Source organism: Hypanus sabinus, chromosome 6 (assembly GCF_030144855.1).
Source record: "Hypanus sabinus isolate sHypSab1 chromosome 6, sHypSab1.hap1, whole genome shotgun sequence".
In the NCBI taxonomy this organism is placed as follows: domain Eukaryota; kingdom Metazoa; phylum Chordata; class Chondrichthyes; order Myliobatiformes; family Dasyatidae; genus Hypanus; species Hypanus sabinus.
In genome coordinates, this window is record NC_082711.1 from 117,939,890 (window position 1) to 118,084,068 (window position 144,179).

Sequence of the window (144,179 nt, forward strand, 5' to 3'; positions counted from 1 at the left end):
AGGTAATTTTGTCTGGATAAGCTCTCAAATCTTTACCCCTTTCTTTGAAAAGACTTCAGTCCATCTTTTTAATTCACTTCTATTATGATACCTTATGCCTTAATCCTGATTTTTTTCTTTGTTGGCCAGGTAAACAGGATGCTCCACCTGCACTGTGTGAGGCGGCACTCTGACCATATGTAGGCGAGTGAAATCAGGGTGCCCTTGAGTGCCCTCTCACTTCCAACAGTGAGTGACTGAGGCTGAATGACTTATGCCACTCAGATAAATCCAGCTGAACAGGACAGAGATCAGAAGTGATTAGCCAGTCAACTTACGCTGAGGTGGTCTGCCCAGTTAGCACATAAAGCTTACAGCTGCATTTAAAATCCTGATTCGCTCTTTATAATAGTAGGAAGATGTTAGCAAATTCAGCCCTCACTTATCCTGGGATAATAATTCTGTTCTTCTAAAAAATTTTAATGTAACTGATGTTTTCAGTCTAATCAAAGGTTTTAAAAATGACATTGTGGCCTTACTTTCATGAGGATAATCACCTCTTGAGTTAAATGGGGTAAAAATATATCTTCTAATACTAAAGTCAACCAAACAGTCCTAATTCTTGTGTCATATCGTGTAAATAAAGTATGACACATTGATTGTTCGTGATTTATTACTATCTGGTCTCTGTTACCATGGTAACAGCAAGATGATTGGCTGACCACTTCACAGAAAGCTCAAAGTAAATTTATTATCAAAGTACCCTATGTATATCATATTACTACATTGAGTTAAGTTTCTTGCATGTATTTACAAATAAATACAGTAGAATTTATGAAAAACTCTACATAAACAAGGATTGACAAACATTTTGTTGTAGTCAGCAACAGTGAATTTCCAAAACATGTCAATGCTAAGTAATTTAATGACAGGGTGCAAGAGCAAGAGCAAATCCCTGGCCATTGGTTTTATTGATTTAGCAAAGGATTGATCTACTCTGTAGGTAGCAGATTTATTTTTACATGGTTGAAAAGGATGGCGGTGGGGATGATGAGGAGTGGTGGTAATGTCCATTTTGCTAATCTTTTATAGGATTGCTTTCCCAACCTGATTACTTTTATTGAAAGCAGCAAACTGACTGAGACTGAATCTGACCCCATCCTAAGTAGGTTGGTCTTAAGCAGGGTGACCTATATCCTGTAATTTACTTAATGTCACTATTGACATTTTATTGTATTCACTTGATAGGGATAGGTGTGGGATTTAACTGTTCAGAAAATACTTTCGGTACTGTCCTTCCTGTTGTTGATGGTAACCCATGTGAGTGATTGCTTACAAGGGCACATCAAAGAACTTTTGGCCCCAGAGTGTTTTTGGAAGGTTAACATCAATAAAAATGTGGTTACTTTTAGAAAGACATTTTAATCTGCTAAATGCTGCACAGAACTGTCTCTGTAACAGAAGTAAGATCAATTTTATTGAATCTGCTGAGTGAGAGATACTGAGGCAACAGGTTTGACCTGTGGACTGGGAACTCCGTCGGTGTGCTGGTTCGTAAACTCGAGCGTGTGAAAAGGAATCACTCTCGGGTGAGGTTTAAGCCAGCCCAGAAAGCTGTTCTTCAAAAACAACCCCGTTCACCTATCATTATAACTGCTGGCTGAATATAAATGAGGCCTCAAAAGTATTGTAATCGGCCAGATGAAATTATTAGTAACTTTATTAAGGAGTGGATGTGTTAGGGGTAAGCTGTTACGTTCTAGAATTAGAGATGAACCGGTGAATCTCAAACTGGAAAATACCTTCTGCACTGGCCTTCTTTGTGTTAATGGTATTCCTTTGCAATTCCTTATCACTAAGTACACTGCCTTTCAGAAAGCCACTGGTAACTTAACGGGTTTGAAATTCCATTTGGAGGCACACAGCACTGCAGATGCCAATATCTGGAGGAACACCAAAGCTGCTGGAGGAACTCAGTGTGTCAGGCAGTAACTGTCTGGGCCAGACCCGGTGACCCAAAATTGTGACTTGTTACATACCCCTAGGGTTCATTTTTACTGTGGACTGTCACATTAAAACACCGAGATAATTGAGACTGACTTTTGTTTTTTTGGATTTCTGCTGACAGCAGAATTGCTGGGTTGCTATGCTGAGCAGCGATTGTTTATACAAGTGGTGGCTTGTTTTGAATAAGCAAGCTCAGATGATCCTCTTACAGACACACAGTTAGAGTCAATGGAAGACACCAGTGAGTCGGTTGCTAGTTTAAGCTTTCAGTAGCCCAAAAAGGGTGAGTTGAGATCGATCCAGAGTATTGATAAATGACTCTCACAAGTTTCTGCAACTAGAAGAAGTTTGCAGGAAGAGAAGAGAGGAGAGGAAGGTTTGGAACAGAAGGAACCTAGTGACAAAGAGATCACTGTTTGGACTCTCTCTCTATGTAGCCTGTAAGGGGGAGTTAGTTTCCATTTGGCTACAAAAGTGTGATTGTCACTTAGTTAATCCACAGGAGTGGGTTCTCTGATGAGGGGGAAACCTTTGTGAATACCACGTGTGTGTTTACCCTTTGTCTGGGTGTGGTAGTGCACTGAAGAATGGCACCCCTGTGGCAAATCACTGTTGCAGTTATTTTGTATGTCATGGAACTGGACAAGTGGCGATCACATTGTGTGTGATTGGGGTAATCTTGTGGAATCCACCGATACGTCAACCCTTGCCTGGGAGATAGTTCCCTTGAAGATGGTCCCCTTTGTGATAAGCTACTGTTGGTGATAATCCATATGTGGATTCTGTTTGAGTATCCTGTGGCCATCACTTTGAGATGTCCCGTAGCTGAATTTGGGTGTGGTACCACTTGTGTTGAAAGGATATTTGTTGAAGATCACTGTCGGTGGTACTTCGTGTGTGGAGTGGAACAACTTCGGTGATAGAACCTACTGCTATTGTTATCTTGTATTGCTGTCGTGGAATCTGTGGAATATCAATGTAACTGCCTTCTCACAACATTCATCTTTGGATTACAAATCTCGCTCTCTTACCAACAACAGCAACCTCATGCATTGAACTGAAATTTCTCACGTACCATCGTAATACTGTATCATTTACCACTTGAGCTTGAAGTTTGGGGTTTTATATTTACACACTTCTATATGCATGAACTCTGCTAACCTGCTTGATTTCTCTGGTTTTATTACTATATTACATAGATCCTAATAAATAGTGTTTTGTTAATAGAAAAACCAGACTCCAGGTGTGTTCCATTTCTGCGGGTTCTTTTAACCCGTTATGGGGTACGTAACAGACTGTCCATTAGCCTGCTGAATTCCTCCAGCATTGCAGATTTGCAACTCCAGTTTGCTGGGATTTAAGTGGACATTGTGATAAATGCACTCATTGGCCACTTTATTAGGTACACCTGCTGGGTAATGCAAATACCTAATCAACCAATCATGTGGCAGCAACACAATGCATCAAAGCATGCAGACATGGTTCTGTTGTTCAGATCAAACATCAGAATGGAGAATGATTATGACGTAAGTGACTTTGATGGTGGAATGACTGATGGGGTGGTTTGATTATCTCACTAATGGCTGATCTCCTGGAATTTTCACACACAACAGTCTTTACAGAGAATTGTAAGATGGTGCTGATGAACCATGGTGAACTTCTACAGGCGAGTTATGATATCACTAAATATCCCTCTTTTGAGTTACTCTCACTACAATCTGCTGTGTGTAATTTCCCTCTAAGCAATGTACTTTTAATCCGACTTAATGATCTACAGATTTCACAGTCTTCTGAAGGACTCAGCTGACTTAATTCTCAAGTAAGCAGGTACGGCAGGCACCTTTAACCGAACGAGGTTCATCACCATGGCCAGCAGTGAGGCAAGAGGGGGAACTCCAAGCCAGGCTGAAACACAGAGGAATGTGACACCACCACCCCACCCCCACACCCAGCATCTTGTTAGAAAATGTGCAGTTGCTGGAGAACAAAACTGAGGATCTCAGGGCAAGGTTGGTGTATCGAAGGGAAATGAGATATTGTTGTTTTCTGGGTTTTACCACGACATGGCAAACACCCAGCATACCAGCTATGGGGAATATGGGAACACTAATGCTTTTGAATGGAAAATCCAACAGAAGGTAGAGGATTCAGCCCAGTAATCTTGGGTATAACCCTCCCAACCATTCAGCTCATCTACATGAAATGTTGTCAGAGATCATTATCATTATCCATTATCAGAGATCCTCACCTCCCACGCCATGCTCTCTTCTCACTGGCACCATCAGGTCGAAGGTATGTGTGCTTCAGGACTCACACCACCAGGTTCAAGAACAGTTAAACTATCAGGCTCTTGAATAATAGGGGATAACTATACCCATTTGTCCCATCAGTGAGATGTTTCCGCAGCCAATGATCTCACTTTAAGGACTCTCTGTCTTATTATCTCATGTTCTCGTTATTTATTGCTATTTATTTATATTTGGATTTGCCTAGTTTGTTGTCTTCTGCACTTTGGTTGATGTTTCTTTGATCCTGATACTGTTACTGTTCTAGAGATTTTCTGAGTTTGACCACAGGAAAACGAATCTCAGGGTTGTATGGGGTGCCATGCATGTGCTTTGATAATAAAATTTACATTGAATCTTGAGCAGTTTGAACAGTGACCTTCTATCATAAGGTCAAATAAGAGGGAATTACTTAACTTTCAGTTCCATTTACAACCTCTCAAATCCCTGGAACAGACCTCACCTGCACACAACACCCAGTCAACATTTCTGCATGGTCCAGTACTTGGCAATTAATATCCAGATCACAAAATGCTGAGGAATTAACAACAAGCGAGAGAGCATGTAATCACCAACAACCAACAGCATTGGTAGTAGTAGTTACAGTGCAACCTCTGAGCTAGTATGATGCTCTCCTAGGAGGTTGTCTATGGGTGGGTCCTCTGGTGGCTGTCGAAGCCAGTACACGATCCATATATCCTGGTGCAGTATGTGGGCAAGAGTAAGTGGACTCATCTTTACCACAGAGTCTCCACTACTGACCTGATACGGAACTCACCTGTCTGTGTAAATACTGTGGTGACAAGAGCAGATCAAAGGTGGGCATTCAGCAGAGACTGACTCTCCCATGCCTTGCCACCATCTATAAAGCACACGTCAGGGTGCGTGACCCATATTCTCTGATGCTGAGTACAGGTTCAGTAGTGTTTCAAAATCTGCATTCAGTACATATCAGACCCCACAAACGGCATCCCATCCACCGAATGAAATGCAAGCTCCTTCCAGCATTGTGCACTCCAGTTTCATCATCTGCTATCACTAAATAAACTGCTGCAGCTCACCAAAGCCTCTCCCAGCACTGTGCACCTGAACTGAGAACACTTCCTCCAGCGAGCAGAGACTTCACTGCCCTACTTTTCAAATCTGAGCCCGCAGACAAAACAAGTGCCTTGAACACAGGAGTGATAGTAACCACTAAAACTAGCTGAATGTGTTATAACCACGCAACTAGGATATTTGAAGGAGTGGAAAATAAAGACCATGCATTATATTAAAATAAGTAAAGATCAGCACATCACTACCAAACAAGGAACTAATAACCACCCCTGCACTCCCAGTCACTGAGGTTTTTGACCACATCGCTCCAGATGTTTGTACAGTACCCACTAAACCACCTTTGGCAGGTCAGTTGAAAAGGTCATTGGCTGCAGTCTCCATCGCTGTATGTGTCCAGAACAAAAAATCAGGCAGGAAGAATCCTGACAGACGCTACTGATCCTGCAAACTCCAATTTCCAAATGCTGTCTTCTGGAAAGCACTATAGGGCTGTTAAAACAAATAAAAAGTTCACACCACCTTAAAAAGTTTCTTCCCACAGGTATCAACTATTCATGTTAGACCCCATTCTAGTTAGATAGTACATATACATTGATCAACCATTCCAGTTAGACTTCCATCCCCTCTATCTATTACTGCTGTCACTTCACCACTCTATAAGCACTTTAAACACTTCTTATAAAGCTGTGTACATTGAAAATGCATTCTGTATGTATTAAGAGAGACAGCACAGAGCAGTCTGTTGCTGCCAAATGAGTTGCTCCACTCAGCAATCCACCTATTCAACAGCAACCAAATCACAGGACAATTCACAATGAGCTATAGACCTACTAACCATTATGTCTCAGAAATATTAGATATAAATATACAATGGGGGGTCGAGTTAGAAAGTGCACTCTATGACAGGGATTTGGGTGTCCTGGTAGACTCACTACTGTCAACATTCTGACAATGCACTGAAGCGATCTGGAAGGCTCCTAAACTGTTGGGCTATAAAATGCACTCAGAGCAGTTCAAGTCCAGAGGTGTTCTCCTCAAGCTGTTTAACGTGTTTGTGAGGCCACACCTTGAATACTGTGTACAATTTTGGTCTCCATATTGTGAGGGATGCAAAGGCACTGGAGGGAGTCCACAGAAGGCGACTAGCCTACTATGGTTCTATGGTTCTAGACCCGTTCCAGCTCTACAGGGTATGAATTATGGAGAGAGTCCACAGAAGGCGACTAGCCTACTATGGTTCTATGGTTCTAGACCCGTTCCAGCTCTACAGGGTATGAATTATGAAGAGAGGTTGAAAGAACTAACTCTTTTTAGCCTAAGTAGACGTAGAATGAGAGGATACATGATAGAAGTGTTCAAAATCATTAAGGATATAAGTAAGGTGGATGCTAGATGCTAGTTCAAAATTAATCCATCAAAAAGGACACGGGGCCATAGGTGGAGACTGGTGAAAGGGAGATTTCAGACTAACATCAGGAAGCACTTCACTACAGAGAGAGTTGTGGACACATGGAACAAAGTATCTAGTGTTGTTGAGAGTAGTACCTTAGAGTCTTTTGAATCTAATCTTGATAGTTATTTCAACACACTATGTGAATAGGAATTTAGGAAGCTTTGTTGGGCTGAATGGCCTGTTCTTGACCAAAACTTTCTAATGTTCTAACTGTGAGAGGAAACCAAAGCACCTGGAGAAAACCCACACAGTCACAGACTCCTTGCTGGTGGCACTGGAACTGAACTGCAGACTCCCCGAGTTGGAATAAGTTGCACGAACCACTCGGCTACCCTGGAGACCCAGCTGGTATTGATGTTTTTATGCATTTTAGTCCATGTCCATACTTCTACCTCTACCTTTGTATAATTCTTTATTCTTCATAATTGCTAAATAGTGCTTTTTGTTACAGTCCACAGCAATTTCCTAATGTAGAGCGTATGGTGAATTAAATTGTTTATCAGGGATGCCACCCAGCCTGCTCATGGACTCTTTGTCCCATTCCCATCAGCAGGAGGCTATGTAACATCCACACCAGGACCACCAGACTCAAAAGCTGCTCCTTTCACCAAGCAGTAAGGCTGATCAAAACCTCGACCCGTACCCACATCAACACAACCTTCCACACCCCCAACCACCACTTCATCATTTCCTCTTTGAATCACCCTATGTACAGACACTCCTGTGCCTAGTGCCACCCTATAGACATACAATCAATCCATGTATATGTGCTATCTTATGTATTTATTGTGTTTTATTATTATTGTCTTCTTTATCTTATTGTGATGAGTTTTTCTGTGCTGCACTGGACCTGGAGTGACAACTATTTCATTCTGCTTTCCACTTAGGTATTGAAAATGACAGTAAAGAATTTTGAATCTTCCAGATGTAGGAAGCTGGTAAACATCAAGCTGTGCCCTACACAGAGTGCAGTAGAACCCAGAGCCGTATTGAGAGCCACTGTAAGTGATGGAAAAAACTGCCCTCCTTCCCTACTGCAATCTAGGCAGGGAGTGGGCTTAACATAGAACGTAGAACAATACAGCACACAACATTGTGCTGAAGCAACTAAAAGTAAATCAAACCCCTCCCACACCAAAACTAATCCCTCCTACCTACGCCACGTCCATATCCCTCCAACCTCATATCCATGGGCCTATCTGAACATCTCTTAAAAGCCTCTATTTGCCTCTACCAGCATAACAGGCAGCGCATTCCAGACATACACCACTCTCTGAGTAAAAAACTTACCCCTCACATCCCCCTTAAACCTGTCCCCTCTCAACTTTAATGCATGCCCTCTGGTATTAGACATTCCAGCCCTGGGAAATAGATACACCCTGACTACTCTATCTATTCCTCTCATAATCTTATAAACTTCTATCAGATCTCTCCTCAGCCTCGGCTGCTCCAGAGAAAACAACCCAAGTTTATCCAGCTTTTCATGATAGCACATGCCTTCTAAACCAGGCAGCCTCTAGGTAAACCTCTTCTGCACCCTCTCCAAAACCTCAACACTCCTCCTATCATGGGGTGACCAGAACTGTATGCAATACTCCAAATGTGGCCTAATCAGAGCTTTATAAAGGTTCAACATAACGTCTTCACTCTTGAAGACAATGTTTTGACTAAAAAAGCAGGCATTCCATAAGCCTTCTTAACCACCTTATCCACCTGCGCAGCCACTTTCAAGGAGCTATGAACTTGGATCCCAAGATCTCTCTGCTCAGCAACACTGTTGAGGATCTTGTCCTTAACAGCACACTGTCTCCTTGCATTTGCTCTACTGAGGTGAAATACCTCATGTTTATCTGGGTTAAACTCCATCTGCCATTTCTCTGACCATATCTGCAACTGATCTATATCACATTGTACTCTTTGCCAGTCTTCTGCACTATTCACAACTCCACCAATCTTGGTGTCATCCACAAACTTACTAACCCACCCATCTACATTTTCATCCAGGTCATTTATATACATCACAAACAGCAAAAGTCTCAGTCCAGATCCCTGCAGAATACCAGTAATTACATACCTCCAGCTCAAATAAGTCCCCCAAACACTAAACTCTGTCTTCGATGCACAAGCCAGTTCTGAATCCAAACATCCAATTTGTTGTGAACCCCATGTATCTTAATCTTCTGCATTAGCCTCCCATGAAGGAGTTTGTCAAATACCTTATTAAAATCCATGTAGACAACATCCACTGTCCTATACTCATAAATCTCTCTTGTCACCTTGTCAAAAAACTCAGTCAATTTGGTAAGACACAACCTGATCCACACAAAGCCATGCTGGCTCTCTCTGATTAGGCCATAGTTTTCCAAATAATCATATATCCTATCCCCAAGAATCTTCTCCAGAAATTTCCCTACAACTACTTAAGACTCACCGGTCAAAAATTTCTCCGGATTATCCCTTGTTCCCTTCTTAAATAGAGGTGGAACCTGGTAGTTCTCTGGGACCTCACCTGTGCTGAGAGAGAAGACACTAAGATACTAGTCAAGCTCTCAGCAATCTCGTTTTTTGCCTCCCTCAGGATAAATCCTATCAGGCCCTGGGGACTTCTCCACCGTAATACTCACTAGGAGGCCCAACACTTCCTCCTCCTTGAAGTCTAAATGCCCTAATGTATTTATACACTCAGCACTGAACTTCTGGTCCTCCTTTTCCTTGGTAATTACTGAAGCAAAGTACTCATTAAATACCTCACTCATATTCTCCACATCCAAGGTTTTCCCCCTTTATCCTTGAGTGGTCCCAACCTCTCCCTAGTTAACCTCTTGCTCTTGATGTACGTATAAAATGCCTTGAGATTCACCTGAATTCTACTTGCCAAGGACTGTTCATGGCCTCTCCAGGCTTTCCAAATTCCCTTCGTTAGTTCTTTTCTGGCTTCTTTATATTCCCCATGGGTTTCGTTTGATCCTGACTTCCAAAACTTTACATACTTTTCCCTTTTCTTCCTGACTAAGTTCATTGCCTCTCTGGACATCCAAGGTTCTCTTACCTTTCCATCCCTGTTCTTCCTTCTAACAGGAACATCCCTTTCCTGTGCAATTGACCTTTAATCACCCTCCACAAGCCTGATGTGGACTTGCCAGAGAAAAGGTTTTCCCAAATAATTCTTCTTCATTCCTACCTAATGTCCTCATAATTTGCCCTACTCCAATTTAAAGCTCTCCCACAAGAACCATATCGATCCTTGCCTATACCTATCCTGAAAGTTAAGGAGCTGAGGTCACTGTTCACCCACTGAAAGGTCAGTCATCTGACCAGGCTCATTACCCAACACCAGTTCCAGTACAGCCCCTCCTCTCATTGGACCTTCAACATACTGATTTCAGAAACCTCCCTGGATACACTTACCAACTTCAACCCCATCTAAACCGCTTACACTAAGAAGGCCCCAGTTTATATTAGGGGAGTTGAAATACCCCATAACAGCAACCCTATTATTTTTACACGTTTCCTTAATCTGATCACATACAGTATCTGTTACTCAATGTCCCAGTGGCTATAAGGGGGCCTGGAGTACAATCCTATCAGTGTGATTTCACCCTTCTTGTTCCTGAGTTCCACCCAAATGGACTCGGTGTCTGACCCCTCCATTATGTCTTCCCGGAGTGCGGCTGTGATATTGTCCCTGATCAATGGTACAACTCCACCCCCTCTTGAACCAGCTCCTCTATCTTTTCTAAAATTTTGGAAAACCTGGTACATTAATCACCCGTTGCTTTGTTGCTGTTTATGCATGGGTGGGAGGAGCTGGGGGTGGGCTTTAGGGTTGTAAGATTTAACTGTCATTCATTTTTTGGGGCACTTCTCTGTTTTTGTGGATGGTTATGAAGAAAACGAATTTCAGGATGTATATTGTATACATTTCTCTGACATCAAATGTACCTTTGAAACCATTCCTGCCCCTCTCTCAACCATGTTTCAGTAATGGCTACAACATCATAGTTCCATGTACTGATCCATGCTCTAAATTGATCACCCTTAACCATAATACTCCTCGCATTAAACTATCCAACCCATTGCACCTGCTATTTCGATTCTGTCCTTCAATACTTTTCCTGACATCCACTGTCCTGTCCAATCCTTCCCGACCCCCTGCAAAAGTAGTTTAAACTCTCCCGAGTAGCATGAGCAAACCTCCTGGCCAGGATATTGGTTCCCCTCCAGTTCAGGTGCTACCTGTTCCGCTTGTACCCCTTCCCCAGAAAAGGGTCCAATGATCCAAGAACTTGAAACCCTACCCCCTGCAGCCACTTGTTCAGCTGCACTGTCACTCCATTCCTACCTGCACTAGCCCGTGGCACTGGGAGTAATCTTGTGATGACACGTCAAACTAAGCTCTCCCTTTCTCAGATTTCTTTTTGGTGAACTCGAAGCAAGTTGCCTCTTGTCTCAACAAACAAACCCTCACGCCCGGTGTCATCAGCAAGATCAATGGAGCACGTTTTGAAGTGTTTGGCCTCCATTTGGAATATGAATGAGCAGAAGATATAAAAGTTTGAACACACATACCACAATGCTCAAGTACAGCTTCCATCCTGCTGGTGTTACAACTCAACACAAGCAGTCAAAATTATGAGGTGTATCGATAGGGTAAATGTAAACAGGCTTTTCCTACTGAGGCAGGGTGAGGCGACAGCTAGAGGTCATGGGTTGTGGCTAGAAGGTGAATTTTTAAGGGGAACATGAGGGGAAACTTCTTCATTCAGAGGGTGGTGAGAGTGTGGAACAATCTGCCAGCAGAAGTGGTGGATGCAGGTTCGATTTCAGTTCAACATTTAAGAAAAATTTGAAGAGGTATGTGAATGTGAAGTGCTTGGACGGCTAAGGTCAGGGTGCAGGTCAATGGTACTCATTCATTCATTATGTGCCATGTCATATGAATTGGTCTTTCCATGGTCATGATTGTTCTTAGCAAATCAACACTCTTCAGAGATTGTCAGCCTGGCATCAGTGGTTGCATAACCAGGACGTATGATCTGCACAGCTGCTCATACAACCATCCACCACCTGCTCCCATGGCTTCACAAGACTCTAACCTGGGGCTAAGCAGGTGCTGCACCTCGCCCAGGGGATATCTGCAGGCTAGCGGAGGGAAGGAGCGCCTTACACCTCCTTTGGTAGTGATTTATCTTCCCCCCCACTACCATTAATGGGACGAGGCGGATGAATAGTTCAACATGGACTAGATGGGCTGAAGGGCCTTTTCCTGTGCTGTAGTGGTGTATGTCTCTATGACCTCTTTGCAGGTTAAGGGACCTCTTGTACTATAAGGATTAACTCTTGACCTCAAAATCTACCTCATCGTGGTCATTACAATGCAGTGACTACCCGCTTTGCACTTTCTCAGTTACTGTAACACTATATTCTGCATTCTGATACTGTGTCTCCTCGTACTACCCCAATGTACGTATCTTTTGAAATTATCCTCATGCATGGCATGTAAAGTAAAGCTTTTTTCTGTATCTCAATACACGTGACAAAATAAGATGATCACCAATTAAACATAAAACTTCAGATTGGTAGGAGTCTTCACCAGTTACGATGATGGACATCAAGAGAACTTCAGGGCTGAGGACTGTGAAACCAAGTGACACCACAGCAGACAAGTGGTTGTTGGAGACACAAGAACAGAATTCAATCATTCGGCTCATCAAATCTGCACTGCATTCCAACATGGCTGAGTCATCAACCCTCTCAACCCCATTCTCCTGCCTGTTCCCCAAAATATTTGATGCCCTGAATAATCAGGAACCTATCAACCTTTGCTTTAAACATACCTAATGACTTGGCTCCACAGCCATCTGGGGCAATGAATTCCACAAGTTCACTACCCTTTTGCTAAAGAAATACCTCTTACTCTCCATTCTAAATGGATGCCCCTCTGTTCTGAGACCGTGCTCTCTGGTTCCAGGCTATAAGAAACATCCTCTCCACATCTGCTCTACCTTAGCCTTTCAATATTCAGTAGGTATCAATGATACGCCCTCCTCAATATTCTAAACTCCAGCCAGTACAAATACAGAATCATCAAATGGCCATCGTACGTTAACCCTTTCATTCCCAGAATCATTCTCGTGAATCTCCCTATCGCTCTCCAGTGCCAATACATCTTTTCCTAGATACGGGGCTCAGATCTGCTCACAATACTCCAAATGTGGTCTGACCAGTGTCGGCTGTTCGGCTGCCCTGATGCAGGGATTCCACCCAAAAGATCGACAGTTCCTGCCCCCCCGGTGCTGGCTTCCTCCAGCAGATGTTTCGCAGAGCCAGCCCACTGCTGGAATTGTTCTCTCTGAAAGATCACAGTGAGTGAGGGCAGAGAGACTGAACTCATGGGGGACCTGTGTGACCATGGGATGGGGGCATCTCAGGGTGATGGGAAAACAGAGGAGAGGGAGAGGAAGGGATATAGAGGACGGGAATCATGAGGAGGAGAGGTAAATGGAGAGGAGTGGAGGGGGAGTAGAGGACGGGCAGGAGGAGAGGAGAGGAGGGAGGAGTCATGATGGGGTGAAGTGAGTGGAGAGGGGACAGGGAAGGGAGTAAGAGGAGAAAAGAAGGATGAGAGGAGAGGGGGATGGGAAAGGGTGAGAGAGGACAAGGAATATTGAGAGGGGGGTTAGTGTTGGGTGATGGTGAGAGGGTGAGGATAGGGAGAGATGAAGAGGGGAGGTGAAGGGTAGAGAGTAGAGATGAGGAGAAGTGGAGGGAGGAGAGGGAATGTGCGGGTGAAGAGATGAGAAGAGGGGAGGTGTGAGGAAGATGACAAGAAGGGAGAGGTGAGAAGGGATGATGGAGAGTGGGGAAAAGGGGTGATATAGAATGGGGAAATGATGGAGGGGTAGAGGGGAGAAGAGTTTTGGTAAATCTGATTACTTGGCTGTTCTCCTCTGACTGCATAATTTTTTTTGTTTTTCACACCATTCTCTGTAAACTCCTGACACTGTTGTGTCAAAATCCCAGGAGGTCAACAGTTTCAGAGACACTCAAATAACCCTATCTGAAGCCAACAATCATTCCACAGTCAGTCACTCGGATCACACTTCTTTCCCATTCTGATGTTAACTGAACTTTTTGACCATGCCTGCATGCTTTTATGCATTGAGTTGCTGCCACATGATTGGCTAATCAGATATTTGCATTAATGAGCAGGTGTACAGGTGTAGCTAAAAGGGCGGCCATAGAGGAGAGGGTACATTGAGAATAAGAGGATAACAATGGGGAAGGCAAGACCACTCATGGATGAAAGAGGAAGTGTGCTTCAATTCAGAGGACGACAGTGAGTTCCAAAATGAGGACTTTGCATCAGTATTTCCTGAGGAGAGGACATGGAATATAGGGAAATCAGTGTGGAGCATACTAATTTTCTTGGGCATTTTGAGCTAATGGAGGAGATAGTTTTGTGTCTCCAAATGAACATTAAGGTGGATAAGTCCCCAGGCCCTGATGGGCTATAGCTCAGGTTATTGAGAGAGGCAAGTGAAGAGATTGCTGGTCCTATATCTTCAAGTCCTCCCCAGTCACAGGCCAGGTCCTGGAGGACTGGTGAGTAGCTAATACTGTTCCATTATTTAAGAAGGGAAATATCTTAGAAACTATAAACAGCTCTCTCATCTCTCATGTTAGTGATCAGGAAGAATTACTAACAACGTTTCTTTAAATCTGATGATCTGCTGATCTTCTAACTTGCAGGAGTAACTAATCACACTGTCCCTGTGTTCCATCCAAGTGGACACCTCACCAGACTGAAGTAACTGATCACACTGTCCCTGTGTTCCATCCATGTGGACACCTCACCAGACTGAAGTAACTGATCACACTGTCCCTGTGTTCCATCCATGTGGACACCTCACCAGACTGAAGTAACTGATCACACTGTCCCTGTGTTCCATCCATGTGGACACCTCACCAGACTGAAGTAACTGATCACACTGTCCCTGTGTTCCATCCATGTGGACACCTCACCAGACTGAAGTAACTGATCACACTGTCCCTGTGTTCCATCCATGTGGACACCTCACCAGACTGAAGTAACTGATCACACTGTCCCTGTGTTCCATCCATGTGGACACCTCACCAGACTGAAGTAACTGATCACACTGTCCCTGTGTTCCATCCATGTGGACACCTCACCAGACTGAAGTAACTGATCACACTGTCCCTGTGTTCCATCCATGTGGACACCTCACCAGACTGAAGTAACTGATCACACTGTCCCTGTGTTCCATCCATGTGGACACCTCACCAGACTGAAGGCTCGACTCCAGTGAAACCCAGATACCATGACTCTAAATATGATTGACACATCAATAACACTGCCTGTCTAACATTAACATAATAAATAAGAAATATGAGCAGGAGTCAAGCCTGCTTGTTATCTTATGTTCTATAAGATCTCCTCTCATTCTTCTAAATTCCAGTGAGTACAGTCCCAAGTGATTCAATCTCTCCTCATAGTTAACCTTCATTCATTTCTAGAATCAGCCTGGTGAACCTCCTCTGCACTGCCTCCAAAGCCAGTATATCCTTCCTCAAGTAAGGAGACAAGAACTGCACACAGTACTCCAGATGCAGCCTCACCAGTATGCTGTACAGTTGCAGAATAACCTCCCTGCTCTTAAATTCAATCCCTCTGGCAATGAAGGCCAACATTCCATTTGCCTCTTGATAGCCTACTGCACCTGCAAACCAACATTTTGGAATTATGCACAAGCACTCCCATATCCCTCTGCACAGCAGCATGCAGCGATTTTTTATAATTTAAATAATAATCTGTTCTTTTATTTTTCCTTCCAAAGTTGACCTCGCATTTTCCATCTGCCAGACACTTGCCCACTCACTTAACCTATCTATATCTCTCTGCAGATCCTCCATATCCACTGCACAATTTGCTTTTCCACTCAATTTAGTATCATCAGCAAACTTAGATACATTACATTCGATCCCCTCTTCCAGATCGTTAATGCATATCATGAACATTTGCAGGCTCACCATTGCCCCCGCGGCACACTGCTAACCACTGTTTGCCAACCGGAGTAACACCCATGTATCTCAACTCTCTGTTTTCTATTAGTTAACCAATCCTCTATCCATGCTAATACATCACCCCACTGGTGACTGCCTGCCACCCAGTCAAAGTCCTGTTCCCTATCTGTCCTGCAGATCTCAACCCCTCCAAGTGCATCACCCAGTCCCTGTGCTTCACTTCTGTACACTCATTTTTGAGTGAGACCTTATCAAATTTCATCTGACAGGGGAAATACAACCATCCACTGGTTCCCCGATCTATTCTACTTGTTACTGCCACAGAAACTAGATTTGTCAAGCATGGTCTCCCTTTTTAAAACACATCTCTTGTTCCAAGTGTAAAGGGGGGTTTCTTCTTTTTCTTTGTTACTGTGTATGTTAATCAAAATGGCTTCTTTGTTTTGTTAAATTAGGAATGCTTCTTTGTTGCGAGAGAGTGCGGGGAGCTTGTTTGGGTTAAAATTTACTGATAACGAGAATTGTATTGCTTCGTTAACCAAATGGGGATTAATGTTGTTCTTTCTTCTGAGTCTGTAAGCTATTGTTGGCGGGCTTTTGGGGAGATCAGCGCAAGGGGATGAGAGAGAGAGGACGCGATGCTGTAAACTGGGTGAGGAACGGACCCCAAGTGGGGGTCCAAGGCCAGGAGGTACCCCGAAGAGAGGAGACAAAGATAGATGTGCTTGATTGACCACTTCGGGTGGTCCTGAGCTGCAATTCGAGGAGTTTGGAGGGGATCGAATGGTGGCCAGAAGACTTCAGTAATTGAAGTGCACGAATGGTTGTGCACGAAGTGGTTTGGACTTTGATAAGTTTGACGCCTTTTCTTGATTTTCTTTTCCTTCATGTATACTGTATTGTTATTAATTACTTAGTTATAGTAATCTTTATAAACTGTAATCATTTAATCGCATATGGTGTCCTGTTTGTTCTTTGGCGAGGCGGGGACATCACACAGCATCCACACCAGCTGATTACCCAGTTTGGCGGGGCTGAAGGCTGCTCCCCCTAGACGAGAACGGGCTGAGCGAGCCTGAGGCGACCCAGGGGGTTACACAAGTATGGCATTCTCGTTAGAATCACAGGGTCGTGGAATGCTATAGCACAGAAATAAGCCCTTCAGACCATTTAGTCCATGTCAAATTATTTACCCACCTGGTCCCTCGACCTGCACCTAAACAATAGCCCTCCATACCCCTCCCAACCATGTATCTATTGAAATTTCTCTTAAATTTTCAAATCAAGCCTACATCCACCATTTGCACTGGTAGCTCATTTCACTCTCACTGCCCTCTGAATGAAGAAGACCCCCCCCCATTGTTCCCCTTAAATATTTCACCTTTCATCCTGAACCCCTGATCTCTAGTTGTATTCTCACCCAACCTCAGTCTGCCTGCATTTACTGTGTCCACAGCTCAGTGTTCAACGCCATAATACTCTCAATGCTAATGGGCAAGCTCCAAAACCTGGGCCTCTGTACCTCCCTCTGCAACTGAATCCTCAACTTCCTCACCGGGGAATCAAAAATAACATTTCCTCCTCGCTGACACTTAGCCCACTGCTCTGCTCTCTCTACACCCACAACTGTGTGGCTCAAATACCGTCCCTAAACTTTGTTGGCAGATGGTGGCCAGGAGGCGTATAAGATTATGATAAAGCAGCTGGTTAAGTAGTGTCACAACAACCACCTTGCACTCAATGTCAATAGAACCAAGGAATTTTTTGTGGACTTCAGGAAAGAGAAGTCGAGGAAACACGCACCAGTCCTCATCAAGGGATCAACAGTGGAAAGAGTGATTAGTTTCAGGTTCCTGGGTGTCAACGTCTCTGAGGCCTATCCTGGGCCCACATACTGATGCAATTACAAAGAATGCATGACAGTGGCAATATTTCATTTGGAGTTTGAGCACTCTAGATTTATGACTATGTGGCTAAGCTCAACTCCAAAGCCATTTTCAGGTTTGTTCACCGGCATTGAGGACACTTTTAAAAGGTGATGTCTTAAAAAGGCAGCATCCAACATTGAGTTAATTTATAGAACACCTTTCTTACAATAAAGTGCAGGCTGAAAGAATTTTACATGCTTTGTAAAGATAAATCAATATAGTCATAAAAATATGAGACCAAATTAAAAATCACAAGACAAACATACAGAATAAATTGTAATGAATATACCAAATTATCTAATTACAAGAAATAGTGGATGCATTAGTGATAATTTTTCAAAACTCCTTAGATTCTGGATTAGTTCCTGAGGATTGGAAGGTGGCTAATGTAACCCGACTTTTTAAAAAAGGAGGGAGAGCAAAACCGGGGAATTATAGACCAGTTCTAAAACAGAGCAAAAGGATTTGAGTACAGGAGTGGGGAGGTTCTACTGCAGTTGTACAAGGCCTTGGTGAGACCACACCTAGAATATTGTGTGCAGTTTTGGTCCCCTAATCTGAGGAAAGACATTCTTGCCATAGAGGGAGTACAGAGAAGGTTCACTAGATTGATTCCTGGGTTGGCAGGACTTTCATATGAAGAAAGAGTGGATTGACTAGGCTTATACTCACTGGAATTTAGAAGATTGAGGGAGGATCTTATTGAAACGCATAAAATTCTAAAAGGATTGGACAGCCTAGATGCAGGAAGATTGTTTCCGATGTTGGAGAAGTCCAGAACAAGGGGTCACAGTTTAAGGATAAAGGGGAAGCCTTTTCGGACCGAGATGAGGAAAAACTTCTTCACACAGAGAGTGGTGAATCTGTGGAATTCTCTGCCACAGGAAACAGTTGAGGCCGGTTCATTGGCTATATTTAAGAGGAAGTTAGATATGGCCCTTGTGGCTAAAGGGATCAGGGGGTACAGAGAGAAAGCAGGTACAGGGTTCTGAGTTGGATGATCAGCCATGATCATACTGAATGGTGGTGCAGGCTCGAAGGTCCGAATGGCCTACTCCTGCACCTATTTTCTATGTTTCTATGTTTCTATAATCAACATCATCAGGCATTAAGTAACCCTGTAAGTAGGCCAAATTAAAAAAGTATGCTTTTAGAAGTGTTTTGAAATGTTCCGCTGTACCAGCCTGGCACATCTCAGTCAGCTGAGTATTAAAAACTGTTGGTGCATAAGAGCAAAAGGCTTCATCACCATTTCTTATATGCTTGGCTCCAGGAACAGTAAGTGATCCAGTATTCACAGATCTAAGACTGTGATTAAGGTTGTCAGGAGATAGGCACTCCAAAAGATACAGAGGAGCTGGGTTATTTAATTAAGAATATTAATTGCCTTATATATAATTAAGATTATTTTAATATTGATCCTGAAGGACACAGGAAGCCAGTGGCATGGGTAAGCCAACTTGGATTTTCTTTGTTTTGGTTAAGATTGTTTCTGCTACAAGTTCAAAAAGCTGAAGCTGATTGATATCTTCCTGAAAAGAGTACATTACAGTAATCTAATCTGCTAAAAACAAAAGCCTGCAAAAACTTTTCTGCATCTCTGGATGTTATAAGAAATCAAACTCTTGCAATATCTCTTAAAGAATACAGAGAGATGTTGAAGGAATCGGTGCATGAAAGCAGTGGGTAGTCTAACAATGAATGATCACCTTAATCACTTTTCACAAGACTCTGTCTGATTCCCTGACTTATTGGCGGACAGCAGGGGCCGACTAAGGGTGAGCTGTTTGGGCTTGGTTGTAGCGAGGATGAGGCCGTGAGCCATGGTGTTGTCTGTTTACAGCCGCCCTAGAGAGAGGCATAAGAGTCAGTATGCTCCACTGGAGGTGGTCCAAGCTGAACTGGGTGCTGCCCCCAGTGTTTACTCAGTAGAAGATAAGCTGTTTTGTCTTCAACTGCAGACTGCTGCAGCATACGTTCTTGGGTCTTGCGCTATACATTCTTTTGCATGACTGTACTTGAATGATCACTCATATGTGCTACATGTGCTGTGTGACTGTTGGTACTGTGTTTTGCACCTTGGCTCCAAAGTAATGCTGTTTTTTTTTGGCTGTATTCATGTATGATTGAATGATAATTAAATATAGAAACATAGAAATACAGGCCCTTTGGCCCACAAAGCTGTGCCAAACATGTCCCTACCTTAGAAATTACTAGGTTTACCTATAGCCCTCTATTTTACTAAGCTCCATGTACCTATCCAAAAGTCTCTTAAAAGACCCTATCATATCTGCCACCACCACCGTTGCCAGCAGCCCATTCTATGCACTCACCACTCTCTGAGTAAAAAACTTAACCCTGACGTCTCTGTACCTACCCCCCCAGCACCTTAAACCTGTGTCCTCTTGTGGCAACCATTTCAGCCCTGGGAGAAAAGCCTCTGACATGATCAATGCCTCTCATCATCTTATACACATCTTCAACTTCAACTTGAACTTATTGCTGCCAATAGCAAAAATTTCATTTTTTTCCATATTTACTGTAGTTTAAGGAAATTCAAACTCATCCACTCAGGAATACTTGTAAGATATTGGACCAGAGGCCTCACTATTTTTAAATTATTGCTTTCTTTTTGCACTACGTATTTTATTTCAATATATATACAATACCATGCAAAAGTCTAAGGCACATATGCATAGCTAAGGTGGCAAAGATTTCCGCACAGTACTGTTTTAGGAGTGGAGAGCAAGTTTTAGAACAGAGCGTGTGGAGAGCGAGTTTGTAAATCAGAATCAGAATCAGGTTTGTTATCACATGTGATCATTTGTTAACTTATCAGCAGCATTTCAATGCAACACATAATATAGAAAAGAAAAAATAAATAAATAAAATAAAACATAACAATAAATAAGTAAATAAATCATTTATAGTATACATATATTGAATAGATTAAAAAACATGAAAAAACAGAAATACTGTGTATTAAAGAAGTGAGGTAATGACCAAGGATTCAACGTCCAATTAGGAATCGGATGGGAGAGGGGAAGAAGCTGTTCCTGAATCGCTGTGTGTGTGCCTTCAGGCTTCTGTATCTCCTACCTGATGGTAACAGTGAGAAAAGGGCATGCCCTGGGTACTGGGATTTCTTAATAATGGACGCTGCCTTTCTGAGACATCGCTTCCTGAACATGTTGTAGGCTAGTACCCAAGATGGAGCTGACTACTTTTACAGCTCTCTGCAGCTTCTTTTGGTCCTGTGCAGTAGCCACTCCTCCCTATACCAGACAGTGATGCAGCCTGTCAGAATGCCTTCCATGGTACATCTAGAGAAGCTTTTGAGTGTATTTATTGACATGCCAGATCTCTTCAAACTCCTAATGAAGTACAGCCATTGTCTTGCCTTCTTTATAATTACTTCGATATGTTGTGACCAGGTTAGATCCTCAGAGATCTTGACATCCAGAAATTTGAAGCTGCTCACTCTCTCTATTTGGTATGTGTTCCTTCGTCACTACCTAGGACAGAAGGAGGAAGAGGAATAACCAGAATTAAAATCTACACAACAGTTAAATGAAACTATTCAGGATATACTTTCATCAACCAAAACAGGATTCAGCACTTCATGTGAACATATGGAATTCTGATGAGAAGTATACATCACTAAACTTAAATGAGAGCACAACCCAGAAAACTGAAGACATTATCACTACTGAAGAAAAAGTTAACCAAAGGAACAGCGTGATCCTTCATGGGAGACGTCCCCACTAACTGAGCAGACTAGATGTCAACAAGGAAGCGTCGAACGTCTGGCTCAGAGTTGGACAACTCTTCCCAGAAACAGAAGTGTTCCTTTTGGCAACACACGACCAGGTGATTAACACAAAAAATATCAAAAATACATAATAAAAGACCAATAAGTTCAAGATGATAAATGTAGAAAATGCCAAGAAAAAACAGAAACAATCCAACACATTATAGGATCCTGTAGCAGTTTAACTCAATTTGATTACTGACACAGGCACAACCAAGTGGCAAAATATCTTTCATCACAATCAGAATCAGGTTTATTATCACCGGCATGTGATGTGGAATTTGTTAACTTAGCAGCAGCAGTTCAATGCAATACATAATATAGAAGAAAAAATAATAATAATAAATACAGTATACATATACTGAATAGATTAAAAATGTGCAAAAACAGAAATACTGTATATTAAAAAAGTGAGGTAGTGTCCAAAGGTTCAATGTCCATTTAGGAATCGGATGGCAGAGGGGAAGAAGCTGTTCCTGAATATCTGAGTGTGTGTCTTCAGGCTTCTGTATCTCCTACCTGATGGTAATAATGAGAAAAGGGCATGCCCTGGGTGCTGGAGGTCCTTAATAATGGACGCTGCCTTTCTGAGACACCACTCCCTGAAGATAACCTCAGTACATTGTAGGCTAGTACCCAAGATGGAGCTGACTAGACTTACAATTCTCTGCAGCTTCTTTCAGTCCTGTGCAGTAGCCGCTCCATACCAGACAGTGATGCAGCCTGTCAGAATGCTCTCCATGGTACAGCTATAGAAGCTTTTGAGTGTATTTGTTGACGTGCCAAATCTCTTCAAAGTCCTAATGAAGTATAGTCGTTGTCTTGGTTTCTTTATGACTACATCAATATGTTGGGACCAGGTTAGATCCTCAGAGATCTTGACACCAAGGAACTTGAAACTGCTCACTCCCTCCACTTCTGATCCCTCTATGAGGATTGATATGTGTTCCTTTGATTTATCCTTCCTGAAGTCCACAATCAGCTCTTTTATCTTACTGACGTTGAGTGCCAGGTTGTTGCTGTGACACTACTTCACTAGTTATAGACAATAGACAATAGGTGCAGAAGTAGACCATTCAGCCCTTCGAGCCTGCACCACCATTTTGAGATCATGGCTGATCAACTACTATCAATACCCGGTTCCTGCCTTGTCCCCATATCCCTCGATTCCCCTATCCATAAGATACCTATCCAGCTCCTTCTTGAAAGCATCCAGAGAACTGGCCTCCACTACCTTCTGAGGCAGTGCTTTCCAGACCCCCACAACTCTCTGGGAGAAGAAGTTTTTCCTTAACTCTGTCCTCAATGACCTACCCCTTATTCTCAAACCATGCCCTCTGGTACTGGACTCTCCTAGCATCTGGAACATATTTCCTGCCTCTATCTTGTCCAATCCCTTAATAATCTTATATGTTTCAATCAGATCCCCTCTCAATCTCCTTAATTCCAGCATGTACAAGCCCAGTCTCTCTAACCTCTCTGCGTAAGACAGTCCAGACATCCCAGGAATTAACCTCATGAATCTACGCTGCACTTCCTCTACAGCCAGGATGTCCTTCCTTAAACCTGGAGACCAACACTGTACACAATACTCCAGGTGTGGTCTCACCAGGGCTCTGTCCAAATGCAAGAGGATTTCCTTGCCCTTGTACTCTGTTCCCTTTGTAATAAAGGCCAACATTCCATTAGCCTTCTTCACTGCCTGCTGCACTTGCTCATTCAACTTCAGTGACTGATGAACAAGGCCTCCTAGATCTCTTTGTATTTCACCCTTACCTAACTCTACACCATTCAGATAATAATCTGTCTTCCTGTTCTTACTCCCAAAGTGGATAACCTCACACTTATTCACATTAAACGTCATCTGCCCACTCACCCAGCCTATTCAAGTCACCCTGAATTCTCCTAACATCCTCATCACATGTCACACTGCCACCCAGCTTAGTATCATCAGCAAATTTGCTGATGTTATTCTCAATGCCTTCATCTAAATCGTTGATGTAAATCGTAAACAGTCCCAATACCAAGCCCTGTGGCACCCCACTAGTCACCATCTGCCATTCCAAGAAACACCCATTCACCGCTACCCTTTGCTTTCTATCTGCCAACCAGTTTTCTATCCATGTCAATGTCTTCCCCCCAATGCCATGAGCTTTGATTTTACCCACCAATCTCCTATGTGGGACCTTATCAAATGCCTTCTGAAAATCGAGGTACACTACATCCACTGGATCTCCCCCATCTAACTTCCTGGTTACATCCTCGAAAAACTCCAACAGATTAGTCAAGCATGATTTACCCTTGGTAAATCCATGCTGGCTCGGCCCAATCCTATCACTGCTATCTAGATATGCCACTATTTCATCCTTAATAATGTATTTCATCCTTAATAATGGACTCTAGCATCTTCCCCACCACCGATGTCAGGCTGACAGGTCAATAGTTCTCTGTTTTCTCCCTCCCTCCTTTCTTAAAAAGTGGGATAATATTAGCCATTCTCCAATCCTCAGGAACTGATCCTGAATCTAAGGAACATTGGAAAATGATTACCAATGCATCCGCAATTTCCAGGGCCACCTCCTTTAGTACCCTAGAATGCAGACCATCTGGACCTGGGGATTTGTCAGCCTTCAGTCCCATCAGTCTACTCATCACTGTTTCCTTCCTAATGTCAATCTGTTTCATTTCCTCTGTTACCCTATGTCCTTGGCCCATCCATACATCTGGGAGATTGCTTGTGTCTTCCTTAGTGAAGACAGATCTAAAGTACTTATTAAATTCTTCTGCCATTTCTCTGTTTCCCATAATAATTTCACCCAATTCATTCTTCAAGGGCCCAACATTGTTCTTAACTATCTTTTTTCTTTTCACATACCTAAAAAATGCTTTTGCTATCCTCCTTTATATTACTGGCTGGCTTGCGTTCGTACCTCATTTTTTTCCCCGTATTGCCTTTTTAGTTAAGTTCTGTTGTTCCTTATAAATATCCCAATCATCTGTCCTCCCACTCACCTTAGCTCTGTCATACTTCCTTTTATTTAATGCTGTGCAATCTCTGACTTCCTTTGTCAACCACTGTGGCCCCTTTCCCCCCTTTGAATCCTTCCTTCTCTGGGGCATGAACTGATTTTGCACCTTGTGCATTATTCCCAAAAATACCTGCCATTGCTGTTCCACTGTCTTTTCTGCTAGGATATCCATCCAGTCAACTTTGGCCAGCTCCTCCCTCATGGCTCCATAGTTTCCCCTGTTCAACTGCAACACTGACACCTCCGAGCTGCCCTTATCCTTCTCAAATTGCAGATAAAACGTTATCATATTATGGTCACTATCTCCTAATGGCTCCTTTACTTCAAGATCGCTTATCAAATCCTGTTCATTACATAACACTAAATCCAGAATAGCCTTGTCCCTGGTCGGCTCTCTTACAAGCTGTTCCAAGAATGCATCCCGTAGGCACTCTACAAACTCCCTATCCTGGGGTCCAGTACCAACCTGATTCTCCCAGTTCACCTGCATGTTGAAATCCCCCATAACTACTGCGACATTACCTTTGCCACATGCCAATGTTAACTCCCTATTCAACTTGCACCCAATATCCATGCTACTGTTTGGTGGCCTGTAGACAACACCCATTAGGGTCCTTTTGCCCTTACTGTTCCTCAGTTCTATCCACACAGACTCTACTTCTCCTGATCCTATGTCCCCCCTTGCAAAGGACTGAATCTCATTCCTCACCAACAGGGCCACCCCACCCCCTCTTCACATTTCTGTCCCTACAATAGCACGTTGTTATATAGTTGGTATATTTCACTCCTGTATGCCTTCTCATCATCACCTGAGATTCTACCAACTTTGGTCGTAGTGTCAGCAAATTTATAGATGGTATTTGAGCTATGCCTAGCCAAACAGTCATGTGTATTTAGAGAGCAGAACAATGGGTAAACACACACCCCTGAGGTGCGCCAGTGTTGACCATCAGTAAGGAAGATATCTTATCAGCAATCTGCACAGATTGTGGTCTTCCAGTTAGGAAGTCGAGGATCCAATAGCAGAGAGAGGTACAGAGGACCAAGTTCTTCAATTTCTAAATCAGGATTGTGGGAATGATGGTATTAAATGCCGAGCTAATGAACAGCATCCTGACAAAGGTGTTTGTGTTGTCCAGGTGATCTAAAGCCATGTGGAGAGCCATTGAAATTGCATCTGCTGTTGACCTATTGTGGCGATAGGCAAATTGCAATGGGTCCAGGTCCTTGCTCAGGCAGGAGTTCAGTCTAGTCATAACCAACCTCTCAAAGCATTTCTTCACTGTAGATGTGAGTGCTACCGGGTGATAGTCTTTAAGGCAGCTCACATTATTCTTTTCAGGCACTGGTATAATTGTTGCCTTTTTGAAGCAAATGGAAACTTCTGCGCATAGCAGTGAGAGGTTGAAAATGTCCTTGAATACTCCCGCTAGTTGGTTGGCACAAGTTTTCAGAGTCTTGCCAGGTACTCCATCGGGACCTTTTGCCTTGTGAGGGTTCACTCTCTTTAAAGAGGGTCTAACATCAGCCTCTGAGACAGAGATCACAGGGTCATCAGGTGCAGCAGGGATCTTCACAGCTGTAGTTATGCCTTTCAAAGTGGCCATAGAACGCATTGAGTTCATCTGGTAGTGAAGCATCGCTGCCATTTATACTATTGAGTTTCCCTTTCGAGGAGTAAATTCTTGCAAACCCTGCCAGAGTTGCCGCATCCGATATCACCTACAGCCACATTCAAAGTTGTCCCTTTGCCCTTGAAATAGCACTCCACAAATCATACCTAGTTTTCTGGTACAGGCCTGGGTTGTCAGACCTGAATGCCACAGATCTAGCCTTCAGCAGACGACGTACATCACACACTCCCGGCGTGTGTTCTGGTTCATCCACAGCTTTTGGTTTGTGAATGTACAGTAAGTTTTTGTAGGCACACACTCATCCACACAGGTTTCAATCAGGTCGGTACAACTGCAGCACCTCATCGTGATTCAAAGATGAATCCCTGAATACAGTCCAGTCCACAGATTCAAAGCAGTTCTGTAGGCACTGCTGTGCTTCCCTGGTCCAAACCTTCTTGGTCCTCACGACTGGTGCTGCAGTCTTCACTCTCTGCCTATACTCAGGGAGTAGAAGTACAGCCAGGTGATCAGACTTCCCAAAGTGAGGGCGTGGAATAGCACGGTAGGCATTCTTAATGGTGGTGTAACAGTGGTCCAGTGTGTTGTTTCCTCTGGTATTGCAAGTGATTTATTTCAGACTGGCCTCGTTAAAATCTCCCAAAATGATGGTGAAAGCATTAGGGTGCGCTGTTTGGTGCATACTGATCCCATTACTTAGATCATCTAAACCAGGAGTGGGCAAACTTTTTGACCTGTGGGCCACAAAGGGTTCTAAAATTTGACAGGCGGGCCGGACCAGGAGCAGATGGACGGAGTGTTTTGGTAATACACCTCATAAGAGAAAATAAAATATCATGGGATATGTAGAAAACATGTGCTTTAATTTCAATTGAAAATGAACAAATGCATTACAACAAAATATCTGTCTTTGAAGTCCCATGGTATTTAGCTATTTATTGAAATGACTTTTAAAACACTGAAAATTAAATGAATAAAATACAGCTTTTTTTTAATAGTAACAGTTATTCTTTTAAAGCACTGAAAATCCTGTTATCCTTCAAGATATTATCATCATCACTCTCCTCCTGACTGTCTTTATTTCAAAAACGGTAGGAGATGCAGGTCTACTTGTCCTGCTCCTTCTTATTCAATTGTCCCCTGTGCCAAAACTCAACAACAACCAGCACAAAGACAGAATAGTGACAGCGCGCCAGTATGCGGAGCGCGTTATTTGATCTGGAGCGCATTTTTTAATTTGAGAACGTACGTGCACCTGCGCACTACTCATGTCCATCACTTAACAGAAATGACATGTAACATGTAAGGCTTATTGAAAAAAATATTTTCAAATGCATTTTTTACATAACACAACGAAGAAACTTATTTTTAATTTCAGTGGGAACAGTGTTGTTGGTCTCCCTTTTTAGCCAGCACATCAAAGTCTGGATTTAGTTTTGTTGTGGCGATTCTCAGGATGGATCTGAGGTGTTGGTCAGTTAACTTGGATCTGTGGCTGGCTTTGTTGATGTTCATGACGCTGAACGCCTGTTCACACAAATAGGTCGAGCCGAACAAAGAGCAAAGCGCAAATGTGGAGTAATACACTGCACCTCAACAAAGGTCAATGTATATAGAGTGCGTCATCTATTGGGAAAACGCCAGAATTGCGGGGAAAAAATGTTAAAAAGGTTTATTAATATAATTTCATCAAGTTCTGCGGGCCGGATTAAAAAGCTTAACGGGCCGCATATGGCCCGCGGGCCGTAGTTTGCCCATGCCTGATCTAAACAATGCTTGACATTAGCCTGAGGTGGAATGTTCAAAATGGTCGTGGAAATCTCCCGTGGTAGGTAAAAATGACAGCACTTCACTGCTACACATTCCAGGTCTGGTGTGCAGAATTGGGACAGCACTGATATTCATGCACCAGGAAGAGTTGATCATGAGGCATACTCCTCCACCTCTGCTTTTGAGAGACTCTATAGATCTATCCTGACGGTGTATATTAAACCCGCCAATCTAAATCGCTGCATCCGGTAGGGAAGGGTTCCGTGAAACAAAGGACATGCGCGGTCCTAAAACCCTTCTGATTCTGCACCCTAGGGCTGAGATCGTCGATTTTATTCACCACGTTCGCCACCAAGATAGTCGGTATAGGGAGTTTAAAACCCCGTTTCCTTAAATGCACGCTGCACCCGCGCTTCTTCCGCAGTATCCTACGTGGCTGCTTCCAACCAGAATCGGTGTTGTTTCCGTCAGTCTTAATCTTCGTGTAAATGCATGAAGACATCCTTGTTGACTGTACTGACCTTGGAAACAGCTGCGCTTTTCAGCTGTAACAGGGTGAAACGGGAAAATTTAATCTGGTGGGAACAAAGGATGTTGGGAATGGTGAGGACACAGCACCCAGGGATTGGGGGGTGGGGGGGAGTGTTGCTATGGGTAATGGGACAGAAACAATGTGCCAGGGGCAGAGTGTGGCGCAGTGCGGTACCTCTCATCCAGCTCTGAGACACCAGGGAAGATTACTTGATTCCAAGCAATTGGTTTATTGATCATTACAGAATGTCTCTCTGGTGCTTTTCCGCCCCTCTCTCCATTCCCCTTTTCCCAACTGCAATTCCCCTCTGAAAGGCTCGGTTTCATTCATTGCATGTGTCCATATACAACTCTGAAATTTGTCTTCTCCAGACAGCCATGAAACAAGAAAGAACTTAAAAGTTCTTCAGAGAGAAACCTTATACCCAGCCCACCACACAACAGAACACTAACCCCCAAACATCCATACCACCCCCTACACAACGAAGTGGAAAGGGAAAGAGCGATAAGAAAACACAGAATATAAAAACCACAAGTCCGAAAAGGTCCATAGTCCATAATGTCAGAAACACACTGAGTCTCAGCAATTTGCAGAACGGTAAACTTTATTTTTCGAGTCTGCAGAGTCGGACCCAACCAGCTCCTGCTAGATTGAGTGCCGAATTACACTTTGCACAGTTTTTTATACCCTACTTGTTTACGACTTTGTGAGTTGCACCCATGTGAGGTGCAGACATTCTTCCTTAATCTCATTACAAAATTACAAATGTGATTACCCTTTGGCCCACTTATCAGCCTCAGCGCATTAACACCGTTATTGTTCAACCGTTAAGCATGTCTTCCCGTTACCTGTATCGCTTCTTTAATCAGCAAGCTATTGTTCCATCCTCATTTTGCAAATTGGTTTATACGTTGCCCTGCAAGTTGCTTTGCACGCTCTTTCTGTGTCAGCACATTCTAAATGGACTCCTTAAGTACCGTCTTTAATTTAATCATTTCTCTCAAATAGTCTAATCCATTACGCAGAACCACGATGCCGTCCTCCGATATCTCTGACACTCTTCCCTCCCTGCCCCCTTCCCGTTCTCGGCACAACAGAGACTGTTATGAAAATCAAGTGTATCATCACTCACGTATGTCATGAAATTTGTTAATTATTATTTGCGGCAGCAGTACAGCACAACACATAAAATTATGACAGTTATGTGCAAAAGTCTGTGGCATCTTAACTATGCCTCAGATTTTTGCACAGCGCAGCAAACTGATTTCAGTCAGATCATTTCCCTGGGTGTTTGCTTCCCTGTTACCTCCAGAAAATTATTTCTTTCTGAAGCCAGATTTAAAGTATGTTTTTAGCTTTGTTTTTTTGTTTAGTATTTGTTCCCCCAATTAAAATTTCAAAAGATTCCAGTTATAGGGGACAAGAATTTATTTGGGATTTCAAACTGATTTTATTGTGACCCCCTATAAGCCTCCAACCTAGAGACACAGAGGCCAGATATGGGCCAGATATGTGGTTCCTCTGGTGTGGAACCACACAGTCTGCTGAAACTTCCCAAAACAACTCCCTCCCCCAATAACTGCCACCCACCTATGTAGAGTGCTGCCCAGGTCCCGGTTAAGTGTGATGTCCTCCCTGCCCCACCCACACAGATTACCCTCGTCTAGAATTACTGAGATACACCCCATCCTTGTCCAACAAGGACAGCTGCAAATCTGAGGAATGTGGAATCTTTCTATCCCCCAAAACACACCAATTCCACAGCCTGGCTTGCAGACGCAGCCCCAGTCTCAGAGAGGAAGATGGGAGCCTCCGGATTATATTGGTGAGGATTTTCCACGGGCTCCTGCTCCATTCCTGATTGTGGCCATGCGTGGAATCCCCGGATAGTTCACTGTTTCATACATTTCGAAGCTGCTGTCCCTCACGTTCCTGCGGGCTCCTCGTTTACCCCTCGCTGGCTCAGCAGCTGGATTCCCAGGGGAGTTCACTGTGGCATACACGGTGTTCGGAACTTCCAGCCAGTCGTTATGCCCATGAACCTGCAGTAAAGCACAAAGTTCAGAGTGAAGAGAGATCCAGTCCGGCACCACATTGGCTGGGCTAAGAAAGCAAAACGTAACCGGGTGTGGGATGGGAGGATAGACTGAGTTCCCCGGAGACTCGGTGTATGGGAGGAGTGTTGGGGGGGTGGGTGTCAAGGGGTGAGTTAACAGTGGTCACTGGTGACTGGGTGTGTGGAGGGTAGGAGCATTCCCCGGTGACTTGGAGTACAGGGGGGTGGGTGGAGGGAATCAGTGTCCTCCGGTGACTGGGAGAGCAGCTGGGGGGGTTACAATGTCTCCCCGTGACTGGGTGTGGGGGGAACCCCAGACACTGGGTGTGTGGGGTCAGTGAACCCCAGACACTGGGTGTGAGGGGTCAGTGAACCCCAGACACTGGGTTTGTGGAGGCAGTGAACACTAGACACTAGGTGTGTGGGGCGAGTGTAACCCAGTGACTGGGCGTGTGAGGTCAGTGTACACCAACGACTGGGTGTGTGGGGTCAGTGAATCCCAGTGACTGGGTGTGTGAGGTCAGTGAACCCCAGTGACTGGGTGTGTGGGGCGAGTGTAACCTAGTGACTGGGTGTGTGGGGTCAGTGAACACCAGTGACTGGGTGTGTGGAGGTCAGTGAACCCCAGTGACTAGGTGTGTGGAGGTCAGTGAACCCCTGTGAATAGGTGTGTGGGGTCAGTGAACTCCTGTGACTGGGTGTGTGGGGTCAGTGAACCCCAGTGACTGGGTGTGTGGAGGTCAGTGAACCCCTGTGAATAGGTGTGTGGGGTCAGTGAACCCCTGTGACTGGGTGTGTGGGGTCAGTGAACACCAGTGACTGGGTATGTGGAGGTCAGTGAACCCCAGTGACTGCATGTGTGGGATAAGTGAACCCCAGTGACTGGATATGTGGAGGTCAGTGAACCCCAGTGACTGCGTGTGTGGGATAAGTGAACCCCAGTGACTGCGTGTGTGGGGTCAGTGAACCCCAGTGACTGGGTGTGTGGAGGTCAGTGAACCCCTGTGACTGGGTGTGTGGAGGTCAGTGAACCCCAGTGACTGGGTGTGTGGGGTCAGTGAACCCCTGTGACTGGGTATGTGGAGGTCAGTGAACCCCTGTGACTGGGTGTGTGGGGTCAGTGAACCCCTGTGACTGGGTATGTGGAGGTCAGTGAACCCCTGTGACTGGGTGTGTGGGGTCAGTGAACCCCTGTGACTGGGTATGTGGAGGTCAGTGAACCCCAGTGACTGCGTGTGTGGGATAAGTGAACCCCAGTGACTGGGTGTGTGGGGTCAGTGAACCCCAGTGACTGGGTGTGTTGAGGTCAGTGAACCCCTGTGACTGGGTGTGTGGAGGTCAGTGAACCCCAGTGACTGCGTGTGTGGGATAAGTGAACGCCAGTGACTGGGTGTGTGGGGTCAGTGAACCCCAGTGACTAGGTGTGTGGAGATCAGTGAACCCCAGTGACTGCATGTGTGGGATAAGTGAACCCCAGTGACTGGGTGTGTGGGGTCAGTGAACCCCAGTGACTGGGTGTGTGGAGGTTAGTGAACCCCAGTGACTAGGTGTGTGGGGTCAGTGAACCCCAGTGACTGGGTGTGTGGAGGTCAGTGAACCCCAGTGACTGGGTGTGTGGGGTCAGTGAACCCCAGTGACTAGATGTGTGGAGGTCAGTGAAGCCCAGTGACTTGGTGTGTGGGGTCAGTGAACCCCAGTGACAGGGTGTGTGGAGGTCAGTGAACCCCAGTGACTGGGTGTGTGGAGGTCAGTGAACCCCAGTGACTTGGTGTGTGGAGGTCAGTGAACCCCAGTGACTGGGTGTGTGGAGGTCAGTGAACCCCAGTGACTGGGTGTGTGGGATAAGTGAACCCCAGTGACTAGGTGCGTGGAGGTCAGTGAATCACAGTGACTCGGTGTGTGGAGGTCAGTGAACCCCAGTGACTGCGTGTGTGGGATAAGTGAACCCCAGTGACTGGGTGTGTGGAGGTCAGTGAACCCCAGTGAATAGGTGTGTGGGGTCAGTGAACCCCAGTGACTGGGTGTGTGGGGTCAGTGTACCCCAGTGACTGGGTGTGTGGGGTCAGTGTACCCCAGTGACTGGGTGTGTGGAGGTCAGTGAACCCCTGTGAATAGGTGTGTGGGGTCAGTGAACCCCAGTGACTAGGTGTGTGGGGTCAGTGTACCCCAGTGAATAGGTGTGTGGGGTCAGTGAACCCCAGAGACTGGGTGTGTGGGGTCAGTGTACCCCAGTGACTGGGCATGCAGGTGGGGGGGTTACAATGTCTCCCAGTGACTAGGTGTGGGGGAACAGAGTACCCCAGACACTGGGTGTTTGGGGTCAGTGTACCCCAGTGACTGGGTGTGTGGGGTCAGTGAACCCCAGTGACTGGGCATGCAGGTGGGGGGGTTACAATGTCTCCCAGTGACTGGGTGTGGGGTAACAGAGTACCCCAGACACTGGGTGATTGGGGTCAGTGTACCCCAGTGACTGGGTGTGGGGGAACAGAATACCCCAGACACTGGGTGTGTGGAGTCAGTGCACCCCAGTGATTGGGCATGCAGGTGGGGGTTACAATGTCTCCCAGTGACTGGGTCTGGGGGAACAGAGTACCCCAGACACTGGGTGTTTGGGGTCAGTGTACCCCAGTGACTGGGTGTGTGGGGTCAGTGAACCGCAGTGACTGGGCATGCAGGTGGGGGTTACAATGTCTCCCTGTGACTGGGTGTGGGGGAACAGAGTACCACAGACACTGGGTGTTTGGGGTCAGTGTACCCCAGTGACTGGGTGTGTGGGGTCAGTGAACCGCAGTGACTGGGCGTGCAGGTGGGGGGTTACAATGTCTCCCCGTGACTGGGTGTGGGGGAACAGAGTACCCCAGACACTGGGTGTGTGGGGTCAGTGAACCCCAGACACTGGGTTTGTGGGGTCAGTGAACCCCAGACACTGGGTGTGTGGGGTCAGTGTACTCCAGTGACTAGGTGTCAGGGGGTCAGTGAACCCCAGTGACTGGGTGTGTGAGGACAGTGTACCCCAGACACTGGGATTGTGGGGTCAGTGTACCCCAGTGAATGGGTGTGTGAGGTCAGTGAACCCCAGTGACTGGGTGTGTGGGGTCAGTGAACCCCAGTGACTGGGTGTGTGAGGTCAGTGTACCCCAGACACTGGGTGTGTGGGGTCAGTGAACCCCAGTGACTGGGTGTGTGGGGCGAGTGTACCCCAGTGACTGGGTGTGTAGAGGTCAGTGTACCCCAGTGACTAGTTGTGTGGGGACAGTGAACCCCAGTGACTGGGTGTGTGGGGTCAGTGAACCCCAGTGACTGGGAGTGTGGGGTCAGTGAACCCCAGTGACTGGGAGTGTGGGGTCAGTGAACCCCAGTGACTGGGTGTGTGGAGGTCAGTGAACCCCTGTGACTGGGTGTGTGGAGGTCAGTGAACCCCAGTGACTGCGTGTGTGGGATAAGTGAACCCCAGTGACTGGGTGTGTGGGGTCAGTGAACCCCAGTGACTAGGTGTGTGGAGGTCAGTGAACCCCAGTGACTGCGTGTGTGGGATAAGTGAACCCCAGTGACTGGGTGTGTGGGGTCAGTGAACCCCAGTGACTGGGTGTGTGGAGGTTAGTGAACCCCAGTGACTAGGTGTGTGGGGTCAGTGAACCCCAGTGACTGGGTGTGTGGAGGTCAGTGAACCCCAGTGACTGGGTGTGTGGGGTCAGTGAACCCCAGTGACTAGGTGTGTGGAGGTCAGTGAAGCCCAGTGACTAGGTGTGTGGGGTCAGTGAACCCCAGTGACAGGGTGTGTGGAGGTCAGTGAACCCCAGTGACTGGGCATGCAGGTGGGGGTTACAATGTCTCCCTGTGACTGGGTGTGGGGGAACAGAGTACCACAGACACTGGGTGTTTGGGGTCAGTGTACCCCAGTGACTGGGTGTGTGGGGTCAGTGAACCGCAGTGACTGGGCGTGCAGGTGGGGGGTTACAATGTCTCCCCGTGACTGGGTGTGGGGGAACAGAGTACCCCAGACACTGGGTGTGTGGGGTCAGTGAACCCCAGACACTGGGTTTGTGGGGTCAGTGAACCCCAGACACTGGGTGTGTGGGGTCAGTGTACTCCAGTGACTAGGTGTCAGGGGGTCAGTGAACCCCAGTGACTGGGTGTGTGAGGACAGTGTACCCCAGACACTGGGATTGTGGGGTCAGTGTACCCCAGTGAATGGGTGTGTGAGGTCAGTGAACCCCAGTGACTGGGTGTGTGGGGTCAGTGAACCCCAGTGACTGGGTGTGTGAGGTCAGTGTACCCCAGACACTGGGTGTGTGGGGTCAGTGAACCCCAGTGACTGGGTGTGTGGGGCGAGTGTACCCCAGTGACTGGGTGTGTAGAGGTCAGTGTACCCCAGTGACTAGTTGTGTGGGGACAGTGAACCCCAGTGACTGGGTGTGTGGGGTCAGTGAACCCCAGTGACTGGGAGTGTGGGGTCAGTGAACCCCAGTGACTGGGAGTGTGGGGTCAGTGAACCCCAGTGACTGGGTGTGTGGAGGTCAGTGAACCCCTGTGACTGGGTGTGTGGAGGTCAGTGAACCCCAGTGACTGCGTGTGTGGGATAAGTGAACCCCAGTGACTGGGTGTGTGGGGTCAGTGAACCCCAGTGACTAGGTGTGTGGAGGTCAGTGAACCCCAGTGACTGCGTGTGTGGGATAAGTGAACCCCAGTGACTGGGTGTGTGGGGTCAGTGAACCCCAGTGACTGGGTGTGTGGAGGTTAGTGAACCCCAGTGACTAGGTGTGTGGGGTCAGTGAACCCCAGTGACTGGGTGTGTGGAGGTCAGTGAACCCCAGTGACTGGGTGTGTGGGGTCAGTGAACCCCAGTGACTAGGTGTGTGGAGGTCAGTGAAGCCCAGTGACTAGGTGTGTGGGGTCAGTGAACCCCAGTGACAGGGTGTGTGGAGGTCAGTGAACCCCAGTGACTTGGTGTGTGGAGGTCAGTGAACCCCAGTGACTGGGTGTGTGGAGGTCAGTGAACCCCAGTGACTGGGTGTGTGGGATAAGTGAACCCCAGTGACTAGGTGCGTGGAGGTCAGTGAACCCCAGTGACTGCGTGTGTGGGATAAGTGAACCCCAGTGACTGGGTGTGTGGAGGTCAGTGAACCCCAGTGAATAGGTGTGTGGGGTCAGTGAACCCCAGTGACTGGGTGTGTGTGGTCAGTGTACCCCAGTGACTGGGTGTGTGGGGTCAGTGTACCCCAGTGACTGGGTGTGTGGAGGTCAGTGAACCCCAGTGAATAGGTGTGTGGGGTCAGTGAACCCCAGTGACTAGGTGTGTGGGGTCAGTGTACCCCAGTGAATAGGTGTGTGGGGTCAGTGAACCCCAGAGACTGGGTGTGTGGGGTCAGTGTACCCCAGTGACTAGGTGTGTGGGGTCAGTGTACCCCAGTGACTGGGTGTGTGGGGGTCCGTGAACCCCAGTGACTGGGCGTGTGAGGTCAGTGAACCCCAGTGACAGGGTGTGTGGGGTCAGTGAACCCCAGTGACTGGGCATGCAAGTGGGGGGGTTACAATGTCTCCCAGTGACTGGGTGTGGGGGAACAGAGTAGCCCAGACACTGGGTGTTTGGGGTCAGTGTACCCCAGTGACTGGGTGTGTGGGATAAGTGAACCCCAGTGACTGGGTGTGTGGGGTCAGTGAACCCCAGTGACTGGGTGTGTGAGGTCAGTGAACCCCAGTGACTGGGTGTGTGGGGTCAGTGAACCCCAGTGACTGGGTGTGTGGGGCCAGTGAACCCCAGTGACTGGGTGTGTGGAGGTCAGTGAACCCCTGTGACTGGGTGTGTGGAGGTCAGTGAACCCCAGTGACTGCGTGTGTGGGATAAGTGAACCCCAGTGACTGGGTGTGTGGGGTCAGTGAACCCCTGTGACTAGGTGTGTGGTGGTCAGTGAACCCCAGTGACTGCGTGTGTGGGATAAGTGAACCCCAGTGACTGGGTGTGTGGGGTCAGTGAACCCCAGTGACTGGGTGTGTGGAGGTTAGTGAACCCCAGTGACTAGGTGTGTGGGGTCAGTGAACCCCAGTGACTGGGTGTGTGGAGGTCAGTGAACCCCAGTGACTGGGTGTGTGGGGTCAGTGAACCCCAGTGACTAGGTGTGTGGAGGTCAGTGAAGCCCAGTGACTAGGTGTGTGGGGTCAGTGAACCCCAGTGACAGGGTGTGTGGAGGTCAGTGAACCCCAGTGACTTGGTGTGTGGAGGTCAGTGAACCCCAGTGACTGGGTGTGTGGAGGTCAGTGAACCCCAGTGACTGGGTGTGTGGGATAAGTGAACCCCAGTGACTAGGTGCGTGGAGGTCAGTGAACCCCAGTGACTCGGTGTGTGGAGGTCAGTGAACCCCAGTGACTGCGTGTGTGGGATAAGTGAACCCCAGTGACTGGGTGTGTGGAGGTCAGTGAACCCCAGTGAATAGGTGTGTGGGGTCAGTGAACCCCAGTGAATAGGTGTGTGGGGTCAGTGAACCCCAGTGACTAGGTGTGTGGGGTCAGTGTACCCCAGTGAATAGGTGTGTGGGGTCAGTGAACCCCAGAGACTGGGTGTGTGGGGTCAGTGTACCCCAGTGACTAGGTGTGTGGGGTCAGTGTACCCCAGTGACTGGGTGTGTGGGGGTCCGTGAACCCCAGTGACTGGGCGTGTGAGGTCAGTGAACCCCAGTGACAGGGTGTGTGGGGTCAGTGAACCCCAGTGACTGGGCATGCAGGTGGGGGGGGTTACAATGTCTCCCAGTGACTGGGTGTGGGGGAACAGAGTAGCCAGACACTGGGTGTTTGGGGTCAGTGTACCCCAGTGACTGGGTGTGGGGGAACAGAGTAGCCCAGACACTGGGTGTGTGGAGTCAGTGCACCCCAGTGATTGGGCATGCAGGTGGGGGTTACAATGTCTCCCAGTGACTGGGTCTGGGGGAACAGAGTACCCCAGACACTGGGTGTTTGGGGTCAGTGTACCCCAGTGACTGGGGGTGTGGGGTCAGTGAACCGCAGTGACTGGGCATGCAGGTGGGGGTTACAATGTCTCCCTGTGACTGGGTGTGGGGGAACAGAGTACCACAGACACTGGGTGTTTGGGGTCAGTGTACCCCAGTGACTGGGTGTGTGGGGTCAGTGAACCGCAGTGACTGGGCGTGCAGGTGGGGGGTTACAATGTCTCCCCGTGACTGGGTGTGGGGGAACTGAGTACCCCAGACACTGGGTGTGTGGGGTCAGTGAACCCCAGACACTGGGTTTGCGGGGTCAGTGAACCCCAGACACTGGGTGTGTGGGGTCAGTGTACTCCAGTGACTAGGTGTCAGGGGGTCAGTGAACCCCAGTGACTGGGTGTGTGAGGTCAGTGTACCCCAGACACTGGGTTTGTGGGGTCAGTGTACCCCAGTGAATGGGTGTGTGAGGTCAGTGAACCCCAGTGACTGGGTGTGTGGGGTCAGTGAACCCCAGTGACTGGGTGTGTGAGGTCAGTGTACCCCAGACAATGGGTGTGTGGGGTCAGTGTACCCCAGTGACTAGTTGTGTGGGGTCAGTGAACCTCAGTGACTGGGTGTGTGGGGTCAGTGAACCCCAGTGACTGGGAGTGTGGGGTCAGTGAACCCCAGTGACTGGGAGTGTGGGGTCAGTGAACCCCAGTGACTGGGCATGCAGGTGGGGGGTTACAATGTCTCCCCGTGACTGGGTGTGTGGGGTCAGTGAACCCTAGTGACTGGGTGTGTGGGGTCAGTGAACCCCAGTGACTCGGTGTGTGAGGTCAGTGAACCCCAGTGACTTGGCGTGTGGGGTCAGTGTACCCCAGTGACTGGGTGTGTGGGGTCAGTGAACCCCAGTGACTGGGTGTGTGAGGTCAGTGTACCCCAGTGACTGGGTGTGTGGGGTCAGTGAACCCCTGTGACTGGGTGTGTGGGGTCAGTGAACCCCTGTGACTGGGTGTGGGGGAACAGAGTACCGCAGTGACTGGGTGTGTGGGTTCAGTGAACCCCAGACACTGGGTGTGTGGGGTCAGTGTACCCCAGTGACTAGGTGTCGGGGGGGTCAGTGAACCCCAGTGACTAGGTGTGTGAGGTCAGTGTACCCCAGTGAATAGGTGTGTGAGGTCAGTGAACCCCAGTGACTGGGTGTGTGGGGCGAGTGTTCCCCAGTGACTGGGTGTGTAGAGGTCAGTGTACCCCAGTGACTGGGTGTGTAGAGGTCAGTGTACCCCAGTGACTGGGTGTGTGGGGCGAGTGTACCCCAGACACTGGGTGTGTGAGGTCAGTGTACCCCAGTGACTGGGTGTGTGGGGTCAGTGAACCCCAGTGACCAGGTGTGTGAGGTCTGTGTACCCCAGACACTGGGTGTGTGGGGTCAGTGAACCCCAGTGACTGGGTGTGTGGGGTGAGTGTACCCCAGCGACTGGGTGTGTAGAGGTCAGTGTACCCCAGTGACTGGGTGTGTCGGGCGAGTGTACCCCAGACACTGGGTGTGTGAGGTCAGTGTACCCCAGTGACTGGTTGTGTGGGGTCAGTGAAGCCCAGAGACTGGGTGTGCAGGTCGGGGGTTACAATGTCTCCCCGTGACTGGGTGTGGGGGAACAGAGTACCCCAAACACTGTGTGTGTGGAGTCAGTGAACCCCAGTGACTGGGTGTATGGGGTCAGAGAACCCCAGACACTGGGTGTGTGGGGTCAGTGAACCCCAGACACTGGGTGTGTGGGGTCAGTGAACCCCAGTGACTAGGTGTGTGGGGGTCAGTGAACCCCAGTGACTGGGTGTGTGGGGCGAGTGTACCCCACTGACTGGGTGTGTGGGATCTGTGAACCCCAGTGACTGGGTGTGTGGGGTCAGTGTACCCCACTGACTGGGTGTGTGGGATCAATGAACCCCAGTGACTGGGTGTGTGGGATCAGTGTACCCCAGTGACTGGGCGTGTGGGGTCAGTGAACCCCAGTGACTGGGTGTGTGGGGTCAGTGTACCCTACTGACTGTGTGTGTGGGGTCAGTGAACCCCAGTGACTGGGTGTGTGGGGTCAGTGAACCCCAGTGACTGGGTGTGTGGGGTCAGTGTACCCCAGTGACTGGGTGTGTGGGGTCAGTGTACCCTACTGACTGTGTGTGTGGGGTCAGTGAACCCCAGTGACTGGGTGTGTGGGGTCAGTGAACCCTACAGACTGGTTGTGTGGGGTCAGTGTACCCCAGTGACTGGGTGTGTGGGGTCAGTGTATCGCAGTGACTGGGTGTGTGGGGTCAGTGAACACTAGACACTGGGTGTGTGGGGTCAGTGTACCCCAGACACTGGGTGTGTGGGGTCAGTGAACACCAGTGACTGGGTGTGTGGGGCGAGTGTAACCCAGTGACTGGGCGTGTGAGGTCAGTGAACCCCAGTGACAGGGTGTCTGGGGTTCAGTGAACCCCAGTGACTGGGTGTGTGGGGTCAGTGCATCCCAGTGACTGGGTGTGTGGAGTCAGTGAACCCCAGTGACTGGGTGTGTGGGGTGAGTGAATCCCAGACACTGGGTATGTGGGGTCAGTGAACCCCGGTGACTAGGTGTGTGGGGGTCAGTGTACCCCAGTGACTAGGTGTGTGAGTTCAGTGTACCCCAGTGTCTAGGTGTGTGGGGTTCAGGGTACCCCAGTGACTGGTTGTGTGGGGGTCAATGAACCCTAGTCACTAGGTGTTTGGGGGTCAATGTACCCCTGTGACTGGGCATGCAGGTGGTGGTTTACAATGTCTCCCCAGTGACTGGGTGTGTGGGATCAGTGAACCCCAGTGACTGTGTGTGTGGGGTCAGTGTACCCCACTGACTGGGTGTGTGGGGTCAGTATACCCTACTGACTGGGTGTGTGGGGTCAGTGTACCCCAGTGACTGGGTGTATGGGGACAGTGAATCGCAGACACTGGGTGTGTGTGTTCAGTGTACCCTAGTGACTAGGTGTGTGGGGTACAGGGTACCCCAGTGACTGGTTGTGTGGGGGTCAATGAACCCCAGTGACTGGGTGTGTGGGGTCAGTGAACCCCAGTGACCAGGTGTGTGAGGTCAGTGTACCCCAGACACTGGGTGTGTGGGGTCAGTGAACCCCAGTGACTGGGTGTGTGGGGTGAGTGTACCCCAGCGACTGGGTGTGTAGAGGTCAGTGTACCCCAGTGACTGGGTGTGTCAGGCGAGTGTACCCAAGACACTGGGTGTGTGAGGTCAGTGTACCCCAGTGACTGGTTGTGTGGGGTCAGTGAAGCCCAGAGACTGGGTGTGCAGGTGGGGGGTTACAATGTCTCCCCATGACTGAATGTGGGGGAACAGAGTACCCCAGACACTGGGTGTGTGGGGTCAGTGAACCCCAGTGACTGGGCCTGCAGGTGGGGGGTTACAATGTCTCCCCGTGACTGGGTGTGGGGGAACAGAGTACCCCAAACACTGTGTGTGTGGAGTCAGTGAACCCCAGTGACTGGGTGTGTGGGGTCAGAGAACCCCAGACACTCGGTGTGTGGGGTCAGTGAACCCCAGACACTGGGTGTGTGGGGTCAGTGAACCCCAGTGACTAGGTGTGTGGGGGTCAGTGAACCCCAGTGACTGGGTGTGTGGGGCGAGTGTACCCCACTGACTGGGTGTGTGGGATCTGTGAACCCCAGTGTCTGGGTGTGTGGGGTCAGTGTACCCCACAGACTGGGTGTGTGGGATCAATGAACCCCAGTGACTGGGTGTGTGGGATCAGTGTACCCCAGTGACTGGGCGTGTGGGGTCAGTGTACCCCAGTGACTGGGTGTGTGAGGTCAGTGTACCCTACTGACTGTGTGTGTGGGGTCAGTGAACCCCAGTGACTGGGCATGCAGGTGGGGGGTTACAATGTCTCCCCGTGACTGGGTGTGGGGGAACAGAGTACCCCAGACACTGGGTGTGTGGGGTCAGTGAACCCCAGACACTGGGTTTGTGGAGTCGGTGAACACTAGACACTGGGTGTGTGGGGTCAGTGAACCCCAGTGACTGGGTGTGTGGGATCAGTGTACCCCAGTGACTGGGCGTGTGGGGTCAGTGTACCCCAGTGACTGGGCGTGTGGGGTCAGTGTACCCTACTGACTGTGTGTGTGGGGTCAGTGTACCCCAGTGACTGGGTGTGTCGGGCGAGTGTACCCCAGACACTGGGTGTGTGAGGTCAGTGTACCCCAGTGACTGGTTCTGTGGGGTCAGTGAAGCCCAGAGACTGGGTGTGCAGGTGGGGGGTTACAATGTCTCCCCATGACTGAATGTGGGGGAACAGAGTACCCCAGACACTGGGTGTGTGGGGTCAGTGAACCCCAGTGACTGGGCCTGCAGGTGGGGGGTTACAATGTCTCCCCGTGACTGGGTGTGGGGGAACAGAGTACCCCAAACACTGTGTGTGTGGAGTCAGTGAACCCCAGTGACTGGGTGTGTGGGGTCAGAGAACCCCAGACACTGGGTGTGTGGGGTCAGTGAACCCCAGACACTGGGTGTGTGGGGCGAGTGTACCCCACTGACTGGGTGTGTGGGATCTGTGAACCCCAGTGACTGGGTGTGTGGGATCTGTGAACCCCAGTGACTGGGTGTGTGGGGTCAGTGTACCCCACTGACTGGGTGTGTGGGATCAATGAACCCCAGTGACTGGGTGTGTGGGATCAGTGTACCCCAGTGACTGGGCGTGTGGGGTCAGTGTACCCCAGTGACTGGGCGTGTGGGGTCAGTGTACCCTACTGACTGTGTGTGTGTCGTCAGTGAACCCCAGCGACTGGGTGTGTAGAGGTCAGTGTACCCCAGTGACTGGGTGTGTCGGGCGAGTGTACCCCAGACACTGGGTGTGTGAGGTCAGTGTACCCCAGTGACTGGTTGTGTCGGGTCAGTGAAGCCCAGAGACTGGGTGTGCAGGTGGGGGGTTACAATGTCTCCCCATGCCTGAATGTGGGGGAACAGAGTACCCCAGACACTGGGTGTGTGGGGTCAGTGAACCCCAGTGACTGGGCCTGCAGGTGGGGGGTTACAATGTCTCCCCGTGACTGGGTGTGGGGGAACAGAGTACCCCAAACACTGTGTGTGTGGAGTCAGTGAACCCCAGTGACTGGGTGTGTGGGGTCAGAGAACCCCAGACACTCGGTGTGTGGGGTCAGTGAACCCCAGACACTGGGTGTGTGGGGTCAGTGAACCCCAGTGACTAGGTGTGTGGGGGTCAGTGAACCCCAGTGACTGGGTGTGTGGGGCGAGTGTACCCCACTGACTGGGTGTGTGGGATCTGTGAACCCCAGTGTCTGGGTGTGTGGGATCAGTGTACCCCAGTGACTGGGCGTGTGGGGTCAGTGAACCCCAGTGACTGGGTGTGTGGGGTCAGTGTACCCTACTGACTGTGTGTGTGGGGTCAGTGAACCCCAGTGACTGGGTGTGTGGGGTCAGTGAACCCCAGTGACTGGGTGTGTGGGGTCAGTGTACCCCAGTGACTGGGTGTGTGGGGTCAGTGTATCGCAGTGACTGGGTGTGTGGGGTCAGTGAACACTAGACACTGGGTGTGTGGGGTCAGTGTACCCCAGACACTGGGTGTGTGGGGTCAGTGAACACCAGTGACTGGGTGTGTGGGGCGAGTGTAACCCAGTGACTGGGCGTGTGAGGTCAGTGAACCCCAGTGACAGGGTGTCTGGGGTTCAGTGAACCCCAGTGACTGGGTGTGTGGGGTCAGTGCATCCCGGTGACTGGGTGTGTGGAGTCAGTGAACCCCAGTGACTGGGTGTGTGGGGTGAGTGAATCCCAGACACTGGGTATGTGGGGTCAGTGAACCCCGGTGACTAGGTGTGTGGGGGTCAGTGTACCCCAGTGACTAGGTGTGTGAGTTCAGTGTACCCCAGTGTCTAGGTGTGTGGGGTTCAGGGTACCCCAGTGACTGGTTGTGTGGGGGTCAATGAACCCTAGTCACTAGGTGTTTGGGGGTCAATGTACCCCTGTGACTGGGCATGCAGGTGGTGGTTTACAATGTCTCCCCAGTGACTGGGTGTGTGGGATCAGTGAACCCCAGTGACTGTGTGTGTGGGGTCAGTGTACCCCACTGACTGGGTGTGTGGGGTCAGTATACCCTACTGACTGGGTGTGTGGGGTCAGTGTACCCCAGTGACTGGGTGTATGGGGACAGTGAATCGCAGACACTGGGTGTGTGTGTTCAGTGTACCCTAGTGACTAGGTGTGTGGGGTACAGGGTACCCCAGTGACTGGTTGTGTGGGGGTCAATGAACCCCAGTGACTGGGTGTGTGGGGTCAGTGAACCCCAGTGACCAGGTGTGTGAGGTCAGTGTACCCCAGACACTGGGTGTGTGGGGTCAGTGAACCCCAGTGACTGGGTGTGTGGGGTGAGTGTACCCCAGCGACTGGGTGTGTAGAGGTCAGTGTACCCCAGTGACTGGGTGTGTCAGGCGAGTGTACCCAAGACACTGGGTGTGTGAGGTCAGTGTACCCCAGTGACTGGTTGTGTGGGGTCAATGAAGCCCAGAGACTGGGTGTGCAGGTGGGGGGTTACAATGTCTCCCCATGACTGAATGTGGGGGAACAGAGTACCCCAGACACTGGGTGTGTGGGGTCAGTGAACCCCAGTGACTGGGCCTGCAGGTGGGGGGTTACAATGTCTCCCCGTGACTGGGTGTGGGGGAACAGAGTACCCCAAACACTGTGTGTGTGGAGTCAGTGAACCCCAGTGACTGGGTGTGTGGGGTCAGAGAACCCCAGACACTCGGTGTGTGGGGTCAGTGAACCCCAGACACTGGGTGTGTGGGGTCAGTGAACCCCAGTGACTAGGTGTGTGGGGGTCAGTGAACCCCAGTGACTGGGTGTGTGGGGCGAGTGTACCCCACTGACTGGGTGTGTGGGATCTGTGAACCCCAGTGTCTGGGTGTGTGGGGTCAGTGTACCCCACAGACTGGGTGTGTGGGATCAATGAACCCCAGTGACTGGGTGTGTGGGATCAGTGTACCCCAGTGACTGGGCGTGTGGGGTCAGTGTACCCCAGTGACTGGGTGTGTGAGGTCAGTGTACCCTACTGACTGTGTGTGTGGGGTCAGTGAACCCCAGTGACTGGGCATGCAGGTGGGGGGTTACAATGTCTCCCCGTGACTGGGTGTGGGGGAACAGAGTACCCCAGACACTGGGTGTGTGGGGTCAGTGAACCCCAGACACTGGGTTTGTGGAGTCGGTGAACACTAGACACTGGGTGTGTGGGGTCAGTGAACCCCAGTGACTGGGTGTGTGGGATCAGTGTACCCCAGTGACTGGGCGTGTGGGGTCAGTGTACCCCAGTGACTGGGCGTGTGGGGTCAGTGTACCCTACTGACTGTGTGTGTGGGGTCAGTGTACCCCAGTGACTGGGTGTGTCGGGCGAGTGTACCCCAGACACTGGGTGTGTGAGGTCAGTGTACCCCAGTGACTGGTTCTGTGGGGTCAGTGAAGCCCAGAGACTGGGTGTGCAGGTGGGGGGTTACAATGTCTCCCCATGACTGAATGTGGGGGAACAGAGTACCCCAGACACTGGGTGTGTGGGGTCAGTGAACCCCAGTGACTGGGCCTGCAGGTGGGGGGTTACAATGTCTCCCCGTGACTGGGTGTGGGGGAACAGAGTACCCCAAACACTGTGTGTGTGGAGTCAGTGAACCCCAGTGACTGGGTGTGTGGGGTCAGAGAACCCCAGACACTCGGTGTGTGGGGTCAGTGAACCCCAGACACTGGGTGTGTGGGGTCAGTGAACCCCAGTGACTAGGTGTGTGGGGGTCAGTGAACCCCAGTGACTGGGTGTGTGGGGCGAGTGTACCCCACTGACTGGGTGTGTGGGATCTGTGAACCCCAGTGTCTGGGTGTGTGGGATCAGTGTACCCCAGTGACTGGGCGTGTGGGGTCAGTGAACCCCAGTGACTGGGTGTGTGGGGTCAGTGTACCCTACTGACTGTGTGTGTGGGGTCAGTGAACCCCAGTGACTGGGTGTGTGGGGTCAGTGAACCCCAGTGACTGGGTGTGTGGGGTCAGTGTACCCCAGTGACTGGGTGTGTGGGGTCAGTGTATCGCAGTGACTGGGTGTGTGGGGTCAGTGAACACTAGACACTGGGTGTGTGGGGTCAGTGTACCCCAGACACTGGGTGTGTGGGGTCAGTGAACACCAGTGACTGGGTGTGTGGGGCGAGTGTAACCCAGTGACTGGGCGTGTGAGGTCAGTGAACCCCAGTGACAGGGTGTCTGGGGTTCAGTGAACCCCAGTGACTGGGTGTGTGGGGTCAGTGCATCCCGGTGACTGGGTGTGTGGAGTCAGTGAACCCCAGTGACTGGGTGTGTGGGGTGAGTGAATCCCAGACACTGGGTATGTGGGGTCAGTGAACCCCGGTGACTAGGTGTGTGGGGGTCAGTGTACCCCAGTGACTAGGTGTGTGAGTTCAGTGTACCCCAGTGTCTAGGTGTGTGGGGTTCAGGGTACCCCAGTGACTGGTTGTGTGGGGGTCAATGAACCCTAGTCACTAGGTGTTTGGGGGTCAATGTACCCCTGTGACTGGGCATGCAGGTGGTGGTTTACAATGTCTCCCCAGTGACTGGGTGTGTGGGATCAGTGAACCCCAGTGACTGTGTGTGTGGGGTCAGTGTACCCCACTGACTGGGTGTGTGGGGTCAGTATACCCTACTGACTGGGTGTGTGGGGTCAGTGTACCCCAGTGACTGGGTGTATGGGGACAGTGAATCGCAGACACTGGGTGTGTGTGTTCAGTGTACCCTAGTGACTAGGTGTGTGGGGTACAGGGTACCCCAGTGACTGGTTGTGTGGGGGTCAATGAACCCCAGTGACTGGGTGTGTGGGGTCAGTGAACCCCAGTGACCAGGTGTGTGAGGTCAGTGTACCCCAGACACTGGGTGTGTGGGGTCAGTGAACCCCAGTGACTGGGTGTGTGGGGTGAGTGTACCCCAGCGACTGGGTGTGTAGAGGTCAGTGTACCCCAGTGACTGGGTGTGTCAGGCGAGTGTACCCAAGACACTGGGTGTGTGAGGTCAGTGTACCCCAGTGACTGGTTGTGTGGGGTCAGTGAAGCCCAGAGACTGGGTGTGCAGGTGGGGGGTTACAATGTCTCCCCATGACTGAATGTGGGGGAACAGAGTACCCCAGACACTGGGTGTGTGGGGTCAGTGAACCCCAGTGACTGGGCCTGCAGGTGGGGGGTTACAATGTCTCCCCGTGACTGGGTGTGGGGGAACAGAGTACCCCAAACACTGTGTGTGTGGAGTCAGTGAACCCCAGTGACTGGGTGTGTGGGGTCAGAGAACCCCAGACACTCGGTGTGTGGGGTCAGTGAACCCCAGACACTGGGTGTGTGGGGTCAGTGAACCCCAGTGACTAGGTGTGTGGGGGTCAGTGAACCCCAGTGACTGGGTGTGTGGGGCGAGTGTACCCCACTGACTGGGTGTGTGGGATCTGTGAACCCCAGTGTCTGGGTGTGTGGGGTCAGTGTACCCCACAGACTGGGTGTGTGGGATCAATGAACCCCAGTGACTGGGTGTGTGGGATCAGTGTACCCCAGTGACTGGGCGTGTGGGGTCAGTGTACCCCAGTGACTGGGTGTGTGAGGTCAGTGTACCCTACTGACTGTGTGTGTGGGGTCAGTGAACCCCAGTGACTGGGCATGCAGGTGGGGGGTTACAATGTCTCCCCGTGACTGGGTGTGGGGGAACAGAGTACCCCAGACACTGGGTGTGTGGGGTCAGTGAACCCCAGACACTGGGTTTGTGGAGTCGGTGAACACTAGACACTGGGTGTGTGGGGTCAGTGAACCCCAGTGACTGGGTGTGTGGGATCAGTGTACCCCAGTGACTGGGCGTGTGGGGTCAGTGTACCCTACTGACTGTGTGTGTGTCGTCAGTGAACCCCAGCGACTGGGTGTGTAGAGGTCAGTGTACCCCAGTGACTGGGTGTGTCGGGCGAGTGTACCCCAGACACTGGGTGTGTGAGGTCAGTGTACCCCAGTGACTGGTTGTGTCGGGTCAGTGAAGCCCAGAGACTGGGTGTGCAGGTGGGGGGTTACAATGTCTCCCCATGCCTGAATGTGGGGGAACAGAGTACCCCAGACACTGGGTGTGTGGGGTCAGTGAACCCCAGTGACTGGGCCTGCAGGTGGGGGGTTACAATGTCTCCCCGTGACTGGGTGTGGGGGAACAGAGTACCCCAAACACTGTGTGTGTGGAGTCAGTGAACCCCAGTGACTGGGTGTGTGGGGTCAGAGAACCCCAGACACTCGGTGTGTGGGGTCAGTGAACCCCAGACACTGGGTGTGTGGGGTCAGTGAACCCCAGTGACTAGGTGTGTGGGGGTCAGTGAACCCCAGTGACTGGGTGTGTGGGGCGAGTGTACCCCCACTGACTGGGTGTGTGGGATCTGTGAACCCCAGTGACTGGGTGTGTGGGATCAGTGTACCCCAGTGACTGGGCGTGTGGGGTCAGTGTACCCCAGTGACTGGGTGTGTGGGGTCAGTGTACCCTACTGACTGTGTGTGTGGGGTCAGTGAACCCCAGTGACTGGGCATGCAGGTGGGGGGTTACAATGTCTCCCCGTGACTGGGTGTGGGGGAACAGAGTACCCCAGACACTGGGTGTGTGGGGTCAGTGAACCCCAGACACTGGGTTTGTGGTCGGTGAACACTAGACACTGGGTGTGTGGGGTCAGTGAACCCCAGTGACTGGGTGTGTAGGGTCAGTGAACCGCAGTGACTGGGCATGCAGGTGGGGGTTACAATGTCTCCCTGTGACGGTGTGGGGGAACAGAGTACCCCAGACACTGGGTGTTTGGGGTCAGTGTACCCGACTGACTGTGTGTGTGGGATCAGTGAACCCGAGTGACTGGGTGTGTGGGGTCAGTGAACCCCTGTGACTGGGTGTGGGGGAACAGAGTACCCCAGTGACTGGGTGTGTGGGTTCAGTGAACCCCAGACACTGGGTTTGTGGGGTCAGTGAACCCCAGACACTGGGTTTGTGGGGTCAGTGTACCCCAGTGACTAGGTGTCGGGGGGGTCAGTGAACCCCAGTGACTAGGTATGTGAGGTCAGTGTACCCCAGTGAATAGGTGTGTGAGGTCAGTGAACCCCAGTGACTGGGTGTGTGGGGCGAGTGTACCCCAGTGACTGGGTGTGTAGAGTTCAGTGTACCCCAGTGACTGGGTGTGTAGAGGTCAGTGTACCCCAGTGTCTGGGTGTGTGGGGCGAGTGTACCCCAGACACTGGGTGTGTGAAGTCAGTGTACCCCAGTGACTGGGTGTGTGGGGACAGTGAACCCCAGTGACCAGGTGTGTGAGGTCAGTGTACCCCAGACACTGGGTGTGTGGGGTCAGTGAACCCCAGACACTGGGTTTGTGGAGTCGGTGAACACTAGACACTGGGTGTGTGGGGTCAGTGAACCCCAGTGACTGGGTGTGTAGGGTCAGTGAACCGCAGTGACTGGGCATGCAGGTGGGCGTTACAATGTCTCCCTGTGACGGTGTGGGGGAACAGAGTACCCCAGACACTGGGTGTTTGGGGTCAGTGTACCCGACTGACTGTGTGTGTGGGATCAGTGAACCCGAGTGACTGGGTGTGTGGGGTCAGTGAACCCCTGTGACTGGGTGTGGGGGAACAGAGTACCCCAGTGACTGGGTGTGTGGGTTCAGTGAACCCCAGACACTGGGTTTGTGGGGTCAGTGAACCCCAGACACTGGGTTTGTGGGGTCAGTGTACCCCAGTGACTAGGTGTCGGGGGGGGTCAGTGAACCCCAGTGACTAGGTATGTGAGGTCAGTGTACCCCAGTGAATAGGTGTGTGAGGTCAGTGAACCCCAGTGACTGGGTGTGTGGGGCGAGTGTACCCCAGTGACTGGGTGTGTAGAGTTCAGTGTACCCCAGTGACTGGGTGTGTAGAGGTCAGTGTACCCCAGTGTCTGGGTGTGTGGGGCGAGTGTACCCCAGACACTGGGTGTGTGAAGTCAGTGTACCCCAGTGACTGGGTGTGTGGGGTCAGTGAACCCCAGTGACCAGGTGTGTGAGGTCAGTGTACCCCAGACACTGGGTGTGTGGGGTCAGTGAACCCCAGTGACTGGGTGTGTGGGGTGAGTGTACCCCAGCGACTGGGTGTGTAGAGGTCAGTGTACCCCAGTGACTGGGTGTGTCGGGCGAGTGTACCCCAGACACTGGGTGTGTGAGGTCAGTGTACCCCAGTGACTGGTTGTGTGGGGTCAGTGAAGCCCAGAGACTGGGTGTGCAGGTGGGGGGTTACAATGTCTCCCCATGACTGAATGTGGGGGAACAGAGTACCCCAGACACTGGGTGTGTGGGGTCAGTGAACCCCAGTGACTGGGCCTGCAGGTGGGGGGTTACAATGTCTCCCCGTGACTGGGTGTGGGGGAACAGAGTACCCCAAACACTGTGTGTGTGGAGTCAGTGAACCCCAGTGACTGGGTGTGTGGGGTCAGAGAACCCCAGACACTCGGTGTGTGGGGTCAGTGAACCCCAGACACTGGGTGTGTGGGGTCAGTGAACCCCAGTGACTAGGTGTGTGGGGGTCAGTGAACCCCAGTGACTGGGTGTGTGGGGCGAGTGTACCCCACTGACTGGGTGTGTGGGATCTGTGAACCCCAGTGACTGGGTGTGTGGGATCTGTGAACCCCAGTGACTGGGTGTGTGGGGTCAGTGTACCCCACTGACTGGGTGTGTGGGATCAATGAACCCCAGTGACTGGGTGTGTGGGATCAGTGTACCCCAGTGACTGGGCGTGTGGGGTCAGTGTACCCCAGTGACTGGGCGTGTGGGGTCAGTGTACCCTACTGACTGTGTGTGTGGGGTCAGTGAACCCCAGTGACTGGGTGTGTGGGGTCAGTGAACCCTACTGACTGGGTGTGTGGGGTCAGTGTACCCCAGTGACTGGGTGTGTGGGGTCAGTGTACCCCAGTGACTGGGTGTGTGGGGTCAGTGAACACTAGACACTGGGTGTGTGGGCTCAGTGAACACTAGACACTGGGTGTGTGGGGTCAGTGTACCCCAGACACTGGGTGTGTGGGGTCAGTGAACACTAGACACTGGGTTTGTGGAGTCGATGAACACTAGACACCGGGTGTGTGGGGTCAGTGAACACCAGTGACTGGGTGTGTGGGGCCAGTGTAACCCAGTGACTGGGCGTGTGAGGTCAGTGAACCCCAGTGACTGGGTGTGTAGGGTCAGTGAACCGCAGTGACTGGGTGTGTGAGGTCAGTGTACCCCAGTGACTGGGTGTGTGGGGTCAGTGAACCCGTGTGACTGGGTGTGGGGGAACAGAGTACCCCAGTGACTGGGTGTGTGGGTTCAGTGAACCCCAGACACTGGGTTTGTGGGGTCAGTGAACCCCAGACTCTGGGTGTGTGGGGTCAGTGTACCCCAGTGACTAGGTGTCGGGGGGGTCAGTGAACCCCAGTGACTAGGTGTGTGAGGTCAGTGTACCCCAGTGACTGGTGTGTGGGATCAGTGTACCCCACTGACTGGGTGTGTGGGATCAATGAACCCCAGTGACTGGGTGTGTGGGATCAGTGTACCCCAGTGACTGGCGTGTGGGGTCAGTGTACCCCAGTGACTTGGCGTGTGGGGTCAGTGTACCCTACTGACTGTGTGTGTGGGGTCAGTGAACCTCAGTGACTGGGTGTGTGGGGTCAGTGAACCCTACTGACTGGGTGTGTCGGGTCAGTGTACCCCAGTGACTGGGTGTGTGGGGTCAGTGTACCCCAGTGACTGGGTGTGTGGGGTCAGTGAACACTAGACACTGGGTGTGTGGGGTCAGTGAACACTAGACACTGGGTGTGTGGGGTCAGTGTACCCCAGACACTGGGTGTGTGGGGTCAGTGAACACTAGACACTGGGTTTGTGGAGTCGATGAACACTAGACACTGGGTGTGTGGGGTCAGTGAACACCAGTGACTGGGTGTGTGGGGCCAGTGTAACCCAGTGACTGGGCGTGTGAGGTCAGTGAACCCCAGTGACTGGGCGTGTAGGGTCAGTGAACCCTACTGACTGGGTGTGTGGGGTCAGTGTACCCCAGTGACTAGGTGTCGGGGGGGTCAGTGAACCCCAGTGACTAGGTGTGTGAGGTCAGTGTACCCCAGTGAATAGGTGTGTGAGGTCAGTGAACCCCAGTGACTGGGTGTGTGGGGCGAGTGTACCCCAGTGACTGGGTGTGTAGAGGTCAGTGTACCCCAGTGACTGGGTGTGTAGAGGTCAGTGTACCCCAGTGACTGGGTAGGTGGGGCGAGTGTACCCCAGACACTGGGTGTGTGAGGTCAGTGTACCCCAGTGACTGGGTGTGTGGGGTGAGTGTACCCCAGCGACTGGGTGTGTAGAGGTCAGTGTACCCCAGTGACTGGTTGTGTCGGGCGAGTGTACCCCAGACACTGGGTGTGTGAGGTCAGTGTACCCCAGTGACTGGTTGTGTGGGGTCAGTGAAGCCCAGAGACTGGGTGTGCAGGTGGGGGGTTACAATGTCTCCCCGTGACTGGGTGTGGGGGAACAGAGTACCCCAAACACTGTGTGTGTGGAGTCAGTGAACCCCAGTGACTGGGTGTGTGGGGTCAGAGAACCCCAGACACTGGGTGTGTGGGGTCAGTGAACCCCAGACACTGGGTGTGTGGGGTCAGTGAACCCCAGTGACTAGGTGTGTGGGGGTCCGTGAACCCCAGTGACTGGGTGTGTGGGGCGAGTGTACCCCACTGACTGGGTGTGTGGGATCTGTGAACCCCAGTGACTGGGTGTGTGGGGTCAGTGTACCCCACTGACTGGGTGTGTGGGATCAATGAACCCCAGTGACTGGGTGTGTGGGATCAGTGTACCCCAGTGACTGGGCGTGTGGGGTCAGTGAACCCCAGTGACTGGGTGTGTGGGGTCAGTGTACCCTACTGACTGTGTGTGTGGGGTCAGTGAACACCAGTGACTGGGTGTGTGGGGTCAGTGTACCCCAGTGACTGGGTGTGTGGGGTCAGTGTACCCTACTGACTGTGTGTGTGGGGTCAGTGAACCCCAGTGACCTGGGTGTGTGGGGGTCAGTGAACCCTACTGACTGGGTGTGTGGGGGTCAGTGTACCCCAGTGACTGGGTGTGTGGGGTCAGTATACCCCAGTGACTGGGTGTGTGGGGTCAGTGAACACTAGACACTGTGTGTGTGGGTTCAGTGTACCCCAGACACTGGGTGTGTGGGGTCAGTGAACACCAGTGACTGGGTGTGTGGGGCGAGTGTAACCCAGTGACTGGGCGTGTGAGGTCAGTGAACCCCAGTGACTGGGTGTCTGGGGGTCAGTGAACACAGTGACTGGGTGTGTGAGGTCAGTGTACCCCAGTGACTGGGTGTGTGGGGTCAGTGCACCCCAGTGACTGGGTGTGTGGAGTCAGTGAACCCCAGTGACTGGGTGTGTGGGGTGAGTGAATCCCAGACACTGGGGTATGTGGGGTCAGTGAACCCCAGTGACTAGGTGTGTGGGTGTCAGTGTACCCCAGTGACTAGGTGTGTGAGGTTCAGTGTACCCCAGTGTCTAGGTGTGTGGGGTTCAGGGTACCCCAGTGACTGGTTGTGTGGGGGTCAATGAACCCTAGTCACTAGGTGTTTGGGGGGTCAATGTACCCCAGTGACTGGGGCATGCAGGTGGTGGTTTACAATCTCTCCCAGTGACTGGGTGTGTGGGATCAGTGACCCCCAGTGACTGGGTGTGTGGGGTCAGTGTACCCCCAGTGACTGGGTGTGTGGGGGTCAGTGTACCCCAGTGACTGGGTGTGTGGGGTCAGTGTACCCCACTAACTAGGTCTGTGGGATCAGTGAACCCCAGTGACTGGGTGTGTGGGGTCAGTGTACCCCACTGACTGGGTGTGTGGGATCAGTGAACCCCCAGTGACTGTGTGTGTGGGATCAGCGAACCCCAGTGACTGGGTGTGTGAGGTCAGTGTACCCACACTGACTGGGTGTGTGGGATCAGTGAACCCCAGTGACTGTGTGTGTGGGGTCAGTGTACCCCACTGACTGGGTGTGTGGGGTCAGTGTACCCTACTGACTGGGTGTGTGGGGTCAGTGTACCCCAGTGACTGGGTGTGTGGGGTCAGTGTACCCCAGTGACTGGGTGTGTGGAGTCAGTGAACCCCAGTGACTGGGTGTATGGGGACAGTGAATCGCAGACACTGGGTATGTGGGGTCAGTGAACCCCAGTGACTAGGTGTGTGGGGGGTCAGTGTACCCCAGTGACTGGGTGTGTGTGTTCAGTGTACCCTAGTGACTAGGTGTGTGGGGTTCAGGGTACCCCAGTGACTGGTTGTGTGGTGTCAGTGAAGCCCAGAGACTGCGTGTGTGGGATCAGTGCACCTCAGTGACTGGGTGTTTAAGGTCAGTGAACCCAGTGACTGGGTGTGTGGGGCGAGTGTACCCCAGTGACTGGGCATGCAGGTGGGGGTTTACGATGTCTCCCCAGTGACTGGGTGTGTGAGGTCAGTGAACCCCAGTGACTGCGTGTGTGGGATCAGTGCACCTCAGTGACTGGGTGTTTAAGGTCAGTGAACCCCAGTGACTGGGTGTGTGGGGCGAGTGTACCCCAGTGACTGGGTGTGTAGAGGTCAGTGTACCCCAGTGACTGGGTGTGTGGGGCGAGTGTACCCCAGACACTGGGTGTGTGAGGTCAGTGTACCCCAGTGACTGGGTGTGTGGGGTCAGTGAACCCCAGTGACCAGGTGTGTGAGGTCAGTGTACCCCAGACACTGGGTGTGTGGGGTCAGTGAACCCCAGTGACTGGGTGTGTGGGGTGAGTGTACCCCAGCGACTGGGTGTGTAGAGGTCAGTGTACCCCAGTGACTGGGTGTGTCGGGCGAGTGTACCCCAGACACTGGGTGTGTGAGGTCAGTGTACCCCAGTGACTGGCTGTGTGGGGTCAGTGAAGCCCAGAGACTGGGTGTGCAGGTGGGGGGTTACAATGTCTCCCCATGACTGAATGTGGGGGAACAGTGTACCCCAGACACTGGGTGTGTGGGGTCAGTGAACCCCAGTGACTGGGTGTGTGGGGTCAGAGAACCCCAGACACTCGGTGTGTGGGGTCAGTGAACCCCAGACACTGGGTGTGTGGGGTCAGTGAACCCCAGTGACTAGGTGTGTGGGGGTCAGTGAACCCCAGTGACTGGGTGTGTGGGGCGAGTGTACCCCACTGACTGGGTGTGTGGGATCTGTGAACCCCAGTGACTGGGTGTGTGGGGTCAGTGTACCCCACTGACTGGGTGTGTGGGATCAATGAACCCCAGTGACTGGGTGTGTGGGATCAGTGTACTGCAGTGACTGGGCGTGTGGGGTCAGTGTACCCCAGTGACTGGGTGTGTGGGGTCAGTGTACCCTACTGACTGTGTGTGTGGGGTCAGTGAACCCCAGTGACTGGGCATGCAGGTGGGGGGTTACAATGTCTCCCCGTGACTGGGTGTGGGGGAACAGAGTACCCCAGACACTGGGTGTGTGGGGTCAGTGAAACCCAGACACTGGGTTTGTGGAGTCGGTGAACACTAGACACTGGGTGTGTGGGGTCAGTGAACACCAGTGACTGGGTGTGTGGGGCGAGTGTAACCCAGTGACTGGGCGTGTGAGGTCAGTGAACCCCAGTGACTGGGTGTGTAGGGTCAGTGAACCGCAGTGACTGGGCATGCAGGTGGGGGTTACAATGTCTCCCTGTGACGGTGTGGGGGAACAGAGTACCCCAGACACTGGGTGTTTGGGGTCAGTGTACCCGACTGACTGTGTGTGTGGGATCAGTGAACCCGAGTGACTGGGTGTGTGGGGTCAGTGAACCCCTGTGACTGGGTGTGGGGGAACAGAGTACCCCAGTGACTGGGTGTGTGGGTTCAGTGAACCCCAGACACTGGGTTTGTGGGGTCAGTGAACCCCAGACACTGGGTGTGTGGGGTCAGTGTACCCCAGTGACTAGGTGTCGGGGGGGTCAGTGAACCCCAGTGACTAGGTGTGTGAGGTCAGTGTACCCCAGTGAATAGGTGTGTGAGGTCAGTGAACCCCAGTGACTGGGTGTGTGGGGCGAGTGTACCCCAGTGACTGGGTCTGTAGAGTTCAGTGTACCCCAGTGACTGGGTGTGTAGAGGTCAGTGTACCCCAGTGTCTGGGTGTGTGGGGCGAGTGTACCCCAGACACTGGGTGTGTGAGGTCAGTGTACCCCAGTGACTGGGTGTGTGGGGTCAGTGAACCCCAGTGACCAGGTGTGTGAGGTCAGTGTACCCCAGACACTGGGTGTGTGGGGTCAGTGAACCCCAGTGACTGGGTGTGTGGGGTGAGTGTACCCCAGCGACTGGGTGTGTAGAGGTCAGTGTACCCCAGTGACTGGGTGTGTCGGGCGAGTGTACCCCAGACACTGGGTGTGTGAGGTCAGTGTACCCCAGTGACTGGTTGTGTGGGGTCAGTGAAGCCCAGAGACTGGGTGTGCAGGTGGGGGGTTACAATGTCTCCCCATGACTGAATGTGGGGGAACAGAGTACCCCAGACACTGGGTGTGTGGGGTCAGTGAACCCCAGTGACTGGGCCTGCAGGTGGGGGGTTACAATGTCTCCCCGTGACTGGGTGTGGGGGAACAGAGTACCCCAAACACTGTGTGTGTGGAGTCAGTGAACCCCAGTGACTGGGTGTGTGGGGTCAGAGAACCCCAGACACTGGGTGTGTGGGGTCAGTGTACCCCAGTGACTAGGTGTCGGGGGGGTCAGTGAACCCCAGTGACTAGGTGTGTGAGGTCAGTGTACCCCAGTGAATAGGTGTGTGAGGTCAGTGAACCCCAGTGACTGGGTGTGTGGGGCGAGTGTACCCCAGTGACTGGGTCTGTAGAGTTCAGTGTACCCCAGTGACTGGGTGTGTAGAGGTCAGTGTACCCCAGTGTCTGGGTGTGTGGGGTCAGTGAACCCCAGTGACTAGGTGTGTGGGGTTCAGTGAACCCCAGTGACTGGGTGTGTGGGGCGATTGTACCCCACTGACTGGGTGTGTGGGATCTGTGAACCCCAGTGACTGGGTGTGTGGGATCTGTGAACCCCAGTGACTGGGTGTGTGGGGTCAGTGTACCCCACTGACTGGGTGTGTGGGATCAATGAACCCCAGTGACTGGGTGTGAGGGATCAGTGTACCCCAGTGACTGGGCGTGTGGGGTCAGTGTACCCTACTGACTGTGTGTGTGGGGTCAGTGAACCCCAGTGACTGGGTGTGTGGGGTCAGTGAACCCTACTGACTGGGTGTGTGGGGTCAGTGTACCCCAGTGACTGGGTGTGTGGGGTCAGTGTACCCCAGTGACTGGGTGTGTGGGGTCAGTGAACACTAGACACTGGGTGTGTGGGGTCAGTGTACCCCAGATACTGGGTGTGTGGGGTCAGTGAACACTAGACACTGGGTTTGTGGAGTCGATGAACACTAGACACTGGGTGTGTGGGGTCAGTGAACCACAGTGACTTGGTGTGTGTGGGGCGAGTGTAACCCAGTGACTGGGCGTGTGAGGTCAGTGAACCCCAGTGACTGGGTGTGTGGGATCAGTGTACCCCAGTGACTGGGCGTGTGGGGTCAGTGTACCCCAGTGACTGGGCGTATGGGGTCAGTGTACCCTACTGACTGTGTGTGTGGGGTCAGTGTACCCCAGTGACTGGTTGTGTGGGGTCAGTGAAGCCCAGAGACTGGGTGTGCAGGTGGGTGGTTACAATGTCTCCCCATGACTGAATGTGGGGGAACAGAGTACCCCAGACACTGGGTGTGTGGGGTCAGTGAACCCCAGTGACTGGGCCTGCAGGTGGGGGGTTACAATGTCTCCCCGTGACTGGGTGTGGGGGAACAGAGTACCCCAAACACTGTGTGTGTGGAGTCAGTGAACCCCAGTGACTGGGAGTGTGGGGTCAGAGAACCCCAGACACTGGGTGTGTGGGGTCAGTGAACCCCAGACACTGGGTGTGTGGGGTCAGTGAACCCCAGTGACTAGGTGTGTGGGGTCAGTGAACCCCAGTGACTGGGTGTGTGGGGCGAGTGTACCCCACTGACTGGGTGTGTGGGATCTGTGAACCCCAGTGACTGGGTGTGTGGGATCTGTGAACCCCAGTGACTGGGTGTGTGGGGTCAGTGTACCCCACTGACTGGGTGTGTGGGATCAATGAACCCCAGTGACTGGGTGTGTGGGATAAGTGTACCCCAGTGACTGGGCGTGTGGGGTCAGTGTACCCCAGTGACTGGGCGTGTGGGGTCAGTGTACCCTACGGACTGTGTGTGTGGGGTCAGTGAACCCCAGTGACTGGGTGTGTGGGGTCAGTGAACCCTACTGACTGGGTGTGTGGGGTCAGTGTACCCCAGTGACTGGGTGTGTGGGGTCAGTGTACCCCAGTGACTGGGTGTGTGGGGTCAGTGAACACTAGACACTGGGTTTGTGGAGTCGATGAACACTAGACACTGGGTGTGTGGGGTCAGTGAACACCAGTGACTGGGTGTGTGGGGCGAGTGTAACCCAGTGACTGGGCGTGTGAGTTCAGTGAACCCCAGTGACTGGGTGTGTAGGGTCAGTGAACCGCAGTGACTGGGCATGCAGGTGGGGGTTACAATGTCTCCCTGTGACTGGGTGTGGGGGAACAGAGTACCCCAGACACTGGGTGTGTGGGTTCAGTGAACCCCAGACACTGGGTTTGTGAGGTCAGTGTACCCCAGTGAATAGGTGTGTGAGGTCAGTGAACCCCAGTGACTGTGTGTGTGGGGTCAGTGAACCCCAGTGACTGGGTGTGTAGAGGTCAGTGTACCCCAGTGACTGGGTGTGTGGGGCGAGTGTACCCCAGACACTGGGTGTGTGAGGTCAGTGTACCCCAGTGAATAGGTGTGTGAGGTCAGTGAACCCCAGTGACTGTGTGTGTGAGGTCAGTGTACCCCAGTGACTGGGTGTGTAGAGGTCAGTGTACCCCAGTGACTGGGTGTGTGGGGCGAGTGTACCCCAGACACTGGGTGTGTGAGGTCAGTGTACCCCAGTGACTGGGTGTGTGGGGTCAGTGAACCCCAGTGACCAGGTGTGTGAGGTCAGTGTACCCCAGACACTGGGTGTGTGGGGTCAGTGAACCCCAGTGACTGGGTGTGTGGGGTGAGTGTACACCAGTGACTGGGTGTGTAGAGGTCAGTGTACCCCAGTGACTGGGTGTGTCGGGCGAGTGTACCCCAGACACTGGGTGTGTGAGGTCAGTGTACCCCAGTGACTGGTTGTGTGGGGTCAGTGAAGCCCAGTGACTGGGTGTGCAGGTGGGGGGTTACAATGTCTCCCCATGACTGAATGTGGGGGAACAGAGTACCCCAGACACTGGGTGTGTGGGGTCAGTGAACCCCAGTGACTGGGCCTGCAGGTGGGGGGTTACAATGTCTCCCCGTGACTGGGTGTGGGGGAACAGAGTACCCCAAACACTGTCTGTGTGGAGTCAGTGAACCCAGTGACTGGGTGTGTGGGGTCAGTGAACACTAGACACTGGGTTTGTGGAGTCGATGAACACTAGACACTGGGTGTGTGGGGTCAGTGAACACCAGTGACTGGGTGTGTGGGATCAGTGTACCCCAGTGACTGGGCGTGTGGGGTCAGTGTACCCCAGTGACTGGGCGTGTGGGGTCAGTGTACCCTACTGACTGTGTGTGTGGGGTCAGTGTACCCTAGTGACTGGGTGTGTCGGGCGAGTGTACCCCAGACACTGGGTGTGTGAGGTCAGTGTACCCCAGTGACTGGTTGTGTGGGGTCAGTGAAGCCCAGAGACTGGGTGTGCAGGTGGGGGGTTACAATGTCTCCCCATGACTGAATGTGGGGGAACAGAGTACCCCAGACACTGGGTGTGTGGGGTCAGTGAACTCCAGAGACTGGGCCTGCAGGTGGGGGGTTACAATGTCTCCCCGTGACTGGGTGTGGGGGAACAGAGTACCCCAAACACTGTGTGTCTGGAGTCAGTGAACCCCAGTGACTGGGTGTGTGGGGTCAGAGAACCCCAGTCACTGGGTGTGTGGGGTCAGTGAACCCCAGACACTGGGTGTGTGGGGTCAGTGAACCCCAGTGACTAGGTGTGTGGGGGTCAGTGAACCCCAGTGACTGGGTGTGTGGGGCGAGTGTACCCCACTGACTGGGTGTGTGGGATCTGTGAACCCCAGTGACTGGGTGTGTGGGATCTGTGAACCCCAGTGACTGGGTGTGTGGGGTCAGTGTACCCCACTGACTGGGTGTGTGGGATCAATGAACCCCAGTGATTGGGTGTGTAGGATCAGTGTACCCCAGTGACTGGGCGTGTGGGGTCAGTGTACCCCAGTGACTGTGTGTGTGGGTTCAGTGAACCCCAGTGACTGGGTGTGTGGGGTCAGTGAACCCTACTGACTGGGTGTGTGGGGTCAGTGTACCCCAGTGACTGGGTGTGTGGGGTCAGTGAACACTAGACACTGGGTGTGTGGGGTCAGTGTACCCCAGACACTGGGTGTGTGGGGTCAGTGTACCCCAGTGACTGGGTGTGTGGGGTCAGTGTACCCCAGTGACTGGGTGTGTGGGGTCAGTGAACACTAGACACTGGGTGTGTGGGGTCAGTGTACCCCAGACACTGGGTGTGTGGGGTCAGTGAACCCCAGTGACTGGGTGTGTGGGGTCAGTGTACCCCAGTGACTGGGTGTGTGGGGTCAGTGTACCCCAGACACTGGGTGTGTGGGGTCAGTGAACACTAGACACTGGGTGTGTGGGGTCAGTGTACCCCAGACACTGGGTGTGTGGGGTCAGTGAACACTAGACACTGGGTTTGTGGAGTCGATGAACACTAGACACTGGGTGTGTGGGGTCAGTGAACCACAGTGACTTGGTGTGTGTGGGGCGAGTGTAACCCAGTGACTGGGCGTGTGAGGTCAGTGAACCCCAGTGACTGGGTGTGTGGGATCAGTGTACCCCAGTGACTGGGCGTGTGGGGTCAGTGTACCCCAGTGACTGGGCGTGTGGGGTCAGTGTACCCTACTGACTGTGTGTGTGGGGTCAGTGTACCCCAGTGACTGGGTGTGTCGGGCGAGTGTACCCCAGACACTGGGTGTGTGAGGTCAGTGTACCCCAGTGACTGGTTGTGTGGGGTCAGTGAAGCCCAGAGACTGGGTGTGCAGGTGGGTGGTTACAATGTCTCCCCATGACTGAATGTGGGGGAACAGAGTACCCCAGACACTGGGTGTGTGGGGTCAGTGAACCCCAGTGACTGGGCCTGCAGGTGGGGGGTTACAATGTCTCCCCGTGACTGGGTGTGGGGGAACAGAGTACTCCAAACACTGTGTGTGTGGAGTCAGTGAACCCCAGTGACTGGGTGTGTGGGGTCAGAGAACCCCAGACACTGGGTGTGTGGGGTCAGTGAACCCAAGACACTGGGTGTGTGGGGTCAGTGAACCCCAGTGACTAGGTGTGTGGGGTCAGTGAACCCCAGTGACTGGGTGTGTGGGGCGAGTGTACCCCACTGACTGGGTGTGTGGGATCTGTGAACCCCAGACACTGGGTGTGTGGGGTCAGTGAACCCCAGACACTGGGTGTGTGGGGTCAGTGAACCCCAGTGACTAGGTGTGTGGGGTCAGTGAACCCCAGTGACTAGGTGTGTGGGGTCAGTGAACCCCAGTGACTGGGTGTGTGGGGCGAGTGTACCCCACTGACTGGGTGTGTGGGATCTGTGAACCCCAGTGACTGGGTGTGTGGGATCTGTGAACCCCAGTGACTGGGTGTGTGGGGTCAGTGTACCCCACTGACTGGGTGTGTGGGATCAATGAACCCCAGTGACTGGGTGTGTGGGATCAGTGTACCCCAGTGACTGGGCGCGTGGGGTCAGTGTACGCCAGTGACTGGGCGTGTGGGGTCAGTGTACCCCAGTGACTGGGCGTGTGGGGTCAGTGTACCCTACGGACTGTGTGTGTGGGGTCAGTGAACCCCAGTGACTGGGTGTGTGGGGTCAGTGAACCCTACTGACTGGGTGTGTGGGGTCAGTGTACCCCAGTGACTGGGTGTGTGGGGTCAGTGAAGCCCAGAGACTGGGTGTGCAGGTGGGTGGTTACAATGTCTCCCCATGACTGAATGTGGGGGAACAGAGTACCCCAGACACTGGGTGTGTGGGGTCAGTGAACCCCAGTGACTGGGCCTGCAGGTGGGGGGTTACAATGTCTCCCCGTGACTGGGTGTGGGGGAACAGAGTACTCCAAACTCTGTGTGTGTGGAGTCAGTGAACCCCAGTGACTGGGTGTGTGGGGTCAGAGAACCCCAGACACTGGGTGTGTGGGGTCAGTGAACCCCAGACACTGGGTGTGTGGGGTCAGTGAACCCCAGTGACTAGGTGTGTGGGGTCAGTGAACCCCAGTGACTGGGTGTGTGGGGCGAGTGTACCCCACTGACTGGGTGTGTGGGATCTGTGAACCCCAGACACTGGGTGTGTGGGGTCAGTGAACCCCAGACACTGGGTGTGTGGGGTCAGTGAACCCCAGTGACTAGGTGTGTGGGGTCAGTGAACCCCAGTGACTAGGTGTGTGGGGTCAGTGAACCCCAGTGACTGGGTGTGTGGGGTCAGTGAACACTAGACACTGGGTTTGTGGAGTCGATGAACACTAGACACTGGGTGTGTGGGGTCAGTGAACACCAGTGACTGGGTGTGTGGGGCGAGTGTAACCCAGTGACTGGGCGTGTGAGGTCAGTGAACCCCAGTGACTGGGTGTGTAGGGTCAGTGAACCGCAGTGACTGGGCATGCAGGTGGGGGTTACAATGTCTCCCTGTGACTGGGTGTGGGGGAACAGAGTACCCCAGACACTGGGTGTGTGGGTTCAGTGAACCCCAGACACTGGGATTGTGAGGTCAGTGTACCCCAGTGAATAGGTGTGTGAGGTCAGTGAACCCCAGTGACTGGGTGTGTGGGGTCAGTGAACCCCAGTGACTGGGTGTGTGAGGTCAGTGTACCCCAGACACTGGGTGTGTGGGGTCAGTGAACCCCAGTGACTGGGTGTGTAGAGGTCAGTGTACCCCAGTGACTGGGTGTGTAGAGGTCAGTGTACCCCAGTGACTGGGTGTGTGGGGCGAGTGTGCCCCAGACACTGGGTGTGTGAGGTCAGTGTACCCCAGTGACTGGGTGTGTGGGATCTGTGAACCCCAGACACTGGGTGTGTGGGGTCAGTGAACCCCAGACACTGGGTGTGTGGGGTCAGTGAACCCCAGTGACTGGGTGTGTGGGGTGAGTGTACACCAGCGACTGGGTGTGTAGAGGTCAGTGTACCCCAGTGACTGGGTGTGTCGGGCGAGTGTACCCCAGACACTGGGTGTGTGAGGTCAGTGTACCCCAGTGACTGGTTGTGTGGGGTCAGTGAAGCCCAGTGACTGGGTGTGCAGGTGGGGGGTTACAATGTCTCCCCGTGACTGAATGTGGGGGAACAGAGTACCCCAGACACTGGGTGTGTGGGGTCAGTGAACCCCAGTGACTTGGCCTGCAGGTGGGGGGTTACAATGTCTCCCCGTGACTGGGTGTGGGGGAACAGAGTACCCCAAACACTGTGTGTGTGGAGTCAGTGAACCCCAGTGACTGGGTGTGTGGGGACCGAGAACCCCAGACACTGGGTGTGTGGGGTCAGTGAACCCCAGACACTGGGTGTGTGGGGTCAGTGAACCCCAGTGACTAGGTGTGTGGGGGTCAGTGAACCCCAGTGACTGGGTGTGTGGGGCGAGTGTACCCCATTGACTGGGTGTGTGGGATCAGTGAACCCCAGTGACTGGGTGTGTGGGGTCAGTGTACCCCACTGACTGGGTGTGTGGGATCAATGAACCCCAGTGACTGGGTGTGTGGGATCAGTGTACCCTACTGACTGGGTGTGTGGGGTCAGTGTACCCCAGTGACTGGGTGTGTGGGGTCAGTGTACCCCAGTGAGTGGGTGTGTGGGGTCAGTGAACACTAGACACTGGGTGTGTGGGGTCAGTGTACCCCAGACACTGGGTGTGTGGGGTCTGTGTACCCCAGTGACCGGGTGTGTGGGATCAGTGAACCCCAGACACTGTGTGAGTGGGATCAGTGAACCCCAGTGACTGGGTGTGTGGAGTCAGTGAAGCCCAGTGACTGGGCGTGCAGGTGGGGGGTTACAATGTCTCCCCGTGACTGGGTGTGGGGGAATAGAGTACCCCAAACACTGTGTGTGTGGAGTCAGTGAACCCCAGTGACTGGGTGTGTGGGGTCAGTGAACCCCAGACACTGGGTGTGTGGGGTCAGTGATCCCCAGACACTGGTGTGTGGGGTCAGTGAACCCCAGTGACTAGGTGTGTGGGGGTCAGTGAACCCCAGTGACTAGGTGTGTGAGGTCAGTGAACCCCATTGACTGCGTGTGTGGGGTCAGTGTACCCCACTGACTGTGTGTGCGGGATCAGTGAACCCGAGTGACTGGGTGTGTGGGGTCAGTGAACCCCAGTGACTGGGTGTGTGGGGCGCGTCTACCCCAGTGACTGGGTGTGTAGGGTCAGTGAACCCCAGTGACTGGGCGTGTGGGGTCAGTGAACCCCAGTGACTGGGAGTGTGGGGTCAGTGAACCCCAGTGTCTGGGCATGCAGGTGGGGGGTTACAATGTCTCCCCATGACTGGGTATGGGGGAACAGTGAACCCCAGACACTGGGTTTGTGGAGTCGGTGAACACTAGACACTGGGTGTGTGGGGTCAGTGTACCCCAGTGACTGGGTGTGTGGGGCGAGTGTAACCCAGTGACTGGGCGTGTGAGGTCACTGAACCCCAGTGACTGGGCATGCAGGTGGGGGTTACAATGTCTCCCTGTGACTGGGTGTGGGGGAACAGAGTACCCCAGACACTGGGTGTTTGGGGTCAGTGTACCCCAGGGACTGTGTGTGTGGGGTCAGTGAACTGCAGTGACTGGGCGTGCAGGTGGGGTGTTACAATGTCTCCCTGTGACTGGGTGTGGGGGAACAGAGTACCCCAGTGACTGGGTGTGTGGGTTCAGTGAACCCCAGACACTGGGTTTGTGGGGTCAGTGAACCCCAGACACTGGGTGTGTGGGGTCAGTGTACCCCAGTGAATAGGTGTGTGAGGTCAGTGAACCCCAGTGACTAGGTGTCTGTGGGTCAGTGAACCCCAGTGACTGGGTGTGTGAGGTCAGTGTACCCCAGTGAATAGGTGTGTGAGGTCAGTGAACCCCAGTGACTGGGTGTGTGGGGTCAGTGAACCCCAGTGACTGGGTGTGTGAGGTCAGAGTACCCCAAACACTGTGTGTGTGGAGTCAGTGAACCCCAGTGACTGGGTGTGTGGGGACCGAGAACCCCAGACACTGGGTGTGTGGGGTCAGTGAACCCCAGACACTGGGTGTGTGGGGTCAGTGAACCCCAGTGACTAGGTGTGTGGGGGTCAGTGAACCCCAGTGACTGGGTGTGTGGGGCGAGTGTACCCCATTGACTGGGTGTGTGGGATTAGTGAACCCCAGTGACTGGGTGTGTGGGATCAGTGTACCCTACTGACTGGGTGTGTGGGGTCAGTGTACCCCAGTGACTGGGTGTGTGGGGTCAGTGTACCCCAGTGAGTGGGTGTGTGGGGTCAGTGAACACTAGACACTGGGTGTGTGGGGTCAGTGTACCCCAGACGGTGTGTGGGGTCTGTGTACCCCAGTGACTGGGTGTGTGGGATCAGTGAACCCCAGACACTGTGTGAGTGTGATCAGTGAACCCCAGTGACTGGGTGTGTGGAGTCAGTGAAGCCCAGTGACTGGGCGTGCAGGTGGGGGGTTACAATGTCTCCCCGTGACTGGGTGTGGGGGAATAGAGTACCCCAAACACTGTGTGTGTGGAGTCAGTGAACCCCAGTGACTGGGTGTGTGGGATCAATGAACCCCAGTGACTGGGTGTGTGGGATCAGTGTACCCTACTGACTGGGTGTGTGGGGTCAGTGTACCCCAGTGACTGGGTGTGTGGGGTCAGTGTACCCCAGTGAGTGGGTGTGTGGGGTCAGTGAACACTAGACACTGGGTGTGTGGGGTCAGTGTACCCCAGACGGTGTGTGGGGTCTGTGTACCCCAGTGACTGGGTGTGTGGGATCAGTGAACCCCAGACACTGTGTGAGTGGGATCAGTGAACCCCAGTGACTGGGTGTGTGGAGTCAGTGAAGCCCAGTGACTGGGCGTGCAGGTGGGGGGTTACAATGTCTCCCCGTGACTGGGTGTGGGGGAATAGAGTACCCCAAACACTGTGTGTGTGGAGTCAGTGAACCCCAGTGACTGGGTGTGTGGGGTCAGTGAACCCCAGACACTGGGTGTGTGGGGTCAGTGATCCCCAGACACTGGTGTGTGGGGTCAGTGAACCCCAGTGACTAGGTGTGTGGGGGTCAGTGAACCCCAGTGACTAGGTGTGTGAGGTCAGTGAACCCCATTGACTGCGTGTGTGGGGTCAGTGTACCCCACTGACTGTGTGTGCGGGATCAGTGAACCCGAGTGACTGGGTGTGTGTGGTCAGTGAACCCCAGTGACTGGGTGTGTGGGGCGCGTCTACCCCAGTGACTGGGTGTGTAGGGTCAGTGAACCCCAGTGACTGGGCGTGTGGGGTCAGTGAACCCCAGTGACTGGGAGTGTGGGGTCAGTGAACCCCAGTGTCTGGGCATGCAGGTGGGGGGTTACAATGTCTCCCCATGACTGGGTATGGGGGAACAGTGAACCCCAGACACTGGGTTTGTGGAGTCGGTGAACACTAGACACTGGGTGTGTGGGGTCAGTGTACCCCAGTGACTGGGTGTGTGGGGCGAGTGTAACCCAGTGACTGGGCGTGTGAGGTCAGTGAACCCCAGTGACTGGGCATGCAGGTGGGGGTTACAATGTCTCCCTGTGACTGGGTGTGGGGGAACAGAGTACCCCAGACACTGGGTGTTTGGGGTCAGTGTACCCCAGTGACTGTGTGTGTGGGGTCAGTGAACTGCAGTGACTGGGCGTGCAGGTGGGGTGTTACAATGTCTCCCTGTGACTGGGTGTGGGGGAACAGAGTACCCCAGTGACTGGGTGTGTGGGTTCAGTGAACCCCAGACACTGGGTTTGTGGGGTCAGTGATCCCCAGACACTGGGTGTGTGGGGTCAGTGTACCCCAGTGACTAGGTGTCTGGGGGTCAGTGAACCCCAGTGACTGGGTGTGTGAGGTCAGTGAACCGCAGTGACTGGGTGTGTGGGGTCAGTGAACCCCAGTGACTGGGTGTGTGAGGTCAGTGTACCCCAGACACTGGGTGTGTGGGGTCAGTGAACCCCAGTGACTGGGTGTGTGGGGCGAGTGTACCCCAGTGACTGGGTGTGTAGAGGTCAGTGTACCCCAGTGACTGGGTGTGTAGAGGTCAGTGTACCCCAGTGACTGGGTGTGTGGGGCGAGTGTACCCCAGACACTGGGTGTGTGAGGTCAGTGTACCCCAGTGACTGGGTGTGTGGGGTCAGTGAACCCCAGTGACCAGGTGTGTGAGGTCAGTGTACCCCAGACACTGGGTGTGTGGGGTCAGTGAACCCCAGTGACTGGGTGTGTGGGGTGAGTGTACCCCAGTGACTGGGTGTGTAGAGGTCAGTGTACCCCAGTGACTGGGTGTGTCGGGCGAGTGTACCCCAGACACTGGGTGTGTGAGGTCAGTGTACCCCAGTGACTGGTTGTGTGGGGTCAGTGAAGCCCAGTGACTGGGTGTGCAGGTGGGGGGTTACAATGTCTCCCCGTGACTGAATGTGGGGGAACAGAGTACCCCAGACACTGGGTGTGTGGGGTCAGTGAACCCCAGTGACTGGGCCTGCAGGTGGGGGGTTACAATGTCTCCCCGTGACTGGGTGTGGGGGAACAGAGTACCCCAAACACTGTGTGTGTGGAGTCAGTGAACCCCAGTGACTGGGTGTGTGGGGTCAGAGAACCCCAGACACTGGGTGTGTGGGGTCAGTGAACCCCAGACACTGGGTGTGTGGGGTCAGTGAACCCCAGTGACTAGGTGTGTGGGGGTCAGTGAACCCCAGTGACTGGGTGTGTGGGGCGAGTGTACCCCACTGACTGGGTGTGTGGGATCAGTGAACCCCAGTGACTGGGTGTGTGGGGTCAGTGTAGCCCACTGACTGGGTGTGTGGGATCAATGAACCCCAGTGACTGGGTGTGTGGGATTAGTGTACCCCAGTGACTGGGCGTGTGGGGTCAGTGAACCCCAGTGACTGTGTGTGTGGGGTCAGTGTACCCCAGTGACTGGGTGTGTGGGGTCAGTGAACCCTACTGACTGGGTGTGTGGGGTCAGTGTACCCCAGTGACTGGGTGTGTGGGGTCAGTGAACACTAGACACTGGGTGTGTGGGGTCAGTGAACCCCGGTGACTGGGTGTGTGGGGTCAGTGAACCCCTGTGACTGGGTGTGTGGGGTCAGTGAACCCCAGTGACTGGGTGTGTGGGGTCAGTGAACCCTACTGACTGGGTGTGTGGGGTCAGTGTACCCCAGTGACTGGGTGTGTGGGGTCAGTGAACACTAGACACTGGGTGTGTGGGGTCAGTGAACCCCAGTGACTGGGTGTGTGGGGTCAGTGTACCCCAGTGACTGGGTGTGTGGGGTCAGTGAACACTAGACACTGGGTGTGTGGGATCAGTGAACCCCAGACACTGTGTGAGTGGGATCAGTGAACCCCAGACACTGTGTGAGTGGGATCAGTGAACCCCAGTGACTGGGTGTGTGGAGTCAGTGAACTCTGCATTCATTCAGTAGCCATCTCTGGCTCATCCCAGCACTGCTCTATGTGTTAGCAGGTTCCTGTTACAATGTGCTCCAGGATGTTGAAGGTGGTCCCAGAAGACTGAGCAGTTCACTTCCTCATTCCCCCCTCAGAGTGTGAAGGATTGACCCCCCCCCCCCCATTTGCCCTTCTCTGTGGTAATGTCTGTTCTGTTACCATCTCATTCCCCTGTCGAGTTTGCTGGCCAGCTGCACGACTTCGTACTGCCTGAACTGCTGCGTACTCAGTCTCCACGGGCGGTGGCTCTGTGAAGCACAGGGAGGGTTGATAAAGGCATTCACATGAAGTCAGCATTTACCAGTCCCCTCTACCCCCTCACCTTTCTATCCCCCACCCTTTCTGACTCACTCCTTCCACTCCCTCCCAACACTTCCCTTTGACTCTCTGAACCCTCTCCCCTTCCTCTCCTCTATTGTCTCTCCCTTCAAGCCTCTGCCCCGTTGGAATTGGTATTTGTTATTTTCTTCACGGCTTAAGAATTAGTTGTCTGATTGTGTTTTATGTTACCAAATAACTGTTTAGTGTGTCCCCCTATTGGTCACAGTATGTATATGCAGTTACGAGGAAATCTGCAGATGCTGGAAATTCAAGCAACACACAAAATGCTGGTGGAACGCAGCAGGCCAGGCAGCATCTATAGGGAGAAGCACTGTCGATGTTTTGGGCCAAGACCCTTCGTCAGGACTAAGAAAGGGGGAGGGGAGCACTAGAGGGAGATGGAGAACAGGCAAAGAGTGATGGGCAGAGAGAAAATAAAGGGGGGTGAGAAAACTAAATATATCAGAGACATATATTTTTTTCTCTCTCCCTGCTCATCACTCTGCCTGTTTTCCATCTCCCTCTGATGCTCCCCTTCCCCTTTCTTTCTCCCTAGGCCTCCCATCCCATGACCCTTTCCCTTCTCCAGCTCTGTATCCCTTTTGCCAATCACCTTTCCAGCTCTCAGCTTCACCCCACCCCCTCGGTCTTCTCCTATCATTTCACATTTTCTGCTCCCCCTCCTACATTGAAATCTCTTACTATCTTTCCTTTCAGATAGTCCTGACGAAGGGTCTCGGCCTGAAATGTGCTTCTCCTTATAGATGCTGCCTGGCCTGCTGTGTTCCACCAGCATTTTGTGTGTGTTGCTTGTATATGCAGTTGTTCAGCATGCTCCCCCATGGTAACAATGATTATGAAGTGACAAGTTTTGAAACTCTCCCACCTCTCACTACTTCCTCCCCCCTCTGACCATTGCACCTTCTCCCTTGTGTTCCCTGTCCCAGTCCCCTCTCCCCTCCAGCACCCTGTGCATCCCCACCCAGAATCGTCAGACTCAAAGAATGGGTGTCAGATACTTACCTCCGGTGATTTGAGGCTTTTGACGATGTTTTACGTTTTTGTTGATGAAACAGGTCAGACAAATAAGGAGAACAATAACAAATATACCGGACACACTTGAAATAATAATTATTTGAATCATTGTTAATCCTGACGATTCTGCAATAACAACAGAAATTTTTTTTAAAAATCAGCAATTCAAATCCTAAACACAAGAGATTCTGCAGATGCTGGAAATCCAAAGCAACAATTCTATTCTTTGTCTCCATTGACAGGGAACTGATGGGCCATACTTTGACGTACAGAATATTGATATCAGTTTCAATACAGCTCTCCAACATTCAAACTCACTGTAAAACTAATTGCTGGAGGAACTTAGCAGTCAGGCAGCAAATGTGGCTGTTAGTTGGCAGACAACAGTCTGTCGTGGCTCTGTGGTGTTCATGGTTGGTAGCCATTTCAGTCTCTCTGCACATTGCCACAGTGACCTCGTCAGCCTCCTCTACTGCCGAGGTGAGACTCAACACAGTGTAGGGGTAGTGTTGCCTTCTGTCAGGTATTGTACAATCCAACAGAGTGTCACCTTCCATCAGGTAGTGTACAACCAAACAGCACGGCATCTTCCATCTGGTGTTGTACAGTCCAATGACACGTCACATTCTGTCAGGTTGTGTACAACCCAATGACACATCACCTTCCGTCCAGTAGTTTATAACCCAATGACATCTCACCTTCCTTCACGTAGCGTACAACCGAATGACACGTAACCTTCCATCGTGTAGCGTACAATCGAAAAGAACGTAACCTTCCATCAGGTGGTGTACAACCGAAAAGAACGTCACCTTCTATCAGGTAGTGTACAATCGAAAAGGACGTCACCTTCTATCGGGTAGTGTACAATCCATCAGTATGTCACCTTCTGTCAGGTAGTGTACAACCCAATGACACATCTCCTTATGTCTGGTAATGTACAACACAAAGGCACGTCACCTTTTCAGGTAGAGTACAACCCAACAACACGTCACCCTCTGTCAGGTAGTGTACAATCTATCAGCAAGTCACCTTCCATCTGGCAGAGTACAATCCAACGACACATCACATTCCATCAGGTAGTGTACAACCAAACAGCATGTCACCTTCTGTCAGGTGGAGTACAACGCAAGAACACGTCACCTTCTGTCAGGAAGTGTACAGCCCAACAGCACATCACCTTCCGCAGGTAATGTACAATCTAATGGCTTCAACATCCGATTCTCCAATTTCAGATAACCTGCTTGCTTACTGTCCATTTTTCTCCTCTTTAATCTACCCATTTCCTTCTAACTACACCACATATCCCCAGTCCACAATCACTCTGTTCCTTTCCCCCATACACTTCATCTTCCCCTCTGCACACTCACCCATTCGGTTCCTCTCCTCACTGTTCCCAGCTGCTCTCCCCACCGCCCTTATGTGATTCTGTGTTCCTGCTTTGTTTCATATCGGGTCCATCATGTGCAGCCCTTTGTTGTTTCCACCTGTCATTCCGTTGATTTATTTAGGGATTTCAGCCCATCAGTCCCACCTATTTAACCCTAGCCAAATCACAGGATGATTTACAATCACCAGTTAACTACTCAATAGTCCAGTCTGTCTTTGGACTTTGGGAGGAAACTGGAGAACCCTGAGGAAGCCCATGTTCTCATGGGGAGAACGTACAAATGTCCTGACATAGGATGCCAGAATGCACTCCAAACACAAACACCTCGAGCTGTAATCGTGTTGCACTAATCACCACACTACCATGATGCCCAATCATCTCTCTGCCTCTATCACTATTTCCTCTCTTCCCTCCTCCATCTGCTTATCCTTCATCCTACTAACCTGGAGCCTCCTATTGCTTCCCAGTTCTGAAATCTGATGGTGAATGGGGAAGAAACTGTTCCTGCAATGTTGAGTGTGTGTCTTCAGGCTCCCGTCCCTCCTCCTTGGTAGGAGCAATGAGAAGAGGGCATGTCCTGTGTGTTGGCTGTCTGTGATGATGGATGCTGCCTTTTTGAGGCATCACCTTTTTAAGGTGACCTCCGTGCTGGGGAGGCTACTGCCCATGATGGACCTTGCTGAGTTTACAAGTTTCTGCAGCTTTCTCCAGTCCTGTGCAGAGACCCTCCATTCCAGACAGTATGGAACCTGTTAGAATGCTCTCCACAGTACATCTGTACAAATTTCCGAGAGTCCTTGGCGATGAAATATCCTTGGCAAGGAAGATGAAGGAGAACTCCAAGATATTCTGTAAATATGTTAAACAAAAGAGATTGCCAGAGAAAATGTGGGTGTTTTTAATCAATGTATGGAGACAGGGGCTGTGAATGAGATCCTTAATCGATAGTCCTTAGCAATGGAAGGAACGTAGAGGATGACAAATTTAGAGAGGGATATATCGATGGTCTGGTTCATGTCAGTATTAAGAAGATGAAGCTGTTAGGTGTCTTGCAAAGCAAAAGGAGGAATAAATCCCAGGGATTGGATGGGAACTACGCTGGATTCTCAGGGAGTGTCAGCATTCATCTCAAGAAGATATAAAAACAAGGATGTAATGCTGAGGTTTTACCAGGCATTGGTCAGATCACACTTGGAGTATTGTGACCAATTTGGGGCATCTTATCTGAGGTAGAATGAGTTGCCATTGAAAAGGGTTCAGAGAATGTTAATAAAATAGATCCCAAGAATGAAGTGGTTAATGTATGTGAAGGGTGGAAATATGTCTCTACCAGTGGAGGTGGATAGGGTGCTCGTGCTCCTTTTCTTCGCTCCGACTAGTCTTCAGGTCACCCTTGGGCAAGATGTAGCACTTGCTTAGCCCCCTGATGAAGCCATGGGAGCAGGTGGTGGATGGTCGTAGGAGCAGCTGGTCCATATCACAAGTTCTGGTAATGCGGCCACTGATTCCAGGCAGACAATCTCTGACGATAATTAATAATGGCCGGGGTAACTTGGCTTGTAAAGACATGCCTAGAAGAAAGCAATGTCAAACCACTTCTGTAGAAAAAAATTGCCAAGAACAATCATGTTCATCATGATCGCCTAAGTCAGACAACAAGGCACATGTTGATGATTATCATGATGTTGATAATGTATGAGGAGTATTCGTAGCTCTGGGTCTGTACTCCTTGGAGTTTAGAAGAATGAAAGGGATCTCATTAAAACCTATCAACTATTGAAAGGGTGAACTTGGAGAGGATGTTTCCTGTAGTGATGAAGTCAAGGACCAGATGGCACAGCCTCACAATAGAAAGACATCCCTGTAGAACAGAGATAAGGAGGAATTTCTTTAGCCAAAATGTGGTGAATGTGTGCTATTCATTGCCACAGATGGCTGTGGATGCCAAGTTATTGGGTACATTTACAGTGGAGGTTGATATGTTCTGATTAGTAAGAATGTCAAAGTTTACTGGTAGAAGGCAGGAGAATTGGGTGGAGAGGGATAATAAGTCAGCCAAGATGGAATGACGGAGAAGACTTGATGGGCTGAATGGCCTCATTGTGTTCCTATGTCTTATAGCCCAATGGAAGGGCAAGTTGGGGTCTGGACCAAAATATCTGCAGCTCTGTGAACTACAGGCAAGGTCTAGAAGACGGGAGGATTGTTTGTAATGTTCCTTTATTTAAGAAGGGCAGCAGGTATAATCCAGCTGGTGAAACTTCTATTTCTATTTACACCCTCTCCAGAAACTCAGTTTACAATGACTCCCTTTCCATTGCACCCTCGCTAGAGTTTCATTTAGAGTCATAAAGACAGTGTAGTACAGCTTTGAAGCAGGCCCTACTGCACATCGAGTCTGTGGCAAACAGATTCTGCCTTGTCCATCGACCTCCATATCCCTCTCATCCATGTACATATCCAAATTTGTTTTGAATTTTGAAATCAAACCTGAATCAACCACTTCCTCTGGGAGCTTGTTCCACACTGTCATCACCTTCTGAGTGAACAAGTTCCCTCTCGTATCCCCCTGAATCATTTCACCTTTCACTCTTAACCTATGACTTCTAGTCTCAGCCAGTCTCAATAGAAAAATATCTGCTTGCATTTACCCTATTAATACCCCTCATAATTTTGTTTACCTCAATCAAATATATTCTACATCTTCTCAATCTTCTACATTCCAAAGAATAAAGACCTACCCTATTCAACCTTTCCCTATAACTCTGGTCATCCAGACCAGGCAACATCATTGTATATTTCCTCTGTACTCTTTCAATATTACTGATATCTTTCCTGTAGGTAGATAGCACACAATTCTCCAAATTAGGCCTCACTAATGTCTTACACAACTTCAACTTAACATCCCAACTACTGTTCTCAGTGCATTGACTTTTGAAGCCCAGTGTGCCAAAAACTCTCTTTATGACCCTCTCCACCTGTGAAGCTATTCCTAAATATCTCTGTTCTACCATACTCCTCATTGTTCTACTTCTCACTGTGCAAGTTCTACCCTGGTTTGTCCTTCCAAAGTGCAACACCTCACACTTATCGGCATTAAATTCTATCTGCCATTTTTCAGTCCAATTTTCCATCTGGTCCAGATTTCGCAGCAAGCTTTGATTGTCTTCCTCACTGTCTACAACGCTCCCCCCTCGCCTAGAATCTTGCTGTTATCTGTAATTTTGCTGATCCAGTTTACTACATAATTTTCTAGATCCTTGATAGAGATAAACAACAACCGACCCAGCACCAATCCCTACAGCTTACCACTTGTCACAGCCTCCAGTCAGAGAGGCAACCGTCTACTACCATCCTCTGTTTTTCCCGGTAACCCGATTTACTTTTTCATCCTAAATGCCAAGCAAATGAACCATCTTGACCAAGCTCCCATGTGAGACCTTGTCAAACACCTTGCTGAAGTCCATGTAGACAACATCCATTGCCTTGCCTTCGTCAACTTTCCTGATAAGTATAAAGTACCCAGGACATCTTTAGGGAGCGGTGCCTCAGAATAGCAGTGTCCATTATTAAGGACATTCAGCACCCAGGGCATGCTCTTTTTTCAGTGTTACCATCAGGCAGGAGGTACAGAAGCCTGAAGACACACACTCAGCAATTCAGGAACAGCTTCTTCCCCTCTGTCATCCGATTCCAAAATGGACATTGAACCCTTGGACACTACCTCACTTTTTTTTTTTAAGTATACAGTATTTCTGTTTATGCATGATTTTTAATCTATTCAATATACATATACTGTAATTTATTTATTTATTTATTATCATTTTACTTCTTCTTCTATTATATGTATTACATTAAACTGCTGCTGATAAGTTAACAAATTTCATGACAAAAACCTAACTGATTCTGAACTTCTTAGTAAAACTCTATGAGTTTGGTTAGACAGGACCTACCATGCACAAAGGCATGTTGTCTATCCCTGTCTATCTGAATACACGTATCTGGTCCCCAAGAATATATTCTTCCAATAACTTAACCACTACTGATGCTAGGGTCACCAAATTATAATTTCCCTGCTAATTCTTAGAGCCTTTCTTAAACAATGGACCAGCACTAGCCATCCTCCAATCCTCCAGCACCTATCTTGTTCCAAAGGACATGTTAAATAGAGGCATAATATGATTAGAAATAGTCAGCATGTCTTTGTCAAAGGCACGTTGTGCCTTATGAGCCTGATTGAATTTTTTGAGGATGTGACTGAACACAATTGATGAAGATAGAGCAGTAGATGTAGTGTATATGGATTTCAGCAAGGCATTTGATAAGGAACCCCATGCAAGGCTTATTAAGAATTTAAGGAGGCATGGGATCCAAGGGGACATTGCTTTGTAGATCCAGAATTGGCTTGTCCACAGAAGGCAAAGAGTGGTTGTAGATGGGTGATATTCTGCATGGAGGTCGGTCACCAGAGGTGTGCCACAGGGATCTGTTCTGAGACCCCTTCCCTTTGGGATTTTTATAAATGACCTGGATGAGGAAGTGGAGGAATGGGTCAGTAAATTTGCTGATGACACAAAGGTTGGGAGTGTTGTGGATAGTGTGTCAGAGGTTATAGCGGAACATCAATAGGATGCAAAACTGGGCTGAGAAGTGGCAGATGGAGTTCAACCCAGATAAGTGTGAAGTGGTTCATTTTGGTAGGTCAAATATAATGGAAGAATATAGTATTAACGGTAAGACTCTTGGCAGTATGAAGGATCAGAGGGATCTTGGGGTCTGACTCCATAGGACACTCAAAGCTGCTGCACAGGTTGACTCTGTGGCTAAGAAGGCATACATGCATTGGCCTTCATCAACCATGGGATTGAGTTTAGGAGCCAAGAGGTAATGTTACTGCTATATAGGATCCTGGTCAGACCCCACTTGGAATAATGTTCTCAGTTCTGATCATCTCACTACAGGAAGGATATGAAACTATAGAAAGGGTGCAGAGGAGATTTACAAGAATGTTGCTTGGGTTGGGGAGCATGCCTTATGAGAATGGGTTGAGTGAACTTGGCCTTTTCTCCTTGGAGCGATGGAGGATGAGAGGTGACCTGATAGAGGTGTACAAGATAATGAGAGGCATTATCAGAGGCTTTTTCCCAGAACTGAAATGGCTAACATGAGAGGGCACAGTTTTAAGGTGCTTGGAAGTGCAGAGTAGTATTTACGCAGAGAGTGGTGAGTGCATGGAATGGGCTGCTGGCAACAGTGGTGGAGGCGGATACAACGGGGGCTTTTTAAGAGTCTGCTGGATAGGTACATAGAGCTTAGAAAAATAAAGGGTTATGGGTAACCCTGGGTAATTTCTAAAATCAGTATGTTCGGCACAACTTTGTGGGCTGAAGGGCCTGTATTGTGCTGTTGTGTTTCTGTGTTTCTATGTTTATATTTCTGCCGTGGACCCTGCAATTTTTGCACTGGCCTCCCATGAGGTCCAAAGGAACACCTTATCAGTGCCTGGGGATTTATCCACCCTAACTTGCCTCAAGACAGCAAATACCTCCTCCTCTGTAATCTGTGTGAGTTTCGTGACCTCACTGCTGTTTTGTCTCACCTCAAAAGACTCAGTCTTAGCCCACCTGATTTTCCCCTTAAGTGATCTTGAATTTCTTGTATTCAAAGCTTCATTTTCTCCCTACTGCCTGTGCACCTCCTGCTTCTTAACCAGGGCCTCAATACATCTTGAAAGCCAAGGTTGTGAAAACCTGTCACCATTGCCTTTTATTCTGATAGGAACATAGGAACTCTGTACTCTCAAAATGTCACCTATGAAAACCTCCAAATGACCAAAAACAGCTGTGCCAGAAACAGTCTGTCCCAATTCATACTTCCTGATACCATCAAAATTGGCCTTTCTCCAATTTATAATCTCAACTCATGGACCAGACCAACCCTTCTCAAGTCTTACCCTGCTGCAGACATTCCTTTTGTTCCTTCTTCCTTTGTCTGCTTGATACATGTATGGTCTTTAACCTTTCCTGGGTCTGACAGAAGGTCATCATCTAAAAAATTCACTCAGTTTCTCCTCCCACAGCTGCGGCCTCCACCATTTTCTCATCTCTCCTCCACCAAAGGACCTCTGCTCCTCTTTCCATCCATCTCTTTCAGTCATTCAGAGTCAGCAGTGAGCCTCCTGTCTCACCATTCAAGATATGACTGATCTGACTAAACTCAGTGACTTTTTACCTCTCTGCTCATTGGGAATCTCTCTCTCTGCCTTAACAATATTCATCACTCTTAGAAAAATATAGTTGAATCTGGTTAATTGGGACACACCAGGACCAGTGCATTTTAGCACACGTAAGTGTCTGCCCCAATTAGCTGAAATTTCATTCAAATAGTTAAAGAGGCATAAAAAACACACTGTTGTTTAACGGAGTAACAAATAATGTATTTAAATGAAACACAGAACAAATTAGAACACTACCAGGGTACTATAATAATTCCCAATAGTTACAGACAGAGGAATACACTCGGTGTATGCTGCTGTGTTTTTTCGATTGACAGTAAATGAACAGAATCGGCACAGACACCTCATGTAGATAACCGACGGACTTCAGTGCCTTCCTGCAGGAACTTGTATCATAATCCAACAATAAGTTTTCAGGCACAAAATTATAAAACATCACTGCTTTTTCCAATCAGTGTCTTTTGGTCCAACTGGAAACCACAAGCACACATATCTGACATTATTTAAAAAGAATGTGCTCATAGCATATTGTAGTTTCCAATGGCCACACCAGTGCACGTAACTGACACTAGTTAGAAACTATTGGAATGGTCTCATGTCCCAATTAAGCAGCATAATGTACCACATAAACAATAGGAATTCTTATTATTTCCTTAATTAGTTTTTGTTCTTTAAGAGTTATCCCAATTAATCAATGGCCCAATTAAACAGAATCCACTCTATTTCCAAAGATACTCTCTAAATATACAGCGCCTTTAAAAGTATTCAACCCCTTCTTGGAAGTTTTCATGTTTTATAGTTTTACAATATTGAATCACAGTGGATTACCACTGTACCATTGAGAGCATACTCACTAACTGCATCTCAGTGTAGTATGGCAATTGTACTGTATCAGGCCGCAAAGGACTCCAACGTGTGGTGAAAACTGCCCACCAGATTAACGACACCCAATTGCCCACCATTGAGAACATCTACCATAAACGCTGCCTGGGCAGGGTAAAATTATCAAGGATGCATCTCACCCTAACCATGGACTTTTTAGCCTCCTCCCATCCAGTAGACACTACAGGAGCCTCCACTCCCACACCACCAGGCACAGGAAGAGCTTCTTCCCTGAGGCTGTGACCCTGATGAATCTCACATCACAGCGCTAAGCAGTATTGCACCCATATTGTACTGTCTCAGTACTTTTATATTTGTGTGCAGAGGCACTTACTTTTTATTTGCAGTTATTTTGTAAATAATGCTATTCTTTGCATTTCTGGATAAATGCTAACTGTGTTTCATTTGGTTTTGTATCTGTACTCAGCACAATGACAATAAAGCTGAATCTAATCTAATCTAATTTGACTTGTTTGACACAGAGCAAAAGAGAAAGACTCTTTTCTGTCAGAGTGAAAATGAATCTCCACAAAGTTATCTAAATTAATTACAAATATGGTACACAAAATAATTGGTTGTCTGTATTTACCCTTCCACCCTTTAATATGACTCACCAAATCATCACTGGTGCAGCCAATTGTTTTTCGAAGTCACATAATTAGTTAAGTGGAGATCAGCATGTGTAGTCAACGTATTTCATCTGATTGTTGTAAAAATACACTTGTATCTGGAAGGTCCAACTGCTGGTGAGTTAGTTTCCTGTCAAAAAACTACACCTTGAAGACAAAAGAACATTCCAAACAACTCCATGAAACGGTTATTGAAAAACACAAGTCAGGAGATGAATACCAGAAAACTTCCAGGTCACTGAACATCCTTGGGGTACAGTTAAGTCAATCATCAAGAAATGGATAGAATATGCCACTGCTGTAAATCTTCCAAGGGCAGGCCATCCCCAAAAACTGAGTGACTGTGAAAGAAGGGGACTAGTGAGGGAGGAGTTACAAGCTTCAGTGACTGAGATGGGAGAGACTGCTCATACAAAAAACTGTTCCCCGGGAGCTTCACTGGTCACAGCTTTATGGGAGTGTGGCAAAGAGAAAATCACTGTTAGAAAAAACTCACATGAAATTTCTGCAACAGTTTGCCAGAAGGCATGTGGGAGACTCTGAAGTGAAATGGGAGAAGGTTCTATGGTCTGATTAAACCAAAATTGAGCTTTTTGGCCATCAGACGAAACATGATGTTTGTTGTAAGCCAAACACTACATGTTATCAAAATACACCATCCACCATGAAACATGGTGCTAGCTGCATAATGCTGTTGGGATGCTTCACTGCAGCAGGGCCTGGAAGGCTTGTGAATTTAGAAGGTAAAATGAATGCAGCAAAATACAGGGAAATTATGGAGGAAAACCTAATACAATCTGCAAGGGAATTCAGAGAAGATTTGCTTTCTGGCAAAACGATGACCCAAGCATAAAGCTAAACAGGAATGGCTTAGAAACAACAACGTTAATATCCTGGAGTGGCCAAGCCAGAGTCCAGACCTCAATCCAATTCAGAATTTGGAAAGGGCTGTTCACTTATGGTCCCATGCAATCTGACAGAGATTGAGCAGCTTTGTAAAGAAGAATGGGGTAAGATTGCAGAGTACAGATGTGCAAAGCTGAAAGAGACCTCTTCACACAGACTCAAGGCTGTAATTGCTGCCAATTGTACATCTACTAAATACTGTCTTGAGAGGGAAAATGCTTATATAATCAATTATTTTGTGTTTTATATTTATAATTAATTCAGATCACTTTATAGAGATATTTTCACTTTGACATGAAAGTCTTTTTCTATTGATCAGTGTCAAAATATCCAAATTACATCCGCTGTGATTCAAAGTTATAAAATAATAAAACATGGAAACTTTCAAGGGGGTGAATACATTTTCTAAGCGCTGTATGTCCTTGGTGGCAGGTATGCTGGTGCAGTGATTCCAAGTGAAATTCTTTGCATTTCAGACTACCCAAGAATGCAGCAACATTTAAGTTATTCAGCATTCTCTTGGCACTCTGAGATCTGTGCTGAAGGCTGAATGATGCCTTGAGTGTTCTCTTGATTTTGGTCAACAGATTCAATTCACTACATCTCATTTCCACAGTTCCACTGCATGTATCATTGTATTTGATGGATCAGAAGACTTACTTTTCTCTTTAATAATCACAAACTTCAACAACTCCAATTCCAAAACTCCTCTGGATCATTCTTGCTTTTCAGTTTCTCTCCCACTCTCTCTCTCCCTCCCTTTCTCTCATTCTCTCCACCCTCCCTCCCACTCCCCCTACCCCATTTCTCTACCTCTCTTTCACTCTCCTTCTCTCCCCTCCCTCTTCCTCTTCTCCTTTTCTCCCGCTCTTTCTTACTCTCTTCATCCTCTCTTTCTTTCCCCTTCCTCTCCCTCCCTCTCTCCCCTTCCCTCTCTCCCCCACCCAATCTCTCTCACTCCCTCTCATTTTCCCCCATTCTATTTCTCTCTCTTCCTCCCCACTCACTTCCTCTCCACACTCTCTCTCTCCCTTTCTCAGTCTCCTTCCTCACCTCTCTGACTCTCCCTCCTCTCCCTCTTTCTCCTTCCTCCCCATCCTCCCTCTCATTCTGTCTGTCTTTGCCTATCTCTGCCCCTCTCCTTTCTCTCTCAATCTCTGCTCTTTCTCTCTTTCCCCTTCTCTTTCTCTCTCTCCCTTTCTCATCCTAATTCATGTCCCAAAGTTATCTTCACCGCCCTTTCTCAGCCACCACTATCTTCACGGTTATTACGTGTCTCTCTGCCTCTACTCATCACTAACATCCAATCCTCTCAATGCTCTGTCAGATAAAACATATTTGATTCCAAACTTTTTCCAAGTTCTGACTCGAGGTCATTGATCAAAGATGTTCTCTCTGTTTACCATCTGACCTTCAGTGTATTTTCTAGTATCATCTGTTTTTATTTCAGATTTCCAATATCTTTAGTGTGTTTTACTCACCTTTTGTGGTTATATTACATAAGTCCCTCAGCCAGATATTTGCTGTGTCCTGACTGATGGGGTTCCTGACCTCACACCTGTAGTTAGCATCGTTGACCTTTCCGGTATGATGAATCGATACAGTCTGATTGTGTTCCCAGAGGTGATGGGTGTCGTCATTTCCCACAGCTTCTCCTCCCCTCCACCAGCTGAAGCTGGTGGGGCTGCCTGAGGTCACGGAGCAGGTCAGGGTGAGGTCACAGTTCCCGGTCATGTTCTGAACTTTGATGTGTGTTCCAGACACGGGCTCTGTGGTTGGGATGGAGAGAACAATATAGAACACAGAAATTTGGCCCTTCGGCCAACCATGTAACCTACTCTAGAAAACGCCTTGAATTTCCCTACCGCATAGCGCTCTATTTTTCTAAGCTCCATGCACCTAGGAGTCTATTAAAAGCCCCTCGTGTATCTGCCTCCACCACTGTCGCAGACAATGCATTCAACACACTCACCACTGTCAGTATGTTCAGATATGGCACACGTGTGGAGTGAAAGACACTAAAGCATGCATTCAGACTTCAATGTGAACGGAGTTAGAGGGAAAAACAAACAATGACCACTAAGCCAAGCAGGGCCGTGAACTAAAACTCCCAAACGGAAAACGAAGCCCACACTGCAGCTGAAATACAATAGATATAAAGTGAGTAGCACTAGTCTTCAGAGTCAGTTGACTCAACAATCCCATTTCTCAGGCAATGCTGAATGCAAGCAGGCAGCGAAATGTTGCTGAGCTTTGCTCAAGTCTTGACAAGCACTCCAACAAAAAGAATGGAGTTAGATACCATCACAATGAAATAATAATCAGCTGGCATGTGCATATTCATGAGCGCAATTGCTGTATCCACTGTACTGCTGAACCCCCCTCCTTCAGCACAGCCCCTGAGGGACCACAGACCTGTGTCCATCACTGGAAGTCCTGGATCGGCGACTTGTCCAAGGTGTCCTTAGCTGGGATCCAAGTACATTCTTCTGGACCATACCCTTCCCAGTCCATAAGGTACTAGAACTTAGCACGTACCCGGCGAGATGCACAGTATAGACAAGGGAACCATCTACCATGGGGAGGAGGGGGAGGTGGGGTGACTAGGGCCAGGGGAGAGGTAATAACTAGCTTGAGCTGTGAAACATAGAATACTGGGTGGATCTTCAGTGATGCTGGTAGATGCAATCTATAAGACACCTTGTTGACAGCCTTTTCCATTACAAATGGTTCCACATAGTGTGGTGCCAATTTCTGGTTCTCGACTTTCAGGGGAAAATCCCTCGATGCCAACCAGACCTCCTCCCCTGGCTTGAATGGTGTTACCTGTCGATGGAGCCGATCAGCCTGCTGGGAATGTTGTTTCTGGGCACGCAGCAGAGAAGCCCCGGCTCGTCTCCAGGTGAGCTTGTAGCTGGATCAGCTGTTCAGCAGCAGGAGCTCCTACGTCAAACCCCTGATCAGGGAAGAGCGGGGGCTGGAATCCCTTCCGGCATTCAAAGGGAGACATACCAGTGGAGGACGACTGGAGATTATTGTGGGGGATCTCTGCCCAAACCAATTGGGAGCTCCAGGACGTGGGGTTGGAAGTGGCAAGACAGCGCAGGGTTGTCTCCAACTCCTGGTTCACTCTCTCATTCTGCCCATTGGATTGGGGGTGGAAACCTGGCAAGAGGTTGGTGTGGCTCCTACGAGAGAGCAGAAAGCCTTCCAAAAGTGGGAAGTGAACTGGGATCCACCGTTGGACACTACAACTTAGGGAAATCCATGGAGCCTGAACATACGTTGAACCATGAGTGTGGCAGTCTCACAAGCTGATGGGAGCTTGGGGAGGGCAATGAAGTGACACAAAGACCAAAATGGTGGTGTTTCCACTAGACAGGGGCAGACTAGTGATGAAATCTACTGAGCGGTGGGTCCAGGGGCGGCGGGATACAGGCAGTGAACATAACAGACCCGCAGGACGCTGCCGTGATGTCTTGTTCTGACCGCAGGTGGGACAGGCAGATACAAAGTCGTGGACATCCTGGGACATAGATGGCCACCAAAACCATCCCTTTATAAACTCCTGGATCTGTTGAATTCCCGGATATCCAGCCAGATGAGAGGAGTGACCCCATTCCAACTCTTTGGAACACACCCCAGCAGGGACAAACAGCCGGTTGGGACGAACCTCATCCGGGCCTGGATCTGATTGTTGGGCGGCCCTCACCTCTGCCTCTATTCCCCAGATCACTGGAGCAGCGATACACGAGCGAGGAAGAATGGGCTCTGGATCGGTATTGTCCTCAGATCCGTCGAACTGCCAGGAGAGAGTGTCAGCCTTTGTATTCTTGCTGCCGGGATGATGAGTGAGGATGAAATTGAACCGTGTGAAGAAGAGAGCCCACCGGGCTTGACGAGAGTTGAGTCTCTCAGCATCCTGAATGTAGGAGAGGTTCTTGTGATCTGTTCGGAGCAAGAATGGATGCTCTGCCCCCTCCAGCCAGTGTCCCCATTCCTCCAGGGCCTCCTAGACAGCCAGAAGCACCCAGTTCCCAACATTATAATTCCACTCGGCCAGAGTCAAGCGACGGGAAAGAAAGGCACAGGGCTATCTGCAGACTAGTGGAGAGAGAGGATGGCTCCAATGCCGACATCTGATGTGTCCACCTCGACAATGATTGGCTGAGATGGGTCTGGGTGTTGCAGCAGCGGGGCAGTGGTGAATCATCGCTTTAGCTCGGAAAATGCTTCGTCAGCATCATCTGTCCAATGGAATCCTGTCAAGGTCTTCTTGGTGAGTGCATTAACTGGAGCCACGATAGAGCTGAATTTCCGGATGAAACGGCGATAAAAGTTCGCAAACCCCATGAAGCGCCGTACCTGTTTGACTGTAGACGGTTTGGGCCACTCTGCAACTGCCTGAACTTTACAAGGGTCCATCTGGACACTGGATGGGGTAAGTATATATCTCAAAAACAACACCTGGTCTTTATGGAATTCACATTTCTCAGGCTTGATGCATGGGCTATTTTCAAGAAGGCAACTGAACACTTTCCGGACATGCTGGAGGTGCTCCTGAAAAGAGCGGCAATAGATAAGGATATCATCTAAATACACAAACACATCTGGTTCAACATGTCCCTGAGCACATCGTTAACCAAGGCCTGGAATACAGTGGGGGCAATGCCAGACCAAAAGACATCACCAGGTATTCATAGTGGCCATGTTGAAAGCTGTTTTTCACTCATCCCCTTCTCTTATGTGAACCAGATTGTAAGCAGTGTGCAGATTAATTTTAGAAATCATGGTGGCTCCCTGGGGATGTCCAAACGCAGACGCCAGCAAGGGAAGAGGGTAGTGGTTCTTCACAGTGATGTTGTTCAGGGACCGATAATCGATGCAGGGATGGAGCTTGCCATCTTTCTTGCTCACAATAAAGAAGCCTGCTACTGCCGGCGAGGTTGACGGACGGATAAACTCCATGCTCAATGTCTCCTTGATGAATTCCTTCATGGCCACCATTTCAGAACGAGAGAGGGAAAGGAGCCGGCCCCAGGGAGGACTAATGCCAGGTAGGAGGTCTATGGCACAGTCGTATGGCCAGTGTGGGGGCAGGGTGGTGGCCTTTCGTTTACTGAAAACCTCAAGGAGATCCACATATTCAGCCAGAATCCCAGACAGGTCTACATCCTTAGCTGACACAGGAGGAGATTCATGGGATGGAGCTTGAACTGGACCCAGACTGGTAGACAGGCATGCCGGTCCCCACTCTTGGAGTACCTTCAGAGACCAATCGACCCGTGGGCTATGTCAGGATAACCAGGGAAGACCAAGTTCCAGTGGCATTTCAGGTGAATTAATCAAATAGAAAAATATTTCTTCATGATGGTTTCCTTCAAGCATCAGTTGGAGGGGTTGGGTGGAAAGGTGGATCTAGTTGTTTCCCAGTGGTCGACCGTCCAGCGCCTTGACATTGATCTTTTTCCTTAATTCCTGAGTTGGAACTCCCCATCTTTGAGCTAGAGAGATGCCCATGAGATTCCCAGCTGCACCGGAGTCGATACCCGCCAGAAGTTCATGGGTCTGAGACCTCCACGACAAGGAAGCTGCGAGCATTACACGATTCAGGGGAAGCTGACTGAAGAGAGAACCGACCCGTCAGGGGAATCCTGCTGACGGGTATTCTCTTTTACTGGTCGCTTGGAACATGCCACCCAGAAGTTTCCTGGATCACCGCAATAGAGGCAGGAACCTGTTCTCCGGAGTCGCTCTCGATTCTTCTGAGACAGGCACACATGCTCCACTTGCATAGGCTTCTCTGTGGGCCAAATGCTGGGTGGTGAGGGAGGGTGAGAGGGCGAAGAAAGACAGTGATCAGATGAGGGAGGGGGAGAGGGCGAGGGAAGATGATGATCTGGTGGCACGTAGGAAGTTTGAAACATTTTTTCCCTGTGCCACTCAGTCATCCGGTTGTCAACTCAAATAACCAGATTAATCAGGTCTTCCAAACTATCCTGCTCGTCCCAGACAGCGATCTCATGCCAGACCCCTCCATTCAGTCTGTGCTGGAAGGCAGTGATGAGAGATCTCTCATTCCATCCCATCTCTACTGCAAGGGTACGGAATTTGACTGCATTGACTCCCACCGTTCCTCTGCCTTGGCGCAGGTCCAAGAGTCGGTGGGCAGCCTCCTGACCCCTACTGGAAGATCAAAAACACTCCCTAACTCTGCCACGAAATGTCAGAACTGTGCTGTGGAGTATCCTTGCTCCCGTAAACAGGCTGAGTGGAGGTCCATCAAGAAGATAGAGTATATACACCAATTTTCACACATCATCACCAAAACAATCAGGCTGGGCTTGGAATGTCAGCTCACATTGGGTAATAAAATACCTGCAGCTATCGGGATCACCAGAATATCTGCCTGGAGGTGGAATACTCGGTTCCTGTATGGACTCGGGAGTCTGTGGGTGTCTGAAGGCGGGAGTCTGTTCTGGTCTGGGCACAGGAGCAGAAGCATTAGTAGCAGCGATTGTCGGGGCAGACTTGCGAGATGCTGGGAGTGGGACTGAGATGGTCTGAACCTACTGAACTGAGCTGTGGAGAACGTTAATGGCTGTCAGCTGATGCTGGCTGTCCACAGTGAGTTTGTGGACGGCGGCTGTGAGAGCAGAAATCGCAGACGCTCGAGTCTGATTGTCTGCGGTGAGCTGTTCAACTGTTGCGGCTAAGGATGATACCTTTTCCTCCAGATGAGACTGGGCTTGTCGGCACAAGATTATCTGCCTCATTGCCTCCGTAACTTCATTCAGAATAGATTTCATTGCCCGTAGATTGTCTCCTACCTGACCAAAGAAACTCATGACCAAGGTCAGCTTCTCCCTCTCTGCTGGGTCCATCTTTGCATGGTCGTGACTTGCTGTCACTAGCTTTGGATATGGCCCAAGTGTGGAGTGAGAGACACTGAAGCCGGTCGATAATTCACCGACTTCAATGTGAACAGAGTTTAGAGGAAAAAGAGAACAATAAACACTGGGCCAAATAAGGCTGTTAACTAAAACTCTCAAATGGATAATGAAGCCAACAGTGTGGCTGAAAGGAATAACAAAATATAAAATGAATATGAGTCTTCAGTCAGTTGACTGAACAGTCCAATTTCTCAGGCACGGCCGAATTCAAGCAGGCACCGAAACGTTACTGTGCTTTGTTCACGTCTCAACATGCACTGCAATGAAAAGAATGGAGTTAAATACCAGCACAGTGAAATAATAATTAGCTGACATGTGCATATTCATGAGAATAATTGCCATATCTGCTGCGCAGCCGAATCTGTGGTTCTGAAAAACTTATCTCTGATATCCCCCCCTGTACATACTTCCAAGCACCTTAAAATTATGCCCCCTCATGTTAGCCTTTGTGGCCCTGCTATTAAACCTCTGACTATCCACACGATCAATGCCTCTCATCATCTTATACACCTCTATCAGGTCACCTCTCATCCTCCATCACTCCGGGGGAAAAGGCCAAGTTCACTCAACATATTTTCATAAGGCATGCTCCCCAATCTAGGCAACATCCTTGTAAATCTCCTCTGCACCCTTTCTATGGCTTCCACATCCTTCCTGTAGTGAGGTGACCAGAAGTGAGCACAGTACTCCAAGTGGGGTCTGACCAGGGTCCTATATAGCTGCAACATTACCTCCCGGCTCTTAAATTCAATTCCATGATTGATGAAGGCCAATACGCCATACGCCTTCTAAACAGCACTGTCAACCTGCGCAGCTGCTTTGGGTGTCCTATGGACTCGGATCCCAATATCCTTCTGATCCTCCACACTGCTAGGAGTCTTACCATTAATATTATATTCTGACTTCAAATTTAACCGACCAAAATGGACTACTTCACACTTATCTGGGTTGAACTTCATCTGCCACTTCTCAGCCCAGTTCTGTATCCTCTCGATATCATGCTGTAACATCTGACAACCCTTCAGACAATCCACAATAATCCCAACCTTTGTGTCATCAGCAAATTTACTCATCCACCTATTTCCTCATCCAGGTGATTTATAAAAATCACAAAGAGGATGGGTCCCAGAACAGATCCCCTCAGAACACCACTGGTCACCAACCTCCATGCAGAATACAAACCATCTACAATCACTCTTTGCCTTCAGTGGGCAAGCCAATTCTGGATCCATAAAGCAAGATCTCCTTGGATCCCATGCCTCATTCCCCATGCAAAGCCTGAATGAACCTCACATGGGAAATCTTATGAAATGCCTTACTGAAATCCATATACACTACATCTACTGCTTTACCTTCATCAATGTGTTTTGTAAGGCTTGTAAGGCATGACATGCCTTGACAAAACCATGCTGACTATCCCTAATCAGATTATGTCTCTCCAAATGCTCGTAAATCCTGCCTCACAGGATCTTCTCCAACAACTTACCAACCATTGATGTAAGACTCACTGATCTATCATTTCCTGCGTTATCTCTACTCCCTTTCTTGAGCAAGGGAACAATGTTTGCGATCTTCCAATCCTCTGGTACTTCTCCTGCCCATATCGATGATGCAAAGATCATCGCTAAAGAATCAGCAATTTCCTCCCTCACCTCCCACAGTAGCCTGGGGTACATCTCGTCCAGTTCTGGTGACTTATCTAACTTAATACCTTCCAAAAGCTCCAGTACATCCTCTTTCTTAATGTCTATACACTCAAGGGTTTTCAGTTCACCATAAGTCATCCCCACAATTGCCAATTCCTTTTCACTGGAAAGATGAGTAAATGAGATTCTAGTGAACAGCTCGATTGCCAGCTCCCCATCCCGTCCCAACAGTCCCCAGTGAACGTTAAGTCAATCACAGCTCATTTCCACCCACCAGTTTAACACTTCTCTCATGCTTCACTTCAACCTGTTGCTGCTGGAGGAAGTTCCCACATGTGCTCCACTTTCTTTCCCAACTGCAGCCCACGCTCAACCACAAACACTGCACCCTGTCCTGTTTAGCAGACCATAAGACAGCGTAGCAGAATTAAGCCATTCAGCTCATCAATTCTGCTCCACCATTCCATCATGGTCAATTTATTATCCCTGTCAACCTCATTCTCCTGCCTTCCACCCATAAACTTTGACCCCCCCACTAATCAAGAGCTATTGACCTCCACATTCCACAGATTCACCATCCTTTGGCTAATGAAATTCCTCCTCGTCTCTGTTCTAAATGGACACAACTCTATTCTGAGGCAATGCCCTCTGCTCTTAGATGCCCCACTATAGAAAACGTTGACTCCACATCCTCTGTATTGCTCTGTATCTCAGGAATTCTCTCCAGTTCCATGGATTCTGTCACTGCTGTGAATGATTCTGGAGTCCTTTCTATACCCGAGTGTGATTCAGCCCAGACCGACATTGAATCTGGTCTGATGGCAGCAGCCGTGTGTGGTGTTCCAGAGTGAACCTGGCCCTGGGTGACCACACTATGACATTCATCAGCTCACTGATCGGGCACGGAATCAGGGGGTTAATTCCAATCGGGGGCAGTGGCTCGGGTGGATGAGATGTTCAGAGAGGGGCAGCACCTCTGGAGAAGGGGCTTGGTGTGTCCATTCTGGGGCAGCTCACTCACCTTTGGGCCCCACTGGACACTCAGCTCTTACCTGTGGCTCCACGTAGCCATTTGCTGTTTGTATGTGAAAGTACACATCAACAGGCTGGCCAGTGGCCTCATACGCCAGTGGGATAGGGACATGCCTGTTCTAGCATGTGTAATCAGGTCCAGCGGACTGGGCAGATCAGAACTACAGTGAGATCAACAACCAGGAAGGTGGTTCTGCAATGCTTCGTGGAGAGTGAAGGCAACAATGAGGCACGAAGAAAGTCATGACCCTCCACTGCAACCAAGCAAAACTTCAGTTGTGTGATGACTACTTCTACCAGTGGACCTAGACTTCTGAGGGTGAGAGCAGAACTGCCCAGTGCAATGGCTTTTCCATTTTACAAACTCCCCCACACAGGTTTCCTGTCATCGTTGAACGTGACGCACGACTAACCAGAGCTGTGGCTAATTCTGAGAGAGTTAGGAGTCAGAATGTGAAATCAGTCAGGGACAGAGCAGGAATCTGAGGTGACAGATTCACCCTCACTGAAATCAGAGGCGTGGACTGACAGAGCCAAGCTTCAGGTTCCTCCACACCACCTCCTGACATCCCTTAACTGAAGATCCGGTTCTCCTCCATGTGCAACATTTGGAAGAAGCACCTGGTAAGTTCTCCCCTCCACTCGCCCTTCTCTCTTTTTCCATTCCCCACTCTGACTCCACTCTTACCCCTTCTCTTCTCTTCACTTTGCCATCACCTTCCTTTGTTGTCCCTCCTCCATCCCTATTTTCCACGATCCACTCTCCACTCCAATCAAATTCCTTCTTCTCCAGTCCTTTACCAGTTCCATCTATCACCTACCAGCTTCTTACTTCATCCCCCTTCCCCCACCTTCCCACAATCCTCTTCACTTGAGTTCTCCTATCACCTTCCAGATTATAATCCTCCCCCTCTCCCCACTTCACCTCCAGCCCTGGTGAATGGTTTCAGCCTGAAACTTAAACTGTTTATCTCCCTCAGTAGATGCTGCCTGACCCGTTGAATTCTTCCAGCACTTTGTGTGTGTTGCTCTGGACTTCCAGCATCTGTAAAACCTTGTGGTTATAATAATCTCATCCAACAATGTCTGGCAACAGTTCACAGGAGAAGGCTCCAGGAACATCCCTACCCTCACTGATGCTGGGACCCCACGTGTGACAGCAGGAGACAAGGAGACCACTCACGTATGTATTCAGACAGACATGAGGAGTGGATGATCTCCCTCGACTTCCCCTGAGACCCCCGTCATAGAAACCTGTCTCCAGACAATTCAGTTCACTGCCTGTGATATCAGGGAATGGCAGAGAGCACTGGATACAGCAACAGCTACGGGTCCAGACAACACCCCAGCTGTGGTTCTGAAGACCAGAGTCCAGCACCAGATGGACCTCTGGCCGAGCTGTCCCAGGACGTGTACAGTAGTGGCATCCACCGACAACGTGGACCATTACCCGGGTGTGTCCTGTTCACAGAAAGCAGGACAAATCCGATCGAGCCATTGTCTGGTCTGTGCTGTGTCTCTCCAACGTACCCTCACCCATTAATCATGGGTGTTCAGGAACCAGTAAATTCGGGACCGTCAGAGGAATGTCACTCACCGTACACCTCCAGTCGCATTGTCACACGATGCTCAGCTCCTGAACCTGATGTAACAAGTGCCTCATAATCACCGGCATCCTCTCTCCGTAGGTTACGGATTTGCAGACTGAAGCTCACCAGATCAAGAGTTAACCGTGACCTGAAATCCTCAGAACCAAAGTAAGTGATGTTCCCTTTCACATACAGCACCACTGCCGATACGTTTCTCTTCCACACAAACTCAGCAACATCCATTTCATCTGGGATCCCAGGAGGTAAGGAGGCTGACTGTCCCAGGGTTCCAGTCACGGTGAGAGGGGCAGCCCCACTCCCAGCTGAGGATACAAGAGGAGACAGACAGCAGGTCAGCTCAGTGACCGGAGGAGAAATCGGAGCTGGGAGAACTATAGGCATAGAAGCAGGCCATGCGGCCCATCATCTGCGTCCTGACCCTGTGAGGGAGGATCGGCTCATGGTGCCTTCATCACACAGTGAGGCATTGGAGGGGGGCGAGTGAGGGAAACAGAGTGAAGACTTCCTGCATTTGACTTGAGGAAGGGCATTGCATGCTACAGCCAGATATCGATGGATAGGTCAGGGTGCTACAGAAATAACAAATGGAACCCAGTGGGTAGGAGTGGGGGTAATGTTTGGGGATGGTAAATGTGGGGTAAAGGGGAGGCGGTGTATGGTGTGCTGGGGCAGAGTGAACTTTGAGCGGGCCCCTGGGATGTATGTTTACAGATCTCTGAAGGAGTAGGTAGAGGTTCATGGCAAAGTCTCACATGGAATTGGAAACTTCGACCAGGGATTGATGTGGGGACACTTACTGTTTCTTATACAGTAACGATTTGGATATCTCTGTCAGAGGTTTAAAATTAGGACTTTATTACCTAGAGCAGAGAGGAATGAGTGCAGATTAGATAGAGATATATAAAACTGAGGGATATGATTAGGGTAAATGCAAGTAGTCTTTCCCACTGAGAATGGGTGAGACTAGAACTAGAGGTCATGGGTGAAGGTTGAACAGTGAAGTGTGGAAGGAGAAACATGAGGGGGAGCACCTTCACTCAGAGGCTGGTGAGAGGGTAGAATGAGCTGCCAGGTGTGGTGGATGTGGGTTCAATTTCAACATGTAAGAGAAGTTTGGATGGGTTCTTGGATTTGCAGGGGTGTGGAGATCAATGGGACTAAGCTAAGTAATAGTTCAGCATGGACTAGATGGGTCAAAGAGCCTGTTTCTGTGCAGTAGTGGTCTATGAATCTGACTCCAGTAAGGTTAAGGAGAGGGTGCAGAGGAGATTCACTAGGATGTTGCCTAGCATGGAGTGTTTCATTTTGAGAGAGCCCAGGTAGATGCAATTTGTTTTCCATAGAATGGTGGAGGCTGAATGTGGTCCCAAGAGAGGTAGACAAAATTGCATGGGGCACAAGTAGGGTAAATACCCGGAAATATTTTCCAATATTCATCATGTTTGAAAGCAGAGGACCAGAGGACAAAGATTTCCCCAGGTGGGAATCTCAAACCCACTGCCCGTGGTAGTGAAGCAGATGAATAATCTCACAGTAATTCAGAATTATCCGGACAAGCACTTAAATTGTCAACATATAGAAAAAGTTCAAAGTAAAATTATTTATTTATTTTTAATTACTTAGAGATACAGTGGGGAACAGACCTGTCCGGCCCAACGAGCCCCACCCCCCACCGTGGGAGTAAACCGGAGCACCTGGAGGAAATCCACTCGGTCACGGGGAGAATGAAGAACATTGGGATTGGACACTGAACTCCATCGCCCTGGGCATTAGCATCCCACAAACTGCTACACTACCAACAGATTCATTGTGTTTGTGGAAAACAAAGAAATACAATTGACTCCACAAAAAATACACAGAACAAAGAACAACAAACATCCAATGTGCAAAAGACAAATTGTACATATAAAAATTAGACAAATAATACTGGGAACATGAGCACGAGCTGCAGGGTCCCCGAAAGTGAGCCCACAGGATGCAAAGTCAGTTCAGCTCCAAGGTGAGCGAATCTGGGTCCAGGAGCCCAATGGCAAGGACAACTGCTCCCAAAATTGGTGGCGTGTGACTCAAGATTCCTGCACAACCCGCCTGAGGATCAGAGTGAGAGGGGAGGAAGACAGGTCAAACTCAGGCAGGTGGGACGGGACCAGGTTTGGGATCTTGGCCAGCCCGGAGTAGTGAGCCGAACACCGGTCTGTTTTCCATTCTCGGATAACGATAGTTTGGAAATCAGATGGGGTAGGACCACTGAAGTTTATTGAAGGGTGAAAAAATGTGTTGATGAACTGAGCTGTCAGGGTTCCCTGAAAGTGGACAGGTGGATGACAGAAGCACTGAGCGTGCTGGTTTTCAGTGATTGGAGCTTCTTATTAGAGTTGGAGGCTACTTTGTAACTTTACAAATCATTGTTTCGGCTGTGTTTGCAGTATGGTGTGGATTTCTGGTTACCACACTATAGTGAGAGTGCAGAGGAAATTCACCAAGAGAGTGAGAGAACACACACCAAATGCTGGATGAACTCAGCAGGTCAGGCAGCATCTATGGAAATGAACAAACAGTCAACACTTTGGGCTGAGACCCTTCATCTGGACAGGAAAGGAAGGGGAAAGATGCCAGAATAAGAAGGTGCAGAGGGTGTGGGGAGTGGAGGGGAAAGAGTACAGGCAGGAAGATGACAGGTGAAGCCTGTTGGGTGGGGAAGGGGATGATCTAAGAAGCTGGGAGGTGATAGGTGGAAAAGGTAAGGGCTGAAGAAGAATGAATCGGATAGGACAGGAGAGTGGGAAGAAATGGAGAAAAGGAAGGAAGAGGGGAACCAGGGGAAGGTGATGGGCAGGTGTGGAGGAGACGTAAAGGGGGTCCAGAGTGGGGAATTGAAGAAGAAAGAAGGGGTAAGAAGAAAAAGTATTAGATGTTTGAGAAACCATTGTTCATCCCATTAGGTTGGAGGCCATCAGGAATCTCACCAGGATGTTGAGTGGATTGGAGGAGTTTAGTTATGGGGAGAGATTGAATCGTCTGGCTTGTTTCCCCAGAACAAAGGAGGCTGAGGAGTGATTAGACAGAAGTGAGAAGTGAGAAGCTGCCGGAGGAGCTTAGTGAGTCAGGGAAAATGTGGAGGCAGCGATATTCATGATTCTGAACAAGGATCTTGAGCTGAAATGTCAATCACCACTTTGCCTTCACAAAATTTGTTCTTGCTCCAGATTCCACAATCTGCAGTCTCTCGTGTAACCAGGAAGAGGTTATGAGAGACATAGCTAGGGGCAATATTCAGAATCTTTTCCCATATTGGGATATGAAAAACAAATTTACATAGGTTTAAAATGAGAAGCCCTCACAGGTAAAGCCCACCCCATCACTGACCCTATCTACAATGAGCACTGTGCGGGAAAGTGTAACAATTGTGTAGCGTTTCTCTTATCTTGTGTGACTGGTCGCCGCATGCTTCATGGGAAAATGAAATTAGATAATACTACACGGAGGTGCTTGTGGGCCATCAGAAGCTCTTGGTATCAGAAGAGGGCAGTGAATAGTACACACACCTCTAGAGATTAATTTTCTTTATAAAAATATGGATATACAAAATACTTATGTAAGGACAATTCAAAATTCTAACATTCTGTTCAGGTTCACAATTTCAGATGTTAAAAGAAAACCAAAGACCTATTTAGTTAGAATTAATGATATTCATTAGAATAATCCTTGTTAATACAATTTTTCTAACTAATTAGATCCAGTGTTATTCCCTATTTAAAGGTTTACAGACTAACAATTGCCTTTCTATTTTTCCCTCATTAGTTAGAAATCTAACTGTTCCTATTCTTAAGTTCCAGTCAGTATTTCTACAAATTCAAATATCTATAGAGCTTTCATGACTATTCTCCCAACATCACAATTTTTAAACAAAGTAAATCTCATTCAGTAACTTATGAAAGTCTCTGCAAAGATAATCAGTTCTTTCAGAAAATCAAATTCAGATCCTTTGAATGAAAATAAACTTATACATCCAACCATATTGAATCCTTTGCATCATAAAACACTTTGTTCTGTGCTGATTCTTTGATCTTGGGTCGCTCGCCATCTTGTTTCTTGGTTTATTGGATGAAATAGCTGATCACCCACAGAAAGTCGATTCAGAATACTTACACAATAAACAACTGCTGACCAAGTCCCTTGGTGATTTAACAGAACTAATTCCCAGTTGCATGGTAGAGATCTTGAACTTTTGCTTTTCATCAGGACTTACAAGGAAGTTACTTTCTACAGTGGATTCCGCTACATTAGAACTTTCATTTCTTTGGGATTCCAGCTCTGGGTCTTTAACTGGAATGGGTGCAAGTGACTGATTTGGACTTGGTTTGGAGCCCACAATTCATTTGTGTAACTTCACAGGTTTCTCAAGTCTTAGAAGGTTCATCTACAATGTCAAGTCTTGATCTGAGGTAATGAACCTCATCCTCTTCAGAGTTAATTGGATTTTCTTCCTCTTCAAACGACTGCTTGTTCTTAGTATTCCTGTGAGATATGTACTTGTGAGCAGGGACTGTAGAAAGTTGTTCATCTTCAGAAGGAAGAAATCCACAAGGGAGCAATAGATCCTTATGGAATGTCCGTATGGGCCCAGACTAGTTCTCAGGATGGACCTTGTAGACAGGCAGATCACCAGCTTGGCTCTCCACTACAGAGACTATTTCTAAACATTTATCGGCAAGTTTGTTCTTACCTCATAGGTATGCATTCCTTAGTAGCACTCCTCTCCTTCTTTCAACTCTAAAGCTGTCACCTTTGTCATGTCCGGTCTCGTTTCAATCTGCCATTTTCCATGTCATTCCTAGTACAATTATAAGCATGGACTAATGGTTTCACAAATTCTCACCAGTGACATATCTTTCATCTCCAGGGTGCCTAGCATATTTAAGAGGGTCATGCTAAACCTCTCAACAGGGTTTCCTCTGGGATGATATAGACAATAGACCAGGGGTCAGCAACCTTTACCACTGAAAGAGCCACTTGGACCCGTTTCCCACAGAAAAGAAAACACTGGGAGCCGCAAAACCCGTTTGACATTTAAAATGAAATAACACTGCATACAAAGTTTTTTTTGCCTTTATGCTATGTATAAACAAACTATAATGTGTTGCATTTATGAAATTGATGAACTCCTGCAGAGAAAACGAAATTACATTTCTGCATGCAACAAAAACATTTTGAACTCCGAAAAAAAGACATTGGGTTGAAGGTTACTTTTAAGTAAAATACTCAATGTCTATTTGAGTTCTTCTTGTATTTATGAAAAACGCTGAACTTAAATTTTCCGCCAGCAGCAAACCAAAAATAACATCAGCCAGCTGTCAGCCTGAAAAATAAAAGGACTATTTCACTGAACAATGAAAAAATATGAATATACATAAAATAATAGGCAATTAAAATATTTATCATACTTGGTTAATGGGATTTCTGCTCCTGGACCTCAGCGCACAGCGTCTGCACATCAGGGCTGTATGACGTCACCTTCATCTTTACACAGAATCACAAGCTGTCATCTGTGAGGCGTGCGCGATGTTTGTTTTTAATAAAGTTCATGTTGGAGAACACCTGCTCACATACATATGTGGATCCAAAGATCGACAGGACTCCAAGCGCATACTTTTTCATGTTTACATAAATGTCGGGCATAGCATTCCATGTTTCGAACACAAGTTTGTCCGGTTTTGGAAGGTTTTCAATATCACTCCATTTGTGATTCTGAGCAAGAACGGCCTTCTGACGGGCAACATCTTCAAGGTCTGCTGTCAAGCGTCTAAACTTGGACACCCATATGTCTTTGTCGGCTATGTCGGCCAGTTCCATCTCAAGATCAGGTTGACTCACACCTGCCAATGCAGTCGTATTCAGTAGGGAAGGATCGATGCTTAAGGGAGTGACCGGGAAGGATAATGTGTTTTTTTCCTCTCTGAACTCACAGAAGCATTTCCCAAACGATGTTTGCATTGCGATGATTGCAGAATGTAAATACTCCGAAATTATCATGTCGTGACCTTGTTTGAACTCTCTCAAATTGGGGAAGTGAGTCAATGTGCCTTTCTGTAAATCTCTGGCAAGCACTGTCAACTTGCGCTCGAATGCCAAAATATCCTCCAACATGTGCAGGGCTGTGCGTCCTTTCCCCTGAAGAGCTGTGTTCAGCGTGTTCAGGTGCGCTGTCATGTCTACCATGAAGTGTAGCTTTTCCAGCCACTCTGGCTGTTCCAGCTCAGGAAAGGTGAGCCCTTTGCTGCCCAGGAAAGTTTTCACTTCTTCCAGACACGCGACAAAGCGTTTCAGCACCTCCCCTCTGGACAGCCACCGGACTTTGTTGTGCAGCAGGAGATCAGAATATGCGCTTTCCAGCTCGTCCAGTAACAAACGGAATTGACGGTGATTTAAACTTTTTGCCATTATTTTATTGACAATCTGAATGACAACATCCATTACTTCTGTGCATTCCGGAGGAAATGTTTGAGCGCACAGTGCCTCTTGGTGCAAGATGCAGTGAAAAGTCAGCAGCTTTCTGTCCAGCGACTTCTGCAGTAAAGCCACAAATCCCTTGTGCGTTCCCGTCATATTCGGTGCCCCATCAGTAGCTACTGACACCAGATGGGTGGTCTTTATTCCTTTGGCTCTTAAACAATTCAAGACAGCCTCACAGATGTCCTCCCCCCGTGTTTGGTCTTTTAGAGGTATCAACTCAATCAGTTCTTCCTGTGGCCCGGCAGAGTTTACATACCGGCAGAACAACGCTATTTGTTCAATATCACCTTTGTCTTTAGACTCGTCACAGGCAATCGAGTAGGCCACAGCTGAATTGATGTCTTTAATTTGCTGACTTGTGATGTCTTCTGCCATTTTTATGGTTCTGTCTTTGACAGTCTTTGCAGAGAGGGGCATATCCCTGATTTTCTGCACAATTTCACTCTTGTTTTTAAAGTCCGTGAATAGATGTTCTGAAATCTTAATGAAAGATTCTTTTATATATTCACCATCTGTAAACTGCTTCCCGTGCCTGACTATTTCCTGAGCGGCAATATAACTGGCGTATGTCGTTGATTTTCCAGACTTCATCCATTTCTGGAAATGATTTTTGCTCAGATCAACCTTCCGCATCAGTTCCGAAACGGCTTTTTTTCTCTCATCTCCATCCGGATATTTTTGAGCAAAGGCTGCGTGTTTATTCTGGAAATGCCTTGCGACATTTGACTTTTTGTTGTTTGCTAGTTTCTCATTGCATATTAAGCATACCGGTAAACCAGTCTCGTCAACAGTGAAAGCAAATGAATCTGTCCACGTATCATTCTGTTTTCTTCAGTCACTTTTCTTTTTTTAGAATTCTCCATAGTTGGCTTACCTTGGATCGAAAAATTAAAGAAATCGCGCACTGACGGGTGTCAGGTATTGGCAGTGGTGACGTATATTAATAGCGATAAAAACACGTTGTAGCGGTGTGCTCATGCAGTCAGTAAACTGCAGTCGAATAACTTTATTCGAACTAAACAGCCTTGCTTTTAAGCCTCCTCAACCCAGCCCCCATGGACGCAGATGCTGCAAAAGACGCGTACTCACAAATCCCCGCAGGCTATCTCCCTTAGCCGGAATGCTGGCTAATTGTGAGCCGTTTCGGATGTGCCAGGAAATGTGTCGCCACACTTAGATTGTACAAGATCACCATAATCTTCAAATTTAGAATTACATTTCAAAAGCTAACAAACTAACATAAAATACATTTTAATTAAATTCTGACCAATTATTTCCCAAAGCCACAGGGAGCCGCAGCACAGAGGTGAAAGAGCCACAAATGGCTCGGGAGCCACAGGTTGCCGACCCCCGCAATAGACAATAGACAATAGGTGCAGAAGTAGACCATTCGGCCCCTCGAGTCTGCACCGCCATTCTGAGATCATGGCTGATCATTCACTATCAATACCCAGTCCCTGCCTTGTCCCCATATCCCTTGATTCCCCTATCCATCAGATATCTATCCAGCTCCTTCTTGAAAGCATCCAGAGAATTGGCCTCCACCGTTATCTGAGGCAGTGCATTCCACACCTCCACAACTCTCTGGGAGAAGTGTGTCATAGAACTATGTTATAGTTCTGACTTTTTGAATTCTACCCATCTCACATGATTCTTTAATCAAGTGGGATTCAAAGTCAGGGCTGTGCAGGCACTTGGGATAATCATGATGCGAGATGAAATGCTCCTGGGTATAGGATCAGTGAAAGCATATTTAGTGAAATGATCAGTTATTACTAACACATCTTTTGTGTTACTTTGATCGAGTTCTGATGTAAGAAAGTCCATGCAGAACAACTGCAAGGGTCGAGTTGTCACAATATTCACTAATGGAGCAGCTTTCTCAGTTAAGATCTTTTTCCTTACACATCGATTGCATGTTTTAATCTTGTGTTCCATATCAGCAGCCTGCTTAGGCCAATAGAATCAGACTAAATCCAGGGTACGATCTATGCCCCTGTGACCAAAGTTCATTGTGAAGATTCTTTCGTGCATCAATTTAAAACTTTTCAGATAAAACAAACTGGCATGTTCTTGTATCTCTGGTTAATCTTTTCCTCTAAAGAATTCCATCTTTTAGCTCTAGACGATCCCATTCTCTGAGAAGTTAGGGGAGTCTGGGGATTGCATTTCTCACTGAAGGGGATTGTGTTTCTCCAGTTTCTATCTGCTTGAGGACTTCTCTAATACAAGGATCTGATAATTGGAAGTCTGTAATCTCAGCATCAGAGGGATGAGAAATGATTGCTAATCCCCCACACTCAGCATCTTGGGTGTGACTGTCATTTGAATGCATTGTTCAGGATGCAACAAATGCGATGGTGACATCGACAGCAGGTCCTGTCTGTTGGATAAGACAACTCTCAAACATCACTTGCACAATGTCGGCGCTAACTTCAACCACATCACCTGAGTTCACCAGATGACTTGCTGTAAACTTCAAAATGTGTTCCCACTCCTTCTGGGACTTTGGTCGAATAAGCAAGATCTTGGAGCTTTAGGACATGATTTGTCAACATCAATCTCCATTTATCCCATAGCAGCAATCATTTCTAGTTGAAAATGAGGCTGAAAAGTACCATGACATGATTCCCTCTCACTCCATCTCTCTTCAAGCTGTCTTCCTTTTGCTGTTCCTCATGCTGGATTGGGTTCACAGCAGCAAGAGGTGGCTGTGCGTCCAGATTCACTGCATTTAAAGCACAACCAAGGTTTTGGTTTGACACTTGTCTGTTTGTCAGTGGTTGTGGACTCTCGTTTGTGTCTGTCTTTCCTTTTAGTGGCTTATCACTTGTTGCCTTCGAGCTCGCTTTTACCTTCTGCTGTTTTGTAGTTTGTGGAGTATCTGGTTGACTTTGAAGCTCAGCAATTTATTCAGCCAGTTGAGAAGTAACTGAAATTAGCTGTGCTACATCATCTTCCTTACAGGGGCCTGTGGTCTGAGACTGTATTCTGGCACTTTGTTTCACTGTTCCTAAATGCTATTTATGTGCGCGGTTCTGGAGGCATGCTTGTCTTCCTCGGTGTGTAGAAATGTCAGTAGTTTGGTAAACGATGGCGGGTTTTTTTTCTGTTCCAGTTGCAGCTCTGAGATCGGGGAGTGGTCCCAATATGTCCTACAAAACTGCTTTAAAAGATGCTTGTTAGCCTCAGTTTAGTCAAGTCTGCATTGCTTTTCGGTCAATGTCAATGCCCCCTATAGCCACTGTAGGGAGGCAGATGGTCTCTCTCTCATGTTTTGTAGCTTGTTCATGAATTTAGTGAAAAATTCATCACTGTCTTCCAGGTGGCAAAAGCTGAATCTAGGAGTCGATGCAAATAGCGGGTGAAGCTCCAGGGCTTGTTGACCTGATGATGTCAGAAGCTGCTGGAAGAATACTTTCACATATTGTCTGTGTTCTATGAAGATCAGACACACTTGGGTTTTGCAAGATCAGTTCAACACTAGCACACTGTCTCACAATCTGCCTCATTATGTGGATGACGGGTTCTCCTAGAAAAATTTTGGAGCCTTACGGGTGGATTGCTATGAACTACAAAGTCCTTACTGCACACAATGTGCTCCACTATGTCTCTTTGAATATCTGGAGGGTTAGGATCACTGGAAGAGAGGGATGGGTTCAATGTAACTCCATTAGTCTGTATTACAGGGACTGAGTTGTTCTGCACCAGGGTCAGGCAGAGGAATAATTCTGGCAACTGAACCACATTCTTTTAGAAAGTCTGGTATTTCCTCATTATTTTCTTTTCCTGTTTGCTACTGAATAAAACAGTATTGGGGATTTTAACCCGCTTTTCCTCTATGTCTTTCATTTTCTTTCACTGTAGGCTTAATTGAACAAGTGAGTTTGAACAGTAAGACTCTTTCAGTGCTTTGTACACTAACGAGTGTGTTACTGGTTATCTGATACACGGCCTCCTGGCTGGCTCACCAAGTTTTATGTCGGTCTGATCTCGTGTGACTGGACACCGCTCCCTTTATGAGAAAATCTAATCACAGAGCACTGCATGAGGTGCTCGTGGACCATCAGAAGCTCCAGGTATTGGAATGTGGCAGTGAATCGAAAAGTCACATTTCTGGAGGTAAGTTTTGTTCACAAAAATACATATACTAAGTACTTACACGAGTAAGAACACTTCAGAATTACAACATTCTGTTTAGGTTCCAGATTTCAGACATCAAACGAAAACCAAAGTGCTGTTTAATTAGAATGAATGATCTTCATTAGAATAAGCCTTGTTACTCCAATTCCTCAAACTAATTAGATCCATTGTTATTCCTTATTTAATGGTTTACAGACCAACAATTGCTTTTCTATGTATCCCTAGTTAGTTAGAAAACTATTTGAATTCCTATTCTTAAGTATTATGGTTAACTTCAATTTCAGTGCCAGTCAGTACATATACAAATTCAAATTCAAAAATTATTTATCTATACAGTTTAACTGCTTTCACAACAATTCTCCAACATCACAACTTTTAAACCAAGTAAATCTCATTCAGTAACATATCAAAGCAAAAATAATCAGTTCTTTCAGAAAATCAAATTCAGATATGATTTACCAGACTATTCCTGGTTACATGGTAGAGTTCTTGGGTGCTCATCTCTGCTGATATTGTCTTGTTATAGCTGCTGCTTGTTGTAGCCCAGCTTCAATAACCTTTTTATCACTATTGTCTCTCCTCCAAGGGTTTCCCCCTGAACTTTTCTAGTAAATAGCTCTCTTCATCTCATATGTGTGATATTTATTGCTTATGTATTTACTATTAATATTCTTTTCTTGTTTCTTTGTATTCACTGTAAATACCTGCAGGATAATGAATCTCAGGGTTGTCTATAGTGAGAGATGTGTTCTTTGAAAATAAATTTACTTTGAACTTTGCAAAGAAGGAGTTTGAAAGAGGATCTGGGGCATATGATTTTTTTTTTAAACATGAAATCAGAGTCTGGTTTATTATCACTGAGTCAGAGATACCTGAAAGTGTTTGTTACCTGAAAGTGTTTGTTACCTGAAAGTGTTTGTTACCTGAAAGTGTTTGTTACCTGAAAGTGTTTGTTACCTGAAAGTGCTGGGTACAAACACTGTGTGGAAGAGACACTTAGTCATTCAATCAAACAGGCAAGTCACAGGATGATAGGAGTAAATGGGAGTAATGAGGGTTAGTCTGGACCCGAAGGGCTGAAGGACCTATTACTGTGTTGTTTGATTCTATGAATCTGTAGTCCAGATCTGTCTCATGTACACTGCTGTGAACTGTGTGGTCAGTGTTAATGGGCCCTTGGCTTTAGGAGAGTGTGCGAACCACCACACACTCTCTCTATGTGGGAAACCACCCCAGCAAACTGGCAGGAACTGGAGGCCTCACCACCCATCTGGGGAGTTGGCCAGGACTGTTCTGAATGTTTTCATTCAGGGGCCAAGCACTCATCATAAACGATCTGGTGTTCTCTGTCCTGACTGGTCACTGGCCCGTCCCCTGGCTTTCCCTCCAAGTTCTGGAAGAAGTTGGTGCATTTCTTCTGGCCCAAGATGAAGCTTATGTCCCTTCTATAGTTCTGAGTCTCCATGTTGAGGAGATTGGTCGTGTGTGTGTGTGTGTGTGTGTGTGTGTGTGTGTGTGTGTGTGTGTGTGTGTGTGTGTGTGTGTGTGTGTGTGTGTGTGTGTGTGTGTGTGTGTCCGTCCAGACCTAGACGGTGACCTTCTGGCTGGCAGTCTGACATAATGTATTTTTTTTCTTTTCAAGACGACACACTGAACTCACATCACGTCCCTGACAGAATTAGAGGAATATTGCCAGAATGTGGATGTGGTCACTCCAGTTAGAGAACTCCCCTGTTGGAAGAAGGCTTGACTCAGGCTGACAGGGTGGCCAAATGTTGGCAGAACATACAGTCAACATTAAGACTCTTAGTAAGACACTTTGGAGTCCTGTCACTAGACAGTGACTATAAAGGCTTGGGGAACTCGATCTACAGTTTTCATCTTCACAATATCACAATACTGCTGTTGGTAATATCTTAGTAGAGCTCCTGCACACCCTCACCAGTGTGCTTCTCTCTCTTCAGATGTGGTGACTAACTGTGGTCGAACTAGAGTTGATACAGTTCCACCATGACATCTTTTCTCTTACATTCTGTGCTCGGCTAAAAGAAACAGCCTTGTGCTTTTCAAGATGTTTAACAGATCTTAAAAAGACAGTCACACACACACTGCAGTCTCTCTCTTTGTCACAGAGTGCAGCTCACTCTCACGCATATACACACAGTGCAGGTCTCACTCACATTGCAGCAGACACACACACACACACACACACACACACACAGACACACACACACACACACACACACACACACACACACACACACACACACACACACACACACACACACACACACACACACACACACACACACACACACAGAGTGCAGATCTCACTTGCACAGTGCAGCTCTCTCATTCTCACACACACAGTGCAGGTCTCACTCTCTCTTTCACACATACACACTCACAACTAACGAACTCTCTATACCATGTCATTATATTCTGAAGTAGAGTGAAGGTCTAAATTTAGGGTCTGTTAATGTTATCTATTAAGGGACAGTTGAGTCTGAACACCCACCCACCCTGTGACAGAGGGAAGCTGCAGTCAGGTTGTGTGATGAGCTGATTCTCAAATGCAGGACGTTTGGTCAGACTCTGCAGCAGACACTGAGAGGAAGTGGTTCAGGCTCAGAGCAGTTCTGGTGAACAAGTGGTAGATGCAGCCAAGAATAGTGCTGGCTGGACTCCGGATATTAGGAAACAACTGGGGGTCGGAGAGTTAAGAGAGAGAGAGAAACAGAGAGAGATGACAGACAGAGAGACAGAAACAGAGTGAGACAGACAGAGAGTGAGAGATGGGTTGGGAGTTGGGGAGACAAAGGCAAGGCTTGGTAATCTTCAAAGCTGATGAGTCAGGTTGTAGAAATAGTGACAGAGCTGGAGAGGACAAAGAGCAAAGGAGCATTTACACACACACATTATATACTCAGACAAAGGGAGAGAGGTGACCTCGGGAGAACATAAAACCAATTAATGAAGGAAAGAGGACAAGGCAAGGCAGTAGTGTGTTGTATTTTAGGGTCTCAGCTGGGTAGTGTACGGACTAGCAGAGAGCCAAGGTGTGATTACAATGGACTGAGAGCCCTTTACACACAGTGAAAACCAAGGCAAGGCTCACACACGATAACCAGCATCAGTTTTAAAATCAGACCTTACCCATGCAGATGGCCAAGAGGGAGACGGAGAGCAGGCAGAGAACCCTCAGCATGAAGGACTGCAGCATCTTGAAGTTGTATTTCTGTATTGTGGGATTCAAAGCAACAGAATAAAGAACAGGAACTGACACTTTCTTAAACTCGCCTGTGATTGGATCAGGCAGCATGTTTTACATCTGACACAGGGACGTACAGTGAAGAGACAAGTTGGACCAACTTCTTCCACTCTCTCTCTCTTTCACCTGGTTTCTCTGCTTCTGGCACTCTGGGCCTCTCCCCCTCCCACTCACTGGTTTTTCATCCCTCCTTCTCTGTTTGTATGTCTGTCATTCTCTTTATGCCTGTCTCTGTCTTCTCTCTGAGTGTCTCTCTCTCATCTCCAGTACCTCTCTTCATTGTACATTATCCATTTTCTCCACAGACACTGTGGATTCTATCAACCTTACCACCTGCAACCTACACATTTCGCCCCCCCCCCCAATCTGGGTACAATCAGAGTCCTGAAGAAGGGTCTCAGCTGAAACATCAACTCGTAGCTGTGCTGGATTTCCAGCATCTGCAGAAACTCTTGTGTTTATGGTTGTGAAAATCTTGGGTTTGCATGCTACTCATACTGTAAAATATCAGAACACAAAGGTAGTACAGAGGGAGTGAATCAGTAAGAGGAGGCAGAATATAGTATTACAGTTGCAGAGAAAGCATGGAGTGGGTAGGCAATGAGGTGCAAGGCCATGAGGAAGAAGATTGTGAGGTCAAGAGTTCATCCGTCTTCACAAAGTTGGGAGAATACCAGACCTTTAGGAAGATTTAAGGTTTTGTACATCATGGTTCAGAACTCATGCTTCAGCCTACATTTCAGTCCTGAAGAAGGGTCTCAGCCTGAAACACCAGTTGTTTATTCCTCTCCATAGATGTCACCTGACCTGTTGTGTTCCTCCAGCATTTTGTGTGTAATGCTCCAGATTCAGCCTCTGCAGAATCCCTTGTGTCTCAGCCTCCATAGCAGATATTCCACCCACTGGTGTTGTTCTTCCCTTATTAGATGCTCTTGACAATGAACTTGCTTCAGAGTTGCTCAGCAAGCCCGACTATTTCCTCCTTTTGCACTGGGCAGGGGCACTGATGGTCACAGCCTTGCATCTGGAGCTCGTGCAGAAGATGGTTGCCGCTGGACTGCTGAAGGGGACAAAGAGGCAACCTGAGCCATACATGGAGGCTCCCCTCGAGTCCGGATTTGTTGACGTGCGGATGGAGGATCACCAGATCAATGGAGAAATGTTTCAGGACACCTTTGCTTCAGTCAAGGCACTGACCGCTGAGCCATTCTACCACAGTAGCTTATGCTCTCAGCCAATTCTTTACCAGTGTGAAGGATCTCTTATCTCTTGTGTCAATGGTGGTTGTTATTATTGAAGGCCACTTATCCTATTCAAAGGACATCAGTGGCTTCACCCCTCACACTGGTGTCATAAATACAATGCCCTTCAGCAGTTCAAAAAACAAAAGAGCCAGAAGTGCAAGTTAACTCTATTCTTTACTTTCAGTGAGGTGTACACATGTCACGTTGGAGTGTGATGACACATGCAGTTCTTACATTCAGACATATAACCCATAATGAATTACTCAAATGGACAAGAAAGCCCAATCAAACAATTTGTATACATGATTACTCAAACATTACTGAAATATTAAATACACAACACTGTCCCCCGCTCAGCTATAAACTGCAAATCCATGTAGAATGCATCTCAACTGCAGGAACAGTATACTGGTTAACACAACTACTATAGACAGACATCCACAGCATAGTAAATATTAAATCGACCTATTCATGCCTGAAGATTTAATCATTCTGGAGGATTTCTTACTCCTGTGGGATAACGTATTTCCTGATATCTCTCCGTGCCAGGTGAGACTTGCAGCTGTGAAACAATCTTAGGTTCTGGGGCCTCTGTGGTGTTTGAAGAAGTTGTTTCTGAAATTCCAAGAAGTAGTTATGATGACGACAGATGCCTTTCTTCTTCCCTTTTCTTCTTCTAGTTTGTGGACTTTTCTCGTATTAATCCTTCTATTGCTCCCTTTATGATCTGATCTCTTCTCTTGGTTTCCTCATCCACAACATCATCTGACAGATCCTCTGTTTTCATATCTCCATTGACTCCTTTCTCTCTGGCTTTCCCTCTCTGCATCTACTTTTACCAACAGCTTTTTGACTCACACTTGAAGTTCATGCAATAACGTTAATGCATCCTGGTTCTTCATACTCACAAAAGCCAAATGCTTACAACTTTTCTGAAGCTTCTCAAACTCACTTCCAGCTTAAAACACAGCCACAGTTCACAAGTAACTGTGGGATGAACATGTACGCCTACCAAAACTGTTGTAGTCAGACCACTGCTTTCACCATTCCTCTGAGCAGCATGGTCCTTCCTTGGCCCAATACCCTTTCCAACCAGAGGCACAGAGGTCGGCACCAACACCTCTGTGAGGCAACAGTCCAGTGCACAGTAGGGAAACAAGTGTGGCATCATCCAGTAACTTTCTTAATTCACTTTCAGTTGGCTCTGTTGTAGGGATGTACTATGCAAATGGTGGACAGATCTCCAGTCTTCTTGTAGTCATGGCTCCACATTGCTGGCCCTCCTGTTTTTTTAAAACCACATACAAGCTCAATGTGGCTTGTTGGTTGTTGTATTTCACTGTGACCAACATATTTCCCACAGGAGTTACTGATTCTCCAGTATAAGATTTTAGTTGGATTGATCTGTCTATTGATTGATAGAGATACAGTGCGCAACAGGCCCTTCCAGCCACACCACTCAGCAATTCCTGATTTTATCCTTGTCATGAGGGCATTGGTGGCGGACCCAAATGTAAACACAGACACTGAGGTACTAGGAACAGGATGAGGTGTGACACGAAAGCAAGGGAAGTGAGGACAAAATGACACTGAACATCAACACAGGCCCTGGAGGAGACTAGGATTCAGAGCCTGGGCGAGGACTAGAGGCACAGGACCCGGGCGTGGACTAGGAACAAGTGGCCAGAGACTGGACGGGGACCCAGAACCCTGGTCTAGGCTAGGACAAGACATGGCTACAGGACAGGATGAGACATATGGACAGGACAAGAACATGTGAAGCCTTGACTAGGTCTCGGGAGACTGCGAGCTCAGGGCCTAGGTCTCGGGGACTGCGAGCTCAGGGCCTAGGTCTCGGGAGACTGCGAGCTCAGGGCCTAGGTCTCGGGAGACTGCGAGCTCAGGGCCTAGGTCTCGGGAGACTGCGAGCTCAGGGCCTAGGTCTCGGGAGACTGCGAGCTCAGGGCCTAGGTCTCGGGAGACTGCGAGCTCAGGGCCTAGGTCTCGGGAGACTGCGAGCTCAGGGCCTAGGTCTCGGGAGACTGCGAGCTCAGGGCCTAGGTCTCGGGAGACTGCGAGCTCAGGGCCTAGGTCTCGGGAGACTGCGAGCTCAGGGCCTAGGTCTCGGGAGACTGCGAGCTCAGGGCCTAGGTCTCGGGAGACTGCGAGCTCAGGGCCTAGGTCTCGGGAGACTGCGAGCTCAGGGCCTAGGTCTCGGGAGACTGCGAGCTCAGGGCCTAGGTCTCGGGAGACTGCGAGCTCAGGGCCTAGGTCTCGGGAGACTGCGAGCTCAGGGCCTAGGTCTCGGGAGACTGCGAGCTCAGGGCCTAGGTCTCGGGAGACTGCGAGCTCAGGGCCTAGGTCTCGGGAGACTGCGAGCTCAGGGACTAGGTCTCGGGAGACTGCGAGCTCAGGGACTAGGTCTCGGGAGACTGCGAGCTCAGGGACTAGATCTCGGGAGACTGCGAGCTCAGGGACTAGGTCTCGGGATACTGCGAGCTCAGGGACTAGGTCTCGGGAGACTGCGAGCTCAGGGACTAGGTCTCGGGAGACTGCGAGCTCAGGGCCTAGGTCTCGGGAGACTGCGAGCTCAGGGCCTAGGTCTCGGGAGACTGCGAGCTCAGGGCCTAGGTCTCGGGAGACTGCGAGCTCAGGGCCTAGGTCTCGGGAGACTGCGAGCTCAGGGCCTAGGTCTCGGGAGACTGCGAGCACAGGGCCTAGGTCTCGGGCGACTGGGAGCACAGGGCCTAGGTCTCGGGCGACTGGGAGCACAGGGCCTAGGTCTCGGGCGACTGGGAGCACAGGGCCTAGGTCTCGGGCGACTGGGAGCACAGGGCCTAGGTCTCGGGCGACTGGGAGCACAGGGCCTAGGTCTCGGGCGACTGGGAGCACAGGGCCTAGGTCTCGGGCGACTGGGAGCACAGGGCCTAGGTCTCGGGCGACTGGGAGCACAGGGCCTAGGTCTCGGGCGACTGGGAGCACAGGGCCTAGGTCTCGGGCGACTGGGAGCACAGGGCCTAGGTCTCGGGCGACTGGGAGCACAGGGCCTAGGTCTCGGGCGACTGGGAGCACAGGGCCTAGGTCTCGGGCGACTGGGAGCACAGGGCCTAGGTCTCGGGCGACTGGGAGCACAGGGCCTAGGTCTCGGGCGACTGGGAGCACAGGGCCTAGGTCTCGGGCGACTGGGAGCACAGGGCCTAGGTCTCGGGCGACTGGGAGCACAGGGCCTAGGTCTCGGGCGACTGGGAGCACAGGGCCTAGGTCTCGGGCGACTGGGAGCACAGGGCCTAGGTCTCGGGCGACTGGGAGCACAGGGCCTAGGTCTCGGGCGACTGGGAGCACAGGGCCTAGGTCTCGGGCGACTGGGAACTCCTGGGCAGGTGAAGGTCACAGGCAGGGCTTCAGAAGGAAGGGAAAGGAACAGTCCAGCACTGAAGCTGCTTCTTCTTCTATTTCCGGCTGTTTAGATGCATCTAGGCGTATTATTGCCTTTTGCAGGATGTATAGATTTTCAAGAAACTCAAATTCTCAAATATATACTAGTTGCATGTAGAAACAGAATAATAAACTTTTCAATCAGGTAGTGGTTCTCTTGGTGGCCAAACAAAGATTTAACAGAAAAACAAAATATTTTGAAGTCAGACAGCCTCTTGAACAATATGCTTCTTTCAATTTTATACGATTACAACTCAGCAAAACATGCTGAACTGTCTCTGGACTACCACAGTCACATAATCCAGTAGGATGTTTTCCCATTATCTTTAAGTAATAGTTTATACTATAATGCCCCAACCTAAGTCTTATTAATTTCACCACATCTCTATGATGTGAAGAGAAACAGTCTGAGACCTTTTTAACTAGTGGGTGACTAGAAAAGAAATGCCTTCCCTTTAATTCATTTTCCCAATCCTCTTGTCATTTCTTCTCTAAACCTTTTTTTTAAAATCCTACTTCTCAATTCTGCTCTGTCTAAGGGTATTCCAATTCCTTCTTGCCTGCTCTGTAAGGAAGACTTTGCAATGCCACCCACAATTTCATTTCCCTCCACCCCAGCATGGCCAGGTATTCATGTAAATCTGACTTCACAACCCGTCTTCCCTACTCTAAACAAAACTAAGAGAATCTCAATAACTATGTCAGGACGAGTTTTTGATTTATTCCTTTTTAGAGCCTCTAAGGCAGCAGCAGAATCCGAACAGATCATAACCCTGCATGGTCAAGAGTCTTCGATCCACCTCAAGGCCCAGAGGATTGCTAATAATTCCGTTGCAAAGACCATCTGAAACCCGGTGACCAATCTCAACTCCAAGTTGAGACATGTACATCCCAAATCCTGCCTTACTGCTCTCTGGGTCCACTGAGCCATCAAAATATTCAGATAAGATCTCCATTATTTAAATATTCATTTACGATCAATACTGTTGAAATTGCTCTGCTTCCTTGAAGCTGAAAAAGGAGGAACAGATCTACTTCTTGTTCTGGCAAAAGATAAAAGGGAATGGGTGGCAAGCAAATTTGGTCAGCTAAGTCTTCCTCAATCAGTTTCAATTTCACAACCCAGATATTAACCAAATCTAAAAATTGATATCCTTTAGTTTTACTTTGGTGCTCCGATGTCTCCTGCAAAAGACAATTTGATGAACAGCTGTGACTGAAGCCATTTAGTTTTGCCCAATACTGCAGGCCCAACTTAACTCGTCTTAAATATAGAGGTGCTTCCCCCATCTCCACACATAATACAGGAACTGATGTTGTGCTGAAAGCTCCACAGCAGAGTCTAAGTGCTTTGGACAGCAGAGTGTCCAATTCTCCAAGCACTGCTGTAGCAGCAGACCCATAAGCAATACAACCGTAATCAATTACTGATCTAGTTATAGCTAATTAAGCAGTTTCCCACCCTGCTCCCCAGTCACATCCAGAAATACTTCTCATAACATTTAAAACCTTCTCATACTTTCCAATTGTTTCATCTATATGAACCCTCCAAGTAAGTCTTTCATTACACCAGACACCTAAAAACTTGAATACCTTGACTCTTTCTAATGGAGAATCATATAAACACAATTCACAATCAGGAATCTTTTCTAAAGCCAAAAAGTCATATTTGGACCAAGAAGCAGAAATCCTGAAACCCCATTTATCTGCCCAGTTTTCAACTGATCTTACAGCCTTTTGTACCTGCTTTAATATATACTTGACATTTCTTCCTCTTTTCCAGATTGCACCATCATCTGCAAACAACAATTTGCCAAATCCTGTCCCCACCTGCTCAGATATCATTTATCATGACATTAAAAAGAACTGGACTAATGACACTTCCTTGAGGGGCACCATTACCTATTATAACTGACTTGGAGCTTGTTACGTCTATTCTTACTTGAATTGTCCTTTCCGTAAGAAAATCTTTGATCCAATTAAACATTCTACCTCTAATTCACACATCATAGCATTTAATTAATAAACCATCCTTCCATCGTGAGTCACATACTCTTTCAATATCTAGAAATACACTTATCATTGCTTCTCTATTTTGAAACACATTTTTAGTTTCATGATCTAAAAGTGCAACAGATTCCATTGTTGATCTTCCAAAATGGCAGCAAAATGTCTCTTATTTTCTAAGAAAGAGACAAGTCTGTTGGTGACCATTCATTCCATAGTTTTACAAAGCACTGATGTCAAAGCTATAGGCCAACACAAACTAGGACTAGACACACCTTTACCTGGCTTTAAAACTGGAATTACCACCATATGTTTGCATTCTATTGGCATTTCTTCTTTCCACACTGAATTAAACAAAGCTAGCATTTCTATTAATACAGAGTCATCTAAATGCTTAAGCAATTCATAACGCAGTCCATCCCTACCAGGAGAAGTGTTTGAACCAGATTGGACAGCTTCCTGCAATTCCTGAAGGGAGAAAAACAAATTTATGTTGCTATTATCATCCAAACTCCAGTCCAATTTCCAACTTTCCTTTAACATAATTACCTTTCTCAAATCACCTGGCTCTCCAGAACTTTAACACTTGGAACACCTCTACAAACATATCAGCCTTTTCCTTGTTGGTTACAGCTTCAATATCTCCTTCCAGCAAAGCTTGGGATAGATGGTATTTTATATATCCCTGACATTCTGTGAATGATCATCTATGGCTGCTTTATAGGTGTCTCAGGGGCAAGAGTTCCACAAAATTTTCTCCAACTATCCCTCAACACTGAATGAATCTCTCTCTCTACCCCCCACCCCCTGCCGTTGGCACCCAGCTTAGTGGTGCATGACCGCCACCTCTGCCCCGGAGTGTGCGATAGACTCACATTCTAAATCCCTTCACCCAATTGCGCACACACACATACCCTAACCTACACTTTATCTTCCCATCTTTAGCCATCCTAGTACCCTATATCCATCATATCCTATAAAAAAAACCCCTGTAACCCTTAAGAAAGCTAAAAACACCCTAATCTGTGGTCTCTCACCCATGCTCAGCAACCCTTTTAATGTGAATTCCTGCACCCCCAATTCCCTTAGATTAATTCTCATCATCTCTCTCTGTATCCCATACTTCCTGCAACTCTGAACTACATGTTCTACTGACTCCTCTTCCTGACGTTCCTCACACAGTCCTGTCTGGTGTTTCCCTGTCAATTTCAGTGTTTGGTTTAGTGCACAGTGCCCCAGCCTTAACCTAGTCCACACAATGTCCTCTCTTCTGTATCTACTACCTATCCTAGTACCTGCAACACCCTCTTTGCCAACTCATCCACCCTCTTATTCCCCTTCACCCCCTACATGAGCTGGAACCCATAGAAATTTAACCTGGCCTCCCTGATTTGCAACTCATGACTGACTGAAGGACTCCATGAAGTACATCTTGCCGGCTGTTTGAGTGAAAAGACCTTAAACTTGCTAGAGCTGAGGATGAGTCTGAGCTTTGACCAGTCTAGCTTTCTCCATCCAATGCAATGCAACCTGCCAGCATCTCCACTGTATACACCACTAACTTATCAAATGTTCTTCTGCTGATTGCAATTGCTTTTGCTGGTATAGCCATCCCAAACCCTGTCACTCCTGGTTCAGGTTCCTTAGCACCATCTGTATAAATCTGAGTATAATCGTTATAGTTTTCTATCACATGACAGTTAAATGCACTTACCAAATCAGTTTTATATTTTCCTTTCCTTTTTACCTCTAACAAATGCCAGTCTATGTCAGGCCATAAAAAGCTTCCATGGAGCTACAACCGGATAAACTACTGAAGGACTTATCCTTAGATCAAACACTTCACATTCTTTAGCAATATCATTCCCTACCCGACTAAAGTTTTCCCTCTGAAACCTCCCATTTTCCCAGGACTCCTGCAACACTCCTTTAGCAGGGTGAGTATCATTGTGTCCCTGCAAAGTAGCCCAGTAGTTTGCCATCAATTGCATCCTTCTTAATTCCAAAGGCATTACTCCCATTTATACCTGCAGGACTGATACTGGTGATGTTTTAAAAGCCTCACGGCACACTCTCAAAACCTGAGCCTGAATCACATCCAGTTTCCTGATAAGAGACCTAGCTGCTGATCCATATGCTACACTTCCATAGTCCAACACAGATCTTACTAAAGCCACATACATTCTCTTCAATGCTGAACGACTTGCTCCCTATTCCCTACCAGTCAAACATCTCATCATGTTTATTACTTTTTCACATTTCTCCTCAACTTTCCTGATATGATCTGCCCATTTTAATTGTGAATCAAATTTAACTCCCAGAAATTTAAATGATCCAACCCTTTCTAATTTCATCCCATACATCCTTAACTTCTTCCCTACCTCAATTCTTTTCCTGGTGAAAAATACAGTTTGAGTTTTTTTCTACTGAAAATCTACATCCCCAATCATAACCCCACTCTACCACTTCATCATTTGCTCCTTGTAGTTTCCTGATAATATGCTCCATGTTCCTGCCACTTTTCCACATGGCTACATCATCTGCAAACAGTGACCTACCTATATCCACTGGTACCTTTGTGAAGACATCATTGATCATAATGATGAAAAGTAACGGGCTAATCACACTACCCTGAGGTGTGCCGTTTCCCACTGTGTACTGCTTTGATCATTCTGATCCAATCCAAACTTGAATTTTTCTACCAAACAAAATATCTTTAATCCAATTAAAAACTCTCCCCCCAACCTCCATTTTGTGCAATTTAATTAATAATCCTTCCTTCCACATTATATCATAGGCTTTTTCAATGTCAAAAAACACTGCAAATACTGATTCTTTATTTGCCTGGGCCTTTTTTATTTCAGTCTCTAATCTTATCACTGAGTCCATGGAATTCCTTCCCTTCCTAAAACCACTCTGATAACTTGCCAGCACTCCTCTCTTCTCAAGATCATACGATAACCTTTCTGTTATCATCCTTTCCATTACCTTACATATATTTGATGTTAGTGCTATTGGCCTGTAGCTAGTGGGTTTTGACGGATCCTTGCCAGGTTTCCTTATTGGAATTACTACTGCTTCTTTCCATGCACTTGGTAATCTTCCCTCCTCCCACACTCTGTTATAAAGATGCAGTAACTTCAAGAGCGCTCCTTCTCCTAGATATTTTAGCATAACATAGCATATTAGATCTTTCCCTGGGGAGGTTGGTCTCAATCTCTTTATTGCTCTCACCATTTCTGCCAAAGTAAATGGATCATCAATTATATCATCTGTTTCTTCCCTCCTGTTTAGCACACCTGGGTATTGAATCATTGTTCTTTCCCTTCTCCTTCTCCCTTCTTCAGACAAATTTTCTGAACTATGTATCTTTACAAATGACTTGGCCATGATCTCACCCTTATCCCTGCTGGAGACTGCTGTTTCCTCCTCAGATATCATTGCTGGATATTCCCATTCCCTTCTGTATCCCCCCATCCTCTTAATCATTCCCCATACCTCTCCCACAGGCGTTGTTCTTCCTATTTTGTTGCAAAAACTCCTCCAACTTGCCCTTTTAGCTTGACGTATAGTTCTTCTCACCACTGCCTGTGTCTTCTTATACTGAATCAAATGCTACATATTATGGGGTCTTTTAACTAGCCTGATTGCTCTATTTTTGTTTTTTTACAGCCTGACAACATTCCTCTGTCCACCATGGTACCAGTTTTCTATTCATCCTATTTTACTCCTGGGTATAGATCCTTCTGCTGCCATAATAATTGCTGAAGTCACCTGACTGTTTAATCCATCTTTATTTCCAGAAATGTCAATCTTTGTCAATGCTTCTTCACTTAACTTCTGGAACTTACTCCAACCTGCTTTTCCAAACACCCACTTTGGGATTCCACCACCTGGTCTTACTTCAACTATTTCACCTACTGAACATAAAACTGGGTAGTGATCACTGCCTACTGTTGAAGCAGTCCAAACTCCCCAGTTACTAATGCCAGCCAAGATATTAGACACTAACGTAATATCTAATACTGACTCAGTTCCTGTTGTTGTGTTTATCCTTGTTCCTCTACCATCATTCATACATACCAAATCCCTTTCTTCCATCAAATCTTCAATTACCTTTCCATTTGAATCTGTAATTGGATCCCTTCATATTGAGCTGTGAGCATTGAAATCTGCACACCACACTACTTTATGTCTGTTTTGTCCTTGTATCCTTAATAAGCTGTCTAAATCCAACCTTTTACATGGATTGTAGTAGTTAATTATAACCACTCCCTCCCCTCTCTCCCACATTTCCACCACTATGTATTCCTGATCATCTCCTTTTTCTAGTACCCTATATGGTATTCCTTGCTTGATTAACATAGCACAACCCCCTCCTCCCCCTAGATTTCTATTTTTCCTTATCATTGTATACCCATATACCACAAAGTCTAAAGCTGGTTTCAACCAAGTTTCCTGGATACACACTACATCCGGTTTTACAACCATTTCCTTAATAAAGTGCTTGAATTCATGACATTGGCCAGTAAGCTCCTTGCATTCCATAGCAAAAGAATCAACATAATGAGTATTAACCAACCCATGACACTTACTGGCTTGACTGATTAGTGAAGTTGTCCCTCACTTCTTCCCACGTCACTCCTACTAACCCTAATTGGTTTACAGCTGCTTTGACCACCAGCTGAATTTTGTCACTTTTTGACTTTACTTCAGCTGTACTATTAATCACTGCTGCAATGAATGTTACTAGTGCCTTTTTATCTACATAAATCCTGTCATTATTTCTTTGTTGCATCTCTCGCATCTCTATTGCTCCCTGTTCATTAGGAGCATTATTCTGTTCTCTTGACATTCTTACAGCTTCTGCATAAGTGATCTTTCTTTTCACTCTTATTTCTTGAATTTTATTCTTCCATCTCAAAACCTCACACCCACTATATGCCACATTATGAGCTCCCCCACAATTGCAGCATTTTGGTTGCACTCCTGTTCCACACTTTCCATACTCGTGATCACCCCCTCTGCACATCCCCTCTGTCTATTACAGTTTTTAGCTATGTGTCCAAACCTTTGACAATTATAGTACCTCAATGGCTTTGGTACATACTCCCTTACTGGGTAACTCATGGAACTCAGGAACACATTCCTTGGCACTCTTTCTTCCTCACATTCAATCAATACTGATTCACTTTCCTTTTTCAATCCCTCCTTTGTTTTCAGTCTTAGAACATTAATGACTTTCCCCCTTTGATATTCCTCTTTAACCCCTCCATGTTTATACTCATCGGTACACCCGTGATCACTCCCTTACAACCACCATCTCATGCTCCCTCCCTCCCTGTGTACTCCACCTTGCATTTTCCTATCTCTTTTAGCTTGAGTGCTTTCTCAAGTTGTTCCTGATTCACACATCCTACCAATAGGTTGCCATCATTAAGGACTTTTGCAAATACTATTTCCCCTATCTTACTTGCCAGAGTTGTTGTTAGCACAAACGGGTTAATTTTCTTCATGTGTCCTTGAGCCTTCTCATTAAACCTAATTATGACACCACCTTCTCTCTGAACTTGTTCATCTTCCTCACTTTCTGAGCTCTCTCCACTGTCATTTCTTATTCTTTTATTCCCTTTGTCTCGGTTTTCATTCATCCGTCCCCTCACTATCTCCTCATTCCCTTTATTTCTCCCTTCACCATAATCCATTTCTCCCCAGCTGTCTACCTCTGATCCCAAATCCCTACCTCACTCATTCTCCACTCTCTTTCCCTCAACCTCCCCTCTCATCTTTTCCACCAATACCAGACTCAGACAACCCCCTCCCAGCAATTCCTGCTCCTTCCCCACTCTCTTTCCCTCAACAAGCTCCAAACCACATTCATTCATGCATGCACCAGCCCTTCACTTCCACCCAGCCGGCCTCCAGCTCAACACTGAAGCCGACCCCAGGAGCTACTCATATAGCCAGCCCAAAATGAGAATCAGGTGCCGCAATTGAGACACCCCAACAGAACAAGGGAAAACCGGAAAACCTGAAATAAGGGTCAATGGACCGGACCATGAACCGGAATGCAGGCTTCATGGACCAGACCATGACAATCCTAGCCCAATAAAGGAAAAATTTACAATGACCAATTAGACTACACTGCCAATAAAAATTATTCACCCCTCCTAGAAGTTTTCATGTTTTTTTTTGTTTTACAGCATTGAATCACAATGGGTTTAGCTTGGCTTTTTGACACTGATCAACGAAAAAAGACTCGAGTGTCAAAGTGAAAACAGATCTCTACAAAATGATCTAAGTTAATTAAAAATATAAAACACAAAATAATTGATGGCGTAAGTATTCACCAGCCCCTCCTTTAATATGATACACCAAATCAGCCAACTGATTTTCAAAATCACATGATTAGTTAATTGGAGCTCACTGTGTGCAGTCAAGGTGTTTCAATTGACTGTAGTAAAATTATACCTGTATCTGGAAGGTCCCTGTGTTGGGATGTGGTGCTGTACGCCGTGTCTGGGCATGTCTGCCTTGAACTGCGGTGCCAGAACCCATGGGAAATCCACCAGGACCCTGGTGAAGTCGTTGTCGGACAGCGTGATGGAGCCGAGGTGAGGGGCTGGCAACTGGGCTTCACCCGGGAGAACGTTAGAAAGGTCTCGGTTTGGACCAGTCTCTGCCTCGGCAGGTCGACCAGTAGGCTGTAAGCCTGCAAAAAATCCGCCCCCAGGAGCAGTTGGGTTACGGTGGCCAGTGTAAAGTCCCACGTGAACCAGCTGGAGCCGAACTGTAGCCGCACCATACGGGTGCCGTAGGTCCTTACCGTGCTGCCGTTCACAGCCCTCAGGGGGGGACCCGGTGCCCTGCTGCGGGTGTCGTAACTCGTCGGAGGTAAGACGCTGATCTCGGCTCTGGTGTCGACCAAAAAACGGCGTCCCGACTGCTTGTCCCAGACATACAGAGTCTATCCCGATGGCCAGCAGCCGTAGCCATCAGCGGCGGCTGGCCCTGGCATTTCCTGGGAACTTGCAGGGTGGGCTACAGCGGCGGGCATCTGCGCCCCAGCGCTGGTGGTAGAAGCACCATTGTTCATTGGTCTCCTCACCCTGCCTCTGGGGTTAGTGGGCTCTGCTGCCGGGCCTGGTCTGGTCTGCTGCTGGGAGTGTGGCCTGGTGATCTGTGTGACGGACGCCCCACTCTCCTTCTTGGCTTTCCACAGCAAGTCCGCCCAGGCTGCCACATTCCGGGGGTCGCTGAAATCTGCGTTGGACAGCAGCAGATGTATGTCCTCGGGCAGCTGCTCCAGGAATGCCTGCTCAAACATGAGGCAGGGCTTGTGTCCTCCGGCCAGGGACAACATCTCATTCATTAAAGCCGATGGCAGCCTGTCTCCCAAACCATCCAGGTGCAGTAAGCGGGCAGTTCGCTCGTGCTGTGAGAGTCCGAAAGTCCTTATGAGCAAGGTTTTGAATTCCGTGTATTTGCCATCCTCCGGGGGCGACTGTGTGAACTCCTCAACCTGGGCAGCTGTCTTCTGGTCGAGGGAACTCACCACGTAGTAGTAACGTGTGGCAGCCGAGGTTATCTGCCGAACGTGGAATTGGGCTTCTGCTTGCTGGAACCATAGGTGAGGTCGCAGCGTCCAGAAGCTTGGCAGTTTTAACAAGACTGCATGAACAGATGCGGTGTCGTTCATCTCCGGTCCAAATATCGTTTGGGCCGTTGGGGTCTCCAATTGTAGCGGTGTGCTACACACAGCGCTGCAATAACGACACGGAGTCGATGAACTGTAGTTCCAAAAGAGATTTTATTCGAACTTCGCGGTCTCACTTTAAAGCCTTCCTGATCCTGCCCTCCCCGGGCAGGGATGCTGTAGGGGGCACGTATTCACAGTCCTGTCCCGTGCGCGGATGCTGTAGGGGGCACATATTCACAGTCCTGTCCCACGCGTGGATGCTGTAGGGGGCACGTATTCACAGTCCCGTGCGGGCTTTTCCCTTTGTTGGTGAAGCAGACTTGGCGCCGTTTTGGGACTGGCCTTTATGCATGTGCGCTGGCTATTTGTGAGCCGGTTCGAGTGCACTAGGAAGTGGGTCGCCACACTATTATGAATATGAACCCTTCGATTAAAGATTGTATTGGAAGAATTTATAATTTATTATTACAATGGGATAAGAGTCCTTTACTTAAGATTAAACAGGATTGGGAGAAGGAACTCAATTTGACTTTTATATGGGAGGATTGGCAAGTATTGACAATGTTGGCAAGTATTGTGATAAATGTAAAACTGGGATAGTAACACTGACACATATGTTCTGGTCATGTTCTATATTAAAACAGTTTTGGAAGACAGTCTTTTCGACAATTTCTAAAGCACTTAGAATCAACTTACAACCTAATAAATTGACTGTGCATTTTGGAATAATTCCTCAAAATAGCATGGTATTTCTGTGTCTGAACAAAATGTTATTGCATTTGTTACATTGATAGCTAGGAGGGCCATCTTGTTGAAATGGAAGGATATATCAGCTCCTACTTTGCCACAATGGTTCTCTCAAGTGATGCTGTGTCTTAGCTTGGAGAAAATTAGAAGTCGAACCTTTGAACCTTTGTTTGATTTTGAGAAGAGATGGGGCACATTTGCTCGTTATTAGCATTTGAGTTAACTGACAGATTTTCTCCATGGTCTAATTGTAAGTTTTTTTGTGATATATTTCTTTTTGTTGGTGGTTTGATGTTTATTTTTAGAAGCTTTCTGTATGACGCATGGCTCCAGGGTTGTACCCCAATGGGTTTCTTTTTTCCCCCACTGTTTTGCTTAGTAGGGTTTTTTTTCTTCACAGAAATTTTCAATATTTAAGATAATTTCTTTTTTTTGAGGCATTGTAAGTGTTGTTACTTTGATGTACCTGTGCTATTTTTGAATAAAAATAATAATAATAATAAAAATATTTGAAAAGAAAAAAAAAAGTTAGTGGTCACATTATCAGTGGCAGCAGTCCGTACTGCAAGCACCACAACTTCAACTTGTCAGGCAAGCCACACTTGTCGACCGACATCAGACCTCTGCTGATCTGTTCTCCTGTCTCTTGAACCCTCTTGGTTTCTCTCAGCTCCTCTCTGTACAATCGCCTGAGGCTCCTGTTTGGTCCTGAATGGATGGAAACTTCTCCCCACAAAGGGTGAAATGAAAGTCAACCAGCTTTCCTCTCCCAAGAACTAAGTTCCTTGACTTCTTGATCTTGAACTTCATTCTTCCCCAATCCATTAGCTCTAGATAGTACACTTTCCACTGCCTCCGTGCTAGGACCCAAAAGATTGAGATTGTCCATGAACGCTTGTATTGGTGGTATTCCCCTCCGGCATCAAGTGTGACACCTGGTCCCACTGATTCTGCAGCCCTCACAATGACCTCCATGGCTAACACAAAAAGGATGGGTGAAATCGCACATCCCATTGGGATACCAATGTCCAGGCTCTGCCATCTAGTTGTAAACTGCTGAGTGGAAAACCTCATCCGGAAATCATTGTAGTACTACATAACAAAGTCCTCACCTTAGCAGGAATCCACAGGAATTCCATCGCAAACTCAATCAAGACATGGGGAATGGAACCGTACGCATTTGCGAGATCAAGCCAAACTACAGCCAGATTTCGTCTCAACCTTTTCAACTCCTGGATGGTATGCCATATCATACTAGTATGTTCAAGGCATCCCGGGAAGCCTGGTATTCCTGCCTTCCGCACAGATGTATTTACCAATCCATTCTCTATCACAAATGAAGATATTCTTTCTGCTAGAATGCTGACCATGATCTTCCCCTCCACATTCAGGAGTGAAATTGGTCGGAAATGATTCAATGAAGTAGAATTCTCTTCCTTCGGGATATATACTCTTTCAGCCTCACTCCATGACAAAGGAACAACACCTTGTCTCCACACCACATTTGACAATCTCCACAAGTATTTCTTCAACTCTTCACACTTCTGAACACCTTATACTGCACTCCATTAGGTCCTGGCACTGAACCTGACCTTGCCTTTCTGAGGAACCATTCGACTTCTGCCAGTTTGGGTTCTGACAGATCGAACTTCACTCCTGGCTCGGTAGGCTTCTGTATAATCACTCAAAGAGTTGAACTGCTTGTGCATGTAACGAGAGCTGTATACCTCATCTCCTTCTACCTTAGGTCACAAAACTTATCAATCACCTCTGCTGTGGACACTTTCTGGAGGTCCAAGTTCCGTATCCTCCTTGACCGCTGGACTGTGTAAATGTAGGAGGGGACTATATTGAAAAATAAGTGTGCTAGGTTTTCTAAAATTGACTCCTTCTACCCTAGGCCATGAACTTATCAATCACCCCTCAAAAAAAAAGCATTAAAAGAAGGCACATCATTGCCCTGACAGACAAGGTGAAGGAGGATACTGAGGGATTCTGCAGATATGTTCAGAGCAAAAGAATTGTAAGGGAAAAAATGGGTCCTCTGCAAGATTAGATTGGTAATCCATGTGTGGAGCCAAAACAGATGGGGGAAGATGTTAAGTAAACTGTTTGCATTCTTTATTTACTCAGGAGATGGACACAGATTCCATAGAAGTGAGGCCAAGTGGCATGAACTTCACGGACACTGTACCGATTACCCAGGAGGAGGTGTTTGCTGTTTGCTGTCCTGAAGATAGATCTCCAGGACCTGACAAAGTATTCCCTTTGACCCAGTAGGAGGGAAGTGCAGAAATTGCCAGACCCCTAACTGGGATATTTAAATCACCCCTAGTGACAGAAGAGGTACCAGAGGACTGGAGGACAGCTAATGTTGTTCTGCTGTTCAAGAAAGACACTAGAATTAAGCCAGGAAATTGTAGGCCCATGAGCCTGACATCAGTAGTGGGAAAGCTATTGAAAGGCCAGCTGGGAAAACAGGCTGAAAAACAACAAATGGAATTTATTAGACAGGTTTGAGGTGTTGCTCTTCAGTAGGGCTGACCAGGATAGGTCTTACACAGTGAATGGTTGGGCGCTAAAGAGTGCGGTGGAACAAAGAAATCTGGGAATACAGATCAATAATTCACTGAAAGTGGTGACACAGGTAGATAGGGTCATAAAGAAAGCTTTTGGCACATTGGCCTTTGTAAATCGAAGTATTGAGTACAGGAGATGGGATGTTCTGTTGAAGTTGTACAAGACATTGGTGAAGCCCAATTTGGAGTATTGTGTGTAGTTTTGGTCACCTATCTACAGGAAAGATGTAAATAAGTTTGAAAGAGTACAGGAAAAATTTACAAGGATGTTGCCGGGTCTGGAGGACCCCAAGTTATAAGGAAAGACTGAATCGGTTAGGACTTTACTCCTTGGAATGTAGAAGACATAGAAAAGATTTGATTGTGGAATACAAAATTATGAGGGGTATAGATAGGGTAAATACAGGCAGACTTTATCCACTGAGGTTGGGCAGGACTACAACTAGAGGTCATGGGTTAAAGGGGAAAAAGTTAGCGGAACAGGAGGGGAAACAGCTTCACTCAGAGGGTCATGAGAATATGGAACAAGCTTCCAGTGCAAGTGGATCACATGAGCTTGACTTCAATATTTAAGAGAAGTTTGAATAGATACATGGATAGCAGGGGTATACTCCCAGTGAAGGTTGATGGGAGTAGACAATTTAAATAGTTCTGCATGGACTAGATGGGCTGAAGGGTCTGTTTCTGTGCTGTACCTTTCTATGACTCTATTTCTAAGTCCTTGAATGCTGATGGTGGGGGTGTATGGACAAGGGGAGGGAAGCTAAAATGTGTAATTAATATGGTTCAGGCTGCTGTCCAGAAAGCAGACCGTGGGGGTTTAAGTTGTTTGCAGCAAAAACTCGGGTTATTTGTTTTGGTCAGTGGATCAATAGATCTTTTGTTGTCCTTAAATTGGGACAGGTGTGAATGACAAGTGTGTGGGTGGGAGAGAAACTCACATGTGAGCATCATGTCAGTAAAGTACTTGGGAGGTGTAAGGCCACCCTTCATGTGCTTCTGTGTCTGACTGAGGGGCTAATACGACTACTTTGTACTGTACATTGGTTAGAGCAGCCTCAGATTATGGCTGTGTTGTGTATGTGTGTGCTGCACCTCACTTTTGAACCTGCAGGATGCCATTCAAGCCCAGGATATGTGTCTGTGTTGTGGTTTCTGCTCTGCTGGGGGAAATGGGTCAGATGCCATTGTATTTGTGAAGATTGCGGATGGCTGTGAATCAGGGGGTTCACCTCAGTGGGTTGTGAGGATGGTCACCCAACTGAGAAGCTATTGAAAGGTTGATCACAAGATCTGCAGTTTTGGGTGGGAAGGAAATGTTCGAGCAGAGCAATTGTCCTGTTCTAATATGACTTATGCCCCAGTGTGGCTTTATCCATTATTGCTCCCTGGCTATTTCCTTTAGCTAGGGTATTTGTGACTCTTTGGGAGAGGCTATCAGAACGTGCCCAGTTTGTCTGAAGAGGTAGTGGTGACTCTATATGTACACCATCAATATTATGGAATGGTTCCAGTGTTTACAAAGAGCTCCAAAGACCCCGTGTCTCCCGACACTGGTGCAGCAGTCTGTGTCCTGGGTGTTAATTAGAGAAAGGTTATCTAATGAACTTCCAGTTTACACTATTGAAATGGTGGCAATCCAGTGGACAGAAGATGTACAGCCAAACTGTGTTGTCTGTTCTGATTCCTTCTCTGTATTGTGTCCTCATAATGTGGGTGTGTTCTATGGTCATCCAGACGATGTGTTGGAGGTTAGACAAGCATTATTGCAGCTGCAGTATTTTGGAGTATATATCTGTTTTTTTGTGGATCCCAGCTCCTGTAGGTGTGGAAAGAAATGAAGCAGTCGAGAGACTGGCTAACAATCTATGAAGGTCAGGTCAGTGCTGTTGATATTGATATTCCACTGGAGGGGGGAGTTTTAATTAAGAACCATATTCTCTCCAACTGGCAGGGACCATGGAACACACAATTGAAGGGGAGACATTTATATGTAATTCTGAAAAATGTAACTTCACTTTGGAGGAGAGCGGGATCCAGAAGGGAGGAAGTTATAATTACTCTCCTTAGACTTGGCTATACTGGTTGAAATCCTACATTGTAAACATACTTTTGGAGAATATAGATGCACCAACTTCCAGAATGATCTCATGTGTTATTGGAATGGTGGGCATATGAGTGGGAGAGAAAGCAGAGCCTGGGAAGCAATATTTCTACTTTGGTGCAGTCTGGGCAAGAGCACAAGAGAAGCATAAGCAAGTATTTAAATTCTTGAAACTTATTGGATTGTTTAGTACAATTAAAGTAAATAGTGTTGGATGTTTATATGTTTGTTCATTTAGTTATTATTATTTAAAACATTTTTTCTCAGCTCAGGCTGATAAAAACTGAGGTGTAGACATAGTCAAGCACACTCATTAGTCAATTGCTAGGAAACTTTGGACTATTCTGATGGAGTTTAGTATTTACATAGATATTCCTGTATAGTCCTAACTGTTTAATGCTATTGTGAACACGTGAACTTACTCAACCAATACCTGTATGTACGTCAACTAAGTGTTCCTGACCTTTCATGAAGATTTAAAGAACATAAAATGTAATACCAGTTAAAAAGGAGTGTCTGCTATTGGCCACATGTTCCTCAACATCCTGTTTCAAATCTCCATGTTCCGTGGGGGACCTCACATCCATGATAGTTGTTCTACAGAGTTATCACTGCCAGCACTCTTGAACCATCTGCTTTGATATTCATTTCTTACAAATTCAAAAATTTCATTCCACTGTCATCGGCTGTAGGCCATGTGTCTGAACTTTAACATCTTTTTATTGGCTCTGCTCCAGGCCAGCATCCATTTATTGCCCTCTTCCCAGCAAGTGACAATCGGATAATTTATGGCCCTTTGTTCTCAATCAGTAACCAGCTTGAATCACACAAACCAACATTCACAAACCTACATGTTATATCCAACCAAAGAATACCTCATAGTTAACTTATCTGGAAATGAATCATCGTTCAGCAGATTACCTGTGGTATCACTGTGTCTGCTTTAAAGCACTAACCAAGCCAAGTGACCTCAGCTTCCAGAATGGAGAACACAAAGTCTCTTCATAATATGGCCGCCTCGATCTCCTTTATAGCAAGAACAAAGGCAATTGGTCTGTCTGCTTCTACTGTCCTTGGTTCACTTAAAGTCACTGATTTCTAGACTGTAGTTCTTTCTGGCCAATACCTTTCAATTTCCTCTTTTAATCCAGCATACTTTTGGTGTTTTTCACTTATTTATTACTATAGGTTATGAGTGTTTGGAATGGATATATCTACTAGTTAAGCTGTTCTTGTTTGTTTATCTTGTATTATTATATCTGGATGGTTATTATGGATGTCCTATCTGTAATAGTAATAATAATATCAGTCATAATATAATTTGTGGGATTCCGACTCTGAAACTGGATCAGGTTTGTAATTATAGTAAGGTACGGAGTCTTTTATGAGTTTGTATTATAAAGCAAGATTTTAGTGAATGATGTCTGCCACTTAATCATGCAAGTGTAAGTAATCAGATTGAGTTAAACTGCTACAGGATCCTGTAATGTGTTGTATTGTTTCTGGTTTTTCTTAACATTTTCTACATTTATCACCTTGAATTTGTTTGTCTTTTATTATGTATTCTTATTCTTTTTTTGTATTGATCACCCGGTCCTGTATTCCACAAGGAACACTTCTGTTTCTGGGAAGAGATCTCCAACTCGGAGCCAGGAGTTCGACACATCCTTGTTGACATCTGGTGTGCTCAGACCATGGGAATATCTTCCATGAAGGGTCATGGTCTTCAATTGGTTAACTTTATTTTCAATATGATAATTTCTTCCTTTTTTTCTGGGTTGTGCTCTTGTTTAAGTTTAGTTGTGTGTACTTCTCAACAGTGTTGCACATGCTCCACATGGAGCGTGGAATCTTGTTTTTGTTTATGAAAATATATCTTCAGAAGTTTTATCTGACTGCTGTGTCGATTTTTAATGTCTGTTTCTCCTCTTGTCCCTTCTGTCCTAGGGAGTGTTAATCTCAGTGCACTCAAGTTGAAACACCCTTTTACTGGGCATCTCTGGAAATGCAGCTTGTTAGCCCCACTAACAGCCACTGGACTCCATGGCAAGGAACCCACCTTTCTCAGGCTCCATACATCCAGGGTGTATATGACTTTGGTCCTGCCAAACCTGTGAGGCAGAAAATGTAACAAAGTAGGACACAAATAAAGAGCATGTTGGGCAGACATAAATGGACTGCACAGGGCCCAGAAAAAACTAAAAAGAAAATTTTAGTTTCATTAAAGAGCACTCATCTGCATGCTGTTGATGAAAAATCTCATAATGATGAGAGTGACACAGGAATGGCTAGTCTTGGGATTTACAATGTGAAAATCAACAATAGACGAGCAATATGTCTTACAGCAGAAGTGAATGGCAAATTAATTAAAATAGAATTGGACACTGGCTCGGCTGCTTCAATCATTCCACAAAATAAGTTGGAATGCATTTTAAAGAGACTAAACTGAAGACTGAAGAGTGTAGCAGTTAGCACAATGCTTTACAGTACAGGCAACTTGGGTTCAATTCCCACCACTGCCTTTAAGGAGATTGTATGTTCTCCCTCTAACTGCATGGATTTCCTCTGGGCACTCCAGTTTGCTCCCACAGTCCAAAGACATGGTACAGGCTCTATAAAAGCTATTCACTCCTTTGAAAGTTTTCATGTTTTATTGTTTTATTACATTGAATTCAAGTGGATTTAATTTGACTTTTTTTGAAACTTGTCAACAGAAAAGACTCTCATCTCAAAGTGAAAACAAATTTCAGCAAGTTAGACTAAATTTATTGTAATTATTAATTCAAAATAATTGATTACATAATTACTCACCCCCTTCAAGTCAGTATTTAGTAGATTCATCTTTGGCAGTAATTACAGCCTTGAGCCTGTGTGGATAGGTCTCTATCAGCTCTGCACATCTGGACACTACAGTTTTTCACCATTCTTCTTTACAGAACTGCTCAAGCTCTGTCAGATCGCATGGGGTTAGTGACTAACAGCACTTTTCAAGTCCAACCACAAATTCTCAATTGGATTGAGGTCTGGACTCTGACTTGGCTGCTCCAGGACATCAACTTTGTTGTTTTTAAGCCATTCCTGAGTAGCTTCAGCTTTATGCTTGAGATCATTGTTTTGCTGGAGAACAAATTTTCTTCCAAGTCGCAGTTCTCTTGCAGACTACATCAGGTTTTCCTCCAGGATTTCCCTGTATTTTGTTGCATTAATTTTACCCTCTACCTTCACAAGTCTTCCAGGGCCTGCTGCAGTGAAGCATCCCCACAGCACCATGCAGTCACCACTGTGCTTCATGGTAGGGATGGTGTGTTGTTGATGATGTGTGGTGTTTGGCTCACACCAAACATTGTGTTCAGTCTGATGGCTAAAAAACTGAGTTTTGGTTTCATCAACCATAAACCTTCTTCCAGCTGACTTCAGAAACCCCACATTCTTTCTGGAAAACTCTAGCTGAGATTTCATGTTAGTATTTTTCAACAGTGGCTTTCTCTTTGCCACTCTCCCATAAAGCTGTGACTGGTGAAGCACTTGGGCAACTGTTGTTGTATGTCCAGTCTCTCCCATCTCAGCCACTGAAGCTTGTAACCCCTCCAGAGTTGTCATAGGTCTTTTGATGGCCTCCCTCACTAGTCCCCTTCTTGCACGGTCACTCAGTTTTTGAGGACAGCTTGCTCTAGGCAGATTTACAACTGTGTCATATTCTTTCCATTTCTTAATGATTGACTTGGATAGTCAATGACTTGGAAATTTTCTTATATCCATCTCCTGACCTGTGCTTTTCAATAACCTTTTTGAGGAGTTGCTTGGAGTGTTCTTTTGTCTTCATGGTGTAGTTCTTGCCAGGATACTGACTCCACGCCCGTGCTCGAAGGCTTCCCCCGGACAAGCTCCGACTGGCAAAGGAGGATTTCAAGAGGATGGAGGAATTGGGGATCATACGGCGGTCCGACAGCCCATGGGCCTCCCCCCTGCACATGGTGCCCAAAGCAACAGGGGGCTGGAGACCATGCGGTGACTACTGCAGGCTGAATGAGGCTACAACACCGGACCGCTACCCTGTGCCGCACATTCAGGACTTTGCAGCAAACCTGCACGTGCACAGATCTTCTCCAAGGTAGACCTTGTCCGAAGGTACCATCAAATCCCGATGCATCCTGACGACGTCCCCAAAACAGCATTCATCACCCCTTTCGACCTTTTCGAGTTCCTCTGCATGCCGTTCGGCCTAAAGAATGCCACACAGACATTTCAGCAGTTAATGAACGCGGTGGGACATGACCTGGACTTTGCTTTAATCTATTTGGATGACATCCTCATAGCCAGCAGCAGTTGTCAGGAGCATCTGTCCCATCTCCGTCAACTCTACGCCCGACTGAGTGAATACGGCCTGACAATCAACTCAGCCAAATGCCAGTTCAGGCTCGACACCATCGACCTCCTGGGCCTTAGGATCACTCCAGACAGGGCAACCCCTCTGCCCGCTAAGGTAGGTGCAGTCCACCATTTCTCCCGACCCACCACAATCAAAGGCCTTCAGGAATACATGGGTATGGTAAATTTCTACCACCGCTTCCTCCCTTCAGCTGCCCGAATCATGCGCCCCCTGTTCACCCTGATGTCGGGTCCGGGCAAGGACATTACCTGGGATGAGGAGTCCGCCGCCGCTTTCATTAAAACGAAAGAAGCCTTGGCAAATGCCGTGATGCTAGTGCACCCCAGAACGGACGTCCCTACCGCCCTCACAGTGGACGCATCTAACACGTCAGTCGGTGGGGTACTGGAGCAACTTCATCGAGGGTCGCTGGCAACCCCCGGCACTTTTCAGCAAACACCTGCGGCCACCCGAGCTCAAGTACAGTGCTTTCGACCGGGAACTGTTGGCGTTATACCTGGCAATCTGGCATTTCAGGTACTTCTTAGAAGGTCGGCCCTTCACCGCGTCCAGTGACCACAAACCGCTTACCTTTACATTCATGAAGGTGTCTGATCCCTGGTCGTCCCGCCAGCAGCGACATCTGTCCTACATCTCCTAGTACACGACGGATGTCCGGCATGTCTCGGGAAAGGACAATGTCATGGCAGACGCCCTCTCCCGCCCTAACATCCAAGCCCTGATCCAGGGGTAGACTTCGAGGCGCTGGCGGAGGCGCAGCAGGCAGACGAGGAGATCCCCAGTTACAGGACTGCAGTCTCCGGTTTGCAGCTCCAGGACCTCCCCGTAGGCCCAGGTGAGAGGACCCTGCTCTGTGACGTCACCACCGGCCAACCCCGCCCTGTCGTCCTGGCAGCCCGGCGGCGGCGCGTTTTCGTCTCCATTCACAACTTAGCGCACCCCTCCATCAGGACAACTGTCCGGATGGTCTCCAACAGGTTCGTTTGGCACGGACTCCGCAAGCAAGTCAGTGAATGGGCCAAAATGTGCATGCACTGCCAGACGGCCAAGGTGCAGCGGCACATCAAAGCCCTGCCGCAGCAGTTACACGCCACCCGCCAGCGATTCGACCACATTCATGTGGATATTGTGGTCCCCCCTGCCAGTGTCGCGAGGAACGCGGCACCTCCTGACTATCGTGGACCGGTTCACAAGATGGCCAGAGGCGGTCCCGCTCACTGACACCACCTCCAAATCTTGCGCCCCGGCACTGATCGCCACCTGGGTGTCCCGCTTTGGTGTACCGGCCCACATTACCTCCGACAGAGGTGCCCAGTTCACCTCCAGCCTGTGGTCTGCTATGGCCAGCCTTTTGGAGACTCAGCTGCACCACACAACTGCCTACCACCGACAATCGAACGGACTGGTGGAGCATTTCCACCGTCACCTGAAGTCGGCCCTCATGGCCCACGTCAAAGGGCCTAACTGGGTGGATGAGCTTCTCTGGGTCCTGCTGGGAATCCGCACGGCGCCCAAAGAGGATCTGCACACCTCGTTGGCCGAGTTGGTGTACGGCGCACCCCTGGTCGTCCCAGGGGAGTTCATACCAGCCCCAAGGGGGCACGAAAAAGAACCCGCAGCAGTCCTGGGCAGACTCGTCAACCTGTCCCCCATACCCACTTCGCAGCATGGACAGAACCCCATCTGCGTACGCAAAGACCTGCAGAACTGTAAGTTTGTGTTTGTATGAAGGGGCGGACATCGGGCACCACTACAGCGCCCTACGAGGGGCCGTTTATGGTGATCAGAAACAACGTCCACATTCGTGCTGGATGTTGGGGGGAGAGAGGAGGTTTTCACGGTGGACCGACTCAAACCGGCCCATGTGGACGTGGCGCAACCGGTCGAGTTTCCGGCACCATGGTGCAGAGGCCGACCTCCCAAACAGGGTCTGGCCGAGACTGTGGACATTGGGGGGTGAATTGCGGGTTCTGGGGGGGGTGTTATGTGGCGACCCACTTCCTGTGTCGAACCAGCTCACAAATAGCCAACGCGCTGGCATAAAGGCCAGTCCCAAAAGGGGGCCAAGTCTGCTTCACCAGCAAGGGGAAAAGCCCGCACGCGGGACAGGACTATGAATACGTGCCCCCTACAGCATCCACGCCCGGGGAGGGCGGGATCAGGAAGGCTTTAAAGCGAGGCCGCGAAGTTCGAATAAAATCTCTTTTGTAACTGCAGTTTGACTATGTGTCGTTATTTCAGCGCTGCGTGTAGCACACTGCTACAATAGTATCTAACAAGCCAGCCTCCAATATGTAAGGAAAACTACTTAAATATTTTCGTAAGAAGTGTCTAACTTGAAGGTATTGTAAAAAGTGTGAATATGATAGAGAATATTTATCGACGAATTGTTCAAAATACATCAATCTGCCTTCTTTAAATAAATTCAAAAAAGAATTAATACCTTTAGTTTTCCAAAGTAAAAGAATTGGATCACTCAGAGAAGGTTTAAAAAAAGTAATTACAATAAATTAAACTACAAAGTTTAAATTTTTTAAGATTAAAAAAATTGCAGAACTGAAGCCAAATTTGTAAAGATTGCTTAACCACAGGATATAGGTTTAAATTAGCAACTTTAGCTAATTGTACAGGTAGAGCAACTCCTAATAAAGAGGTTAAATAAAACTGTTTCGCAGCTCTCAGTTCCAGGTCTACTCAAATTGTCCGATCATTTCTATCAACCCAATATAACCAAAAGGACGTATATCGCAAATTAACAGCCCAATAATACATTCTTAGATGAGGCAAAGCAAGACCTCCATCCTTTTTCAACTTTTGTAAATAACATTTACTAATTCTTGTTCTTTTATTAAATAAAAGACAGAATAGTAGAATCAATCTGATCAAAAAACTTCATAGTAAAAAAAAAGGAATATTCTGAAATAAATATTAAAATGTTGGTAAAATCATCATTTTAACTACATGAATATGACCAACAAGTGAAAATGTAAGCGGGCTCCATCTATTAAATGAGTTCTTCATAGAGTCCACTAAGGGAGGGAAATTGGCTTTATAAAGATCCTTATATTTTTTAGTAATTATGACACCTAAGTATCTAAAAGAATCCGTAACTTTAAAAGGAATATTATCATATATAGAGACATTTAAAGGAAGCAATTCACTTTTACTAAAATTTACTTTATATCCTGAAAAATCTCCAAATTTGTCAAATAATTTTAGCAAAGCAGGAATAGATTCTGCAGGCTTAGATATAGATATATACCAATACTTCATCAGCGTAAACAGAGATCTTGTGCAGGGTCTCATTCACAAAAATTCCATGAATATTTTTGGCTTCATGAAGATCAATAGCAAGGGGTTCTAATATTAAATTAATTAACAAAGAACTTAATGGACAACCTTGTCTTGTCCCCTGTGATAGCTGAAAAAAGGAGACCTACAGTTATTAGTGGCAACAGTAGCAATAGGAGCTTTATATATCATTTTACTCCAATTATTAAAATTAACACCAAAACCAAATTTTTCTAAAACATTAAATAAATAGTTCCATTTGACTCGATCAAATGCTTTTTCAGCATCCAAAGATACAATGCATTGTGACTTTGGAGAAGAGGGTGAATAAATAATGTTAAATAGTCTCCAAACATTTGAAAAGATAAGAGCCTGTTTGATCTTTCAAAATAATTTACCCAAAAACTCTCCAATCGATTGGCAATTATCTTTGACAGAATCTTAGCATCAACATTCAGTAATGAAATAGGTCAGTATGAGGCACAACCAGTAGGATCTTTATCCTTTTTGAGAATTAAAGAACTAGAAGCCTCATAAAAACTAGAGGGTAAATCACTTTTCACAAAAGAATCTTGAAATATCTCCAACATATATAGAGAAAGCAATTTCCCAATACTTTTATAAAATTCTACAGGATAACCATCAAGTCCAGGGGCCTTACTAGACTGCATTGAAAAAATAGCTTTATGAATTTCAGATTCAGTAATTTGGGCATCAGGAGTTTTTTGATCCTTAGCAGAAATTTTAGGAAAAGCAATCTTTCATAAAAAAGGCATTCATTTCAGAAGAATCTACTGGACATTGAGATTTATAAAATTCAGTATAAAAATCTTGAAAAATCTTATTAATTTCTTCATATTCCTGAGCCAGGGTACCATCCTTTCTATGAATTTTCAAAATTTGCCTTTGAAAATTTGCTCCAGCTGATTTAAATTGAGATGCAAGTAGTTTGCTATTTTTATCTCCAAACATATAAGATTTGCTCTTTAATTTAAGCAAATAACCTTCAATTGGATGAGTTAATAATAGGTTATATTGTGATTGAAGTTCCACCCTTTTTTAAAATAAGTCAATAGTAGGGGAAGTTGCATAGATATTATCTAAATCTTTAAATTGTTTTGAAATTTTATTCTACTTTTGTCTGTTTTTAAGGTTTAGCTGAATAAGTAATAATCTGACCATGTAAAAATGTATCCCATATAATTAATTTGGACATACCTCCTATATCATTAAAACGAAAAAATTCTTTTATCTGGCTTTCAATAAAACTGATAAAATCAGAGTTTTGCAATAAAGTCTGAGACTATAATAAAACAGAGAAACAAAAGGTTAATAGTATATTTAACTGAACTAAATTTACAGAAATATTAATTTGTAATATCATAAGTAACTAAACCCTCCCAGATATATATTTAAAGAAACCCTATTAGTAGGAAAAAAACTACCAATTAGTTAATTAAGAAACAACAAAAAGAAACATCAAACCAAATATTAGATGAAAGGAACAAACCCTTTTATCCTCTTTTCTCAGTCAAATATCTAATTAGCCATTTAAACAATCAAACTTAAACAGTCAAACTTGAACCGTAAATCTTCTTTCCAAAAAAAAATCCAATAAGATGCAATAATGAGCAGGTTTTCTTATCTTCTTTTATTAATCTCTCAATGAGATATCCAAATTAACCTTCATATATCTTCTTTTTGAAATGTGAATAATATACAGATAATCAAACAACTTTCCAGATAGTTCATTCGGTAGTAACGTCAGTGACAGTGACAGGTATAGCCTGAACAAAATCCAGAGAGGCTTTTGGATCAAAGAAAATGCATGGAGAAGAATTAGGAGGAAAAACTTTCATTCTTGTTGGGTAACTCAAAGAGGGAAATAGTTTCTTATCATATGCTTGTTTCATTACCAAAGCAAATCTTGATCTTTGTTCCATTACTTCTTTTGGATAATCTTCAGAAAAACGGAGCTCAGACTCGTTGAATCTGAAAATTCTCTGTTTTCTTGCCTGTCACATTATTTGATCTTTAATTTTAAAGTGACAAAAACAAACCAGAATAGATCTTGGTCTGCTTGAATTCTTAAATTTCAAAGTAAATACTGTATGTGCTCTTTCAATAGCAGGCAGCTGTGATAAAATAGTCTGAAATTGAGTATGGAAGAGCTTACCAAAGTAAACCATTAAAATCTCCATCTTCAGCTCCTACTTGCAATCCAACAATTCGTATATTGTTTCGACGAGACCTAGTTTCCAGGTCTATAATCTTATTTTGATATCCTTCCAAATGGGTTGTGGCCAATATCTGCCTATGAAGTGGCAATGTCCCATGTTGAGGCAATGGAACGGAAGAACATCAAGTACGTGAAGAAGTGGCTTGGAGTACCGAACAGCCTCGCCAATGTTGCATTCCACAGTAGCTAGATAAAGCTTACCATCCCAGGGCAATCCCTTGTTGAAGAGGTCAAGGTAGCCAAGCTAGGATCACTCTTGATGCTTCGAGACTCATCAAGAACACCCAAGATGTGAGATCAGGCAGCAAGTGGTCAGCCCATGTAGCAGTTGATGAGGCAGAGTCTAGACTGAAGCACAAGGAGACAGTTGGGACTACCCAGCTAGGCTGCCAGGGACTTGGATGGACAACCCACAAGTGATGGTCATCTTCTACAGGCAAGGAGCGTTGTGAGCTTGTAACACAAGAAATATGAGAGGTAGAAGAGGAGAAGATGTTAGCTAAATCAGCTGGCCTAGCCAAACAAGGGGCTTGGACCTGGTGGGAAAGTGTTGAACAACGACGTCTCTTGGAATGTTCTGTGGCAGATGGAACTGCTCTGCATTTCCATTCTATGTAGAGCAGCGTACGACCTGCTCCCAACATCTGCCAACCTCAGCACTTGGTATGAAGCAGACAGGTTTGCTGCTTGTGGTGAGAGGGGAACACTTCAACATATTTTGAGTGCATGCAGAGTCAATCTTTCCAGCATAATAACGTTCTCAAAGTTGTAACCGAAGCGGTTGACCAGAGAGTTCTGCAGCACAACTTATCTCATGCCCATGCTACACAGAACATCACATATCATTTGTGAAAGAAGGCTCCATGTCAAGGGTGTACATCGCAGGCCCACGATCAAGCATACTTTCTCCAGCCAATGATTGGTGTGTCAAGACTGACCTGGATGGGAAAGGCAGTTTCCCGGAGCAAATAGCTTTCACCATATTGTGTCCAGATATAATCGTATGGTCTGACACCAGTAGAGAAGTGGTTATTGGTGAACTCATAGTCCCCTGGGAAGCCAACATTGATGAAGCCCATGAGCGCAAGTTAACCAAGTATGCAGAATTAAGATCAGAGTGCAGAGACAGAGGGTGGAAGGTCTCATGCTATCCACTCAAAGTAGATTGCCGTGGCTTTATTGCGTTCACTTTCCAGAAGTCGCTGCATGACCTTGGCTTCACTAGAAGAGAGATCACATCAACCAGCAGGGCTGAGCCAGCAGAGACAGGATCATCATGGGTGTGGACCAAGTATGTCCAGAGGGGCAGATAGTCGGACAGTGTATCCATCTTTGCAAACCCTTCAGTAGTTGCATAGATAGCTGAAGCGTAGACTAACTGTTGGATGGAAGTGACCAACAACTCTGATAGAGGCTGATGCCAAATTTTTAAGCTCACCAGTGGGAGGTGGTGCTTTAGCACTGCTGACCCACCACCCCGAGGGAGTCTAGATCATAAGCGGGCTGAAACTCCTGAAGACAGGTGGCAGATCACCTGATAATCCCACTGGTGATAGCACAGGAGAGCTAACATCTTAGTCCATGTGTATTTTCAACTCTTAATTCTTAACACTTACTAACTAAATTCACCCACTTTATACTAACAATCAACTCTGCTGTTTCAAGAAAGATGTTCCTCAGTTTTTTTCCATTATTTCAGCCTTCCATCTTCTCAGTTGATATACATTGAGCAATACAATTCTCAAGTACATAAAATTAGTGTTACAGCAGCAGGTGATACTATCCACACCTATCGATATACTTGACCATCTGTTCCCCAATTCTAAAACTTACTCCAGCAGCCTGGGTCACTCAATATTTCATTTGCCTTAACAGTGTGTGTTTCAATCGCTTTAGTGTGTTTCGTCCATTGATGGTAATCTCCCTTGCCCCCTCCACAACACGTGTCCAGTCTGCAGTCAAGTGAGGAACTGGTGGCAACTCAGTAAACAACATGGTTTTGCCCACATTACCTGTGTCCATTGAGAGGATTTGTTTCTGTTCATTGAGCGTTCTCCAAGCAACGACCTCCCTGGTGACACATTTGTCCACTGAACTGGCTCTGCAGCAAGATGGATCATGGCTCCAGTCATGGTTAACTCCATCACAACAAAATACATTGTTCCCTTCATGTTGAATTAAACATTAAAGGTAATTTCTGCTCTTATTTTCAGTTTAAATATTAAATTATTTTAAGTCCATATTTTCAATTTGTTTTTCCAGACCATCAAATCTGGACTCCTGATTGTCTTTGGACATGTACAAAAGTTTTAAAATAGGATTTTTCTTTTTTCTTTTGTGTCTGTGTTCTCAGTCATTACTTTATCTGCTTCCACCCCCTCCTTTTTGTTTTGATATAAATAGACCCTTGGGATCATTTGCTATCAGAACTTGACACTCATGTTCACTTCCTTGTTACACCAGGTTATCGCCTAACACCGAGGTAGTGTTTACTCGCTTTACACTAATATTTCTCCTTTGCAACAGCAATGTCCACCTAGCAATTCTGCTTCGGTTTACTGAACCATCTTTAATCCTTCCATATAACAGTATTTGTATGGGGGTGTGTTCTGTCAGTATTGTAAATGGATTAAGTCCCACTATGTAGTTGAAATGTCATACTGCCCAGAAAACTGCCAACAAGTGTATTTCACATACAGTATACCCCTGTTCTACTGGTGGGAGCATATGTGATGCATATGCTACTGGTCTTATCTTCCCACGTGTTTCCCGTAAGAGCACTGCTGAGAGGGTGGTATCAGTTGTCGCCACCTTCAATGGGAATGGGTCATTTGGATTTGGGGATTTTAAAGCAGGCGCAGTGGCGATTGCTTGTTTCTGGTCTGTGATGGCCTGGGTGTGACCTGGTTTCTATTCCCACACCTCATTCTGTTTCAGTAACTCCATTAATGGAGCTGATTTAGTGGAAAATCCATCAATATGATCTCTACAGTATCCTACCAGCCCCAGAAAGGACCTTAGCCCTTTCAGGTCTCCGGGAATAGGCAGTTTCATAATCGATTCTACTCTTCGCTTATCAATCTCTCTTTTTCCCAGTGACAAGGCCAAATAACTAACTACTTGCTTCATTACCTGTGCTTTTTTTGGGTTTACCTTTAGTCCCAATGCAAATAATAATTTCAACAGTTTTGTCAATAGCTGACAATGTTCCTGCTTGGTTTCAGTCTGCAGAAGTAAATCATTTACATATTGGACCAATCACTCGAGCTTTGAAAACATTTTAACCTTTCCCCTAAATGCTGGTGACATATAGATGGGAAATTATGCAACCCCTCTGGTAGGACAGTCTATATATACTGCTGTTCAGAAAGGTAAATGCAAACTTGTATTGACACTTTCATTCCAGTGGATAGACTAAAATCCATTATTTATGTCTAAAACTGTGAACCCATTTACCTTTTGTTCTGTTTGACCACTGTGTCTGGGTTAGTTGCTACAATTGGGGCTGTTAACTTTATTCAGCTCTCGATAGTCTATTGTCAGTCTCCAACTACCATCTGGTTTCCTCACTGGCCACATGGGTGAGTTATTAGTGGAGGCTGCTGGCCTCAGACCCCCTTGTTGTACCAAACTCTGTATTAACTTACCGACATCTTCCTCTGTGTTTTTGGGAAACCCATATTGCTTCTATGGTTTGGGGTCTGGACCTTGTATGCACACACTGTCAGCCATCTTTCCACAGTCATGCTTGTGCCTTGCAAATGCCCGTGGGTTCTGTGCAACTATTTGCTGCACCTTCTGATCATTGCTCATCTCCTCTGGTTTTATCCACATTTCACCCATTGTGCATACTCTATCCTGATATTCTCCAACTGGGATCTACATGTGGTGTATGTTGTTCATGCCAGTTAGCACCTGCCAAATCATACAGTTAACTGGATCAAAGCAAAGCCCCACTTTAACCATGTAACCACTCCCCAGTATATGTTCCTGCTCCCTGGGTAATTCCACCAACACTACTGAATGTTCCAGTGCTATGTCTCCTATTCTAACTTCCAATGGTACAACCACATGTCCCACTTGTGAATGTCCCGTGAATCCAATTGGGATAATTTTACCTTGTATTTATGTTATTTACATTAGTAGTGTGGTCGGTGGTTTGTTATCCTCCAGCATCCCATAAAAAGGTAACAGGAAGGCCTCTGACCCTGCCACTCACTATAGGTCTTCTGGTTTCATCCCACCTTCACACCCATGTTGGTGAGGCCTGACACCATCATTGAAACTCAGGGTACAGTTCCCTGGATGGCGGTGTCTGCACTATGTTATTTTTGTGGGCTCCATCTTTCTAGCCCCTCCGAGGGCAAACTTCCTTGCTCTGATCTTTCTCATCTCCGATTTGGACATTCTCTCTTAATGTGCCCCTCTTGACCACAGTTAGAGCATTTAATTACTCCACCTTCTGTTCCTGGCTCTGTTGCATTTCCTCTGCCCTTCCTTGCCCCTTGATGGTGTGGCAGGGAGGCCCTCGGGATGGGTCCTCTACCCTCGTTTCTCCAGGCAGGTGCCTGACTTCTAACAGGCATCACCTTCCCATTAGTTTAGATGGTCTTTGTGTCTCCTTTCCCCGCGCTCTACTCATTTTCCTCAGGACCCATGCCTCAGTACGTGTGGGTTCAGAAGGATCAAACATTTCCAGTGTCTCTTTTAGACTCATTGGTACAGTGAGACACCAGTGTCCTCAGCCATCTACTTGAGGCCTCTGGTCCTAAATGGTCCCGCTCTAATGCTGTCCCATAAACCCCTTGGAACACTGTCCATAAATGGGATGCAAACACAGTGGGAATTACACCTCTCCTTTGGTAGCATCTGGAGAGCATGCCTACAGGCTCCCCTCTGTTAATTCCCATCACAGTCATTATTGCATTTTTCAGTACCGTTCTTGTTCCCCCACCATGTTGTTGTGTATCTGGCAAAGCTGAGTGTATATTTGGGTGTAAACACATAATAATCAGTTTCCTTTCCTCGTCCAGGCCGTGTGTTGGAAAAGCTCTCGAGGATTGTCTCCGAGCACACATGTCCCGATATCCTTAGCAATATTTCTAAGCTGCTGTACCCCAAACTGTGTGGTGCATGTTATATTCTGATTTTGATTTGCTCCCCCTTCTCTGATCGTAACTAGGGGTGCCAATCGTGCAGACAGAAGCACCAGCTCCTGTTGTGGTAGGGTGTTGGTGGCAGTTCCTTGGAAAATGCTCCTGTGGCGACCCACTTCCCAGTGCACACGAACCGGCTCACAAAGGGGCGCGCGCCGGCATTGAGGCTGGTCCCGAAAAGGGCGCCAGGCTTTCTTCACCAGCAAGGGGAAAAGCCCACACACTGAAGGGACTGTGAATACAGCATTCCCACCCAGGGAGGGCGGGATCAGGAAGGCTTTAAAGCCAGGCCGCGAAGTTTGAATAAATCTCCTTTGCAACTGCGTGTTGTTATTCCAGCGCTGTATGTAGCACACCGCTACAATTGGTGACCCCAACGGCCCAAACGATATTTGGACCGGAGATGAACGACGCTGCATCTGTTCATGCGGTTTCATTAAAACTGCCAAGCTTCTGGACGCTACGACCTCACCTATGGTTCCAGCAAGCAGAAGCCCAATTCCACGTTCGGCAGATAACCTCAGAGGACACCCGTTGCTACTACGTGGTGAGCTCCCTTGACCAGGACACAGCGGCCCAGGTTGCAGAGTTCGTACAGCTTCCCCCAGCGGATGGCAAGTACACGGAATTCAAAGCCCTGCTCATAAGGACTTTCAGACTCTCATGGCACGAGCGAGCTGCCCGCTTACTGCACCTGGATGGTTTGGGGGACAGGCCACCATCGGCTTTGATGAATGAGATGCTGTCCCTGGCCAGAGGTCACAAGCCCTGCCTCATGTTTGAGCAGGCATTCCTGGAGCAGCTGCCCGAGGACATCTGCTTGCTGCTGTCCGACGCGGATTTCAGCGACCCCTGGAAGGTGGCAGCCTGGGCGGACTTGCTGTGGAAAGCCAAGAAGGTGAGCGGGGCGTCCATCGCACAGATCTCCCAGCCACGCTCCCGGCAGCAAACCAGTCCAGGCCTGGCTGCAGAGCCCACTAACCCCAGAGGCAGGGGTGAGGAGACCAACGAACAATGGTGCTTCTACCACCAGCAGTGGGGAGCAGAAGCCCGCCCCTGTAGCCCACCCTGCAAGTACCCGGGAAACGCCAGGGCCAGCCGCCGCTGATGGCTACGGCTGCTGGCCATCGGGATAGACTCCTGTATGTCTGGGACAAGCAGTCGGGACACCGCTTATTGGTCGAAATCGGAGCCGAGATCAGTGTCTTACCTCTGACAAGTTACGCCACCCGCAACAGAGAATCGGGTCCCACCCTGAGGGCCACGAATGGCAGCACAGTAAGGACCTACGGCACCCGTATGGTGTGGCTACAGTTCGGCTCCAGCCGGTTCACGTGGGACTTCACACTGGCCGCCGTAGCCCAACTGCTCCTGGGGGCGGATTTTTTGCAGGCTCACAGCCTACTGGTCGACCTGCCCAGGAAGAGACTGGTCCACGCCGAGACCTTTCAAACGTTCTCCCTGGGTGAAGCCCAGTTGCTGGTAGACCTCGTCCAGGGATATCATCAAATCCTGGTGCATCCGGAGGACGTCCCCAAAATGGTACTCATCACCTCGTTCGGCCTTTTCGAGTTCCTCCGCATGCCGTTCAGCCTAAAGAATGCCGCACAGACGTTCCAGCGGTTAATGGACATGGTGGGATGTGACCTGGACGTCACTTTCATCTATTTGGACGACATCCTCATAGCCAGCAGTAGTCGTCAGGAGCATCTGTCCCACCTCCATCAACTCTTCGCCCGACTGAGTGAATACGGCCTGACAATCAACCAGGCTAAATGCCAGTTCGGGCTCGACACCATCGACTTCCTGGGCCACAGGATTACTAAAGACGGGGCAACACCTCTGCCCAACAAGGTAAACACAGTCCACCACGTCCCCCGACCCAACACAATCAAAGGCCTGCAGGAATTCGTGGGTATGGTGAATTTCTACCACCGCTTCCTCCCCTCAACTGCCCAAATCATGCGCCCCCTGTTCGCCCTGATGTCGGGTAAGGGCAAGGACATTACCTGAGACGAGGAGTCCGCCGCCGCTTTCATTAAAACCAAAGAAGCCTTGGCAAACGCCGCGATGCTAGTGCACCCCAGAACGGACGTCCCTACCGCCCTCACAGTGGACGCATCTAACACGGCAGTCGGTGGGGTGCTGGAGCAACTCATCGAGGGTCGCTGGCAACCCCCGGCATTTTTCAGCAAACACCTACGACCACTCGAGCTCAAATACAGTGCTTTCGACTGGGAACTGTTGGCGCTCTACCTGGCAATCCGGCATTTCAGGTACTTCCTAGAAGGTCGGCCGTTCACTGTGTTCATGGACCACAAACCGCTTACCTTTGCATTCACGAAAGCATCCGACCCCTGGTCGTCCCACCAGCAGCTACATCTGTCCTACATCTCCGAATACATGACGGATGTCCGGCATGTCTCGGGAAAGGACAATGTCATGGTGGATGCTCTCTCCAGACCTAACATCCTAGCCCTGTCCCAGGGGGTAGACTATGAAGTGCTGGCAGAGGTGCAGCAGGCAGATGAGGAGATCCCTAGTTACAGAACCGCAGTCTTCGGTTTGCAGCTCCAGGACCTCGCTGTAGGCCCAGGTGAGAGGACCCTACTCTGTGACGTAACCACTGGCCAACCCCACCCCATCATCCCAGCAGCCTGGCAGCGGTGCATTGGCTGGTAGCCAACAGGTTCGTTTGGCACAGACTCCGCAAGCAGGTCAGTGAATGGGCCAAAACTTGCATTCACTGCCAAACAGCCAAGGTGCAGCGGCACACCAAAGCTCTGCCGCAGCAGTTCCACCCCACCCGCCGGCGTTTCGACCACATTCATGTGGATATTGTGGGCCTCCTGCCAGGGTCACGAGGAGCGTGGCACCTCCTGACTAACCCGAACCATAATTTTTGTAACCGTGTCTACCAGCTTCATCTGCTAAATCATGCCAATCAATATCTCCATATTTACTTTCCTCCCCTTTTTCAGATCCAAAAGCACATGTTATTCCTCACTGTGCCCCAAGTTGGTCCAGCAGTTTTTGAATATGCTTTAAACACTTTGCATGATCTCCAGTGTTAAGGCTGATTTATATCTATGCACTTTTTCCTTAATCCTTCCACTTCATCCTTCACTGGTCCAGCTGCTTCCTCTAGTTTACTTTTCTCTTTAAGTAGTTTCTCGCACTTCATCTGAAACTGGTTCACATGCATCAAGTCCATACCTCTCTGACACTGTAAACTAGTAACCCTTTCTCTAAAGCGGGGGTCGGCAACCCGCGGCTCCGGAGCCACATGTGGCTCTTTTACGTCTGTGCTGTGGCTCCCTGTTGCTTTGGGAAATAATTGGTCAGTATTTAATTAAAATGTATTTTATGTTAGTTTGTTAGTTTTTGAAATGTAATTCTAAATTTGAAGATTATGGTGATCTTGTACAATCTAAATAAGACGTTGTGGCGACCCATTTCCTGGCACATCCGAACCGGCTCACAATTAGCCAGCGTTCAGGCTAAGGGAGATAGCCTACGGGGGTTTGTGAGTACGTGTCTTTTGCAGCATCCGCGCCCATGGGGGGTGGGTTGAGGGAGGCTTAAAAGCAAGGCTGTTTAGTTCGAATAAAGCTATCTTTGACTGCAGTTTACTGACTGCGTGTAGCACACCGCTACAACGTGTTTTTATCGCTGGCTGTCCAGAGGGGAGGTGCTGAAACGCTTTGTCGCGTGTCTGGAAGAAGTGAAAACTTTCCTGGGCAGCAAAGGGCTCACCTTTCCTGAGCTGGAACAGCCAGAGTGGCTGGAAAAGCTACATTTCATGGTAGACATGACAGCGCACCTGAACACGCTGAACACAGCTCTTCAGGGGAAAGGACGTACAGCCCTGCACATGTTGGAGGATGTTTTGGCATTCGAGCGCAAGTTGACAGTGCTTGCCAGAGATTTACAGAAAGGCACATTGTCTCACTTCCGCAATTTGAGAGAGTTCAAACAAGGTCACGACGTGATAAATTCGGAGTATTTACATTCTGCAATCATCGCAATGCAAACATCGTTTGGGAAACGCTTCTGTGAGTTCAGAGAGGAAAAAAACATATTATCCTTCCCGGTCACTCCCCTAAGCATCGATCCATCCCTACTGAATACGACTGCATTGTCAGGTGTGAGTCAACCTGACCAAGTATGATAAATATTTTAATTGCCTATTATTTTACGTATATTCATATGTTTTCATTGTTCAGTGAAATAGTCCTTTTATTTTTCAGGTTGACAGCTGGCTGACGTTATTTTTGGTTTGCTGCTGGCGGCAAATTTAAGTTTGGCGTTTTTCATAAATACAAGAAGGACTCAAATAGACGTTGAGTATTTTACTTAAAAGTAACCTTCAACCCAACATCTTTTTTTCGGAGTTCAAAATGTTTTTGTTGCATGCAGAAATGTAATTTCGTTCTCTGCAGGAGTTCATCA

General features: G+C 48.2%; 1 protein-coding gene across 2 annotated transcripts; it reads right to left on the minus strand.

The window, feature by feature from the left end:
* Positions 1-29,664: 29,664 nt before the first annotated feature.
* Positions 29,665-104,800, minus strand: LOC132395068 (HEPACAM family member 2-like). Of its 2 annotated transcripts, XM_059971383.1 has the most exons (6): positions 104,722-104,800; positions 90,897-91,211; positions 81,150-81,437; positions 69,618-69,755; positions 68,433-68,521; positions 29,665-30,571 (listed from the first exon to the last, which is right to left on the minus strand). In XM_059971383.1, the coding sequence occupies exons 1-6, from the start codon at positions 104,786-104,788 to the stop codon at positions 30,347-30,349; spliced, it is 1,122 nt and encodes a 373-aa protein (XP_059827366.1). In that variant the 5' UTR covers positions 104,789-104,800; the 3' UTR covers positions 29,665-30,346. The 2 variants fall into 2 exon arrangements, with proteins under 2 accessions (XP_059827366.1, XP_059827367.1); XM_059971384.1 differs by lacking the exon at positions 81,150-81,437.
* Between the last annotated feature and the right edge of the window lie 39,379 nt (positions 104,801-144,179).

What these genes read in the sequence shown, in the direction of transcription:
- LOC132395068 (XM_059971383.1), bottom strand. Translation starts at nt 104,788, where the DNA reads ATGCTGCAGTCCTTCATGCTGAGGGTTCTCTGCCTGCTCTCCGTCTCC. An exon ending in AATGCGACTGGAGGTGTACG is followed by an intron (nt 81,438 to 90,896) that starts GTGAGTGACATT and finishes TCCCAACCACAG; the next exon opens with AGCCCGTGTCTGGAACACAC. An exon ending in CTCGACAGGGGAATGAGATG is followed by an intron (nt 30,572 to 68,432) that starts GTAACAGAACAG and finishes GCTTTACTGCAG; the next exon opens with GTTCATGGGCATAACGACTG.